General features: G+C 42.3%; 2 protein-coding genes across 4 annotated transcripts; one reads left to right on the forward strand and one right to left on the reverse strand.

Annotated features, from left to right (window-relative positions):
• The first annotated feature begins 31,772 nt into the window (after window positions 1-31,772).
• LONP2 (lon peptidase 2, peroxisomal) lies at window positions 31,773-88,923 on the forward strand. Of its 2 annotated transcripts, XM_075282073.1 has the most exons (15): window positions 31,773-32,059; window positions 33,316-33,550; window positions 34,271-34,402; window positions 39,055-39,177; window positions 41,605-41,780; window positions 42,809-42,903; window positions 55,840-56,098; window positions 57,748-57,889; window positions 68,608-68,758; window positions 69,210-69,336; window positions 71,035-71,168; window positions 82,652-82,791; window positions 84,580-84,787; window positions 86,282-86,472; window positions 87,243-88,923. In XM_075282073.1, exons 1-15 carry the CDS (start codon window positions 31,827-31,829, stop codon window positions 87,462-87,464), a joined length of 2,568 nt encoding a protein of 855 aa, XP_075138174.1. In that variant the 5' UTR covers window positions 31,773-31,826; the 3' UTR covers window positions 87,465-88,923. The 2 variants fall into 2 exon arrangements, with proteins under 2 accessions (XP_075138174.1, XP_075138176.1); XM_075282075.1 differs by lacking the exons at window positions 69,210-69,336; window positions 71,035-71,168.
• An 8,257-nt stretch (window positions 88,924-97,180) lies between these two features.
• SIAH1 (siah E3 ubiquitin protein ligase 1) lies at window positions 97,181-115,740 on the reverse strand. 2 transcript variants are annotated; one of them, XM_075282123.1, is made up of 2 exons: window positions 115,583-115,740; window positions 97,181-98,597 (listed from the first exon to the last, which is right to left on the reverse strand). In XM_075282123.1, the coding sequence occupies exon 2, from the start codon at window positions 98,593-98,595 to the stop codon at window positions 97,747-97,749; it is 849 nt and encodes a 282-aa protein (XP_075138224.1). In that variant the 5' UTR covers window positions 98,596-98,597; window positions 115,583-115,740; the 3' UTR covers window positions 97,181-97,746. The 2 variants fall into 2 exon arrangements, with proteins under 2 accessions (XP_075138224.1, XP_075138223.1); XM_075282122.1 differs by lacking the exon at window positions 115,583-115,740 and adding an exon at window positions 102,315-102,834.
• Window positions 115,741-144,179: the final 28,439 nt, after the last annotated feature.

Genomic DNA, 144,179 nt, shown 5'->3' on the forward strand with positions numbered 1-144,179 from the left:
TATGGGCAGAGACAGGGTTGTGTAATGCGTTTGCTACCTGTATCTGGATGGTGAGCAAGTACAACTCAGGGAGTCAGTAGATCAAATTACAGTGCTACAGCAGGGGAACTGTGAGGAATGCAGATGCAGCACTGAGCAAATAGTGAGAACCAGTACCAGACACAGATCAAAATAGCAAACACGGCGCTGAGTGTCCAACAAACCCCGGCCGCACCAACTCCAACCCCACACAGATGTTCACCAGAGCCCCTGATGGTGGGGATGGCTATTTGCTCAGTGCCTGCATCTGCATCTCCCTCACAGTTCCCCCCCTGCTGTAGCACTGTAATTTGATCTACTGACTCCCTGAGGTTGTACTTGCTCACATCCCAGCATACAGGTCAGCAAACGCATTACACAACCACTGTCTCTGACCATAATATCATACAGATGCTTAGCAGAAGGAACATGTTCGTGTTACGGCACCCACTACAGGTCCTGCCATTGAAAGTCAGCATCCACTGCCTTTGTCTGACATGAGGACAGGCCGGGTCGGTAACAGGAGACAGGAGAACAAAATCAACAAAAACAGAGGTCAATAGGCAAGCCAGGGTCATCAACAGGAGTAAGCACAGTACAAAATCAGGAGACAGAGTCAGAAGGCAAACCAGGAGATCAGAACAAAGGTACATGGACAAGGGAGCTAACTTCCAGAATAGCTTTATAGCCAGCCGCAAGCCAGAGCGAGAGCCCACCTTATATAGGTTCCAACCCACCGACTGACTCAAAAGCCCGGAAGTAACTGATCCAATTCAGGAGGGGACTGGCAACCCCCGCACACTGCCACAAGGTTCCTGTCTGCCTCCCAAGACCCGGAAGCAGAGGACCAGGAGAGAAACTGGCAACCTCCGCACACCACTGCAGACAGGAACCTTTTGTACCCTCTTGTGGCAAGACACATTGATTAAGCAGACCACCCCGGTAACATTTACATATCTGCCTGAGACATAACTGCATGTTGAGTTTTGCAGGAATCTGCCATTTCTATATTGGGGGGTTCACACCTGCGCTCGTTCTCCAGTTTATGCAATCTGTTCAGTTTCTGTCTTCTGCCCCACGAAATTGTACAGGAGACGGAAATCCAGCGGTCAGTTTTAAAACCAGTTTACTTGAATGCGGTTTCAAAGGTGAGTGCCCGTGTGCGTCTTCTGCCTGTCCACGGGGAAACCGTTTTTTTTTTTATCTGGACACAAAGTCCTGCATGTCTGACTTTGTGTCCAGCTGAAAAAAAAACAGTTTTCCCCGCAGACAGGCAGAAGACGTACACAGGCAGTCACCTTTGTAAACCCATTCAAGTGAATGGGTTTTAAAACTGACCGCCGGGTTTATATCTCCTGTCCAGTTTCACGGGGCAGAAGACTGAACCCGGGCGGATTATACAAACTGGACAACAAGCGCAGGTGTGAAAGGGACAATAGTGCATTATTTTTATTACTGGGTGTAAGTATATACCAAAAATTCCCCAGAGTTTTTCGGGCTTAGCTCTATATGATAGCAAATAAGTTGATACTTAATGTCCATCTGCTCTGCCTGTGGTTTTTCTTATTCTCCCTGGATGATTTTTTTCTTCTTCCTTGAACTGGGTCAGCTCATCCCTAGAGTCTTTCATTCTAGAAACTTTTAAAAAAGACATTTATACTGTAAAGTTTGCAGAGAACCACACAAATATTTTACTGGGCACATCTTAATGTCGGCCATTGTGATTCCAGTCTAGCGACATAGTTAAATATTCATCAGCATTAGACAAATGCTGCTGGCAATCTGTACTTTTCTTATTCCCAAAAAGGAGACAAGACAGGAAAAAAAAGTATCAGTGTCAAAGACGAAGCAAGTTTCATCGTGGAGAGAATTGTGACTCCTGATCCAGGCCTGTCAGGGCATATTCATCTCCATGTGCAAATCAGGTTATATGATCACCATTATTTATTCATACAAGGATGGCTCTGCAGAACTGGAGTAGATTGTGACAAGCACAAAGCATCTTAAAAAACACTATCCCTTAAGCTAAAAAAATAAATCATCAGTTAATATATATCACTAGTTGCTAAAAATTCTGCTGGTTTTCAGTTATATCCGTTTCTGGGAAGTTGGATGGCAACCAATATGGCCATCATGGAGTAATATGGAGTAAAGATAGGGTAAGACAATCCTTTAATGGTCCCACCGTGGGTAAATTTCAGTGTGTTACAGCAGCATGATAATACAGATACAGCATAATAAACAATACAGTAATATATAACAGAAGGAGACACACATAGAATGAGAAAAATACTAGGAATCAATAGCAGCTAAGGAAAAAAAGAAAGAAGACTTCAGGATCATTTAGCTCTCTCTTCGCTTGGTCTGATGTAGATTATGTAGCCTGACCACGGTTGGGAGGAAGTACCTCTTGTAGCGCTCCTTCTAACACTTGGGCTGAAGCACTTGTCCATTTACAGTGCTGCCAAGTACTGTCAATGTCTCATACATGGGGTGGGATTTATTCTCCCACATGGAGGTCACTACGGACAGTATCCTTCTGTCACCCACCTGTACTAGGTCCAAAGGGCTCCCCAGGACAGAGCTGGCCCTTCTAATCAGTCTGTCAAGTCTATTTCGGTCCCTGGTTGATATACTGCTCCCCCCAGCGGGCCACACCGAAAAAGATGGCTGAAGCAACCACAGAGTTGAAAAAGGCCCTAAGAAGTGGCCCCTGGACTCCAAAGTCCCTCAGCCTCCTGAGCAGGTAAAGTCTGCTGTGGCCCTTTCTGTGCAGCGCATCCAGGTGATCAGCCCAGTCCAGTTTATTATTGAGGAGCACACCCAGATACTTATAGGTCCTGACTATCTCAATGCATATCCCTTGGATCTCCACTGGGATCGGAGCACTTCTCTGCTTACTAAAGTCCACCCCCATCTCCTTGGTCTTCCCAGCATTAATCCTGAGGTGGTTCTGCTGGCACCATTCTACAAAAGGAGATGCATCACTGCAATGGAATGTCAGCTTATCCATTTGTTTGCTAGCCATTTGCTAGCAGAAAAAGGAACCTATTGAAGTCAATGGGAGGCTTTTTTTCAGCGCTGAAATTCCACACCAAATTCCTCACCATTTTCCTCTGTGTGAGTGGACCCTAAGTGTGGGAAGCTGTTTGTTCTCCCCAGTTCTGATCATCCAATTGTTAAAGAGTGGGACCAAGTAGCAGACAGGTAAATTATAAGCTAAAACCACTTTGCCAGTGGTTCACTGGGCCAGTGAGGGGATCACTGTATGGGGTTAATTGATAGGGCCATTATATTGTGTACATTGTGTAAGGGCAGTGAAGGGAGATATGTTAAAGGGGTTGTCCAGGAATTGGAGCACTTGTGTGGAGGGTGGGGGAGGTGTAAAATAGAATAAAGCATACTTACCTGACCCTGGTGCTCCATTGTCCACCACAAGTGTCCATTCAGTCTTGAACTTGCACCTGCTTGCTGGAATTCCTGCGCCTCCTGTGACAACCAAAACCAATCAGTGGCCTCAGTGGTCATTAAACATGACTAGTGAAATCACTCAGATACGTTGACGGTTCCTTACCAGAAAACACAGAGACCACTTATTTACTTCCGGAGCCACAAGAGGGGCAGGACTTCCAGCAACAATGCGCTGGGAAAAGACTGATGGACCCTAGTTACCACATGGATTGCTCCAATTCCTGCACAACCCCCTTAAAGGATTTATTCATCCTTCTAAAATTGATAACGTCCCGTCCTATTACATCTGCAGGTGTCCAGCAGCATGGCAACTGGTAATGTTACTGGTACTGCAATGGTGCACAACACATGTCGGATTTAACAACACAGCTCCCGACATGTTAAAATTACCTTTAGCCATGATTCCTCAAAACAGCTGATTGCAGGGATCCTCGCTGTCAGACCCCCCTAAGGATAGGATCAGTATTAGAAAGGTGGGTAACCCATTTAATGAACAGGACATAACTTATATTAGAGGGACAAGGAACACTTTGGGTGAAAAAAGGCACTGTGAAAGAATTCCAAAAGGGGGCACGGCTGTGTGGTAAGGGGGCATGGTGTGAAAGATATTGACTCAGATTTACTTCTCGGTTACAACTAATTTGAACTAAAAAAAATTTCCAACATGCTAAACATGGGTGTAGTTTTTCATAAAACTACACCCATGGCTTCAAAATGAAATTGTGTCCAAAAAATTCTGGCTCAAAATAAGCCAACTACAAATATAGACTTATACTAGACAGTCTAAAGATATGCCAGTTTAACATCCAGCATCAGCCGCTGAATATATTTTCTGATTTGATAGAGGAATTTTTCAATCCCTCTAAGCCAGTTTTCTTGTGAATAAAAGGTTAAAAACTTATAAAATGCTTAAAATTGTTCTTCAGCGTACCATAGAAACATCTGACCAAAAGACCTAAAAACACTGAGGCAGCAGTGAAACAAAAATTTTATCAGTCTCAAAATTATTAGCCACGTCTGTAAGGCTAAAAATAGATGCAACGTCTGGTTTTTTCATGGTCGTTTCGCATCCATGGGGCATCTGTTTTCACAGATCCCTTATAGGCTTGAGTCTATTGACGGATCCGTGAAAATTGACAAAAATAGAACTTGTGGTATTTTTTGTTGGTCCATTAAAAGACTATCAAAAAATCGAGCACAGTCTTTGAAATCTTGACTGTGTTATCGACTGTTACAAAAATAAAAAACTGTAAGACTAAGGCAACTCTTTTTTCAAATTCGATTTTTATTGATATAAAACCAGATTTTACAACATAAGATAAAAAAAAGAAAAAAAAAAGAATACATCAGCAGTAAGAGTCAAGACAGGAAAAAGGCTAAGGCAACTTTTGGTTGCAGATTTTGCTGAGCTTTTTTTGAGCCAAAGCTAAGAATGGCTACAAAAGGAATGGGAACTATATAGGAAATACTTATACTCCCTTCTGCTCAATCCACTCCTAGCTTTGGCTCAAAAAAACTGAGCAAAATCTGCAACAAAAAAAACTGCATTTCTGCAAAGTGGTGTCTCAGGCTAAGGCCCCACTGGGCGGAAACGCAGCATTTTGGGGCATTGTGGAAACGCAGTGGAAAAAAACACTGCGTTTTACAGTACCAGCATAGTGAATGCAATTTTGTCTAATCCTAGCCCCACACTGCGGGAAAAAAAATGCTGCAGAAAAGCTGCGTTTTTCAAAAACGTTTACACTTTTGAAAAACGCAGCATGTCAATTATAGTTGCGGAAATGCTGAGATTTTCCCTCCTTAGATTTCTATGGAAAGTGTGAAAACTGCAGCAAAAATGCAGCATGATAAATGTGTTGCGGAAACTCTGCAGAAACGGTGCGGAAAAGCATCAAAATCCACAGACAAAAACTCACTGTTTTGCTTGGTTGAGGCTAAGGCAGGATGAAGGCAAAAACACAATAAAAAACTCAACAGAAAACTCATATGAATTTCCGCAGCACAAAACTGAAAAACGTGATGAAAAACGCATGTACATGTGCTTTTATTTTCTGCGACATAAAAGGCAGCGTTTTCTCTGCATTTTTTTACGCTGTGTTTTTTTGTTGCATTTCCGCCCAGTGCCTAAAGCACTGCGGGAATAACCGCGGCGTTAACGCATTGCAGTTCTTCCTGTAGCGCTTTGAACAGAAAGTTCACAGAGTTTTCCTCCGCTGACTTTCTGTTACAATTATATCTATGGGAGAGCCTCCAGCGTTTCCAAAAATGCAGCAATAATGCTGCGATTTTCAAAAACGCAACGGTTTTGGAAATCGCAGCATGTCCGTGCTGTGATTTTTTTCCACAAAGTGGGCATGGGATTCGCATGAATCCCATCCACTTTGCTAGTACTGTAAATGCTGCTATTTATCCCGCAGCATTTCTGCCGCGGCCAAATTGCGGCGTTTCCGGCCCGGTGGGTCCAGGCCTAAATAGCAGAGGTCCATAATTCTTAGGATTTTCAACATAGCCTTTCAATTACCTTTATTGCACATGAGAAACTTGAGCAAAAACGCGATGAAAAACTCAGCAGAAAACTCATATGAATTTCCGCAGAACAAAACTGAAAAACGTGATGAAAAATGCATGTACATATGCGTTTTTTTCTGCCACAAAAAACGCAGTGTTTTCTCTGTGGTTTTTTACGCTGCATTTTTTGGGGGGTTTTGCTGCGTTTCAACCGAGTGAGGCCTTAGCCTCAGCCCTAATAGTCATTTTTCACATGTGCATATGGTCTAACTAATAGTACATTTGGACATAAAGGATCCTGCTCCAGGAAATTTACCTATTCTGATCCTGACTGATACAATGTATCAACGCAGGTAAAATATTTCAGACTGGGGCCAGACAGTTAATGTGATAGAAGATTGGCTAGACTGGATAATATTATAGCAACATCAGCCATGATGAATACTAGATCATATAGGTTTTAAGGGCCTATGGACAACACATCATGGTTCTTCCCTAGCGCTTTAAACAGAAAGTCCATAGAGTTTTCCTCCACAGACTTTCTGTTACAATTATACCTATGGGGAAACCACCGGCATTTCCATAGGTACAATTGACCACGCCGGATTTGGAAATTGCAGAATGTCTGCAACGTGTTTTTTACCGCAAAGTGGGCATGGGATTTCTGTTTCGTGGGGTCCCGACCTGAATCAGCTTTTTTTTTTTTTTTTTTTTAATGAGGAGACTACAATATCTTCTAGGTTGCAGAAAATAAGGTATTGCAGTTGGATTTTGGATAGGGCTAAACGTATTTCCATGAACAGAAAGGTCAAACCAGCTCCCGGAAAAAAATAACTGACCGGCTCCCATTGATTTCAATGGGAGCCGTCTTTTTGGTCAGGATTTTGAGGTGGATACGGCCTCAAAATCCTGACCAAAAAACCCTGTGTGAACTTACCCTTAGTGGATGGTTAAAATAATGAGTTTATTAATTGCAACATAAAATAAATTACGGTATTTATTGCATTGAGTGTACAGATTCTGATTTGAGGTATATTGGTTGCACGAGTTGATGTTTGCGCGATTAGAGAGGATATTAGTGGATCACGTAATTCTTTTTGTAGTAATCCATCTAATGTTGTGAAGCATTTACAAAATATCCATCATAGAAATCTTACCGACTTTCGTTTTTTTTTTTTTGGCCATGAACAAGTTCAGAGGGCATTTACAGGAAGGGAGAGAAAGAAACCCTCCTATTTTCTTTTTTCTATTGCACATGTTGCAGACTTGTCTCTATTTTTTTTTCTTGCACGTGTTACATAATAGTTTAATTTTTTGTTGTTGTTTTTGTCTTGCACATGTTGCATATTTGTTTAAATGTGTAGGGGTCACCTAATGTGGGTTTGATTTCTGGGGGTTGTCACCTGTGTGTGTTCTTTATGCAATGACTAAGCCCTGATTCATATCTGCATTTGTATTCCATCCAGGGGAGTCCGCTTGAGGACCCCCCGGAATGAAATACCGAATGCAACTGCAAGTGGTGTGCCAGTGAAAGCACACGGACCCCATAGACTATAATGGGGTCCGTGTGTTTGCCGCCAGATCTCCGCAGGGATCATGTGGACAGGAAATTAGTTCACAATCTACTTTCCTGCCTGCATGCTTCCTGCGGGCAGTGCACGGCCAGCACACGGACCCCATTATAATCTATGGGGTCCGTGTGCTTTTACTGCACAGCGCTTGCAGTTGTGTTCGGTATTCGGTATACATTGGATACAAATTTTTATAGGATTGTGTCATACTAACAGCCCTGTTCCATATGGAAGGTTACATGCAGATGATGCAGACAGGATGGAATTTTCTGGCTGGTTCTTTTGTTGACTCCAGAGATAAATGGCGCCATGTGGTGCTGCAGCAACAATGGCGGTCAAAGCCGGAGGCTTCTATGGAATAAATGTTTCCTCTGTGTAGACGCTACAGACAATAAATAAGCGATTAAGTATAATTTCTGATTTATTTATAAATCCAAGATCAGTTATGTGCATTTATAATGCTCTCCAGTAAAACATACACTTCCAGATTGCTACTATTCATTTACAGGGATGTTAAAACTGGTATACATTATCATTGATTTTTACATTCAGAAGTGAGAGCAAGTTTACATTTTTTGTGCTAAATTTCAAAGGACATAATAAACCTTTTTCTTCTTGGAAATTCCCATTAAGCTCAATGCTTCCCCCTGCTGTTCAGAGTTGAGTAAACACATATCAATTTCTGTGGCAACATTCTCCAATTTATCTGAAAACACGGTTTTCTGTCTCCAAATATCAGGGACCAAAAGTGTTGTACAGACCGATTTAAGGACTACAGCTCATCCTTGAGGGTACCTGATGAGAGTGTGAGAGTGAGATCTTCATTGCAGTGATCCCAACAAGATAACATCAGGGGTTCCGGTTCCAACCTAAGTTTCTGGAGATGTTCTGTAGGTTATATAGGTGAAGGAGTTCAAGTTCTCAAGATCTATGGTGTTGTTAAAGTTTATTAGCTCCTGATTTTGGAATCAAAGTGCAAGGTTTATAAGGGGGCGTTCACACTAGCGTCGGTGTCCGACAGCTAGTGTCCGATGCTAATGTCCGTGCAAAAAACGTTTCACCACTAAATTGAACACGTGGGCCAGGCATGGAATGTGTTGGAGGTTGGCAAGCTCAAGAGCCGCTACCAGGTTGCGGCCATTATCACACACGACTATGCCTGAGCCAAGGTGCAGCGGCGAAAACCATGTTGCTGTCTCATCAAGGAGGGCGTCCCTCACCTCGGATGCAGTGTGCTGTGTGTCCTCCAAGTTAATGAGCTTCAGCACGGCCTGCTGACGTCTCCCCACACCAATGCTGCAGCTTTTCCAGCAGGTAGCTGGGGTCGATGTAATGCGGAGGCGGGGGAGGAGGAGGAGGAGGGTGGTGGTTCAGAGCCCCTGCCAGGAATGTTGACCGCCCCAGATTGTGACCCGGACCCAGTCTCAATTACATTCACCCAGTGTACCGTCAGTAAAATGTAGCGTCCCTGTCTGCATGCACTTGTCCACGCGTCGGTGGTCAAGTGGACCTTTGTGCAAATCACAGAACTTAGGGCCCGCCTGATGGTGCATGACACATGCTGGTGCAAGGTGGGGATGGCACAGCGGGAGAAGTAGTGACGGCTCGGGATGGCATAGCGAGGTGCCGCACTTGCCATCAGGTCACGGAAGGCCTGAGTTTCCACAAGCCGGTACGGCAACACCTCCTGGGCCAGGAGTTTGGAGATGTGTGCGTTTAAGGCTTGTGCATGGGGGTGGGTAGTGCTGTATTTTTGCCTGCGCTCAAAAGTCTGGGAGATGGTGGGCTTCTGTGAAGAGGCGCATGAAGGTACAGGAGAACGAGCTAAGGCAAGAGAAGAAGCTGAGGCAGGAAAAGGGGAGGATGAGGGAGAAGTCTCCAAAGTGGTGGAGGCACATGTGGAGGTTTCCTGGCTGCTGGTCTGGACTGCAGCCCCAGCACTGGCAACAGTGGGAGAGGTAGTGGCGGCAACGCCAGACGACGATTTTTCTGCGTTTGCTCTCTGCCACTGAGCTCAGTGCTTGCCTTCCAAATGACGGTGCATGCCAGTGGTTGTAAGGTTGCTCTTTTCAGAGCCCCTACTCAGTTTTGAGTTGCAGAGTGTGCAAACCGCAGTATATTTGTCCGCCGCACATATATTAAAAAAATTCCACACCAGCGAAGACCATGGCTTCGATGTGGGATTTTTTCTAGGCTGGCTACAAGAGGGAATATTTCGGTGAAGCAGCTGTCCCTGCCTCTGGACATGCCTCTGCCTCTAGCCACCCTCTTTAATGCTGCACTTCCTTCCACATCTCCACTGCTCTCTCCGCTTGACATCCGCCCTGTTCAGGTCGGGTCAGTGTCCTCGTCGTCCACCACCTCCTCTTCCAATTCCTCTGACGGCTCCTTCTCCTCCTCCTCTTGCACACTGCACATGGCAACAGGCTGCCCTGATGGCAACTGTGTCTCGTCATCGTCGTCACTGAGGTCCGATTGCTGGTCAACAGAAACAACAGGAGATAACGGATGCGCCAGTGTTTGTGCATCAGGACACAGCAACTCATCTGTTACCTCTGGTGATTCAGGATGTGGTGGGACAGAGAGAGGGACAGTGGATGGACCCAAAAACCGCTCCTGGGAGGTGGGAAAGGTGGGATTAGGTTGCTGAGAAGATTGGGCATGTTGTGAGGAAGGAGGACTAGACTGTTGGGTAGGAGGAGGAGTTGAGGTAGAGGCTGACTGGCTGGTGGAGAATGTGCTGGAAGCATTGTCCGCCAGCCATTGTAACACCTCTTCCTGGTGCTCGGGCCTGGTTTGGTTGTACCCTGCACCCTACTTAATGTGGCCATCAAGCTGGAAACTGTGGGGAAGCGCAATGCTTGCTGCCACAGAGCTGTAGGCACAGTAGACGCTGTTGGTTGAGCGCAACCTTGCTCCACATCTGCATTTCCACGCCCCCGTCCTCGTCCCCTTGTGCTAGCCTTACGCATTTTTAGATGTATATTAATGCCCTTTTTATGGTCTATACACCCCAGAGAAAAGCTGGTTTGCACGTATATAGCAAGAAGTAACTGCTGCGGATTCCTGCTATTTTGTGGGGGACACCCCAAAGAAAAGCTGTTTGTCACATATATAGCAGGAGGTAACTGCTCTGTATTCCTGCAAATTTGTGGGGGGTGCCACCCCAAAGAAAAGCTGGTTTGCACGTATATAGCAAGAAGCAACTGCTGTGGATTCCTGCTATTTGGGGGGGGGGGGGGCACCCCTAACAAAAGCTGGTTTGCACGTTTATAGCAACAAGTAACTGTTGTGTATCCCTGTTTTCCACCGTCCATGGAAAGCTGCACTCCTGTCCCTGCATTGTATAGCTCTGAAAAGAGCTGTTGTTGTTCTTCGGTTTTTCCCTGCCTATCTGAGCTAATGCCTTTCTAGCCCTCAGCAGATATGTTTCTCTCCCTATCTCTGACCGCAAAAATGGTGAATATGGCGGCGGCCATTCTTATAATTGGGAGGTGACATGTTTTCGGCAGCCAATGGGTTTTTTCAATTTTTTTCACTGCCTCCGTTGTCGTAGTTCCTGTCCCACCTCCCCTACACAGTTATTGGTGCAAAAAATGCGCAAGGGAAGGTGGGAGGGGATACGAATTTTTACAGCTTATGCTGCATGGTATTCAATTGGGAACGAATACCTTGAACGGCCTGATATTCAATCGAATACCTATTAGATTGAACGGTGTTCGCTCATCTCTAATGAATAGGTTTGCCATTATATGGCCCTTACACTGTACATTGCAGCCTTTTTTATGGCTTACTCATTCACTCATTCCCACTTTTGTTCAGGACCACCTTTGCTTTGGCCTCCTGGGAGCAGTAAGCATTATATCCTGAAATCAGAATGTGGCATCCGGGTATTGTTCAGTGTCGGAAAATAGTGCACAGTGCCCTCTGCAGGCCTGAATAGGAGTGGGAATGGGTGAATAAAATATCGGCCGCTACCTGTTGGAATAATGAAATAGGTAGCGGATAACAAAAGGAACACCTATGCCGAGTGCTGTCAGCTGTCCTGGATTGTACAGGAGGAGGCTATAGATGGCAGATGGCATTCTTGTGGCAAGTAGGAGGCTGTCCCTTTGAACCTTAGCGCCATGTATGTGGTGATTTTAGACCTTGCTGTGCTACAGGACTAGCAGGGCAATCCTGGGTAAACCAAGAGAAAGTGAGAGAGACGTGAAAACTGGCACATAATATACTTAAGCACAGACTGACGGATAATCTATCACTAGGATCACCCCACGTTCAAATAGAAATGTTGAATAAGATCTGCATCTCCATTTTTGTTTGGAAGCTGTTTGGCTGACATATTCCCTGTTTTTCAGTAAATTTGGGAAGAGTTTCACCTGCAACCCTGAGTCATTATCTACAACTACCATGAAGGGCACACTCACCTGTGTTGTTTCAAGAAACCCAGATGTGTAAAAACATAGATTCACAATATTAGTTATGCTCAGAGGATTGCCTTGAGTGGGAACAAGCTGTCAGCTAGAAGAGCCATGATGGGGCTTCAGATGAGAATTCTTCTATTTACTGACAATAGCAGAGATCTTGAAAACTGGGAGAAATTTAAACTCGAGTTGTACTGTAAAGCTGCAGAACTTTCCACTATAAACTCATTTCCATTAACCTGGACTAGCCCTTTAACTCTGTTGTAGCATTCTTTTTTCTTTTTTTACAAAGCTGTTGTATATTAAGAATTGATGCACTTGAAGGATGACTGGGAGTGTGAGAGCCCTGAGAATGGAGATCAATGAAATCAAGGAATGCAATTGTAGGGTTTGTGGAAGATCTCTTGTTCTGACAGAAGGAGTCTTGAGAGATTAAACATAACCCCGCACCTGACTTCTCATGTCAGTCATATTTAATCCCACTGTTTCCCACTTCCCCCTGCCTATTGTACTGATAACTGTGGTCTTCTATCATATCCAGGTTTATGGGCTGGGGCCGCTGTAGTATTCTGCTGCATTACAAGCCATTAATTAGCAGGTACTGCCCTTCTTCGCTGCCACCCTAAATTAAAATTTTACAACATAGCTAGTGCACAGTGAAAATCCTTTTATGGGCTGCGCAGTAAAATATTAATGGACTGTACATGACCGCGATGTTTCCTTTCCTCTTTAAATTGGACGTTGTTTAAACGCCCGCCATCCAAAAGCCGTAACCGATGCAGGAGGCTATTTTACTATCTAATTGAATTATTGAGCGAGAGAACATTAAAGGGCTTGTGCATAAGACCCAGTGAACCTCTGGATTTGTAGGGCTGTGGAGACAAGATTAGGGAGAATATCAAGATTTTATGTTTTTCTATTCTATCATGACCTTACAAATTGCAAAATTTCTTTTAACCTAAAGTAAATAGGAAAAATTAGTGTAAGGTGAGTGCCATCTAGTGGAGGGAAAGCTTTATTACATGAATAGAAGACATTCTATTCTATTTAGCACATGAAAATACTGTAGAATGTAAATGATCTGTCATACACATATAGATGTGGGCTACAAGTACAGGATTAGAGGGCATGTCTAGGCAGCTATTACACATGCTGCTTTCACTTGTGTTAATGCATGTGCTTTTTCTACACCTATTTTTTCTACATTGAATTGACTACGCTTTGAACATCATTAATTTACCTGATTGGTTTTGTGGATGCAAAAATCTGATGTGAAAAACAGATGAAAGCGGATGGAAACTGATGACCATCCATTTACATAGAGTCAATGTTAAATAAAGATGGATCATTTTCTGTCCCCTTTTGTCCTATTTTTCTGTCCTACAGTAACTAATCTTTTTTTTTTTTTTTTTTTAAATGATTCTATGTGAGGGCAGGTTCACACCAGCATCCGATCTCCTTTATGCAGGTTTCAGTTTTCTGTCGGCAGAAGATGGAAACCTGCATTCAGTGTCCGCCGGTGAGTGCCCGTCGGTGAGTGCCCGTGAGCGTCTTCTGCTTTTTTTTAACCAGACACAAAGTCCTGCATGTCCGACTTTGTGTTCAGTTAAAAAAAATGGTTTCACCGCGGAGAGCAGAAGACGCTCACAGGCACTCACCGGCGGACAAACTGTCCAGTTTCACGGAGATCAGGCGCTAGTGTGAACCCGCCCTAACTGGATGCTCATCAGTTTTCATCCATTTTTCACATCAGTTTTCCCAGAAAACTGATTAATTAAACTGATGATAAAAACACTTAGGGAGCCTTCACACGGAGTATACGCTCCGGCTCCGCTCATTCTGAACGTAAAAGTCTTTCAGAATGAGCACGTAAAAACCAGCTCCCATTGACTTGAATGGGTGCCGACATACGAGCACTACCCATTAAATCAATGGGAGGCTTTTTTCCCTATTGCTTTGAATGTGATACGCGTGCCTAGAAGATTGAAACCCAGGGCGGAAAAAGACACAGGGAGAGGGCGTTCCAGAAGAAGATAGAGGTGAAGAGGTCTCTTGCAGCACTGGGGACACCACCAGTGCAGTTTGAATGGTGGGGACAGCCCCCAGTGCTGCAAGAGAACTCATTTGCATACCGAAGAAAAACGGGATTTCTACCGAGTGGCAGCACAGAGAAGTCATCTAAAGGTAGGAGAAGAATAGCCTTTCTAAAGGCTATTCCTACGTGTTAGTCAGAAAAAAGGGGTATCCGATTATAGGATCCCTTTAATTAAGAATAGCCTTGAGCACCACTCATACAGAATAAAGACTGATAGGAGATTATCAACTGTGTGAACAGGCTAGGATGTGTTTGTAGTCTATGTATATCTATGTACATTCACTGACAGAAAGCAGAGCGCTTGAAAACAGTAAAGGACTGAAACTGAATGAAATGAGAACACCACACAATTGTTCATTATACAATGAGGACAGGGCAAGCCCTTGAATTGTAATATTCTTCTATCCACACAAACTGAGAAGTCGGGAGGTTGTCGATCCCAGGCCTCGCAGTGGCATCTGTCCAGGTCATGCGGCTTCATCAGACTAATGAGGACATGTTTTTTTTTATTTCATCGCAGCTCAGCCATGGAGGTTGTGAAGTTGCTGCCTACAGTCACTGCCTGAGGAACGAGACTTCGTATCACAGATCAAACACGGCCTATTGTATTCATTTGCATGTGTCACTTTGTACAGGAGCGAGGTGAGAGACGGCAGGCGAAGAGATGCGAATCTGTATCTAATTTTAGACTTCGCCGGATGTGTGGAAAGATGAAGGGGAATTTGTGATATGTACGGATTGTTTAATCTACAGAACATGAGCATTTCTCTTGTCGAGTGACTTCCTCGGAGCAGGCACCTGAAAGCGAAGAGCCTCTACAGAGGTATAAGCAATGCCGCAATAGTAGGGAATTCCTTAAAAGGAGTCTAACCTAGTATACCCGTGTGCCAGTCTGTGAAATACAATGTTATTTAAAGTGACACTAGTATGGACCAAAAAAGAATGCAGATGTCCCTTCATTTCAGAGCCGGGTTGGCAATAGTCTTTAGTTCTATCAGAAGACAAATACATCCTACTAATATTATAAAAAGTTTCTGTGTTTGGATGTTTGTGGGTTTGGATGTTTGGATGTTTGTTTCTCAATCACGGCCAAACCGCCAAACGGATTTCAATGAAATTTGACACATAGCTAGAACGTTACCCAGAATTGAACATAGGCGCCTTACTATCCCAGCATATTACCGCGCTTGGCAACCGTGAGCACCAAAATTACTTTCGATGTTGGCTGAAGGACCTGAGATGACGTCATCTCAGGCCCTTCAGCCATTACACGATTGGATTGCGCGATGGAGGGGGTGGAGCTGTAAGGGGGGAGGAGGAAGGGAAAGACACGGCAGCCGACTGGCTACCGGGGCTCTTGCAGGAACTTTTAGGATACAGCGGTTCCACGGACAGGCACAACCACACCAGACACGAAGTAAGAAATATAAATTTTACTCTATACCCTTTTGGGGTGAACTCCAGGCTAACAGGCCTGATGAAATCAATAATTACAAGACACTCAGCCGAGGGCTGAGACCCCTGAGTGACACTGCACCGTGACCTAATATGTCAGAACTAGTGAACTATGCCTTTAACTAGCGGCTACATATATATAGCAGCTGCAATTTACCTATTAATACCAAGCTAACAAAACAATGTAAGTATGCAGAGGAAGATCACCTGCGGTGTCACACTGGGGTTAACAATATCACAGTTTACTATTTAACTTACCCACTCCCCAATATCCACATTTCAACACACTACCCCAACCCTGCAGGGAAGACTTCAGCAACCGGTTTTGTTTTATCAGAAGTTGGTGCTTAGCTGCACAAGTCTTAGTGAAACAAATAACTCCTCTTATGACATACTTCTGGTACTATAATCCAGGATATAGTGTCTCTTTTGAATAGCAGGACAACACGTGCTGTATCTCCGTTTGGATAGAACTCGCTTTAAAGCAAAATGGCCGGAACCAGTCTATGCTAGGCTTTTGGCGCCAAAAAAAAACTATTTACTGCGTGTATACACTATTCACCCTTATGAAAGGTGAATCGGAGCTCCGCTTACCCGGGTTAGCAAGGGGGCGAACAGTCAGATGGACTTTCCGAAGGAAACAGGAATTTCTTTGCCTCCAGGCAACTGGAACACGGTGTCACAAGGGCTGGTCCTTCTTGTCATCCGCTCCGCGGCGTCTGCACAGCAATCGTCTCCAACTCTCCTGACATGGGAACCAGCAACAGGTTCGGGCTTCTCCAGAGCTGGCCCTGGCCTGAAACAAGCGTTGCAGGGCAGCGGATGGCAATGGATTGTCCCTCAGATCTCTCACTGCTCACAGCCAGCTTCTTCTCCCCCACTACAGCAGTCCACTTCCTCAACTCGTCACTTCCTGGTTTTTTCCTTTACCTAACACAGCGGCATCTTGTGGTCAAAAAGAATTACTACAATAGAATTTTTCATTACAGAAACATCTCCTTTTACCACTGCTATTATCACATCACACACTTGTCAGTGAGAAGTGTTCTGAGACTGTATAGCATTAGTCACCCCGTGACAGAGCTATAGACACTGCAGCCGGAAGCACAGTAAGATGAAGAACATGATGTCGAATGTGCAGGCAGCTGAGTGCCGAACATGTTGCCGGAGTTTTGGGCCCCGCGCGCGCTGTGGAGCATGAGTACGGTGCACAAGGGGGGGGGGGGGCGCGATAGTGGTGGTGGGTTCGCAGGGTGTGAGGGTGCTTGGGCCACGGGCTCTGTGCTGAAAAAGCACCCCTCGGCTTATACTCAAGTCAAGGAGGGAAGAGATTGAAGCACATGGACGCCATAGACTATAGTGGGGTCCATGTGCTTGCCGCACACTGCCCATTATAGTCTATGGGGTCCGTGTGCTTTAACCCCTTCCCGACATCCATAGCATTCCCGCTAATGCTCCCGGCGGACACATTCGCCATCAGTTCACCCTCGGCGCTTCTGCTGGGGATTCCCCTCAGCGCTTCTGCTTGTGGCCGGCCGCAGTTCCCCTTCAGGTCCAGCGGCCGAGGTCCTCCTTCAGATCCGCCCTCAGCGCTTCTACTGGTGGCATGGGTTTTCCCTCCGTACTTCTGTAAAGGCTCCCCAGCCTGCAGTGCTTTTCTTTTGCAGGCTGCTATATGCAGCCTGCAAAAGAAATTACGATTTTTTACAATGTATTGTAATGCATTGCATTAGTGATCAGACCCCTGGGGTTCAAGACCCCTAGGGGGTCTAATAAATGCAAAAAGAAAAGCGATTAAAAAAAAAAAATTAAGTATTAACAATTCAAATCAACCCCCCCCCTTCCCTAGAACACATATAAAACTAATATTGTTAATACTGTGAAACACATACACATTAGGTATCCCCGTGTCCGAAAATGCCCGCTCTACAAATCTATAAAAATATTTTTCCTGTAAACGCCGTAGCAGGAAAAAAAAGTTGTCTCGCTGCCCCTTCCGTGAGACTGGGTTTTGTTCCCCCCCCCCCACACACACACACACACACTTCCAAGTAGGGGGGAAAAAAAGTAGGGGGGAAAAAAACAGTCCTCAAGCTCAGGAAAGGGGCAGACAGACAACCAAAACACCCCCTCCCCTTCCCCAGCATCTACTGCACCCAAAAACTCTGGCCATTTTAATTTTGGAAATTTTCCAGTAGCTGCTGCATTTCCCCCCCTCGGCTTATAAAAATTAAAATTAGGGGCCTTGGCTTATATTCGGGTCGGCTTATACTCGAGTATATACTGTATTTTGTTATAGATGTATTCGGTCTAGACAATCCTTATCCTCTCTTCATACCAACATCAAAAACAAATGTGCAGCAGCATTTTTAGAATGCTGTCACATGACTGTTTTTACAACACAGTGGATGAGATTTATCAGTCTCTCTACACCTGTTTTCTGGCATAAAGCGGTGTCACCTGTTTGTTGCAAGGCCTTTTCATGCACCACAACCCCATTCTGCGCATTGCCCACCATATTGTACAAATGTGGTTGGAGCAGGGCCCTGGTGGACACATAGGTATGACAGGTGTCCCCAAAGTACAAAGTCCCTCTTCTGGCGCACATGTTGTATAATATCCCCCTCACAGTTTCATGTTCCCATGTTCATGTTGCCCCTACAATTTTATGTACTACTCCTGGTTGCCCCCACAATTTCATGTCCCCCACCCCCACCCAAGTTGCCCAAATGGTGAAGCAGGGAGTGGACGGGCTCCTGCTTTACCATTGTACTCAACTCATCTGCGCCCGGAGGACATACAAGGCAGGGTTGGAATGACCCACCAGGGTACCGGTGAATCCCTCGGTGGGCCCCATACTGCTAATAGGCAGTGGAGGTGCGGTAACGGCACCTATTCACTTACCTCTACCTGCTGCTGGCCAAGGGAGTCCTCTGTACATCATGCATTACATCATCGTGGCACACAGGGCCCAGGCTGAAGCTGGAAGAGGAGAGGCCGAAAGCAAGAAGGGGATGAGGTAAGCAATGCAGTCAGGTTATCCCCGGTTTTGCAATCTGATTGTAAGAACCGAATCACAAAACCGGGGAGAAGTAGCATCACTGTACCCATTTCTGCTACTAGTAGAGCAGAAAGCCACAGGTTTCCTGCTCTACCACTCACAGACTTGTCGGCCACAAGCCCTATTGAGCCTGTGGCCTACAAGCTAAGCTCCGAACTTACTCTCCTTTCACCAGTGCGGTTCAGTCCTGCAGCTCTGTTGTTTTCTTCCAGTGGAAGTTCCTTCTGCACGTGACCCCCTGAGGCCATTCAACAGTCTAAGGGAAGGGGCTTGGGATGTCACAGCCAATGAGGACTTATGACAAAGAAAAACAGTGGAGCTGCAGGACCGGACTTTGCCAGAAGGACAGGACACTGGAGCAGCAGGGACAGGTAAAGAAAAAAGTATTCTTGACAACCTCTTTAAAGTGTAGGTGGTTACATTACAGGGGTTGTCCAGGCATAATTTTTTATGATTTATCCTCTGGATAGGCCATAAATACCTGATCTGTAGGGAGCCGACCCTTGACCAATCAGATGTACAGAACCACTACTGGTGCCCATCCTGTACACAATACGGGGCCAGAAGTAGAAAGCTCTGTACACTGAGTATTAGTCGGGCAACTTCATTGCATCTCAGCACTTATTGAAGTCAGTAGCAGCTGAGTTGCTGTGAAGGCATTGGGGGTCTGAAAAGTGAATGGGCCACTATGGAGCATAAGAGTTGGGTGGGCAACTATGGGGCATAATAGTTGGGTGGGCAACTGTGGGTCATAAAAGAAGTTGCAGGGTCCACTGTGGCTCCTGCAACCTCTATTATGCCCGACAGCGGCCCCTGCAACCTCTATTATGCCCCACAGACTATTGTGCCACTGTGGGGCATAATATAGGCTGCAGGGGCCGTTGTGTGACATAATATATTTACCTGGGGCTTGGGTGCGTGGAGAAGTGAGGAGTCAAAGATGTCTGTGTTGCAAACTTTACAGAGTCAAGTCACATCTGGAAGAAGTGGTCATGGCGGTCCAAAGGGAAGAGACAGGAAATGTGAGCAGATGTCTGCTGTAAGTATTACAGCACAAAATATTACTGCATTGCATTCACTGTAATGTTACAACTAGCACCCCCGCTCCGCTGCCTGAAGATCAAAAGATGAACACACACACACACGGTATTCAGTCCATTCTACAGATGGATGGAATACTCCATAAAGCTTCATTTACACAGGAAATTCTCATTGCATAACAAATTCTCTTTATATAATGTTATTGTTTGTATTGCTCCCATTAGTTCTTGTTGCAGTTCGTGCCCGCTGAGAGTCCCCACAGCTTCCCTCTTACCTATATGCAGACTACAGGCTGCCAGCAAAGAATGGGGAATGGAATCCATATAGGAAAACGAGAAATATATTCAGACCATGCCTTGATAAGTTATGACACTTGCATAATGAAGAGTATGGTCATTTCTCCAAAGTAACTTCAAAGTAGTACTTCCCTTTCGTGAAACTTTTTACTTTTTCCCTATGTGTCAGTCACCTCAGTCACGGCTGAGACGTAACCCTTCTCTCTCATCATCTGTACAGCCCTGATAGGAGGAATCAATTACATAGGATGGAGATACCCTCATCACAGGGTATGTCAAATATGTGACTGTAAACTGGTGATAACAGCCCAGCCTCTGCTCATAGAGAAAAATGAAAATCCATTCTGATTGTGCTTAAATATAAAGTGTCCCAGTGACCGCGATATCAGATCGTCCATTGTCTTATCTCCATAGTGAATAAATCCCTTAACACCTTCTGAGATTAGGAATCTGAATCCCCCCAAAATATAATTACCCGTCAGGCAACTCCAGAAATTGTAAGAACAAACGCATGATGCATAAAAGGAGAAGTAGCAGCTGCAGAAAAATGATATATTTTGGAGAAGATATTTGAGTGATGGGAGTTCTCTTAATATGAAGATGCATTTCCCATTGCTGCTATGTAAAAATCAGTAAGCAATAAACTGTCCCCAGTAGAGATGAGGGAGTAGTGAAATATTCTATATTCGAAATTCGTTTTGAGTAGCTCCTCAATATTCGACTATTCGACCGAATATTGAATCCTATTATAGTCTATGGGGTGAAAAATGCTTGTTTCAGGGGAAACCACAATTCGACTAAGAAGAGTCACCAAGTCCACTATGACACCTCAGCAAATGATGCCAACACCTCTGGAATGCAACTGGGACAGCAGGAGAAGCATGTCTGGGGGCATCTAACACACCCAAGTCCCAAGATTACCCCACTATCACAGCCTATCAACTAGACACTTTCCAAACTCAATAGAACCTCTATGAAAGTGGAAAAATACTTGGAAACGTTCTTTCCTCCACAATAGTATGGACAGAAACACTAATTTAAAGCAAAAGAAACATTAGCATGCACCCCTTTAAATCACATTGCCCATGACAACCACAGATGGCATAGGCAATGGGAAATCCAACAGCCCCCACCCTTAATTGTCAGTGTGTGTGTGTGTGTGTGTGTGTGTGTGTGTGTGTGTGTGTGTGTGATGTGGTAAGACCTTCAAAAATTCACTTTTCTGGCCCTTAACGTGAGCCCTTCCAAATTAAGTTGGAGTCCCTTGAGCTGAGATACCAGCAGAGATTATGGCCCTTTAGGTGACTTCAGCCTCTTACCAGCAGAGTTTTAGGCCCTTTAACTTAGTTCAGCCTTGCACCATCAGTGTTTTTTTGCCCTTTGGGTGAGTTGAGCCTTGCACCAGCAGAGTGTTAGCCCCTTTAAAACTGTTTGCCCCTAAAACGGTGGTTCCAGAACCATCACTCTCATTGTGTGGGATTGATGCAGTAGATTGGACTGAGGACCCAGACATTGACCTTGATTTTGATTGTGAAATTGATAACATTTTGGCATCAAGTCCTGGGGGTAACTTTTATTTAGAGGACCGCAAAGGTGGAGAATTGGCTGCAACCACTACTACCGGTAATGGTCCTCTAATATGGGACTCTACATTACCTCTACAGGGTTCTGATCAGGTGTTAATTGTCCAAACAACATTCTCTAGTCCTTTAGATGTAGATCAGAGACCACTTTCCCTTCCGACACCAGATTTAACCAAGCTTCACCATCATCATCCTGCTGAGATGGAGGCACTAAAGGAAACCTTGCCTTCAAAGGCATGTTCTGTAGCTGCGACTGAGCCAAATCTAAACACAGAGTTGTTTGCAACTGAACAAAATTCAAAGTGTCAAAAGACTTTAGAGACTGTTGAAAGTAATGGGATCCAGAATGAGGAGTTCATCACAAGGCTGACAGACCCAACTTCAATTACTGCAGAACAAGCAACCAGCAGACTAAGATTGTCTTTTCTTCAAGTAAGGCACAAGATTCTTTAGAACCAGAACAGGAAAAGCCAGTGATTGCCATTGCAGCAGTGCCTAGGCCATCTTTCAGAGCAGTTCATTCAGAGATTGAATTGGAGAAAAATAAGAACATTTACTGTGATTGAGTCTTCATGCACATTAATGGGCATAGACAACCTAACATAGAAGATCCTCATGCTACGCTGGCCTAATTACTGAACAAGATCAACCAGGATAATCAGGGCTGGAAACAGCCATCAGATCTTACCGAAAGAAATCACCCTCGGTTTGGAAAGAAGCCATCTAAACGTTGCACCTTTAATTGGACCAGCAGAATGTTAGGCCATTTGGGTGAGTTGAGCCTCTAACCAGCATAGTTTTTGGCCCTTTGGGTGTATTGAGCCTCTAACCATATTAGTTTTTGTTTCTTATAGTAAGTTGAGCCTTTAACCAGCAGAATGTTAGGCCCTGCTTTAAGGCTTTTCCGCCATGTTTGTATGATAGGATCCCTTTAAAATAAATTGGCAAAGAATTTTTGACCAATTTGCCCCATTTTATTGAGATAAATGAATCTTAAGTCTATGAAAGTCAAGAGACAAGACAGAATAAACATCATCTTTGAGGAGTGGGTCCCAGTACTTATTGTTGCTGAAATATTGATTTTATGGTGAAAAACATAACGGTGTGTAATGGGGGAACAGCAAGATTTCAGATGCTGCACATATTCTCGGCTTGTGTTCTTGACACAATCGATTTTCATAAGAGTTTGGTGAATGTCTTGAGCTTGCCATCTGTTTTGCTCTTCTCCATGGCCACAGCTGTGGCTTCTGAGACTTTTACGAGATGCACTTTAGGAATAAGTGATTACATAGCAGCATTAGTGATGTGATGAGCAGAGAAGGATCTGCTGTGTTTGTGTGTGATCAGCCGCCAGTTCAAGAGACACTTCATGTCATCGTCATTGTCTGATTCTGATTGCTGGTGAGTGTTGTGGCTCTTCTTGTCATCTCCGTATCAGTTTTATATTATGGGAAAGATATGTTATTCAGGTGCTGTCACACAGTGCTCCTGGCCGTATGTGTTCACCTCTAACTGCCGAGCTGTAGCTGTACTTTCCTATCTGAAGCACAGACAAGTACAGGTGCCGTGGTGTGCACTTTCCACTAATTTCAGGCTGCACCCCTACTTTCATTATTTATATATGGGAAGTACAGGTGCATCCCAGCAATTGGCTGTGTGTCCTTGCCATATCCAAGGACTACAAATTATGAAGCATGTCTTTTTGTCCACATTTGCAGCACAGACAAGTGTAGGGAATCATTAATGTCTTTGCGGATCTGTGTTTGCAGATGATATGCAGACATGTTTTTTTGCGTATTCTGGGTCAGTATTTGCAGACGGTAAAAACCACTATGGTCAGTTGAAAGAGGCCTTAAGTTGGGTTTACACAGCATGTTTTTGCTGAATGACTGTGTATGGTGTTAAATTGCAGTGAAGTGTAGCTTATGTTACTATACATCATCCCCAGATTTTTGACCTATGCGTGGTCCAGGCAGGTCTGGAGTAGGCTTCAGCCCAAGTGTGGGTCATAGGTTCATTATTGGCCCATAAAACGCTGAAGAGGCTGCACTTCAGGGCAAATCCAAAGTGTGCGAGGAGGCTTCTGGGTCTGTCCTGTTACCATGAGGCCTGGTTCACATCTGCGTTGGTAATCCGTTCGGGAAGTCCGCCTGACGTCCAGGTTTATTTATTTTCCTGGTTATTTCTAAATAAACCGGTTTCCCGCATATTTTGTGTCCCTGCCTTTGACTGGTTGGGTCTGCACCTTGGCTGGCACTGAGCTACCTTCCCTACAATGGTAACAGCTATTAGGTTAAGGGCCCATGTTACAGAAAGACTGCTTTTTCGGTTGCAAATTTGGCTGCGTTTTTTCAAGCCAAATTTAGTAGTGGCTACAGAAGGAATGAGAAATATCTAGGATGCTTGTCTGCTTCTCTTTTCTGCTCAATCCACTCATGAATTTTGGCTCAAAAAATTTGGGGCCTAAACCTTAAAGGGCTTGTCCCGTCACAAGGATCCTACCTGTAATGCTTATTAATGTGAATGTAAGACTTTTCCTAAATACATTGCTTCAGCAAAACCGCTTTGTTTGTCCACTATATTACTTTATTCATTTTTTTGTGGCCACAGCCCTGACCTAGCTGCTCATGAGTCAAGTGATGTATCTGCCTGCTCTCAGGGGGAGGGAGGAGGGGCTAAGTGCACGGGAGTGAGCCTGGAGGGGGGGGGGTAGTTTACCCTTTGGGGGAAGGGGCCGCCAATGCAGGGTTAGACGCCAGCACAGGGTTAGACGCTGACACAGGTGAAGCCAGCAACATCGCTATGCTTCTGCCCTGCATGAAGCCAGCAGCGGCAGAAGCGATGCTGTTATTCCGGGGGGGTGGGGGCGGAGGAGCGGAATAACAGCATCACTTCTGCCGCTGCTGGCTTCATGCAGGGCAGAAGCATAGCGATGTTGCTGGCTTCACCTGTGCCGGCGTCTAACTGTCCCCGGCATCCGCTGTAATAGAGAGGCGGATGCCGGGGACAGTTAGACGCTGGCACAGGTGAGCCAGCAACATCGTTATGCTTCCCAAGAAGAACTGGAGGCACTCCAGATTTTAGAAGAACTCCTCGCAGAACAACTGGAACAGCAGGTGAGTACATTTCCTCCCAACATAGCCAGGAAATCCACCACATTCCCGCCCTTGAATTTAAGTCCGCATGTAGATATTTTTGTGAGATCTATGTGTGATGTCATCATGTCACTTCCTGCACATAAAAAATATGACAATCTAACAGGGTCACAGAGAACAGCCTTGAAAGAATTGAAGAATATGAAAGATGTGGTGATTAAACCAGCAGACAAGGGCGGGAATGTGGTGGTCTGGCCGGTTTTGGCTTATGAAAAAGAGGCATTTCGCCAATTAAACAACAGCAGATGTTATAAGAGGTTAGAACGGGATCCAACAACTACCTTTAGGAAGGAAATTGAAAATATTCTAAGGAAAGCTTTGAGTGAAAACTTTATCACACAAAAAGTATATGATGGCTTAATGGTAGAACACCCCATAATACCGACTATTTATTTCCTTCCAAAGGTACATAAGAACAGTCTCAATGCACCTGGGAGACCCATTGTTTCTGGGAGAGGTGGATTGTGCGAACCGATTTGTAAATTCCTTGATTATTACCTCAAACCAATTGTACTCACCTTGCCATCATATATAAAGGATTCAACAGAGGTTCTGCAGCGGATTGAGGATATTACTCTGGAGGATGATATGTATTTGGTCACAGCAGATGTGGAATCGTTGTATACCTCCATTGACCATTCCTTGGGTATGCAAGCGATCAGGTTCTATTTGAGATCAAGTGGCATGGAAGCTGAGCTGATGGATCTTCTTCTTATACTATTGGAGTATGTCCTCAATCACAATTTTTTTGTTTTCAAGGACCGCCTCTTTCTCCAGATCCAAGGAGTGGCTATGGGGGCGGCTTGTGTCCCCTCTTACGCCAATCTCTTCCTTGGATTCTGGGAGAGGGAGGCGGTCGATCATACTTACCAGCACGGGGGACAGGTTTTGTCCTGGATGCGTTTTATTGATGATATCATCTTTGTTTGGCAGGGTACCAGACATCACCTGGATGAATTCTTGACGGAACTAAACAATAACACGCTGAATATTAAACTTACCTACAATATCTCTCAGAAGGAAGTTGATTTTTTAGATCTAAAAATTAGTGTAGATGATACAGGAAATCTACATACTACTATTTTCCGTAAGGAAACCAGTGTGAACGCGTTCCTGCATGCTAACTCAGCTCATCCCTATCATGTCATAAGAGCAATACCGACTGGACAATTCCTCAGGGCTAAACGTATCTGTGACTTACCTGACAAATTTGAAGAAGAATCCAACCTTCTGCGACAACGATTTTTGGCTCGGGGCTATCAATCCAGTGATATCGAAAGGGGATATAACCGAGCAGTGGAGGAACCTAGGAGTAATCTCCTCAACTTCAAAAAACGGCCACGAGCAGGAAATCAGATACGGTTTATTACCAACTACAATAACAGGTGGAAAGATCTACGTAATGCTATGTCCAGATTTTGGCCGATTCTAAAACAGGACAAGACACTTGAAAAGATCTTGCCATCAGAACCCCTAATGGTGGCTAAACGTAGCAAAACCCTAGGGGATCACCTTGTCTGAAGCCACTACGTCCCTCCACCATCAAGATTTATCTTTTCTAGCAAAGGTCCAAAATGGGGCTCCTCTGAGTGTGGTCACTGTACAGCATGCAAATTTATGATAAGAACAGATTCCTTTCAGGACTCACAAGGATCTTGCCAATATAAGATAGTACACAGTATGAATTGCCGCAGTGAGGGTGTTGTATACCATCTGACGTGCCCCTGCGGACAAATCTATATTGGTATGACCACACGCCAATTACGTGTACGAATATTGGAACATATCCGTGACATCAGGAGGGCTCAGGATCCAAATGATGTATCTTTGCAACTGAACATAAAACCTGTTGCGAAACATTTCCGCGACCACCACATAGGGGATGTCCGCATACAGGTAAGGGCAATTGACAAAGTACATTTGGGTGTACGTGGGGGGGGACATTAAGAAGAGGTTGTTACAATTGGAAACTAAGTGGATAACAATGTTGCAAACTGTATCACCTAAGGGATTAAATGATAAGGTGGGCTTTGGATGCTTCCTTTAATATAGGTTATTCATTCTCTGGCTTTTATTGTTTTTGAATGATTTATGTGATGTTTTGTATTGTACCTTTTGGGGAGGGGGGGCCTTTTATTGGGGTCTGTTTGGAGCTTATTTTGACGCAGTAAAGTGTACATATTATGTTTTTTTTTTTTCTCATGTAAATAAATAAAACATTCTTTTCAGTGTTTTTGCCATGAGACGGAAGGGATCACATATGTGGAGAGTTGCAGCCATCGTTCTCTACCATCGGAGCCTTCTACATATGGACTCCATATTTGTAGATTTGCAATAAAAAGAATGAATTTTTTTTTTTTTAATTTTTTTTTAATTTTTCCAAAAAATTTTATTTATTTATTTTTTTAATATTTTATTAACCTATACAGACATATTTTTATTTTTTGAACACTTTCACTATTTATTATATTGTCACTTATTTGATTCACTTTATTGCCATCGTCCTATTTAATTTCATTGGCATCTTCAATTCACGTTTTCACATTTGTTTTATTCGAGTGTATATATTCACTTGACTTTTCACAATTTTTTTTTTCTTGCACCTTTATCACATTTATCTTGAAAAAAACTTTACTGGGTTACCTCTTTTTATCTTATATGTAGTATTGTAACAATACTTCATATCTTTTTGAAAACCTTTTGTGTATATTAACATCATTCATAGTTCACTCTTTTTTTTTTTTTTTTTTTTTCCTCTGGTGGCTATACACAGGCGTATATAAGACATTGCTCTCGGTTTATATATGCGGTGGCTGTGGTTTTCCCCTCTATACACGCTGTATGTGTGTCTCCTTTAGACACTTTTACTGTTTTGATTAGCTCAAGCATTGTCATGTGATGCTCTCGCACCATTGTGATGCGGGAGCCGCACCTGAATGAATTAATGGTGCCATTAATTACTATTGTGTACCCTATAAAAGCTTCCCCTCCTGCCTCCACTCTGTAGCCCCCCTGAAGAAGCAGGGGTGAAACGGTCCGGCGGGGCTCAGAGTGGAGGTCGCAGCTGGTGAGCAGTGGTTTATATATATGCTTCACATTTTGTCCTATGTAGGTTGGCTTATGTAATACTGGCATGTGTGTGCAACTTTACATTGGTTCTGTTACCTGATATGCTTTTACTATATAGTGGTGATGGGGGTATGATCTTTGCAATGCTACAGATATTTTTCAATTAAGTGCCCTAATCTTGTGATATTGTGGGCAATAGGAGCCTATTTACATTTATATATATATATATACAAAATACTGGGCCTCTCTATACACACATTTATTGTGGCTGTTCTCATCCCCTACACCACTAGCAGATTATACACCTGCTGGAGCTACTCAGTCCAGTGCGACCTCCACTCTTGTTGTGTGTTTTTAAATGTTTTTATGTGTTTTTTTTTCCTGATACCAATATTTCTTACAATTAAACATTTTTGTAACAATAAATTTAGATTTAAAATCAAAAGAATTTTTTGTGTTATTTATACATTGATACTTAGTTGGTGCTTTGAGTTTTTTTGCAGGTATCTTTTTTTTTTTTTATCTAGTATTGAGATTGCTTTGGGTTTTAGATCGTTATGCTTCTGCCCTGCATGAAGCAAGCAGCGGCAGAAGCGATGCTGTTATTCCGCTCTGCGGTCACATATGCAAAGCCAAGTGGCGAGATGCCGCCGGCCCTGCGTGCACGCTCATACACCAGTCTAGCCTTCACAATGCGAATACAGACCCGGCACCCTGTCGGGTCTGTATTTGCATTGTGAAGGCTAGACTGGTCTATGAACACGCACGCAGGGCTGGCGGCATCTCGCCGCTTGGCTTTGCATATGTGACCCCGCCCACCAATGACGAAACAAAGCCAGAAGACAGAAGATTTCAAAGAAACGAAGACTGGTGAGTATGCGACGTGGGACAACCCCTTTAAGCTGAAAACCTCTGGTGTGCTTGCTGTTAGCATACAAGTGAGATATATAGTAACATGATCTGTTTATTGCTCCAATTAAAATACACACAGTCATTCAGCAAAAAAGCATGTAAATCCGACTTCAGACAGAGATTTTCAATGCAAGTCTTTAGACCCAATTCACTTATTTCACATTTTTGATTGCAAACGTCTGTGAAAAAAAAAGTTCTCAAATCATTCTGAAATCAATACCCTATAGTGACAAACTGAATACAGATGATAGAAATCTTATCAAAATTGAAAAACTAAAATACTGCGTTTAAAACAAGTTGAAGCACCTTTGACGGTTAACAGCCTCCAGTCTTCTTGGGTAGGATGCCACAAGGGTTACACACCTGGATTTGGGGATTTTCTGCTATTCTTCTCTGCTGTTCAAGCTCAATCATATTGGATGAAGGCCATTGGTGGGAAGCCATTTTCAGGTCTCTGCAGAGATTGGGTTGAAGACAGGGCTGTGACTGGGTCACTCAACAACATTTACAGAGTTGTCCCTAAACCACTTTTGTTTTCTTGGATATTTGTTTATTGCTGTTAAAGGATATTCATGTAGACTGGAATATTTAACACCAGTCTTCATATCCTCAGCAACAGCATAGGGTTGCCACTTCCACCAGGCTGTGCACCTGTGTTGTAATCCATTATCGTAATAACATTTGGTAATATTTATGTTCCCTATTGGGATTGAATTGCATTCCCTCTGTGAATTTTGTGTGCCATAATCCATGCCAGCTTATAGCTGTTGTAGGTTTAACTTTTAGATAACATAAATGTTATTAATTGTACCACTACTCCCATGCCACTTTAGGTGAAAAAATGACATATCAACAATTATTTTTGCAACTGGTGTTTAAAAAAATTGCAAACCTGAGGTTTGCAACTTTTTTATGCCTCATGTGTTTAATAAATTAATAATGAATCTTCTCCGCTGCCTTGTTGGAAGGTAAACTTATGGCCCAGTCTGAGGTCTACAGGATTTTGGATCAGGTTTTCATTAAAGCGTACCTTCAGTTATAAACAGCTTTTTATAAATGAATAAGATAGGTAAAAATAAGAAACTTTGTAATATATTTTATTACAAAAATATGTTTTCTTCTCCACTTTTCAGACAGTTACTTTCTCCAAATCAGTCTATGAAGATAGAAGGGGAAAAAGAAAAGGCACTCAAACATTGCTGTTGTTAATCACTGTTAGTCCTAGCTTTTTCATACTGCTAAGTTGTAGATACTACTACTGGTACACAGAATGACGCAATAAATAAATTTACCAGCCAGGGACTGGTTAAAGCAAACCTATGGTTTATAAACAACTTTTCAGAAATGAATAGTACAAGTGATAATAAGAAACTTTGTAATATACCTTCTCCCCTTTTCAGGCAGATATTACTCTATGAAGAGGGTAGGGGGATAGAAAAGACATTCAAATAATTGCTGCTGCTACATTCTGCTATTAGTACACAGAATGAGGCAATAAATCAATTAACCACCCAGTGGATTAGGAAACATCTTACTAATAAGATGTATTACAAAGTTTCTTATATTTAAATACACTATTCATTTATGAAAACTTGTTTGTAACTGGATGTACACTTAAAGAATATCTTTGTATTTTGCTCCATTCAGCTATTCCTTCAGCCATGACCAATCTTTCAGTCCCAACTGCTGGAACACATCCCTACATCATGATGTTGCCACCACCATGCTTCTCTGTAGAGTTGGTATTGTGCAGGTGATAACAATTGCCTGGTTTCCCCAAGCTTAGCATTAAGCCAAAAAATCCAATCTTGGTTTCATCATACCACAGAATCTTGTTTCTCACAATCTGAGAGTATTATGGGTTATATTATTGAAAAATCCAGGTGGGCTTTAATGTGTCTTGGCAGAGACTCCTTTCTGGCCACTCTGCCATAGAGTACACATTTCCCATCTGCACACAGGATCTTTGGAGCTCAGCCACAGTGACCATTGGGTACTTGGTCACCTCTTTTCCCCATTGCTAAGTTTGGTGGGGCGGCCAGCTCTAGGAAGAGTCCTAGTTGTTCTATACTTCTTCCATTTATTTATTTATCTTCTATTGCTGTACAAGTAAGAGAAATAAATAAATGGAAGAAGAACATATTCTGCAGTGCTTTACAGACTGCCCCATATAGGGCTCACAATCTGAAGTCCCTATCAGTATATCTTTGAAATGTGAGGAAATAAATGAGTCCTGGAGGAAATCCACGTAAACACAGGAAAAACATATAAATAGAATGAATGAGTTTATTTTGCTGTTGGGTACTTTCAGCTCTCCATATCCATGCCTCCACACAATCCAGTCTCAGTTCTACAGGCAGCATTGTCCTCTCTGTGGCTTGTTTTTTTTCTATACATAGACAGGGGGTGAGTTTCCAAATCACATCAAATCAACTGAATTTACCCCAGGTGGAATCCAATAAAGGTGTAAAAACAAGTCAAAGATGATCAAGAGAGTGAGAACCTAAAAAAGGGATTGTGGGTAAGACCAAGCAGCCTCTTACTCATAGCTATAAATAAGGGGCTGCTTGTTCTTACCCCGAAACGCGTAAGCTAAACTATTTTTTCCTTTTTCATGGATCCTTGATATTTGGATGTTTTATAGTCCTCTTTCATTGTTGTCACAGGCCGTTAAATTATTGGTCATGATCAGTGAATACAGCCGCCCCTCAGGTGCAAAATGGCCACTTTTCAAGGCTGCTTTGCCTCTATTGTGTGAATGTAGGGTTACACCACCAAGCACAATGCCAGATCTCAGATAAAGCAGTGTTCAGCAATATGCCAAAACTGGAGCAGTGAAAATATGTCTTCCTCTGTCTGTCGAACCAAAGTCCATGAAGATATGGTTAGCTGACAGAGTTCTGCCCGTGACTTCATGGGATAATTCATGTTATCAACTTTCTACAACCTCCTGCATAGCGCCAGGAATGAATGTACACGGTCCTTTTCTTTTTTCCTCAGAGCCTACAATTTTCACCAGTGACCACTAGATGTCAGGACGCAATTAGGAGGCTCCGTGCGAGATTTGAGTTTGGCCCCTGCGCGCTCGCCGTAGTTGTAGTCCGGAACTTGCCCTTTGCCCGGAGTTAGCATCTGTCATCTGCTGGTTGTCTCTGAAGGGGCTCATCATGACCACCAGCGACTCTATCCAGATACCCCGCCGCCTGCCGCTTCTGCTTACACAGGATGGGGTGTTGCTGCCGGGCTCTAGCATGCGATGCAGCGTGGATACCCCCGGTAACATGGAGCTAGTGCGAAACCGCCTGCTACGGGGGACCTCCCTGAAGAGCACAATCATTGGGGTCATCCCGAACACCAGTGACCCTGCCAGTGACCGGGAGGAGCTGCCTGCCATGCACAGGTGTGCTAGTCTCTGCCAGTGTATTTATTGCCATGTAGTAACACTTGTCAGAAATCTATATACTATTGAGCAGCCTATTAGAGTTGTCAGAATGGTGTTCCCCCTGTGAATTTGTTGTCCCCCTATTCCCAGTGGTGTTACCATCTTGTGTTCTCCATTTTTGGCACAGGGTCACCCCCTTGTGGATGTCCTAGTAATGTGATGTATGTGAAAGCCTCTATTACACTGTCCATAGTGCTCTATATGTTTCCATATGCATATACTCTCTCTTCTACCTCTGTAAGACCACATTCAGAGATCTGAAATATGTCCACAGGACTCTCAGACACCCTGTAGTTCTTATATTCGCTTGGATATGTAATACTGCATTTTCCTGCAGCTTGCGGTAGTTTTGTCATTCATCTTATCCTGTGCTTATCAGGGCAACTTTCTACCGTTACATTATTTTCTTCACTTTCCAGACTTCTTGTTATATACTGTTATTGCTGATCTTCAGTCTTTGGACTGTTATCGCTTTGCTTTCTGCAAAGCTTACATAACAGGTGAAGGGTGACTATTGCTGAATGTTCTGGAAATGGTAAAGTAGGTCATTCCAGGAGACAGCAGTATTATTTATGACTGTGGGACACTACTGGTAGCAGACTATTATGCAAGGGGGGGGGGGGGTCAATGGATGAACTCAAAACTCTGCATTGGAGGGGGAAGCCCAAAAGTCAGTGTGTTTGCATTATAGGGGGCAGCCCAAAGGTCAATGGACTCACCATCAACGGAGAGTCTAGATGTCATCAGATGTGGGTTGCAGACTGAGCCTCAGGCTACATTCATTGTTATGCAGAAAATCCAAAACATGGTACAATAGCATAGAAGTAAATTAAATGTTATATTCATGTACGCAATGCAGATTTTTTTTCCTTCATGGAAATTGACATATGTTATGGATTTTAAACACTACAGCATGTAAATTTGTGTTAATTAGAGCTTCATCTATTTCAAGAATGATAACACTGGCAACATAATCTACAGCAAAATCCGCCTGCAGATTTCTTAATGATTTATTGCAGAAAATCCACAGTGAACACTTTTATGTATGCATGTAGCCTATAGATCTGCAGCTTGGCTTTTGATAGGGGAGAATCAATGACTTCCACATTGGAAGGACCTCAGGAGTTTGTGTTTGTGGATTGCTCACTTTTCTGCTTCTGGGATATATTCCCATCCTTACTCTGTTTATTTTCTTATATTTTACTTTTCTGTAGGATCGGAACAGCCGCCTTGGTCGTGCAGGTAGTTGGCAGTAACTGGCCAAAGCCACACTACACACTTTTGGTAACAGGTTTGTGTCGGTTCCAAATCGTGGAGGTTCTGAAAGAGCGACCATATCCAGTCGCAGAGGTAGAGCAGCTGGATCGGCTTGAGGATTTAAGCAGTAAAACTGAGTTTAAAGAGGCACTGGGGGAGCTTTCTGAGCAGTTCTACAAGCATGCAGTACAGGTGGGTGGCTGAGGTCTTTGGTATAAGAGTGTATAGAAAAGCTGGGTAACAGTATGGCCACCACAATTGGTCTCACAGGAGCCATCAATAGTCAATACCCAGCTCATGCAAGAAAAATCTTACCTGGGTTGACCTTCTCTTAAAGCTTTAATTGCAGTCTCTGTTGTCACCCAACCACTTCAGGCGGTGCTATGCCAGGGCCCCAGGGAGGGTGGCATTTTTGCTTACCTAAGCCAGTCCAGGACAAGCTGTCCTGGACTGGCTTAGCACCGAGCGGTGGATTGGGGAGGCCGTTGGAGCAGCGCTGCTCCAGCGCCTCCCCTCACGCTCAGGCAGAGAGCAGGTCCTCTCCGTGCCTGCTCTCTGCCTGCAAACACCGCTTAGCCCCGCCCCCTCCGCTCCACCATGCCCCCTCCGCTCCGCCCCGTCCTCCCGGGGGGGGGGGGCGGCGGCTTTCTGTCGTTCGCCTCGGGCGGCGAAAGGGGCAGGTTCACCCCTGCCATAGACTATAATGAAATCCGCATGGTTTTTTTTTGGTTTCCATTCGAAAACAGCGAAGAATGTGGAGAGAAAAGCACTGCTTGCAGCGCTTTTCTCTTCGCATTTTTCACGCGGAGAGGGGAACGGAATCCGCGTATGGAGTGGCAAATGCAGATGTGAACCGAGCATAAGCTGTGGTTTGTAGATTTTATTATGTGCTGTTATATTTTTCACTTTAAGCTGGTGGACATGTTGGATAGCTCGGTACCTGCAGTTGCCAAACTGAAGAGGTTATTGGATAATCTTCCCAAGGAATTACTTCCAGATATCCTGACATCAATCATACGGACGACCAATGAAGAGAAACTGCAGGTTAGGAGCAACAAAAGTATTCTGATCACTCTGTATATGTTGTCTTTCTTTATTTTGATATAGTTTGGGTTGTATTTTATGATTGTTATGCGTATTTCAACTCAAGCTGAGTCCACAGATTGCATAAATCTTTGGTTTCCATCCTACACGAATGTACTTGGTTCTCAAAGGAGAACCAAGATGGCCATCAGATCATGTGCTGTCGGCTCACCCTGAACCCAAAGTGGCAGAGCTGACAGCGCTTGCACAAGGTTGCGATCTTGCTGAAAACAGATGCTGCTGCTGATGATGCAGCAGAAGAGAAGGCAGAACAAGGGAGCTCATCATCAGAGGCGGCGTGAATACAATGGGCAGGAGGAGGGAGCGAACACACTGAAGGCTATGACGCTGCTGTGCTCGGAGCACAGGAGTAACGCCCCCTGTGCTCTATGAGCTTCATTTGCATATCTGCAAAAATTTCATTTACACAAAAAACACCACCTGGAAAACAGTAACAAAGGTTGAACTAGTATAGCCTTTATAGAGGCTACTCCAATGTAGGGTTAGTGAAAAATGTGTTTTCTGAATGATAGCAATCAGAGATCTTAAAGGGACTCTTGTTTACATCCCAAGGCTAAAAACCTGTAGAGACCTAATACTTCTCACAGCTGATGGGTTTTTAGGGTATGTTCACACAGTGAAATTTGGCATAGATTTTGAGACTTATTCCACTTCAAAATCAGCTCCAAATTCCACCTGAAACAAGCCTTCATTGATTTCAGCGGGAGACAGACACTGTTTTTTTTTGTTTGTTTTTTCCTCTAGCTGAGATATTGAATTTTTTGGTTGTTTCTGCCTGTTAACTTCCATTGAAGTGAATAGGAGGCAGAAAATTCCACCTGGCAGATGCAGAATTTGGTCAAGCAAAAAAATTCAGCTTCAAATTCCCAAATATTTGTGAACTGGTGCTTCCATTGCACCAGTCCATGGTTTTTAGATAACTGCGGATTTTCGTGACTGGAATGAACTGACACAAATCCTCAGCAGAGATTAGTAAAAGTAAAGTAGTGCAGGGGATTTTTGAGCTTCTGAATACAGAGTTGTTCCTGTTCCCTGACAACTAGCAGAATTAAAACTTAAAGAGAGTCTGTCATCAAAACCCAGCCCTGCGGATAGGAAGATTAGGGTTACCCAAATCAAACTGTGTTTCCCCTTGTGAATTAGCACCTAAATTGCTAAGATATCACTGTTGTTGTCTCTCTGGAGCAATGGCAATGCTCCAAGGAATTCATTTGCATATTGACAAGAAAAGCAAAATCTCTGCAACAGGGGTGCCAATTTAAAAGGGGATCCAAAAGTGACCCTAACCTATATATCTTTGGATCTCGGTTTATATCCTGGTTTCTGGTGACTATTCTTGAAGTATATCAGTACATCTCCCAACTTTTCTTTGTACCTTAATTTGCCATAGTTTACATAAGACTGAATGAGACTAGAGATGAGCGAACAGTGTTCTATCGAACACATGTTCGATCGGATATCAGGGTGTTCGCCATATTCGAATCGAACACCGCGTGGTAAAGTGCGCCAAAATTCGATTCCCCTCCCACCTCCCCTGCGCTGTTATTGGTGCAAAAAAGGCGCCAGGGAAGGTGGGAGGGGAATCCAGGAACTACGACACCGGGGGCATTGAAAAAAATTGGAAAAAGTCATTGGCTGCCGAAATCAGGTGACCTCCATTTTAGACGAATAGTGGATTTCAAATCCGGGTCATATGAGAATGTGAACTTTGTGACTATGAGACAGGGATAGCTGTACAGGCAGGGATAGCTAGGGATAACCTTTATTTAGGGGGGAATGTTATTAAAAATAACTTTTTGGGGCTCTATCGGGTGTGTAATTGTGATTTTTGTGAGATAAACTTTTTCCCATAGGGATGCATTGGCCAGCACTGATTGGCCGAATTCGGTACTTTGGCCAGTCAGCGCTGGCTCTGCTGGAGGAGGCGGAGTCTAAGGTTGGACCTGAATGGAGACTGGTGTGGAGCGATCTTAGACTCCGCCTCCTCCAGCAGAGCCAGCGCTGATTGGTCGAATTCCGTACTCTGGCCAATCAGCGCTGGCCAGTGCATTCTATTGGCGTGATGAAGCAGTGCTGAATGTGTGTGTTTAGCTCAACTACTCCACCGGCGTAGTTGAGCTAAACATACACATTCAGCACTGCTTCATCACGCCAATAGAATGCATTGGCCAGTGCTGATTGAAGCAGAGCTGAATCTGTGTGCTTAGCTCAACTACTCCACCGGCGTAGTTGAGCTAAACACACACATTCAGCACTGCTTCATCCTGCCAATACAATGCATTAGCCAGTGCTGATTGGCCAGAGTACGGAATTCGGCCAATCAGCGCTGGCTCTGCTGGAGGAGGCGGAGTCTAAGATTGCTCCACACCAGTCTCCATTCTGGTCCGACCTTAGACTCCGCCTCCTCCAGCCGAGCCAGCGCTGATTGGCCGAATTCCGTACTCTGGCCAATCAGCACTGGCTAATGCATTGTATTGGCGTGATGAAGCAGTGCTGAATGTGTGTGTTTAGCTCAACTACACCGGTGGAGTAGTTGAGCTAAGCACACAGATTCAGCTCTGCTTCAATCAGCGCTGGCCAATGCATTCTATTAGCTTGATGAAGCAGAGTGTGCACAAGGGTTCAAGCGCACCATCAACTCTGATGTAGCAGAGCCAAGTGTGCACAAGGGTTCAAGTGCACCCTTGGCTCTGATGTAGCAGAGCCGAGGGTGCACAAGGGTTCAAGTGCACCCTCGGCTCTGCTACATCAGAGCCAGGGGTGTGTGCGAATGAACCCTTGTGCAGCCTCGGCTCTGCTACATCAGAGCCGAGGGTGCGCTTGAACCCTTGTGCACACTCTGCTTCATCAAGCTAATAGAATGCATTGGCCAGCGCTGATTGAAGCAGAGCTGAATCTGTGTGCTTAGCTCAACTACTCCACTGGTGTAGTTGAGCTAAACACACACATTCAGCACTGCTTCATCACGCCAATAGAATGCATTGGCCAGAGTACGGAATTCGGCCAATCAGCGCTGGCTCTGCTGGAGGAGGCGGAGTCTAAGGTCGGACCAGAATGGAGACTGGTGTGGAGCGATCTTAGACTCCGCCTCCTCCAGCAGAGCCAGCGCTGATTGGTCGAGTTCCGTACTCTGGCCAATCAGCGCTGGCCAATGCATTCTATTAGCCCGATGAAGTAGAGCTGAATGTGTGTGCTTAGCACACACATTCAGCTCTACTTCATCGGGCTAATAGAATGCATTGGCCAATCAGCGCTGGCCAATGCATTCTATTAGCGTGAACTGAGTTTGCACAGGGGTTCTAGTGCACCCTCGGCTCTGCTACATCAGATTGCTACATCTGATATAGCAGTGCCGAGTGTGCATCAGATGTGTAGTTGAGCAGAACTGGCTCAGCACTGCTAAGTCTCTGCATTCGCATAGGAATGCATTGGCCAGCCTTCGGCCAATCAACGCTGGCTCTGCCGGAGGAGGCGGAGTCTAAGGTCGGACCTGAATGGAGACTGGTGTGGAGCGATCTTAGACTCCGCCTCCTCCAGCAGAGCCAGCGCTGATTGGTCGAGTTCCTACTCTGGCCAATCAGCACTGGCCAATGCATTTCTATGGGGAAAAGTTAGCTTGCGAAAATCGCAAACTGACAGGGATTTCCATGAAATAAAGTGACTTTTATGCCCCCAGACATGCTTCCCCTGCTGTCCCAGTGTCATTCCAGGGTGTTGGTATCATTTCCTGGGGTGTCATAGTGGACTTGGTGACCCTCCAGACACGGATTTGGGTTTCCCCCTTAACGAGTATATGTTCCCCATAGACTATAATGGGGTTCGAAACCCATTCGAACACTCGAACAGTGAGCGGCTGTTCGAATCGAATTTCAAACCTCGAACATTTTAGTGTTCGCTCATCTCTAAATGAGACCTTACATTTCCTGAGTCCTTTTTTGCCGCTTCTCCACTTATGTATCGAGAATTTCCTTTGTAGTGCCCCATAGTCACAAGTTCAACCAGACAAGTATAGGAAGTCTTATAATCTGGCACTTGTCCTAACTTATTGTTAAAAATGCATGATGTGTTAGGCTTTTATTTTGGGTTACCTAGAGGCATCATACCATTACATGTAAGAATTATATACTTTTCAATGACCATCTAATAATTTTTATAGTCTCAACATTAAAACAGTTATCCAGCTGTTCAGCATTGATGTCCTATCCATCAATATCAACATCAACTTTAGATATGTGTGGTCTGACTGCCAGGACTCCCGTAGATCAGCTGTTTCCCCATGCCACTGCAAGCAGCAGTGCTCACCTCCAGTATTTTTAAGAGCGCAAGTTGCCACTATTAAAAGTACAGTGAAGGAGCTTGCATCGCCATGGGGAAACAGCTGATCTGCGTGGAGTCTCAGCAGTCACAACCCTGACAATCTGAAATTGATCTATGGTTAGGATACCAGTTTTGAACAGCTGGATAACCCCTTTGTTTGTAGTTTCATCCTTATGTTAAATCACTATTACTTATTACTTCCTATACTGATGTAGGCTCTATAGCACTTGCCATCTTATAGTAAACCACATAATCTCCTTTTCCCCCATTATTAGATTCTTGATGCTGTTGGCCTGGAAGAAAGATTCAAAGTGACCATCCCGCTCCTGCTGCGTCAGATCGAAGGGTTAAAACTTCTCCATAAAACACGCAATCCCAAAATAGACGATGACAAAAGGGTATGTAACACAGAGAGTCATATTCTATTGTAGGTAAGGAACTGGAGAGAGATATATGCTGCTGCTTTATTAAAGAGACCTTAAACCGTAAAAACTATATTAAAAAAAAAAAAATCATTATTTAATTCATCTATAGATATGTCTGCAGGACTAACTGGTAAGCTGTTACACTACAGAGCAGCTAAGAGCACCAGCATGATATCATAGGGGGCTTGGTAGAAGGCTGCCTTGGCTTCCATTATCTGTAATGCTGAAATGGAGTGCCGCTCCAGGGCATAGATTACACCCAGGAAAGTTGATTATTACAGATTTGTTGTTTGCAGCTAGATTGTGCCAGTCACTCAGCTTTCCCAGGTCCCTGAAAGGCAAATCTAGTTATCTGTATCATAACTTGGAAATCTAAAAAGGTATTTGTGTAGTTAGTTTTTCAGCAGTCCCTATTACAACACTAACTGGTATGTTACCTAGCTTTCCTGGTACCCTAAAAGGCATATCTGTCACGTTAAAGAACAATTACAAACAAGGAGGGGGAATGGTTAGGTATATTTAGTACTCAACAGTCCATATTACAGCTTTATCTAGTATGTTGTCCACCTTTACGGGTAACTCTGAAAGGAATTGCTTTTTATATTACAGCATTGTTTCATATGTTGTCCAACTTAACTGGAACCCTGAAAGGCAAACCTAACATGACCTAACTAGACACAATTATAGAGCAAAGAGGGTGGTTTATTTAGGTAGACTTTGATTGAGTGCTCTCTATTAAAATTCACCATGACCTTTTAGTCAGCTTTCCTAGGACCCTGAATGGCATATCTAGCAACTTATTGAACAATACTGGAACTAGTTGGGGAACTTATTTCAGTCTATTTAGCACTTAGCAGTCCCTATTACAGCATTATTTGGGATGTTACCCAGTTTCCTAGGATCCTGAAAGGCAAACCTGGCAAACTATGGTATTATAAATCCTAGCAAGGTATGATCTAATATGAAAGAGTAGCTGAGGTTTGGAAAAAACTTGCAGCAGATTTACAGTAACTGGGAAAACTACAGTAAGTAACATTCCTGGAATAAACACAAGTCAATTCTAGGATAAAATGTTAATAATATAAAGACAGAGCATGTGGTCATTTTTTATCTTGTCAGTCTTCTATGTTTCTATAATTATAGGTAAATGTATTTAGGTACATATAGTATTTAGTGTTCCCTGTAACAGCACCATATGCTATGTTATCCAGTTTTCCAGCAATCTAAAATGCAGATCTGACAAGCTATAGAGAAAGAAATAAGAGTTATTTATATTAAATTATTTAATTCAATAGTTCCTATTATAGCATTAACTGGTATGCTATTCTGCTTTCCCTGAGCAGGAAATCTGGCATTGTAGGCCATGCAGTGTAGTACATATACTTGTAGTATCAGGGCAATAATGAGGATACTACATACCCAGTCTTATATTCACAATATCGATCTATTGGTTGTTACCCAGCTTTCCAAAGCTCCTGAAAGGTAAATATGCATAATATTGCAATAATATAGGAAGTACCAAAGAATAACTACACATATTATTTGTTTGTAATGTTCTATAAGACCTACTGAGTGAGACAGAGCGACATGGAACAAATTTACTTTTATTCTCTGAGTGCTTTGTATTGCAGACATCATCGGACAGTCTCCACCCATCAGCTCAGGGAGAAATAAATATTAGAGAGTAAGCCTGCAGAGGAAAAATCTTCTAAAAAAATGCAGAATACAAATCACATGACTTGGACCCCTCTCTTATTCCACTGCCTGATTCCTTCATAAATGACTGATAGCCGTAGTCAGATAAAAGCTACAAAGCTCCTCTAGTTCACAATATAAAGCTGGTGTCCAAACTATATGGATATAGTTTGATCCCTATTATATAGTATAATATGGAGCAAACTAACAACCTAATTAATTATACAATATCAGTAATACTAGAATATAGTTACAAATAAATCAGCATTTTATTTTGAAGCCGGAGCTGGTGTTAGGTTAAGATACCACGCATCCAACTTCGACAGCCCTGCGTGTTACTGCTCATGTACACACTATACTATAGAATTGTGCAAATATACTTGAAAAGCTAGCTACGCTTTAAGTGTGTTTATTTAATTATATTGATTCCTTAACTTTTTAAAAGTTATAAAGTCTTCTTTTGTGCCTATGTCTCGTATCTCTCAGCTCCTGCTTATTCTCTTCTTGCTCCATAAACTTATATAGAAATCTAACACCTCCAAGATGCAGTGCAGTCTTGCTTTAGAAAATGGAGTAAACAGAGGGTTTAGTGTTGTTTTTCTCTGAGATATATTACAGAATTTCTTGCATTTACTTGCAGTACTGATTCATGGAAAGTTTGTTGAAAAGTTAGGGAACATCTAAAGCTGCCTTCATTATCTACAGATCATTGCAATCCGTCCTCTGAGGAAGCTTGGAGGAGGAGCAGGGAAACCATTTTCTCTAGAAAGTGCAGAAGATGATGATGAAGATTCAGATGACATCATCTTGTTAGAGAAGAAAATCAAGTCATGCAGCATGCCGGAGCCAGCAATGAAGGTGTGCGTGAAGGAGATGAAGAGGTGAGGATGGTACAGAGATGGGCAACCTTTTTCGTACGGCGTGTCAATTTAAATTAAAAAAAAAAAGAAAAAAAAAAAAGAGGTACTTGGAGTGCAATGCTATAATTCTAAGGCACACAACTCCTATCCTAAAATCATAGAAGCCATAACTCAGAAGAGCTGTCACAAGATGCTTCCGGACGCATGCGTTTACTGCTGTTTCACAGGACTCACCTGTGCTTCCCCATTAGAAGCAATGAAGTACATGTGCAACCCCCATTTAGTGGTAAGTATATGTGTCCAGGAGCACAATGTGGCAGCACCCATAGGATGATAACACACTATGTATCTCAATGCAGCTTTAGCTGCATCCATTCCTAGGCCATTGGTACCTTCACTTTCATGGAAATCTGCATTCACATGGCACAGTGTAATGATCCACAGTGACCCCTCCACATGCTAAAATGCCTCATGGCGGCCCCTCCACAGGCTATAATATCCCATGACGGCCCCTCTACACGCTATAATGTCTCATGGTGGCTTCTCACACACACACACACTATAATATCCCATTGTGGCCCCAAATAATTTTCCAAAAACTTCAAATTCAGCCAAATCTGAAGTTTTTGGTCTTCACTACTCCAAAGCTGCTATGATAATAAGCGGAGGCCTAGGAGAGGTGATCAAACATAAAAAATAGTGTTACTCACCTTCCTTGTAATACAGCGTGGCTCTCTGTTCTCTTCAGCGATTCTGCCTGACTTCAGTGACTGCTGATTGGGTCACAGGGGTCATATGCATGCTGACGCTCTCATTATCCCTGAGGTCCTATCAATGGTCTCTTACATTAGGCAGGAACAGGGAGCCGCACCTTAGTCCAGGAAAGGTGAGTAATGTTATTTTTTATATTTGATCACCTCTCCTGGGCCTTAGCTTATTATACCTTGGGGTATGAAGTGACTTGGGCTGCCGACCCCTGGATAGTAGATATGTCAGTACACTATCCCCTCTTTCACTTCCCTTATTTTATAAACTTTTTCATTTTCCAGACTGAAGAAAATGCCGCAGTCCATGCCGGAGTATGCGCTAACCAGGAACTATCTGGAGCTGATGTCTGAACTGCCCTGGAACAAAAACACAAGAGGTGAGCACCATAATGTTTGACAGTTCTAGTCTGAAAATGAGGTATTTATAATGATGTTTCACACATTTTTTTTGAAAAATTATGTTTGGGACTTCTCAGTCAGTTTGTGACCTTTTTCTTTTGATAACTTCCTTGGCTTTTGTTCTTTCATATACAAGTTCACAATTAAATGTGTATTGCTTTTTGAAGTAAATTGCAGCATGTCAATTATACCTAAGGAAACACTGGCGTTTCTGTTGTAGTCTTTTTCGCAGCATTTTTCGACTGCGACTTGCAACCTGCGGCCTCAGCCTGAAAGTCATGCGATTTAAAGAGAAATATATAAGGCTTGCTTCACACAAGCGGGCTCTCTCTGTGAGATACAAACCAAATGTCATCCATATTTCTTTGACCAACACTGAGCAGGGACCTAGACTTCCAGCATTCTAATGATCTATGATACTGAGAGTCCCTGCCAACCCAAAGCTATTCTTTTGGGTACTGAAAGCAAGATTATAGTACAGGCCTGAATCATATATGATATTTGATACAATAAAACACTATTTTTCAATAGTATTTTCAAAAATATATTGAAAAAAGTTATTTTTCATTTTAGTTCCAAAGTTTTGTGTATGTATTTGAAATACATACCAGAGAAATCCCTGCTGCCTCCTTTGTACAGGAATATATCTGCTATAATATAACCCCTTGTATTAATGTGTGAGTGATCTTTTGTTCGCTCTGCACTTTTATAGTCAGTAATAATGCAGTTTAGGATACTGGCAGTGTTTACCTTGCCTTTCCACCTCTTATATACTGTAAGTTATGTTTGATCAGTGAGTAGCGCCCCCCTTTTGTGTGTGGCGGCTGCTTTGTGTGTTTTTTGTCATCACATGTCTGGGCTGTAGTTTTTCTTACCAAATTTGTTGTCATTGTAAACATGACAACTCTTCATGTTCGTGTCATGTGAAATAATATTAGTCATTTCTCGTGTCTGGGGGTTAATTGTGTTCTGCTTCTTGCTATGTTTTTACATTCCCTCCCCCATGAAAACGAGTCGACTCTGCAAACTTTCTGCCCCTGCTATCTGGTGTCAGCAGTCGGAGCAGCTGTTATTTTAGGAATGGATCCAAGACTGGCAGTAATAATGCACCACATGAACTCTACAGTGATACAATGTCTTCTTCCCGTGGGAAAGCTGCAGGTTGCTGAATGCAGACGCACACGCTCTCCATCCATTGTGTTATATTTGAGTCTGCAGCTAGCAAAACATAGGTGATATGCCATCAATATACCTCAAGGGAAATGGCCAGGGTGTACTCCTGATTTATGAAACTAACGTGTAAAACATAGTTGATATGCCATCAATATACAGCAGGGAAAAAGTCCATGGTCTCCTCCTGATCTATGAAACTAATGTGCAATCGTTGTTTCCTGAAAGTTCTGCAGTTTTCTAATATACATTTCTTTGTATTCTGATTCCTTATCGTGATTTCTTATCAGTGAATTAGAACAAAGGCCGACTTTTACTAATGTCAGTGCAAAGTTTTCTGTAGTTTAGGCTACATTCACAAGGCAGTACAGGCAGTACACGGCCAGGGAATCCTGGCATGTCTATTAGTCCTTACACTGGTGTTTAGTTCAGAAATGTTTATTACCTATTTGCCTCAAAAAGAATGTGCGCCAGTTGTTATTTGTGCGAGGTTTATAGTTTTCTGGTGCAAAGTACTGACCTGTTTAGAAATAAAATTATACAACCTACATAGAAATGCTACCCATGGAATGGACTAAATGTCATCCACACATCATGTGGCCCCTGGTATTTGGTTACCATTGTCCAGCATCTCACTGTGCTGGTCATTGCATATATAACATTACTGCAGCATCTTATCATGTGTCATAGTAATACCATACATGTCAGTGTATGTATGATATTACTACAGCATCTCATCATAGTTGTCAGTGTACATACAGTATTACTACAGCATCTCATCATTTCTGTCAGTGTATATATAGCATTAATGCAGCATCTCATCATGGCAGTAAGTGTCTGCAGAGTAGCAGCTCTACATTATTCTACAGTTTGTCACCCCTTTGTTAACTTTAACTTTGTGATATTAAGTTTGACAGAGGACAGAATGTCAGGTGACACTGTTGCTTAGTGAATGCCAATAGTCACATAAGGATTGGGGGGGGGTCACCTGACAGACGCCATGTTTAGTAATATTAAGATATTACATTCTACAGTGTAGAGACAGGGGTTACCAATTGGTAAGACACTTATGTGAGGAAAATTTTAAATTGTACAGCGCTGCAGAATATGTTGGCGCTATATGAATAAAATGTTCATATACCCTCTGATTTGTATTGCTGCGGAATATATTGGTGTTATATGAAAAAGTTATTATTCCATATTATTAGTCCAACTATTCGACAGTATTAGCAAATGTGTGACATAAAAACGTGTTTTTATATACAGAGGCTGACAACTCTTATTTATACTGAATATGTTTTACAGCTGAGGGTTTGTTACAGTTGTATCCAGTTTGTACATTCTTCAGCAAACTCGCATGTCTACACTTTAGGGCTCCAATTGATCACCAGTGTGACAAAGAATTTGCAAATGGTGCCAAAGCTTTTAACTAACTACGGTACTACTTTAAATAAAAGATGCCTTCACCCCCGAGCAGTTTATAGCAGTGTGTCTGCCTGGTGAAGACCCTTCCCTCATGCTGCCCAGCACAGAGCAGTCTTCACAGTTGCTGCTGCTTCCTAGTTGTTTTCTTTCCATCCTTCTCTTCCCGGCAGTCTTCCTCAGCGTTGTGTGCTGGCAGTGCAAGTTTGGGTATACTTAAAGGGGTTTTCCTATGAAGGATATGTCTTAAATGTGTAATAGATGCCTTCTCTGGGAACTGTATTTATCTCTAAGATGAGCCCTCCCAGCCTCTGTGCCCCGCTACCTACCTGATCTGCCAAGGTTTGGATCTAACTAGTAGTTCTATGGGAGTTGCAAAAACAGCATAGCTCACAGTTTTGCGCAGTTTCTGTACAGCCCAACCATAGCTGAAAGTCATCTTAGTGAGATCACAGTCAGTGGGGGGGTTCATTTTAGACATGGATGTGGATCCCATCTCTGGGACCTGCACATATCAGATGTTTATGGCATATATTGTGGGTATGCTTTAAATGTCTTTTGTGGGAAAAACCCCTTTAACCTCTTAGATGCTTGATCAGGTGTGACCACGGTATCAGGTAGGTTAGTTTGGTATTACTCCACTTTCATTTCTCGGTACCACATGGCTTCTGCATGGTGAGATCACAGCTGAGAGCCTTCTGAAGACTCCCAGATCTGCCAATGCTATATTACTGTAAAACCCAGCCTATGGCATGGCTTACTAGTAATATAGCAATGTTTCCACAGACTAAAATGCAGTGGTATTGTAATCTATGCTATCAGATATGTGCGGTGTTATTATGCACATGCACATGTACAATACGAGTCTAAAGCTGGGAGTGGTACCTCAACTGTGGAAAACATCTTGTGTGGTACCAGTACCAAAGAAACCCAACCCAATGGACTATAATGACTACCGACCTGTAGTACTGACACCCCACCTGATGAAGGTCCTATAGAGACTGGTCCTGACACACCTACGCCCCCTAGTGAGCGCTACTCTGGACCCCCTCCAGTTTGCTTATCGACGGGGCATTGGGGTGGATGATGCCATCATCCACCTTCTTCACAGAGCTCTCTCTCACCTGGAGAAACCCGGAAACACTGCGAGAATAATGTTCTTTGATTTCTCCAGTGCGTTCAACACCATTCAGCCAGGGCTACTGAGGGAGAAGCTGAACCTTGGTGGTGTGGACCATCACCTGTCCAACTAGATCCTAGCCTACCTGACAAACCGCCCTCAGTATGAGAGAGCCCGGGACTGTGTGTCTGACACTGTGATCTGTAGTACGGGGGCACCACAAGGTGCAGTTCTTGCCCCATTTCTCTTCACACTGTACACTGCTGACTTTAGGCACAACTCATCCAGCTGTTACTTACAGAAGTACTCCGATGACTCTGCAATAGTAGGCTTTATCACTGATGGTGACAATAGGGAATACAGAGACTTAAACCGGGACTTTGTTGAATGGTGCCAGCGGAACCACCTCAGGATTAATGCTGAGAAGACCAAGGAGATGGTGGTGGACTTTAGTTAACGGAGAGGTGCTCCGACCCCGGTGGAGATCCAAGGGACATGTATTGAGATAGTCAGGACCTATAAGTATCTGGGTGTGCTCTTCAACAATAAAATAGACTGGACTGATCACCTGGAAGCGCTGCACAGAAAGGGCCACAGCAGACTCTACCTGCTCAGGGGGCTGAGGGCCTTCGGAGTCCAGGGGCTACTTCTTAGGGCCTTCTTCAACTCTGTGGTTGCTTCAGCCATCTTTTTCGGAGTGGCCTGTTGGGGGAGCAGTATATCAACCAGGGACAGAAATAGACTTGACAGGGTGATCAGAAGGGCCAGCTCTGTCCTGGGAAGCCCTCTGGACCCAGTACAGGTGGGTGACAGAAGGATACTGTCCGTGGTGACCTCCATGCAGGAGAATAAATCCCACCCCATGTATGAGACCTTGATGGGACTTGGCAGCACTGTAAGTGACCGTCTGCTTCACCCCAAGTGTGAGAAGGAGCGCTATTGCAAGTCCTTCCTTCCAACCGTGACCAGGCTGTATAATCTACATCAGACCAAGCGAAGATCACTCCGCACAGAGAACTAATGATTATGACTATGAAGTCTTCCTTCTTTCTTCTTCTGTTCCTTAGCTTGTGTAGACTCCTAGTATATCTTCTCTTCTCAGCTTATGTGTGCCTACGTCTATAATATATTACTGTGTATTATCCTGTATCTGTATTACTATGCTGCTGTAACATACTGAAATTTATCCACTGTGGGACTATTAAAGGATTATCTTATCTTATCTGAAGAAGGCTGGCTACAAAACAAAAAATGTAAAAAATTCTAGTTGCAGCAACCTTATTGTCTCCCTTTATTTACTTACTTTACTTATAGTGTTACAGGGCATGATCTTGGGTCATGTAACTCCAGCCTAAGGGCCTGTTCTCGCATTCTGGAAGCCTCAGAAGAAACCCTGCCTGCATGTGACTGTCAGTGATCAGATAGTCCTAAAGGTGTAAACATGCACAATGTACTGTATTCAATGTAAATAAAAACTAACAAGGGCAAATAAGCCATTAAAAAAACAGGTATTTTTTCATAGCTGCTTTTATGTTTTTCTGCTATGAAAAAACTGTGTGAAGGTACCGTAAGAAGTCTTACAAGGTGCAAACTGGCTCATTGTAGGTCCACGTTTGGACTTGATAAGCTCAGTAGGAAACAGTAACTCTATGTGGCTGGGCTGTGCTATTTTACAGGGGCCCTGTTGTTATTTAATCATAATTCATTATATACAATTATTGACAAAAAAGAATAGCGCATCAAGAACGAGTTATTGGAATCAAATTAAACTTTCTCAGTGTGAACGCAATAATGATACAGGTTAATAATTACAATATTAGAGCCAAAGGATAAGTTTATTGGGGAAAACTGTACGAGTACCCTCTTTGGCTAAGCTAGGATACAAATTAAAAGGTGGTATAGAGACATACAGGTTTCATATGGTACCATGAATCATATTGCAGCTGGGTCCGTTGAAGAAGCTGATGTCTCAGCTGCTCCCATAGATGAATGATTGGCAATAACTCTACTCCCCCCAGGGTATGTTCACATGGAGGAAAGGGCCGCAGAAACATTTTCCACCATGTGAACATTCCTGCATGGGGAGTGTCCAGGCAGAAACGGGTATGTAATTGCTGGTGTCACCTGTGTCTGGTGGTGGATAAGGAAACTGAGAGAGCTGCTCATGCTTGTCAGTGCATCAAATGATCCTCTCTACTGGTGGTCTGTCTGAGCAGCCCATAGCCTGTTCACTGCGTGTGCCCTTACATAAGCGCTGACCCCAGCACCTCGTAACAGCTAGGACAGAACAGCCTAGCACTTCATCAAAATGCTTATCTTGTATATCTCAGTCCAGTGATACAGCCACCAATCGTGCATCGTAAAGGCATGTTCAGCAGTCACCAATGTCTCACCAAGAGTTACAACATCCAAAATTAGAACTAGAACACTACACTTGAAGACTGCAGTGATTTCAGACTTACACTTTTTGTCTGTACTGGCACAATGTAACAAACTATTAGGAATACTGAACGCATTGACAAGTGGTAAGATTATGAAAGTACACGGACCTCATAGACTATAGTGGGGTCCATGTGTTTTCAAGAATGCTTTCCTCTCCGCATGGCTTGTGTGGACGCCGCATGGAAAACACACGGACCCCATTATAGTCTATGGTGTCTAGAACGCAGACGTGAACCAGGCTTAAGTAATGAAAAGTATTAGGCCTAGACAGATTTTCAGTCTTTTCACTGATGGCAAGCAGATATCTTGAACTTAAGAAGATTCTATCATTAGAATCCCTTTTTCTACAAAGACCACGTCAGAATAACCTTTATAAAGGCTGTTCTTCTCCTACCTTTATTATTTTGCTCCACGCCGGCTCTGTGAATTTTTATTTCTTCCATATGCAAATGAGTCTTCAGAAAGCACAGGGGGTGTTCCCCTTTGCTGTCCGGACTCTCCAGTGACGCCTCTGTCTTCTTCTCCCGACCGCCTCTTTGCTGCATAATTGCCGCATCATCAGTTGACAGAGCCGACTGCGCATGTCCATTGGGCCATTTTCTCCATGGGAAAATGGCCGAAAGGACTTGCGTAGTCGGCTGTCAGCTGATGACATGGTGAAGAGGCGTTCTGGAGAAAAAGATAGAAACGTCGCAGGAGAGTCTTCATACTTTCTGAGCAAAGGGGAATGCCCCCCAGTGCTTTCTGAAGACTTATTTTGAAGAAAAAAAGAAAATTCTCCAAAACAGTGCTGTGGATCAGAATAGTAAAGGCAGGAGAATAGCAGCCTTTATAAAGGCTATTCTTATGTGGCTTTTGTAGAAAAAGGGATTCTAATGATACAATCCCTTTAAGGACTTATGTAGTATGTTGTAGAGATACAGACTTATTGAAGGGAGTCTGTTAGTCTTAAAATACCTGCCAAACCACAAACCGTGCCATGTAGGGGCCTTTAATAAAAAGAGAGACATAACATTATGAAATAATACAGAGAACCAACTTTTTATGGACATGTAAATCGGTCTGCAGCTACATCATGGGTGGGCCTATTTTCCCAGATTTGCTTACAGACAGTTGCAAAGCCTCTAACTTTTCTCTGAAATCCGTTCCCCTTTGGTTGTGATTGACACTTTTACCTATTATCTGTAGGTAAATCTGGTAAATCAGGCCCTGCCCCCTCTGCAATTTGCATATAAATAAATATAGCGGAATTGCTTTATCATTTGCCTCCCACAAAGGTCTGTTTCTGCTCCTAGTAAAGGCCCCTAACAGCATTTTATTGGTTTAAGAGGCTGTTCCACTAGTGTCACCTTTTGGAAGAAAGTATTCCTATACACTGATGTCCAACCCATTTTATATTTTGCACCAGATAATTTGTTCATTATTATCAATAACTGATTGGTAACGTTACTGTAGAATTTTTTCTGTTTTCGCTAGAACTATTTGGAACAGCAATAACAGAAACTTACCAGCAGGGAGCAGCATTGTACTGACGGTATCTTATTACATAACCTGTTCACGCGCAGCAAAACACAGAAACCTCCAAATTTCCAGACTCTCTTCCTTTCTTTTTTTTTTTTTTTTTTTTTTTTTTTTAAACTCCCTGGGCTAAATGTTTAATTTATTAGATTTTGTTTATTTGCAGGCTCTTGCAATTTTGTGTTTTATTTTGTGATTAACAGGATTTCCAGATCTCTGTTTGTGTATATGAGACTCTTTGCATGCAGTATTGTTGTCAAATCCTCCCTTCCTCCAGATTCCTGGGCTGTTTGGAGCTGTAGGAGGATCACTAGTCAGTGGTCCATGTTTAGCTTGGAAAGTGACCAGCAATGGTTGTTTTGGCAATAGCAGATGAGCGTTTATACGTAACAGATATTCAGTATTATTGTTTTGGTTTGTGTTTTTTTTTTCTTTTTTTTTTGTTACTAAACTGAATGCTGTGAACTATTTTTGAGCTCTTTATTTAAACCTACAGTAAAACAAGAAGACATAGCTGGTACCAGATTATCAGATTTTCTAACTACCATGGTCCTAGAGTACTAGGAAACTGTCTTGTAGCGTCTCCGGATTCCAGTTTCTGTGCTCCGACATCTTGACTTTTACAATAAAATTCCTCTACTCTGGCACATGAAGCTGAAAAGATCAAAATGTCTGATAATCTGGTACCCAGCATGTCCCATGGATGCAGAATTGAAGGAATTTTACTGTAATATGACCTCTAGGCGGCGATGTTTCATTGCTTGGCAGTCTGTTTTGCTTACACAGTGAAGATAGCTTTTGTTATTTATCAGATGTTGCTTCCAAATCATTTGCAGATTATAGTCTTGGGTATACGAGTAGTATTAGTCCATTGCACGTTTAGGTGACATTTGTTCCCACACCACCAGAGAAAAAGAAAAGTAAACATTCCCAGCGGCAACTGATTTTCTGTGTTTTTCGCAGCAGTCTGTGTTCCGTTAACATTGCAATTTCAGGAAAAGAAAATAAAAATGCAGGAGAATAGAGCAGACAGGAGTTTGGTGTGGGGCCAGCTCATTGTTTCTGCAGAGTGAGGAGGAACCTTTAACTACGCACAAAGGGGGGCTGTACAGACCGAGCAAAACATCGCCTCATTCCCAGGGGATGCCTGACATTCCAGCCGTGTGACACAGAGTTTAAAATAAGCCACATGTTATTGTCTGTAACCACAACCTCTCACTGAACATATGTATTAAGTAAAGGTCCTGTCATCCAGCTTTCCTACACTCCTGCATGGCTAATTTTTACTTGGTGGGTGTTTCTGTTCCCCTTCCAGCACATTTCCAGATAAACTGAAACCTAATTTTCTTCCTCCTGTGATACTTAACCATCAATGCTCTCACATGTGTGGTTACCCAGCTTTCCTGGAGTCCTGAATGCCAGTTGGCTGGTTATGCAATATTGGATGTATCCCAGCTTATCAGTCTACACAGCCTTTCATATGAGCGTATTGTTTGCCCATAATAAGTGTCAGTCAACAATATAGGAAGTTGATCACCACTCATTTATGTTCATTGTTACCTGCCTCTTATCGGGAGGGTTTGATCAATAATCATTCTTGAGATTATGTAAGCACATCCCCTGCTTAGGAGACACGCTGTCATTTATATACATAAACAGTGTGATCACCTAGAAGTCTATAGAGAGGGGAGGAGGAGGAGTAAGCAGGACATAAGAGAAGAAAAGACAGGCTTAGGCCTGGTTCACATCTGCGTTCAGTAATCCATTCGGAGAGGCCACATGGGGATCCCCCCCAACAGAATACCGAACGCATTGGCAAGCGGTGAGCTTATGAAAGCACACGGACCCCATAGACCATGGGGTCCATGTGCTTTCCGCACAGAACACACGGACAGAAAAGGGATGAATCACTTCATGATTCACTTTCCTCTCCACATGACTCATGCGGAACGCACACGGACTCCATTATAGTCTATGGGGTCCACGTGCTTTCACTGCTTGTCAATGCGTTCGGGAGTCCATTCAGGGGATCCTCGTTCGGACTCCCTGAATGGATTACCGATTGCAGAAGTGAACCTGGCCTTAGTCTGATTGTTTAAGCTCCAACGTCTATCACAACTAAAGCACTTTACTGTAGCATCAGTACATGTCAGTAGTATTCTGTGTACTTCCTATATGTTCCTTGGGCTGTTTCTGAGTGAGAGAGGCAGTTATAGAGCAGATTCTTCTCTACTCACTGTGTGCAGTGTATAGCAGCTAGTGTTCACCCACCAGAGAGAAATTAAAGCTACAGATACAGCATGCAGAAGTGGACACTGCTAAAAATAGCAGAATATAAATCATAATATGACCAGATATAGTTTTATGTCTCATGTACACATACATGACAGCTTATCCTGAGAAGCCCAAAGAGATGATGGGTACGCTTTAAGAATTCAGCATGTCAGCCTTAGCTGCACCCCTTTTACTATATCTCTTATATTACCCCAACTTCTATGTGACAAGCATTGTCAATGGGTGTGGACTGCATCGATTGCAGGTTATGAAGTAATGAGTCTGGTGGCTAAAAGATTCTTAATTTTAAGATCTCAGTAAAATTTCCATCTTCATCTGTGTGGCAGAAGACCCCACCTAATCCTGTAGCGGGGGAGCGTCACAGACCTCATTGTTCAGAACAATTTCTGGAGAAGGATTTATTTTAAGCTGAGAACTTTGAAAAGATCAAAGGAGCTGAATTCTCAAATGTGAAATTAATAAAGTAACATGAAAAGGCGACAAGGCAAATCCAGGCTCTGCAGAGCACTTTCTTCCCACAGGTCAACCCTACACCACCAGGGTGTGAAAAGTGAGTAGGGGGTTTACAAGACCATGAATAGACTTGTACGCTGATATTTGTTGCTGATGCCTAGATATATTTGTATTAACTGTGTGCTTTCTTATAGAATCTTATAGATTCCTATTGAGATGTTGCTACTATTGGAATCTGTTTCCAAAAGGTTATGCTTTTAACATTATGCAATTGAATACAAAGTACAAGGGGTGCAAAATTTATCTACCTGAATATGAAAACAAAATTTTCTGAGAAAATTGAACTTTCTACTTTTCAATGTAATCGCCCTTGACTTCAACACACTCATTCCATTTCCCCTCCATTGATTTGATTGCCCTCAAAATCGAAGGAGACTTCTTACTGCTGCAGAAATCCTGTTAACGCCTCTTTGACTGTATTATCATCAGGAAATCGGTGTCCATGCAAAAATTAATCTCTCTTTCGTAACTTGAAGAAATCACTAGGAGCTAGGTCTGCATTTCAGGGTGGAGGGTTAAAGGGATTGTCCAGGATAACCTGTTTTTTAAAACGAGGGTAGGATGAAGAAAACAACAACAAGAAAAAAAACTCGGTGTTCCGGTGTCTCCCACTGGGGTCTGGTCCTGCTGCTCTGGGGTCTCATTGTGGCAGAAGTGCCCACCACACGTGACCTCTAAGGCCAAACAGCAGCCTAAGTAAAGGACATAGGAAGACATTCACATACGTCACATGTGATGTCCCGTGTCCTTTTCGTAGGCCACTGATTGGCCTCAGCGTTTATGTGCGGCGGGAACTTCTGCCAAACAAAACACCAGAGCGGCAGAACTGGTCTGCGGTAATAGACACTAGACAACCCCTTTAAGTTCCTTGAAGCCGCATTCCTTGATAGCAGCTTGTGATTTGTAAGACTTGTGAGCTAGTGCACTGGTGTCTTGAATCAGCAATATACACGCCTACAACTTCCCATGGCTTTTCTCTTTGATCATCTCATGTAATGCCTTATTGTTGAAGCCTAGGTTTCTCCATTAATTGTTGTCTTGTGTGCTATGAATTCTATTAATAAAGTAATCAAACACTTTCTTTATCCCAAAAAACAGTACCATCACCTTTCCAGGTGAGTATTGGGCACAAAATTTCTTTGGAGTTGTTGGCCCCATGTGTTTCCATTGCATGGACTCTTGTTTGATGTCAGGATTATGGTAGTGACCCATGCTTCATGACCTGTACCAACCCAAGAATAAATGTCTCCTGGATTTTATCTAAGCTAAATTGTTGGAAAAAAATGTTTTTTGTTCCGGCAAACATTTGGGCACCCGTGGGGAACTGCCCTTTGACCTCATCAAAACATCATGAATGATACTGGAAACTATGCCAACTGAAATGCCTAATTCATAAGCTATGACCTTGAACTTGACCCGACTTCATCTTTTCCATGTACTCGGGTACTTTACCGTTAAAATCTGAAGTGTCAGATGGACTAGAATTGTGTGTAAATAAGTTGTGCTCTTCTGCTCTGTGGGAGCATAATATTTCAATTACTGTTCTTTTTGTAAAGGCCGCTGCTGTTGTCTGCCCAAGGTTTACATGATATTACCAGAATGCCCCTTTAAGCTGTAATCTCCTTTCCACTAGATGGGGGTAAATGCTAGATCTGTAAATGTCCAACCACTGAAACCCCCAGAGATCACGAAAACGCGGGGCCTGACTCTTTTGTCTTCCAGTAGAAGTCCCCACTGCACATGACCATTGAGGTGTTTTCAGGTCCCTTCCTTAGGCCACTGAGGCTGCTGCGACCACTGAGGCCAATCAGCAGCCTCAACGGAAGGGACCTGGGACATCACAGCTGGCAAGGACTTCCGCTGCAAGAAGACAGCAGATCAGCTGGACTAGACGACGCTGGGAAGACCCCAGAACACCAGGGACATGTGAGTGTGGTTTTCTTTGTTTTGTTTTTGTTTTTTTTCATTTCCCCTGGCCTAGTTAAAAAAATAAAAAAAAAAAGTTTAACCTAGACAACCGCTTTAAGGCTTCACGACCAGAAAATGCTAGGGGTTTGAGTGGCAAGAATAGCGTCCCAGGGAGCTGAAGCCCCGTCAATTGCATAAAAGTTCAAAGTTGTTTTTCTCCCACTGCACAAAAGTGTCATACATAACAAAGATGTGCTGTTTATTACTGTAATGTGCTCTATAGTGTGGTAGTGGCAGTTGGATATTCTTGGGGAACATGGTAGATTTCCTTTGATGGCAAGTTTCTCAAACAAAAGCATTTCATAAAGTTGAACAATCGAGGCGCACACAACACAAATAAATGTACTTGGTGCGGGATATGTTGGAACTTTTAGCTCTCTGTAGTTCATCATAAGTGTTTAAAGTTCTTTCTGACATTTCATATAACCTCTATTAATCTATATAACCTCTATTAATCTTCCGGTAGATCGCCTAGATATCCGTGCAGCCAGAATACTACTGGATAATGATCACTATGCCATGGCGAAACTGAAAAAAAGGGTCCTGGAGTATTTGGCCGTCCGGCAGCTAAAGAACAATTTGAAAGGCCCCATCCTTTGCTTTGTGGGACCTCCGGGAGTTGGAAAAACCAGTGTAGGAAGATCCATTGCTAAGACATTGGGGAGAGAGTTCCATCGGATTGCACTTGGAGGCGTTTGTGATCAATCCGATATCCGTGGACATAGGTACTGTAGTCCTAGGCATGGTTCATGAGCCCAATGATCCCTTGCGGTCTAATATTAAAATGCATGAAAACCCTAAAAGATGGAGCTTGCATCATTAGTTCCAAGGGAGCATATGGGCTGTTATCTAAGTTGTTTTAGTTTGTCCCCCTTTTCTTAAAAGCTTTACTTTTCTAACATATTGTAGCTAGACAAGTTTTTGTATGTTGATCGTGTCCCCTATTTGATCTTAATCCTATAACTGGACAGAGGTTTATCACATGCTTCGACGTCTGCTGCTGACATGAATGGCTGTCTGTTCACTGCACAAATAACAAACAAGCACGCTCTTGAGCTACATAGTTTATGCCTCCCTCTGTTCTATTATTTAGAATCCTTGTGTTCCAAACCTCACATGCTCACAATGTTCCCAGAATCCATCCCTCAGTTCATGTCGTGACACTTTGGTAATGGGATAACAAGTTGTCAGGACAGGAGACAGAGTTGTGCTACTGATGTGTTTACCTCGTACTAAATTGTCATTACTTGGTATAATTGTTACATGCCTTCAGTTGTGAGAAGTTTTAGTCTCTTAGTGTAAACCGTAATGTTCTCATTTACTGCCAACAGAAAGAAATATTGAAATTAGTGCTAGGCAATTGAAAAAATGATATTGCAAAGTTGCTACAGAGTATACATACAGCCTTAAAGAGGACCTTTCACCACCTCTGCCAACTTCAGTACTTAGCCTCTGTTAATAGGCACTGCTCTATTGATTCCTGCACAGTGGGATTTTATTCTCGATTCCCCACCTTTCTCAAGCAATAAGCACAGTTAGTTTTGGTGCCTGAGGAGTTATTTAAGCCCTGTAACATCAGAAGGGCGGAGTCAGACAGGAGGTGTGATTCAGAGCTCCAATCGGAGGCAACCAGTATCAGAACTCAGAATCACACTCCTTATCTGCCCCTGCCTGACACCACCCTCCTAACAGTACATAGTCTAAATAGCATAGCAGGAACCAAAATTAACAGCATTGATTGCTCAGGAATGGTGGGAGATAGAGAAAAAAATTCTAACTGTTCTGGAATTAATGGAGCAGCAGCTAATAAATAATGTAGAGAGCTGGTCTTGTTGGAGGTGGTGAAAGGTTCTCTTTAAACATATAGAGTGTTACTACAGACACAACCGCGGACATTCACTTTTCTGCACCTTGTTTTTACAGTGTAAATATTCTATTTCCTGTGATGTATTTTCATCTTTTATGTGAGGAATCCTCTGCTAGTGACATGCGGGATCAGACCGCAGATCGTCACCTGTGATGTATGCATAGAATAAGGGAGTATCATCACTGCTACAGCGGTAGGGAAGATGTACACCTGCCCCCTCCATGCACGCATACATAACCACAGCAATATTAGTGCCTGGCCCAGTCTCCTTGTTTTTCAGTGTTCTTGAGTGAGGCGTTCTGGTGTTGTCTAATGCAGGATAAGCAGCGCTCTGAACATATCAGAGTTCTTTGGTCTGTGGCTGTAGTAAATGTGATATAAAGCTTGAAATCACTTAATCATTGTATGAATGGATGAATGTTGAGTGCATGTGTAGCCTTATTATATAGCTGGTCCTGTCATATGAACTCCTACTAACTATTCACTATGTTCTGCTTGCATTTAAAGACGTACCTATGTGGGCAGCATGCCTGGACGTATTATTAATGGGCTAAAGATTGTTGGCGTTAACAATCCAGTTTTTCTATTGGATGAAGTTGATAAGCTTGGCAAGAGCCTGCAGGGGGATCCAGCAGCTGCACTACTGGAGGTGAGATCCTGCACATCACATCATAGCTATAAAATATAACTGCTATAATACTACCACTTATGTACAAGAATACGACTAGTGTAATACTTCTGTATACTGTATGTACAAGGCTATAACTACTATAATACTACTTCCTTATGTACAAGCATCTAACTTATACTGCCCACTATGTACAAGCTGCTATAATACTGCTTATATGGAAAAATTATGGAGACCTGTGTAATAGGAATTACTTTTCCTGATTCTCTTATTACACAATTATTCATTACTTCTGCACAGCAGAACAGATGGTATCTTGTATACAGGAATATCTTGTAGATAACATATACATAGCACTGGTGCAGTAAAACATATACATAGCACTGGTGCAGTAAATCTAATACCTTCTCTCTTCTATAAACAAGTCTCAAGCAGTGCATAATAGGAACTCCTACACCTTGAATTGTAAGTATGTGAGTTCTCATCACCAGCTATGGTGGAGCTATAAGTGACTGCAGACCCCTACCACTGTGTGTGTGACTGAATGGACAAGCTGAGCTTTTTACCAAACACTCCTACTAGTCCGCACAGCCAAACAATAAGAACTATATGTGTAGGTCCATGTTTCCATGACTGCCATAGAAATGCAAACTCAAAATTACAACGGCACTCAGCCAGCACCGAGAGAATTATTTTTATTCATTTATTTATTTTGCTTACTTATATAGCGCCATTATATTCTGCAGCACTTAACAGACATTATCAGTCACTGTCCCATATAGGGCTCACAATCTACATTTCCTATCAGGATGTCTTTGGAGTGTGGGAGAACATACAAACTCCTTGCAGATGTTGTCCTTGGCAGGATACAAACCCAAGACCTACTATATATACACATACATGACAATGAAGTTCTTTGTTAACATTTTGACCTTTTAAGATGCGACTGTACACTACAAGGACTCACCTCTCTCTGGTCTCAACCTCAAAACGAATTAAGGGGCAGTGTATTTCAGCCATATTATGATTATCATACACTACAGATAGTCTCCTCTCTTTGGGCCTGGACCAGTAAATGAATTCAGGGATTGTATACTTCGACCATATTATGCTCTAATTCAAATCTGCCTTGGGCAAGTGGGTGGCGTGTACAACTAAAGTTAAGTAAGCTACACTCCCATATGTATTGCCAAACAATAAGAACTACATGTGTCTATTGGGGAAGATTTGGCAAGGCTAATTTTCATCAGAGCATAATATGGTTGAACTACAATATCTCTAAATTGATTTAGAGTCCAAGGCCCATGGAGAGGAGACTATTTGTAGTGTATGGTATGTATAATATAGCTTAATCGCTTCCCAACACACGGTGGATATCAGTTATGTAAATATGGCTGACGCTCAGATTAAGACTCCAGTAGTATGGCCTGGAGCGACACACTGCTCCAACATGCCATACCACTGGTGTCTTGACTCTATGGATTCCTACAACTAAACTATGACCTTGTTTATATGCCTGATAATGGGTAACTTCCCTAAACGTTGCATAAAATTGATAAAATATACAATCAGTTCTATTATGTTTTGAATGAATATTTGAATTCAAATATACTGGAATTATTTGGCTCAAATTTGGAGTCCTGCCCTATTTTTCTGTTCATTGTTGCATGGGACAGTTACTTATATTTATTACTGGTGTTACCCATTAAAGTATATGTGTGATACTGGTGCCGATGGCGTCCCAAGTTTACCTTTGTTTGGTTTTTCGATTTCAAATACTATTTGTATTTGGTCTTAGATGAAAAATTTAAATAAATAATTTCTTTGAAATAAGAAAATATTAACCAAGAACCTCAGTTTCATGTATTTGTGTATTCAATAGGCATAGCAGTAAGGCTCTTGGTGCTCGCAGAATGCTGAGCTTTTTATTTTCCCCACACTTTCACAATATGTTGTCTAGAAGAAATTGCTGACTGTCTCTAGACTTTTCAAGAAAAAAAAATTCTAAAGTTTGGGTGTCTACGTTTTTTTAGCCGTATGTCTCATTTGCTTGCAGGGTTTCAGTGTGGCCACTTCTGTGTGGGGAACGGTTTTGGTAAAGAAAGCATAAAGTTAATTTCTGGCAGAAGACACGCAGGTTTCATTAGCAGAAGAATGAGTAAAAGAAAATCTGCTTTTTACAGCCAAGCTTAAGAGAGGTCATAAAGCGAGAGAGAGTGATGAGGTGCTGGAATAACAGAAATCTACACATAAGTAGAATCTGTGCTGAGGGTCGTAAAGCAGATCAGGTTAGAGGGGATACAATGACTCCTTTTCTATAGGACATGCTTTAAATCAATACCGTAAGAAAAACATTGGAGTATAATATGGAGGTTAGAGCTTCAGCTCAAATATGAGAATATCAGTTTATTGCTGACATAGCTATTACATAATGGCAACTACCTACATCATTTCTGTTAGGGTATGTTCACACTGAGTTTTTTGGAGTGGATTTTGACGCGGAATCCACCTCCAAAAACAGCTCCCATGACTTCAATGGGAGCCACTTGCTTCTTTTCTCCACTACTAGCGAGCTGCTCTATTTTGCCACGGATTCTGCAGCTGACTCAGCCACGGCGCAAGGCTCCCTCCCGATTAGGACCATTCTTCAGGCCTAATTCGGAGTGGAATGCCGCAACTGGATCCCGATGCATTGTACCGGCTTCCCGATGCATTGTACCGGCTTCCCGACGCGGCTAGCTGCGCGGAAGTGTTCACACACAAAATGCAAATTCCGTCAGGTGAACATACCCTATAGGAGCCAAATAAAATAATTATTAAATAGGAATTTGGGAATGTTTGTCATATAATTGACAATGACAAACATTTGTAATGCGCTTTTTTCACACAAAGGAGAAGTCACTGGCTGCCATATGTGCGCTCATCCCTCAACACTCAGTATTCGTAGAAAGTTTTCCTATTTCCTATTTTTGGTATGTGGGAAGAAACTAGAGTAACCGGAGGTACCCATACAAACAGAAAATACAAACTCCATGCCGATGTTGCTCTTTGTCAGAACTAAGGAACCCAGCAATGCAAGGCAACGGTGCTAACTGCTACGCCACCGTTTTATGTTTTAAGGCCCCTATATAAAACTGATAGGAAAACTGTAATTTCTTGGCCAATTGTTAACCTCTTCCAACTCTTCGCCCTACTATTGTGTCATGCTGAGCATGTATTTAACACTCAGCTCCGTAATACTACACCCAGCAGCATTACTTCCAGCACTCACTTGTTTTACACATTAACCCATCAGATGCCGTAATCAATAGTGATCATGGTATCCGCGGGCAAGATCGCCCCTCCTTGCCACCCCTCGGATTCGCAGGGATAGGGATAAGATTACAGGGTCTGAGGGGTTGCCATGGCAGCAAGGAGGCCAGGCAACAGCCGCACTGCACTGCATTGGCATCCTGTTGCGGCATCCCGTTTGTGATTAGGCCCGAATGAATGAGCCTAATCAAGAGGCAGTCTCGAGCTGCGGACAGCAAGACAGGGCATCATCATCAGTCATGAGTCATCAGCAACAGCCTCCCTGCTCTCACCTCCCCCCTGTTTACACACAGCAGACAGTGCTCAGTGAATTTCCGTTGCTCGTTGCTGGCCAATTAGCATAGCAATAAAAGCGGGGTAATTAAAAAAAATGGCTGAAGGGATTAATAAACTAAAGCTATGTCTGGAATTCCCTTTCTAAAGGCTATGCAAATATATGCTTAGTTAAAAATGAGTTTTGCCAATGATAGAATCCCTTTAAGTTTTTTTCCAAAACTGCTAACCATTTATGAAGGAGTTTTGAGCCACAGCTGGAGTTGATGTGGGAAGTTTGGCTTACTAACTCCATTGTCTTTGTTTCCCCAAGCATGTATTATTTCTTCGATTCATTACTTCAGTCGTATCAAGAAGTTACTAAACATACATAATTGTTAAACATACACCACATCTGGATCTGATACAACCTCAGAGGTTATTAAAGGATGGATAAGGTGATTAGGCAGAATGACCTATGACCTTGCAGTCTCTTGGGGTACTGTCCTCTACCACCCTAGGGTAGATCCCCTTCCACAGCTGGTTGTGATATCAGTAGATATTTGCAGGAGTCTTTGAAAGACATCTGTGCACATCATACAGAGCAATGACCAGCATGACTATTGATCCACAGAGACCTTGGAAATTCTTCTCTGTAGGATTGATGGACTGATCACATGGTAACACATCTGGTTCATCTTCAACTGGCAAAACCTATTTTGTATTAAACGTCTGCTTTTACTTAAATGGGAATTCCCACTGTAATGTTCAATTTTACTTATTCATTAGACTGTCCTTGAAACTCCCATATGAACAAAGTTTGCAAATTCCAAGTTTTTCAGGAATTAGCAAGTCAGCTCTGGTGGTTCCCTAAAAACAAGCCTGCCCATAAGAGATGACCACCCTAGATTTGCATGCTCTTCAGAACACCACTATGGTTGCTTCTGTGCTACAGGAATGCATGGACTTATCACTGATGTTTCACAGGACTAGAGCAGTGAGTGCTACAGTAGGAACTTCTTTGAGTCAGCTTGTATTATTACAGTTTCCACTAATGCATTTATTTTAGTTTGCTTACTTGTATAGCGCCAACAGGTTAATACGCCCGCACCATCACTTGTCAAGACTTTTATTTTCCCCTTATTGAGGCAGGGAAACCCAGCAGGGATGGCGTCGGCATCTGGCTAACCAAGCATCGGGGCACCAAGATCCTGAAACGGCCCAATCAACTGCAGGGTGCTGTCTGCAATTGCAAATTTTTTTATTTTTTTTATTTTATTTTTTTTTTGGGGGGAAGGGGGGTTAATAGGCTGTTACTTGAAGGAGTAACTTCAGCAGGTAATGGGCCCTATGTACTTACTGATTCCCATTCCTGCTCATATATGCTTCCACTTCTCCTTCTGTCACTCTAGGTTGTCCAGTGTGTTCCATATCACATTGCTGGCTATGAACAGAAGTGGAAGTGGAGGTGACCTTGAGCAGGACCGGGGACCAGTAAGGCCATGATCCCGTGACAAGAGTATTAGTTGGCGCTTCCATGCAGACCAAATATGTCTGAATTGAAACTGCTATTATTACACTCTTAGGTCTCTTCAGACCCTTAAGTATAATGTTCAGAGGCCCAGGGGAGGTGAGCAACCATAAATACCAGTGTTACTCACCTCTCCTGGATTCTGGTGCGACTTCCTGCTGTGTGTATTTGTATCTCTGGGGCGCACTCAAAAAGGTCTGCCTCAAATTACCCTTTACTTAGCCTGAATTTTGCAGCCCAGACTGTTGGCCGAAACACTGATCTGTGTAATACATTGTTGTGTGCGTGGGCCGAAAGAAATAAATGAGTCCGTTTGCCAGGGAAAAACCTGGATAGCACACTGACCTAGCACATAGTTTGCAAGGGACCTAATAATGTGTCTTATGTATATTGTATTGCTACTATAATACTTCCTTATATGTAGAATATAACTACTGTAATACTGCCTTTTATGTATATTGTTTAACTACTACTATAGTACTGCCCTTATGTACTACGATACTACCAGAATACTGCCCCCTATGGCTGTGCTGTTATAAGGGTCTTACTGTAGGCTGCTTGTGTTTTATCCATTGCTGTTATTTCAGGTGGATTCTCTGATATGTAACCTCTGGTATTTACTGATGTCAGGTTGTGGCTGTACTCACTCTCTAAGGACTTGGCATCAGATGATGGAACAGACTGGCAACGCAGGGTCACATTTCCCATGTTGTGGTTACAATCCCTGGAATTGGGGAAACTTAATACGAGATGGCAAGATCACATGACCAATCCTTGTCGTCTGAATGTCCTAAGTTTCCTGTCCTCAAAGTCATTAAGGAAAATGCTGAATTCCTTCCTGTTTGCCGCTGTTGTTATAGTACAGGGCCGCATTTGTTCTAATTTTAGATGACCTTTGATAATTCTGGTAGAAGAGACTGTTTATTATAATAGGGAGGAGGGGGTTCTTCCATTTTTACATGGTTTCCCCTTGGACTGCTTGTTATAAAATATTACAGTACGCTTTTTGTATACGGCGAGCACTTAGCCGGCACTGGTGCCTGCCATGTATTCATATGGAGCCAGAAAGACACTTTGACTTAATCCTTCTAAATTGAGGTCTTGCTGGACGCACACTGCTTTCTAGCAGACTATATATCTTATATATTTTTCTTGGACGCTCCTGCACCTCTCACCCTTCACCCCTCCTCATGCTGCTGCTGCTGGGCTGGAGAGGTTTTTAACCATGCATTGTGAAATGTATGGCAGATGCGGGCACCTCAAAAGTGCAGTGCAAGGAACAAGAAGCTTCCCCCACATTGTCACAACATTTAGCTTTTTCCACACACCAGGTTCATAGTATTAAGTTTGGAAAACCCATTAACCTTTCCTGGTTCAGTATTCTGTTTGTTGGTAAATTATGGAGAAACTGAAGGCAGAAATAACCTGATCTTTCCTGCACTTGTATCTTGTTACGTTACGTTTCCTTACACAAGTACTAAGCAGGTATGTTCTAATATACTTTATTTAATATAGTCACCATCTTCAAGACCTCTGACTGCTACCAGTGAATGGAAAAATTCATTTTATACATGCAGAGGCAGAAGTCTGGTACAGACCGAATACCTTTCACTGTGAGTTTGCTGTACTTGTATCCAGTCTGTACAGTCTTCCTCAAGCCAAGTACATCAGCAGCACAAATGGTTCTAAGGCTGAGGCCCCACATTGCGGAAACGCAGCTTTTTTTGTTACAGATTTTGCTGCGGTTTTTTGAGCCAAAGCCAAGAATGGCTACAAAAGGAAAGGGAAATATATAGGAAGTTCTTATACTTGTATCTTCTGCTCGGTCCACTCCAGGCTTTGGCTCAAAAAACCACAGCAAAATCTGCAACAAAAAAAACAGCATTTCCCCAACATGGGGCCTTAGCCTTAATGCAGTATATCAGGCTAGAGTCCCTGCTACTTATCTCACAAAGTATTGACTAAATTGGATAGAACTGTAACAAACTCTCAGCTGTGAGAATTATTAAAGCATGGCTAAACTTTCGAAAAATGCTTTATTGTAATAATTTTGCAATGTAGTTTATTAACATTTTGTGGTTCCTTTCTGTGAAATCCTGCACTCACTTGCTTCTCTGCTGAGAACTGTCCTGTGCTTCTCTGGCTCAACGTTCAGGGATCCGTCGCTAATTCCTCTTAAAATATGCGGAGAGAAAAGCGATGATTTCGGGCAGAAACCCAGTGAACACCATTACAGTTTAGGGGGCCTTCACACTTGCGCCCATGTCCACCTGCATGGGGGATGGCTTCCTGGCAGTCAGTTTTAAAACCCATTAATTTGAATGGGTTTTAAAAGTAAACCGCCGGTGTCCGCCTGTAGCCTCTCTGCGGGGAAACCGCTTTTTTTTTTTGGCCGGACACAAAGTTGGACATGAACGACGCCCCCTTATTGGGTCTACGGCTTTCTGTTTTTCAGGTTCCCAAGCAGAAACCTGAATGCTAGTGTGAACCTAGCGCCACTATGTACAGCTTACAGTCTTGTGTATAATGCAGGTGAAAAAAGGGTAGGGTCACTTCAGACAGTTATATCTCGGGCATTATAAAACTTGGAAACTTGCTTCTGAATATGAAAGAGAAGATTCTCCCCTTTCATAGATCTAAGCATGCAGTTCTTTTATTGCCAGAGATGCCTCCTCATTTTCTCTTCATTATACAGACAAGCTAGTAGATTGTACACAGTGAGAAGCAGGGGACAGATTTCAACAGAGAAACAAGGAAAATTAAAAAAAAAAATGCAGAATTTCACAGAAATGAGACAAAATTAATCTAGAAATTATATTATGAAATTTATTAATGTCACAAGTGCTGCCAGAAAATCAAAAGTTGTTTAGGTACACTTTGTCGGGACAAGTATCTCCCTGTAAATTTATACAAGAATGTTCCTTTTCAGTGACAGCAAACAGATACCGAAAATAGTGAGGATACTGAAAGGCTTGTTAATAGTAATGGAACACATGTATTTATGAACTATGTTCTTCCTGTATAAAAGTGACAGCTTCACTTGCCTGTGACTGTAACATCTTGAAGACAGAGGAAGTGTGTGATAAGTGAGGTAGAAAGTTTCACTATTTTTGGAACCACTTCCTTTCCCACGAATCACTGCACTGGTAACATTGTGTATTTAGTCTTGTAGCTGGGGCTGGGTGAGAATGATGGAACGTTTCACAGGGTTTCAGATGGGACCACATAACACTCCATGAACTGCACTGCTCTGTGTCATGTAATGTCAGCCGTGTGATATATACATGACTGTTCATAGTACTGTGTGGGATTGGAACATAGTGCAGCTGGTCACTGGTTGGTTTTTCACTGCCTATCCTGGCGTCATCTAAGGCGTTGCTGATACATTGCCATTGCAGCCCTGAGCTGGATCATTCACTCCAGGGCTGCCTGAGGCTTCAGCCATTGCAATCCTTTCTCCAGCAGGATCGATTAGATAAGCTATAAAAAAAAAATATTAAAAAAATGCCCCTTTACCATGTATAAATGATATAAAGAAAATACAAACTTGGTATCACTGCAATCCTACAACACGTACCATAAAACTAAATCATTATTTAACCTGCATAGTAACCATTGTGAACAACAGTCTCCTCACTGGGTTTAGGCTGGGAAACCAAGTCGATGTATGGACTGGATTTTTTAGTCCAGATTCCTCCGTGTGCATGAGACTTTTAAATGCACCTAACTGTACAGTGGGCATGCACCATAAACTGCAGTGGAAAAAATGTTAGTTTCTGGTGCCGTTCCTTAATTTTAGAGGAACAGTACTCCCGCGGGAGGCTGGAACTCCTAGCATCATAGATGACTATGATGCTGAGAATCGGGGTTACAGGTAAGGGGTTAAGCTGTTCCCCTTCCCTACAGAATTATCCCCCTTAACTGCTTATGATACACTTGCCCCTCTATACTCCTGCAGGAGACTTCTCTGTCCTGCTCACTCCACAACCAGAAAGTCTCCATACCCTAATACTCGATCGGGCACTGATACCCTCTGTTCTGCCTGTGCTTTAACCTCCACTCGTGGCTCAGCCCTCTTCCCCTGATCCTCATGGATGCCATGGCCATGTAGCAGTAATGATGGAGTCTACACATGTATACCCCTGAGATATGAGGCTTCAGGCCGTCTGAGCGCTGAGGGTGGACAAGGCAGATTGTATACAGAAGCGGGGAGATTATGAAGTAAAAAGGCAAGAGGAGAAGGTGATGTTCAGCAGCTATATGGTCTGCCCTCTTCTGTTCCTTCTCCTTTCACTTTGCAGGTGTTCTGCTATAGTGTTGCCTGCAAGATGAAGGGTTTCTTTTTGTTTGTTTTTATAAATCAGAAGCATGGTAACGGAGATAGTTGCAAATGGTAACAATACCATTTAGGTTGCCATCTGGAGCTCAGTGGAAAGTAGAGGTTGCCCAAAGTAGAGAACCCCTTTCATTAGGTATGTTGCTCATTATTGACACAAGCGTCCATGAATTGAAAAAATCCAGCATCTATTCCTTTGTATAAAACGTAACTTTTATTATGAAAAAGTTTTCCGGAGCATGAGCCGCTCCATAAAATCAAATACAAGTATGCATGATGGCAGAGATGAAATGACGTCTGACTAAGACTAAGACTTTAGTCAGACGTCATTTCATCTCTGCCATCATGCATACTTGTATTTGATTTTATGGAGCGGCTCATTCTCCGGAAAACTTTTTCATAATAAAAGTTACGTTTTATACAAAGGAATAGATGCTGGATTTTTTCAATTCATGGACGCTTGTACTTACACCTTGGGCTGAGAGGCCGAATTTTCCGAGCACCTTCCTTTCTTCATAAGGTAATGGACATTTTTTTCTTTTTAAATCAGAAGATCTGTGGGTGAGCTGACATATGTTATTCATTATTGACACAGGCAATAATATGGTTAAACATAAAGCCATAGAAAGAGCTATAGGAATTGGTAAACCTGCTTTGTGATGGCTTTCAGGGTAGGAACAGTCTATGGTTTACACAACACATCGTGTAAAATAAATTAAAATGTGAAAAATTTAATGACAATGTAATAAAGAAATAATGAATTTCAGATTTCATAGTCATGAAGCCACTATTTAGTGGTGGTGGTATTAGCCTATAAGAAACCCTCGACTAAGATTTGGAAGCTCTTGTACCCAGAGCAGGTAAATTCCTGCAGGGTTGGATACAGAGAGAGCAGAACATTATGTCATCATCCTGGAATATCAGATTGTAACATAAGTACCACCAGCCAGGGAAATGTATTATTGCAAGGCAAGAACCTTTTAAACTGGATGTAGTCATCATCCGCAGATATAGGATCCATTATGCTGACTCGTGTCATTGTATCCTTCACTGCAGCTTCAATTACAGGCAACACCTAAGTCTCTCCCATATTTCCAAGTCCCAGCACAGTAAAATGCTTTATAGGGTGATGAGGTAAGATAATCCTACACCCAGAATTCACTGCTGTTTTTAACTGTCCTATGAATGGGTCACTGACACTGGTTCTGGGACTGTAGATACCAGCATGCCTTGTATGTATGACTATGATGACCCTTAAAGATGTTTTACCATCATTGCCATTCATTCCTAGTCTTGTCGTCTTTGTAGGTTCTCGACCCAGAGCAGAATCACAGTTTCACTGACCATTATCTGAATGTGGCTTTTGACCTATCGCAAGTCCTGTTCATTGCCACTGCCAATACAACAGCCACTATTCCAGCTGCCCTATTAGATAGAATGGAGGTTCTCGAAGTTCCCGGTAAGTGTGAACAAAATTAAATTTGTTTCTAGAAATACACCGCTCTCACTTTGGCCATGTGTGTGACTAAAGGTGTATTGCGATATGGACCATTTTTGTTCTGACCGTTTTCATAATTCTGCCGCACTGTGTATAAACATTGCATTACTTACCCAGTACCGATCCTCAGTAACTCCAGAGCTGCACTCACAATTCAGCAGGCTTCAGATCTCAAAATCTCCTTTGTTCATTGTCTATATAGAGATTACTCTGCTGATTCGCATTGGGAGAAATGTTGTTTTTACAACAGTCACTATACAGTCACAAAACAGTTCTCTTTAACCCTTTTCTGCATTATAGGAGCTCAGCTAAGCTGTACGTAGTGTTTCTTCTGTCCACAATCTTGTGGACTGTTTCCAATAATAACCAGCATCCTACTGATAGAATTCTGGCATTTTATGATCCCTTTCAGGATACAGCCAGGAAGAGAAGTTGGAGATAGCACACAGACATCTCATTACTAAACAGTTGGCCCAGCACGGTCTGACTCCAGAGCAGATCCAGATCCCACCTGAAACTACCCTGGAAATTATAACCCGGTGAGTACTTGCTGATGCCTGAAGGGGGGATTTATTATCACTTTTTTTGATTATCTGATGGACTAAAGGCACCTTAAGGATAACACAATGTACCCAGCGGTAGTGATCAGTTGTTCACTTTTCACCTTCTGTGAATGCTGATCATACCTGTGTGATAAAGCTCTTAACTTAGCTGAGCTATGATACACTGTAACAAGTCAAACAAGACTTAAACACAAAAAGATAGAGGTATTAAAAGAGTTGTCCAGTTTTGTTTTATTTTTTTTTGATGATCTACGCTCAGGATAGGTCATCAATTAGAGATAAGTGGAGAGTCCAACCCTTGGGACCTCTGCTGATCAGCTGTTTGAAAAGGGCCCCTGCACTTGTGCAAGCACCATGACCTCTTCACTATTTACGTCACACACCATCTGTTTCAAAGCAACCATCCAATGTAATTGCAGCCTTAACCCATAGAAGTCAACGGAGCAAAGCTATAACTACATCGCCCCTTTAAACAGTGAATCTGCAGGGGTTCTGGTCTTGGACCCCCACGGATCTTTTGCAGAAAGGTTATCAATAAAGTTTAGTTGGACAAGTCCTTTTAGATTTTGCACATGTAAAAGCTGTCATAGATTTTAGGTGTATACCAGTATTAGTAGTAAATGAGTCGGGCTACATTCTGTCTACTTTTCTGTCAAGTATGGTGGAAAATGAGGAGGAAGTGACCTTTTTTAATGGCTGAAAACTGGCTTATCCACAATGCAAAATACAGGCCAAAGTAGATTGATACAAACTAGCATTTGCCCACGACTTCGTCTGCGTGTTGTTGTTGGCGAGGAGCTGCTTATATTTAGCTAACTGGTTTTGTCAATGATCCGCTTGCTTCCGTGTCTAAGCTCTGCAACATCTCTGCATATGCGCAGCATGCCCAGATGTATGTACATCTCTGCATATGAAGTGCCTACTCAGCTGTTGGAGTAGGAGTTTGGTTATGTGCATGTCGAAGCTGCTTCTGTGTTACAAACGGCTGAAGGGATGTTGCTGACATTGGCCACAGTTCTCCCCCCTCCCCAATCAGAGGCTTCAATTCCCCCGTCGTACTTGCACAAAGTCTACACCCGATATAGTCCTCTTGCCCACACACTGCTTGCATATTCTCTACTCTCCTGACCTTCCATTACACTCCATTTTCTGCAGCTTTCACACAGTGTCCGGTTTCATCCCATATAGCTCCGCCCACACAATAGCGTGATCCTATCCAAGAACGGCTCAAGGACCTGTGATGACATCATCAAGGGTCCTTTAGTGTAGTCTGGACATAAATTCGTTCATAGTGGTGAAATGATGTCATTTACCGGCATAAAAAGTAGCCTATGTTTTAATTGGGGTTCCAACCTATTTTTGTGCCAAATTTCAGGCTAATCCATTCAGCGTTTTTTTGCGTGATTGAGGAACAAACATCCAAACACACAAACATTCGAGGAACAAACATCCAAACACACAAACATTCAAACCTTCGCATTTATAATATTAGTAAGACATATATATATGAGAGAGATATTCTACACTATATTGTACAGTAAATACAGTATAAGAGGTATAACTTTGAGAACTCTGTGTTACATAGGAAATTTTGTAATAGAATTCACTACCCCCCCCCTTTCCCATCCAAGATGTTAAGACTTGACCATAGTGCTGCTGACGCTCTTCTAACAGGTACACGCGTGAAGCTGGAGTCCGTTCTCTGGACAGGAGGTTAGGAGCCGTTTGCAGAGCAGTTGCGGTAAAAGTTGCTGAAGGGCAACACAGACCTGGAAAACCAGAGACTTCTGATGTGGCAGATGTGGAGGGTGAGTAGTTTGGATCTGCCAATATTCTGTGGACCACACACATCACTGTTCTGTCCACAAGCTTTAGAGCAGGTGATGGATGATATCACCAATAATAGCTGCCCAGGTCATTTTCCAGACTTTTTTTTAATGTTGTTTCCAGATTAGAGGAGCTTATAAATCAACTTTGTTACCATGAAAGTGCAGTCTGACCTGCAGCATGCTATAGAGTAGCAGAAGCTGAGCAGATACTGTATATAGGTTTGTAGGGAAAGTTTCAGTATAACTTTGCATTTATCCGTTTACAGATTTGCTTTTTGTATGCTTAGAAGTAGTCATCTAGTCGTGGGGGTGGACCTATGAGTGATTGACAGTGATCTCTGCATGCATAGTCATGCTTCATGGGCTGTTGGTCACTAATAGATACGTTCCATAACAAGATGGTTATGGATAAATAGCAGGTTATGTTGTATCTTTTCCCCACAAAACTACGGTGTATATATAAATCTGCTCCTTCTGCTCTATAATATGCTGGCTGCAGATCCCACTACATTTTCCATATGACAATCTCACTTTAAGCCTATTACTATACCCGACAAGCAGTATTGTAACTACAGCAGCGGCTCTGTTATGGATATAATATGCAATTGCTTGATGGATCACACCAGTAATTGAGTTAACTGTCCATTCCTGAAGACCCCAGAAATACTGACGGCTTCTCCAGTGTTTGATCATCTCCTAAGACAGACTTCTCCGGTCAGCTGCTTTATTCATTTGCTTTGCCATTTCTCTGTTATATCAGGTGAATATGCAGATTTACTGCACTTATTTCCTGTCGGCTTTGCCTATTCCGGGCCAATTCATCATCCTGTGGTTACTCTCCAGTAGCACAAAGAATTACTGTCGCCTTCCTCGAAATTTTTAAAGGTTTTCCGGTGTTGCACTTGACGCTGTGAGTTCTCACCTCTCACCTTCTTCACAGCTGCACACCTGCTAACACTCACTACTACCCAGCATCCCTTTATGGTAATGCATTATCCAAATGTTCTAGTGAGGAGGGGGAGCTGCTGGGGCTGTTCACACTTGTACTGTCCAGGGAAACATTTTTTTGTATTCTGTAATGCTTTTATTAATTCTCCACCTCGCACCGACATCACTGTTGTTTCATTAGCACAGATGTGATGCTCTGCAGATGTGGAAAGACAGGAGAAATATGAGGGGGCATTCATCTGATAAGGCCAAATAACAAGCAAGTGTATAGGGCCAACACATGTGTTTTGTGTAAGAAATATATAGGGGCTCATGTGACGCCAACCTCACCCATGACCTCTTTATACCAGGGGAGTATATAAGGACAACACGTGTCTCATATAGGAAACATATACGTGCTCATATATGACACCAACTCACATAAAAGGGGTTCTACTGTTGGGTCTGCGCCTCTAAGGCATGAAGCCTTTGGCAAATTCTCCTATGTTGCATTTACCACTAGTAGCGGCCTCAGGATTTTCTCCTACTATGGGGATCATAGACCGTTTTCGCATTTGGAGCAGTAACTATTACTCTGCCTTGTCGGACGACTACTACACGTGACATCAGTATGCAGAGGCTTCACTTGAAACTCCTAGGCCCAAATGCAAAATATGTAACAAGCTCCTTAACACTGTGATACGCCATTTATAATGCTGGAGGGGCCTGGGGACAATTGCTGTCTCTAGAGTATTTATAACAAAGGCCCTGTCACTATGACCCACAGATGTCCTATATCGCTTCAGAACAAATGAAGTTGCATATTTTTTAGTTAAATGACAGTATTTCAGTGGGACTTCCTATTATAGGTCTAATATGCCGAGTCGCCAATGAATGTTGCCAATTAGTGCTGTACCCAAAATGTACACGTGTGACCCAAAATATACAAGTGTGACCTTCTGTTGTGAATGATATTGAACTGATCTCCATTGAAGTTAATAGGGCAGTGTTTTAGGATGAAAGCAGCCATTCTGGATAACCCCTTTAAATACTCCAGATTGATGTCAATTACTAGAATTACATTTTGAATGGGCTCTTTTATATTTTTCCACCTGAATTATTGCCCATCTGTCTGGAAATTACAACAACCACTACTGTATGAGGTGATTATGGGGAAGGGGAGGTCAAATATAAATCTCTGTTTCCTCTGTAGTGTTGATGTCTGACAGGTCTGTGCCTTATACTGATGTCTTCCATGTCCGGAATGTGCACAGGGATCCATTGAATTGCACTTTTCAGGGGTTGGTTGCTGGCTTCCAGGTGTAGACACAATACAAGACTGCCATGCTCATTATGTGGGATCCAGGCTTTGGACAGGCTCCTGAAGGTTGGATCCAAATGAAACAAATCATTATGTGTTTAATTTACCTCTACCCGTGTGGGCTCCATCTGCACCCGCTTATAAGTGAAAGCACAAGGTTCAGCTCAGTATCTCATCGTAAAGCTCATGTTGTGTCTGTGGCTATAGTCAGCTGTTCTTCACATGAAATCTAGAGAAGTTTGGATTATTTCTCCATTTTTAGAACCAAAGTTCTCAATGAATCTGAAGTAAAAGTAAAACTAATTGATAAAAAATGTAATGTTACTTTTAGTTAAGTTTGTATTCTACTTTTTCTCAAGAATTTAAGAGATTTCCTAGAAGACTCGTTTTCATATTATTTTCAGGGCACTCATCCATTAGCTACACATCAGCGTCTCTTGCTGTGAAGCACATCCGTGCATTACACAGATTACTGTGTGGTACTTCAGTTTTCCTGCAGGACCCCCATGAAATGCATGCTGCCGGGGGTCTCAGGAGTAACACTCCTTGAGATCATTGTCTTGTATGTGGAAGGGTTTGTCCTAAGCAGATATCCCCTTTAAGTTGCCTATACATGTTACAGTCCACAGTACCCACGTGCACCACTAGTTGCTTTATACTGCACCTGTACTTGCAGCTTGATACCACGGCATGTACAGATACAACACAGCAATTGTCAGTTATCGACACGTGGTCACAGTGACTTGGTCTCCCCTAAGTAGAATCCTAATAATTTGTCATCGTGTCACTTGTTTAGAAATGTATATTATGGGTCCAGTGCCCCATAGGACCCCTAATATAATTGCTTTCATAGACAATTAACCCTTTCATTCAATATCTTAGTATGCTTAGCTGTCTCCCCATACTGGACTGCTTACTATCTCCACATTGACAGTCGTCTTGGATTAGACACTTGTCACCATGACAACCTACAGAAACTTCCTTTCTGATTTACATCCTTACCATTTCATTCAGAATCCATTTATATGTCCCTGAGCTGCAAGCAAGAGGTTGCACTATAATCTGGGTGATAATAGAGCTGACTGTATTTTAGCGTTGAGAGGGTCTCTGTGACAAGTGCGCCTTTCATATCATCACCCCATATAATGGAGCCACGGTGACGCCTGTGCATGATCGGGAAGGTACCTTTGTACCTGCAGGCTGCGTCTTTAGTATGAGCCAAACATTTCTTATTGTTCCAGCCCTGATTTCTTAGTCATTGTCTGTATTTTTTCCCTGGATTTGCAGTGTTGGATTTATTTGCTCATTTAAGATGATTGTCCAGTGACTCATCCTCCATTGTCTGGAACCGATATTCTTATCCTAGATTTACAAAGGAACATTTCTCCTGCAAAAACATCTCATTACTTCAGTGCTCCTAAATACATTGGGTAAATGGCAGGAATATTCTGTCCTATGATGGTGATCGTAGTGGACAGGCTACTGGACTGCATAAAGCCTGGTCACTACCCATATACGTCCCTGATGGGCCAATGTCGTTGTTTTGTGGACATACTATTTTATAATTTCTATGTTCACTTAAAGGGATGTTCCAGTTAATTTATTTAACCCATGAAGAGGCTTAAAATAATTAACAGTACATACTCACCTGTCTGTTCAGCTGGGGATCCAGCAGGGAGTCTCTGTTCGGGTTCCTGTTTTTCCTGACATTTGTCATGAACACAAGTGCATCATCTATTCGGTGGCCAAGCAGTATTGCTATGTTGTAATGGAGCATCAGTACTCAGTAACTGATTGGCTGACACGCTAGGGCATGGGCAGAAGCCCGGGGACAGCGAATAGTCTCCCTGCTGGATCCCAAGGCAAGCAGACAGGTGAGTATACACTGTTTATTCTTCTAATCCTCCCTAAGGTTTAGAAAAATATTCTGGAACACCCCTTGAACAGAGTCCACAGTATAAAATGTATTCCATAGTGATGAGTCTAAAATTTACTATACACTATTTGTTGTGTGGTGAATAGCTACAGAGCCCAGTTCTTGGTAACTAATAATGGTTGTTGTATAAGATAGCTTGCACACGAAGACCAATTTAGAACATTTTTTTAGTAAGTGTACAAAGTGCGCAGTACTTGGTGCCTAATAGGCTCCATAGAGCCTAGTCTCCAGTGACAAATGTAATATTTCTGCTAGTATTTTATACAGTTTAGTCCCTGGTAGGCTAGTGTGCGATGAAGCATTTATGTCCTGGTAGTAAGTGTACAGTTCAGAATCTGCTGCATAGTGAACCTTGTTAATTGAAGATTCTAGTACCTGGTGGCTGATGAGCTCCATAGACCCTGTAATACATTTGAAGGTGTTTTACACAACTTTGTACATTGGTCTGTCAGGGACTATGAAAAATGTATTTCCTGATAGTAAATATACAATTCATGATTTTACAATGCCTAGCGGTTAATAAGTTCCGTTTAATCCATACATCAGTGACTTGTCATACTTTCTAGTGATATTTTATACAACTTTGTTCCTGTTAGGCTACTGTACAATATAGAATGCATTCCATGGTGGTATGCAATTCAGAAATGTTTGCTTGCTGGACCTTATACTTATGGAGCTTGGTCCCTGCTTGATGAACTATGTAGAGCCTATACACTAGAGAGCAGTTTAGTACGGCTTTAGTACCCAATGGCTAGGTGTATGGTTGGAACTAAGGGCTATATTACACTGCAGAATGCAAGGGCAGGACTAGTTGGGTCCAACAAAAAACACAATTTTAACAAAGCTACCACAATCGTTTCTCGCACGTTTAGCTGCACTGATTATGGCAATGCATCTCTGTATATACGGCACAATCTTCTGCCAATAATCTTGCATCTTAAAGGGGTCGTCCCATCTCAAGGATCCTATCTATACTGGTATCTTGTGTAAATTGAACCCTTTTCCTAAATATATTGCTTTTAGAAATTCTGCTTTGTTTCCCTGCTATGTGAATTTATTCCCGCCATTGTTTACACTGCGTTGCTATAACCATGGACCTATAGGACAAGTGATGTCACTCATTCACTGCTCTTGCAGTGATTTATCAGATAACTGCAGTTATCTGATAAATCTGAGTCTGTTATCTCTCTATGTAAACACACAGATTCTGTACAAGAATCTGAAGATTATCTGACCTGCAGAAGTGTTCTGTGTCATGTTCAGCAGGAGGGAGGGGGTGGGAAAGAAATACAGGCAGTGAGAAGCAGACACTGCAAGCAGCCTGGACTTAAAGGCTGAGATGGGAGAACCCCTTTAATGCACACGACTGTTTGGCATCATGGCATATGTGGGATCCCATGTGGCATCATAAGGCTGCTTTTACACAATGCTTTATTTACTTGAAGGGAGTTTGCCATCAGCAAACTATATCAAACCAGATTTAGTGCGTATTAAGGGTCATTATGCACTAAACCATCATAAATTTACATAGCCCAATAAATGTACCCTTTCCTTGAAATCTTGTTATAAATATGGAAATGAGGCTCAAGTGCAATGGGGTGTGCCACAACCTCCAAGTCCCGGGTTTGAATCTTTTCTCCTCTATACTTCAATGACAGTCTCTTCCTATCCTAGAGCTATGACGCCATTTGCTGAATTTCCACTTGTGCACCTGGGATTTCCTGGCTGGAACCCTTGGAGGCTCTGGCACAACTCCATTGCACTTGAGCTTAATCAGCATTTTCTAAAAATTACTTTTTAAGGGAAAAAACTAGCATAATTTGCTTTTTATGTCTTACCTTGGTCACACTAGAAGTCAGAACCTATTCTACAGCAGTTGAGTGTTATGTTGCTTGACCTTTATAAGTTTTGGCATTGACGTTCCTTGGTCATCTTCCTGGAACTAAATGCTCTTCAGTTCAGGGGCACAGCCTGAGCCACGGTTCCTTAACCAGCCTTTGGCCGCATACTTCTTCACATTGCTTGCATTTCTGGCTTACGGAGCTGGCATGCTGCATGCTGTAACTTTGGAAGGTGACGACAGCGTGTAGAGTCTTATACGACTACCAGTGCCTGCCAAAAAATGCGCACTCCGAATTTAGTGCACAATATTAGGATGGACAGAGAACTGTATGTGGGGTTTACTGTTTTAACTACTTTGTTTTTTGTTTTTTTTAATACACGCAGATAGATAGATAGATAGATAGATAGATAGATAGATAGATAGATAGATACTCGTGTGTGTGTGTGTATATATATATATAATTTGTTTATATGTCTGCACCATTAGGACGCAGCTATAATCAGCTGCATTGTCGTCTATGGTAGTCTAACATAGTAACATAGTCCAAAATCCATCTCCATATACTATTGCTGTTACACTGTGCTTTACACTGCAGCTCTGGCTGCTGTGTATAACCACAATATCAGCAGGAAGACCATAAATGGAGAGAAGATTATATGACAGCAAGAATAGGATTATAAACTACAGGTAACTAATGCACATGGACTAAGGAAGGAGCCTCAAGCCTGGTCTAAATATCTGATCCAACTGGCATGCAGCAGAGGGGTTATGTGTGAGGGCAGGACTATGTGACATAGGCACTGTCATGGTGGAGGAGGGGGATAGAGAATGAGAGTATTCCAGGAAACTGAGGCACTGTCTTCCTAATTACATGATGGAAGACAGATTTGCATATTCTTCCCATATTCCAGGAGAGGAATATACAGATCTTGTGAGAGGTCACAAAGTGAGAGTAACATGAAGAAAGCAAGGTCTCACAAGCAGTAGAAAGTATATTAGAAAATGTATGTTGATCTTGTGGGAAATGGAGTCGCAGACTAAAAGTTACATTGTCAACAAAGAATATTCTCTTATCAGCACAGAGTATTTAAGGAGAGAGGTATGTTTCTGTGGCTCCAGATTTCAGAGTAACATAGTGGAAGAATCAGGGTACTTAGCAGCACAGAGTATTTTAGGAGGTTTACGCTGATAGTCCTGTAGCTGGTAGATGAATATATAATTTTTTTCTCCTTTAGCTCCCACAATACACCTCAGTAATAATTATTCTCGCTGGCATTGCTGATCATAATGTCTGGTATTGTTATGTAATCTGCGTTTCCTGTCTGGCCCGTGTGAGAGTAAGACAATACCAGGGAATGTCCGCAGATGAAAGATTGATGAGTGGGCAATCAAATATTTCCATCATGGCGGCCAGCGCAGGGTGTGGTGGGATTGGAAGCAGCCCAAGAAATCTCCTGCACGCTGACAGTTATCAGTTCTGCACAGTTGAGTTAATGGGAGAGCTGGGTGTTGTCACACCTCTCTAAACTCCCTAAAGGACAGATCTGTCTAGATCTTTACACAAGAGTTGTCATACAACTTTCCCAGGCTCCTGAATAACAGGTCTGGTTAAGCATTTAGGGCTGTGTATCAACCACTGGTCCTGTGACCCAGCTTTATTAGGCCCAGGTATTTACATTGTAGCAGGCTTGTCTCTCAGCGCTATAAGCTTTAAAATGAAAAAAAAAATTAATTAATTAATTATCAATACATCCTAACTCTTTCAGATTTCCTGTGAATTCAACATACCTAAGGACAGTCCCGGATTCCAGGTCTTGTCCCGATCAGTGGGAGGTATGTCCAGAGGACGCAGATAAGCCGACTATAATGGTGAAGCAGGAGTCATCCGCTCTCTGCTTCACCATTCCTCCCTTGTGTGCTCAAGGAGCTGTAGGTGAATTTGGTGTAAATGGACACTAAACAGACAACAGATAAAGTCCCATTGAAGTCAGTGAGATTTTTAATGGATTTATGATGGTTCTGTTAGTGTCCCTAGTTAACATTTTGTAAGGGATGCTAGCAACAGACACTACTAACGGTAGTGTGAACGCTCCCTTAAGCTCCCACCCTGTACCATCCAGAGGTATAATATGACGTTCTTAAGCTCAAGTGCAATATGTACCAGGCCCCACAACTACAATTTATCATTTATAGTACCCATCTCCCTATATTGGGAGGGAACACCTTATGGGTCCTGAAAGCTCCACAGCCCAGGTGGGCCTGCACCCTCCGTACTCCCTTAAAGTACACCCTAACATTTTTGGGTCCTAATGGCTACACAGCTGTGTTTTCGCTGCTGTGTTTTCGTTGCACTGTGTATGTTTTTGTTGCCTGGTGACGTCTGGAATAACAGGGGCAGTGTGTGAGCGTCTTTTTAGTTGTGGGTATTCACCTCGGCAGCTGCAGTTCTGGGTGGAGTGCCCAACGTCCGTCTGTGCATGTGTAAACATTCACCTGGGGATACACCCTCCATTTACTGCTGCTTGTGTCACCGACTTCTCGCTTGGCAGCATCAGACCTGACTCAGTTAATAGACTCCTGTGCCATTTATTTACATTGAGCAGTCACTAAAAATAGCACATTTGGATGTCTACATCATTCGTGACACTGTTTATTTAGACATGAGGGCGGGGCACAAGTGCCTAGAAATGATTCTGGGAAAGCTGAGTGACCACAAATATGGCTATTGTTATAGCACCCAGCTTTCCCAGATTCTTCCCCTTCTTTCTTGAATAACTAGTCATAGCTGCCTTTGAGGTGCCTGTGAAAGCTGGGTAACATGGAGATGCTAGAGTAATGGAATGATAATGCTGTATGCCACCCAACTTTCCTAGAAGCAGATAAAGCTTTAATTTAAAAAAAAAAAAAAAAAAAAAAAAAAAACCACTTTCCTGAGGAGTCCCATATTCAGCCAGTGCCCCACAGCCTGTGGTGTTATACAGTAATTGCAAAGTGGATAGGATTCATGCAAATCCCATACCCACCTTGCGGTAAGAAACGCAGCACGGACACGCTGTGATTTCCAAAACCGGCGCGGGTTGAATTTTCTTTCCAATGTAACAAATGTCCAGCTGTGTGAGCAGGACAGGGTCCAGATGTGATTTCAATCCATGGATGTAGATAAGAAAATGAGTGATTTTCAGAATGGTCTGAATTGGGACACCATATTTTGGTTACTGTTACTGTATTTTTTGTGAGTTTTCTTCCTTATCAGTTACCATTATCTTATAATAAAGAATACTTGCTATTCCAGCGTCTGTCAGATCCCATCGTGCCAGGTTAAAGGACCTGTGTACGGCCTTCCGGCATTCACTGTGTCATGAGCACAGTGACATTGTAGCAGACAGTCAGGGTGACACAGCTGTCCTTTCATAGAGAGACCTTATCAGTTATTACATTCTATGGAATTCCAGCAGTAATTATAGCGCCGACCCTAATCCCGCTGTTATTATAGAGGAGAGCAGGTGCCGAGACGAGGACACTAAATATATTACAGCCACTCCCAGGAGACCCCAGAAATTGATTTTCGAACACAAGGACAATCTTAGAAAAGAGAACAACACAAGGGTGTATTCAAATGCTGCTGCTGAGGTGCTATTAAAATATAATAGAAACTTGCATTTGAGGAATTGCATACAGTTTTAACATAATTCTCTGTGGTCTTCAATGTGATTAATGGCCACCCCCTTGTAAAGTAAAGGTGTCCTGTACTGTCATCCCAAGGATCACTGTGCAGGAGTCTAGTCGCCCCAAGCAGGAGTGACCCAGATCTACTATTCTGGTTATTACTAGATACTGACCTAAACATGGCACATCTAATTTTAGGCTAAAGCCTTTTGACTTGCTAGATATTTGGGGTTGGATTCTTAGAAAAAGGGGTTTAGCTTAAATGTGCTGAGAAGTGTCAAGATTGTGTTATAAAATATTATGTTTGAAATTTAGAGTAGACGTTCCAAGAATACCCCAGATTTATCGTCCGGCATTAGTCACTGTGATAAATTTGGTTTATTGTCAGACTGCCTAACTCTATACTGTCTATTAGTAGATCTGGACCAGTGTGTTGTCGTCCTGGACAGCAGAATAGTTCTGTATATAATACAAGCTGGAATTTAGGATCTGTGCCCCGCCGCTGTGCTGTTCTTTGCCTAAGACAACCTTGTATTTCTAATCCCGTACAATCCCTTTAACTAAATTTCTGATACTTATTCCAGCGATCTCTAACCTGCTGTTTGACATCTACAATGTGAGGACCACTGTGATCTATTTCATTTTATAACATTCTGACTTATCAACATATTTCCTATTCTTACCCACTATACTGTTGAATGGCTGAACTTTTTTTTTTTTTTTTAAAGCGACTTTGCTTACTCTCCCATGTGCAGTCACCAGACCTGAACAAATGGCTTCTGAATGCTGGAAAAAAATGTTTGCAAAAAAACACGCTCGCCTCATAAGCAAGTCTTACACCTGGTTTTTATGAGCCGCCTGTAAGACAAATGTGCTGACAGGTTATAGAGAGAGCAAATGGAGGTAAACTCCTGAGTGCCTGGAAAATGATGACCATATTGCCAGAAGTAGTAGCTGCCAGGTTACATGTCAACAGTACTACCATCTGCAGAAGGAACAAACTCCAACGCGGCTCTGGAGCTCCCTATAGATTGAGGAACGCAAAACTGGGCATGACAAGTACCCCAGGAGGAACATGGCAGCCCCACAGAGATTAGATCTAGGGAATCTTAGGATGTACAACAAAGTGACCTACCTATGCTCACCTGAGCTACCTATGGTTTTTGGGATACTCTATGTTACTGGGATGCTCCTGGGGCCACTGCAGCCCCTATTGTAAGTGTGGTGCTGCTGAGAAGTGCAATGGCTGGTGCTATGGATAAACACTGTTGTGCGATACTATGGCTGGTGTCGTTGTGGTGACACTGGGATGCAATGACTGGGATCCTGAGCAGGGCGCTGACTTCTGGAGCATTTGTTTTCCCTCATGTCGTCTCCTTGACCACATGTAGAATTCTTGGTTGGTGTCTGTAGTGTTGCCATTGCTTATCCCTTAATGAAATGTATATCTATTATAAGCCTCTTTAGTAGAATGCCTTCCTATGTTCACGCACAACTTTTTCTTCCGTTTGAAAAATAAGCAAATGTGACAGAACATTTCATGGCACAGCAGTTAATCCTTATTTCTAACCAGGAAAGCCCTGTAAATATGGGAATGGTCTGCCCTTCCCCCTCACCCTGTGCCGTCACTATGAAATGCAGATTGTGATGCCTGAGGTCAGCGGCCAGCCTCAATGGTTACAGATGGGTCCCCTGCAATTCATCTCTATTTCATTTTGCTGTCATTGAAAATTCTCTTACCGAAATCCCTTGTGAATGTCTATTGCCAGGTAAGGCAAACCCCTCCGAAGACTCCAGACCCCGGGATGTCAGCGGTCCAGCAGATCTGTCCCTGCCCCCTGAGATGCCAATATTGATTGATCATCATGCATTAAAGGACATCCTTGGAGCTCCAATGTATGAAATTGAGGTAGGTTGTGCAGTAATAGATGTAGCAAAGTTGTATTTGTCACTTAATGTTGCATTGCCTGTGTTTGTGCCTATGATGATCTGATTTTGCAGTCCTATGAAATACCACATATGAAGAATGTAGTTCTGCTATATCCATGTCAATAAGTACATGTCTGTAACTCACTGCTGATCAATGTGGCGTTGCTAGTAGCATATGATGGTTTACAGTTCTGATGCATTCAGTTGCACATTTTTCCTATGCAGTAAATCAGTGGTTTTTACTTTAATAGCTGTTCCTTTCAGCTGAAATGCTGTTGTATCGGGGACACCATGGGTCACCACCCTTACATGTGCTACTCATTGCTGCACATGACATAGATGTTGGCCAGGATTTCAGACACTACAGTTGTATGGTGTGATCAGTTGAATTCAGCCGATCATCTGCTCATGGCCCCTGATCGGGCCCTTTAATTTGTCCTGCTCCTGGGAGATTCCTTGTAGGAAGGATCCCACAAACCTTTAGCTGATGATTATTGTATGCATTGCCAGCGGTACAGCTATGTTATGATAGGAGGCTCAGCCCAGACACACATATTTGCAATATCATGTAGACGAGGTGACTCAGCTCTCAGACGGCGGTGGCTGCTGTGGTGCATTGATGCTTCAGGGGCCTAAAGATCTGAGGTTGTGTGACATCTGTACACCTGAATGAAATCCTGTAACAAGCGGATTGTCCAGACACAATGATGCAACTAAAACCATTAGGTGGATTAAGGAGGGGGAATTACATCAAACACTCTCATTTTTTGTTTTGAAACTATGGAGTAGACCTTTTCCTTCCCCCACGGTCAGAGCACATTGTTGTTTAATGGGGCTATAGCAGAATAGTAGGATCTGGGGCTTCAGTTACAGTAAAGAGGAGATGAATAGACTGGGCGTTTCTACATATAGGACCGTGAAATCTGCTTACAACATGGATCTGTGTTCTAGACAATCCTGTATTATCATTTTTATTCATGAGATTATTGGAGCAGTAAATGTACAGAAGGAAATGTATCAATCACAACCAAAATAGCGGGATGCATGTCTGACAGACATGATATGGTGTAAGAAGAAGTTGTGAATTGCAAGTATGCTGAGCACGCTCTGGTGGCTGGCAGGTCAGATTTAGCTTTTCAGTTCTACAGTTTGTGATGGTTTCTATGTAGCTAGCTTTGTGTTTTGCCAGTTATGTCTGCCATTTCCCTGTTGTCTTTTACAGGAAGATTCAATAAGTGTGTGTGTGTGTGTCTCTCCCTTTTGTCTTGAGCATTGGTTAGGGTTGTGACCATAAGTGTGCATTATGGTAAACCGCTTTCATAGAAGATGTGAGGCCATATTTTGATTGACACCTTCCTCTTTGAATCCGGTCTGATATATACAATACGTGTTTCCTTAATGATAGGACAGACTGAGGCTTGTACTCCTACCATGGCAGTCTTATTCATCATGATAGAATATTTTCTCTTTTACTGTTTTCTGAATGTGGAAGGATTTGCTGAACACAACGTGCTTCAAGGGAAGTATTTGATGTTGTGCTGCTGGGGCTGGCGGATTTTCATGCTTACTGCAGACAAAGTGCAGCTATTTTGGGGACTTGGAACATTTCATTTGCAGAAAGCATTCAGGGCAGATACCAAGCAGTGACACAGGCAAATAAGCAGCAACAATCCTAATAGTTAACTGTCATTTGGTCAGTAACTATAAGGATTCAGGGGCCGCCATATTGACAACATTCTTTTCTTATATTTCTTTTTTGTGTTCTCAGGTATTTGAGCGACTGAACCAGCCGGGTGTAGCCATTGGATTGGCTTGGACCCCTCTAGGAGGGGAGATAATGTTTGTGGAGGCCAGTCGCATGGATGGAGAAGGGCAATTGACACTGACGGGTCAGCTGGGAGATGTCATGAAAGAATCTGCACACTTGGCAATCAGCTGGTTGCGCAGCAATGCAAAGAAATATCAGCTGACCAATGGTAAATGGCACTTGCTGACATCATTACAAGGGTCAGAAGAGGTACTGTGTCTCATTAAGGAGACTCCACCATAAGCTGGACAGGGGCTTATTAGACCATGCATGACCCACTAAGAATTCTGGGTAAGGAATATGCAAATAGACCTCCTTGGTGGAACGTGGTCTGACAACACCCTATAATGTCTGCTTTTGTGAAACCTAATAGCATAATCTGGGAATATCGCCAAACCAGAATAAATTCTTCAAAAGGAAGAGGGACCCATCCACATACAGCTGTTTTTAGATTAATGCCTCTCAATGCAAAGCAGGGTATTGGTTGGCTGTATGAGAGGTCAAAGATGAGAGTCAGAAGGGGGGTACCTTTATTAATGTATTGTAATAAAATCTGACATCAGAAGGAACAGACAAATGTAGAAGATGTAGAATCTAGAGCACAACATGGACACTGAAACAGTTCACAAGGATATTTTAGTCTAAGGTTACATACACCTTTCCATCTTTCTCTTACATGATTTGAGTACGGGATATGTTAAATGACAAGCACTATTGACTTAAAAGGCATTCGCCATAAAAAAATAAAACACCTCCGACCTTATTCATTCATTTCAGTGAGAGTCAGGCAGATGTTTTCCTCTAGAGGGAAAAAAAAAGTATCAGGATCTATGTTCAGGTGGATTCTAAAGCAGAAAAAAGTATTTTTAGTATTTTTTTCTCCGCCTCCCATTTAATTCAATGGGGTTTGCAAGGAAATCTACTTGCAGATTGGTCATGAAACCTTTCTCCTGTAGCTGAAAAATCGGCTATAGAAAAAAATCTGCTACCGACTCCCATTGAAATGAATGGGAGAATTGGGAGACTTTTGCTTAGGTAGATTCCACCTCAAAATCAGACAATGATTTTACTGGGAAACAAAATGACACTGCTGTGCTGTTTTATCAGCAATTGTGATAGAATTTGCAACTTGGAGACTGCGGCAGATTTCTTTATTTCTCTTACTGGTATAGTGCTTTACAGAAAATGTCAGTCACTATCAAACCTAGTGATCATGACAAACAAGCTCCTTACAAACTCCTTGCAGATGTTGTACTTGGCTGTACCAGGACTCCAGCACTGCAAGGGAATACTGCCAACCAGTGCGCCACCATGGGCAGTATCTGACATTACTGAGGATTCACTGCTGGGGGTTTCCCATTGTATTGACCCTACTGTAGAATCCAAAGAAATCAAGACCCATGATGATGGATTAAAGGTATTTTACGGTAATATAAGTGCACATATGTAACTAGACAGAAAATTATGATAAATTTGCCTCCATCATTGGAGGTTCTATGTTCTAACTTCTGACAGCAGCGGTGTTATTTTTACTATAGGCTGCAGCCCATCTACACGATCAGCCACGTGACAATAATACTGATGTGACATTAGGGTGGTGGTGTGGTCCTGGGTGAGACCTGTTCTAGGATATTACTTAGCTGTCACCTCCTCTTTCCTCCAGTATCCGGCAGCTTTGATCTACTTGACAGCACCGACATTCATCTGCACTTTCCAGCTGGAGCCGTCACCAAGGATGGACCGTCTGCGGGGGTTGCCATAGTAACCTGCCTTGCTTCACTGTTCAGTGGCAGGCTGGTTTGCTCTGATGTAGCAATGACTGGTGAAATCACCTTGAGAGGCCTGGTGCTTCCTGTAAGTAGCCTAATAGATGCTCTCATCTTATTGTCATAGTAGCTAGAAGGCTCCGTGTTTTAGATCAATGGATGTCTGTTCTTCCATAAGACATCCTCTTCAGTTCATGGGTATTCCGCTTGAGCAGCTTGTTATGGCCATGTAGTTCAAATAGTGACATGCTGGTCTGTATGTTCAGCAACTAAAATGTGGTTAAGGCCCTGGGTTTCTGACACAGAACAGCGACACCCCTTTATAAAGACAAGTTAAACGATAAAAGTCTGGTTATCTGTCGTCCCCACTAGGGGGAGTCAACTGCATACAATTTATACTAACTGTAGTAGTGCCCCCTACTTTTATCTGCACTGGTCTCTTGGGGGGGGGGGGGGGGGGGGACAGCCAGGGCTAGTAACCTACCAGCCAGGTGGCAGCCCTACCTTGTCCTCACCTTCACAGAGCCTCAGTTGTAGACTGTATGCCCTCTTTTGCCTACAGAGCCCATGCTTTGTATGTCTCCTTCTTCCCCCATCTTCCATAGCAGATCCCCTATTTCCTAGTGTCTTCCCTTCCTCACTTATATGCAGCCTGCCTCTGCTACTGTCCATCTTGGCAGCTTCTGAGAATTTTTGGTTTGCAGCAGGTAGTAAGCCACAAGATATAGTCATGTTATGCAGCCCCCTAGTTTTACACTGACCGTACTCTGTTCTTCCACCAAAAAAGCGGGTAAAATATCTGTATAATAGTACAGACAGAATTAAGATTTCACTCATCTTGATTTTGTTCTTTTGTAGGTTGGAGGTATCAAAGACAAAGTGCTAGCAGCTCACAGGGCCAAGCTGAAGCGTGTGATCATCCCTCAGAGAAATGAAAAGGATCTGGAAGAGATCCCTGTAAATGTGAGACGGGATCTGACTTTTATCTTGGCTGGATCACTGGAGGATGTTCTGAATGCAGCATTTGAAGGGGGATTTTTTTGTAAGAGGGGACATGAGCTCCTCAATAGTAAATTGTGAAGAGATATTACAGCACACTTACAATACTGTCATGGAATAAAGAAGAGTATGCATAAGATGTGGGGGGAAGGGAGTTTATACTGTGCCTGGCATCCAGAAGGAAAGAACAGTGGGGAGATTGTGTGAAAGTGACACACAAGACTCTACATACTGTCAGTATATGCTCAATACATAGTATCAGTATCTGTAGGCAAAAAAAACCCGGAGTTTTTCTATTATACTTTTTCTGTGTGTTGGTTCTACTTCTGGTTTTGGCTTACAATTACAGATTTAGGGGTAGCAATGAAAAAAAAAAACCTTATGATCCCCAAAATCCTTTTCAGCTGGAAGTTGGGCATAGATATGGGAGGTAACTAGCGATAATTCACTTAGCGCCCATGAAATTAGTCTAGGGCTGGGTGATTTATGATGTAATTAAAAATTAATAGGACATTGTACTATTATTATTGATAAATGATTATTTTAGGACACTCCCCCTTAGATAAATAGAAAAAAAAAAAAACCATCACGGTTTGGTTATTTCTTGGTTAATTGCCCATTGCTCTCTCATGTAATATCTATAAGGTCATGGTCAGATAGATATTTATTAAGAGGACAGCACAGTATATAGTGTATACAGATCAGTATGCATTGCTGCCATCATCCCACAGTGTCTGTAAAACAACATAAACATCTGATGTTCCCTATTATAGTCAAGAGGGGTCCCTCGGGATTTATTGGTGTCAGTTAATTAAACATAGTTTTTTGGGGGGGTTTCCATTCTTTTGATCCTGGAACAGATCAGCAGAATGGAAACACTGACACTGGTGTGAACATAAACTTAGCCAATGGCAGTGCAAGGCAGGATGTGATGGGTGCAAAATAACGGGTGAGCAAGCTGCTATTGGTTATTTGCCCAGTCCTAGTCTAGGCCTCTTTGTTGACATGTTCTGAATATTGCTCCTTATAGATGAAATCTATTATCTACCATGCTCATGTGCAATAGTTCTGTACTAAAGGAAATGCTGAGAAGTAACTGGAAAAAAAATAACGTCTATAGTAGCATTATTACATATGAAATGATGAGCTGTGGCAAGAGGAGACAGCACTAGATATGAAGCTTCCTGAGCTAGCAATAATTAATCGTGCCTGTTAATGTATAGATATATTTTTAAATAAACAAGCAAATTATAAGACAGTTCTTAGATATAGACCTCATGAAGGTGTCACTTCTTATATTCATAACCTATGTGTAGATTTCTATGCTTCTTGCCCATTGTGGAATATTCTGTCTGTAAAAAGTCATGAGCCAATCACTAAAAGAGATCCTATCACTGAAACTCATTTTTATCTGCCTAACAGATCGGAATAGCCTTAAGAAAGGCTATTCTTCTCCTACCTTTAGAGGTCTTCTCCGCGCCGCCGTTCAGTATATAATCTGGTTTTCGTCTGTATGCAAATGAGTTCTCTCGCAGCACTGGGGGCAGGCCTCAACCCTCCAGGTCTTCTTACGGGGGTTGGCTTCAAACTGCTAGGGCTCGGGCCTAGGGCAAAGCCGACTGCGCATGCCTGCCGGCCACATGAATATGGCCGCTTACACAGTATTGTAAGCGGCCACTTGCTTGTGGCCGGCAGGCATGCGCAGCCAGCTGCCCGAGGCCTAGAAGTTTGAAGCCACTGCCGGAAGAAGACCCGTTCCTGAAGAAGATGGACATGGCGCTGCAGAGTTCTCTTGTAGCATTGGGGACGCCCCCAGTGCTGCAAGACAATGCATTCGCATGCCGACGATTACAGTGCCTACAAGTAGTATTCAACCCCCTGCAGATTTAGCAGGTTTGATAAGATGCAAATAAGTTAGAGCCTTCAAACAAGAGCAGGATTTATTAACAGATGCATAAATCTTACAAACCAGAAAGTTATGTTGCTCAGTTAAATTTTAATAAATTTTAAACATAAAAGTGTGGGTAAATTATTATTCAACCCCTAGGTTTAATATTTTGTGGAATAACCCTTGTTTGCAATTGCAGCTAATAATCGTCTTTTATAAGACCTGATCAGGCCGGCACAGGTCTCTGGAGTTATCTTGGCCCACTCCTCCATGCAGATCTTCTCCAAGTTATCTAGGTTCTTTGGGTGTCTCATGTGGACTTTAATCTTGAGCTCCTTCCACAAGTTTTCAATTGGGTTAAGGTCAGGAGACTGACTAGGCCACTGCAACACCTTGGTTTTTTCCCTCTTGAACCAGGCCTTGGTTTTCTTGGCTGTGTGCTTTGGGTCGTTGTCTTGTTGGAAGATGAAATGACGACCCATCTTAAGATCCTTGATGGAGGAGCGGAGGTTCTTGGCCAAAATCTCCAGGTAGGCCGTGCTATCCATCTTCCCATGGATGCGGACCAGATGGCCAGGCCACTTGGCTGAGAAGCAGCCCCACAGCATGATGCTGCCACCACCATGCTTGACTGTAGGGATGGTATTCTTGGGGTCGTATGCAGTGCCATCCAGTCTCCAAACATGACGTGTGTGGTTGGCACCAAAGATCTCGATCTTGGTCTCATCAGACCAGAGAACCTTGAACCAGTCTGTCTCAGAGTCCTCCAAGTGATCATGAGCAAACTGTAGACGAGCCTTGACATGACGCTTTGAAAGTAAAGGTACCTTACGGGCTCGTCTGGAACGGACCATTGCGGTGGAGTACGTTACTTATGGTATTGACTGAAACCAATGTCCCCACTGCCATGAGATCTTCCCGGAGGTCCTTGTTGTCCTTGGGTTAGCCTTGACTCTTCGGACAAGCCTGGCCTCGGCATGGGAGGAAACTTTCAAAGGCTGTCCAGGCCGTGGAAGGCTAACAATAGTTCCATAAGCCTTCCACTTCCGGATGATGCTCCCAACAGTGGAGACAGGTAGGCCCAACTCCTTGGAAAGGGTTTTGTACCCCTTGCCAGCCTTGTGACCCTCCACGATCTTGTCTCTGATGGCCTTGGAATGCTCCTTTGTCTTTCTCATGTTGGCCATGTATGAGTGCTGTTCACAAGTTTGGGGAGGGTCTTAAATAGTCAGAAAAGGCTGGAAAAAGAGATAATTAATCCAAACATGTGAAGCTCATTGTTCTTTATGCCTGAACTTCTTCTTAATACTTTAGGGGAACCAAACAGAATTCTGGTGGTTTGAGGGGTTGAATAATAAATGACCCTCTGAATAAACTTTTCACAATTTAAAAAAAAAAAATTAAACAAAGAAATAACATTCTTTTTTGCTGCAGTGCATTTCACACTTCCAGGCTGATCTACAGTCCAAATGTCACAATGCCAAGTTAATTCAGAATGTGTAAACCTGCTAAATCTGCAGGGGGTTGAATACTACTTGTAGGCACTGTATATACCGAACAGCAGCACGGAGAAGACCTCTAAAGGTAGGAAAAGAATAGCCTTTCTTAAGGCTATTCCGATGTGGTGGGCAGAAAAAAAAAAAGAGTTTTAATGATAGATTTACCTACCACCTCAACATCAGCACCAAATTCCACCCTAATCTGCCTTCCATTGATTTCAATGCAGAACACTGAACATAAGTCTTGCTCAATCATTCCATGGCTGCTTCACCCCGCTGACTATTCCCATTCAACTGGGGTGATCAGCCAGTGAAAACTCTGTTTTTTTACGCTGCAGAAACAGAAGAGAAACTTGAAGCAGAGTTCCAATTAAGATTCTTCTCTCATGTCTGCCATGTGAACTTACCCTTACAGCAATTTATGTTGGGGAAAAAGATTGCAGTAGCTTCTCATTTAGTAAAAAATGCATTATGCCAAAAGAGTAAATAAAATTGTTAGTTATGTATTTTTTTCCCATTCCTTCTCTGAAGAAAAAGGTACCTCCCCAAAAGATGCTTTAACAAAATACAACTTATCTCATACCAGACTTTATAGCTTATGTCAAGATAATGTTGTGGATCTCAGAAGGCAGGGATTAGAGTGTTAAAAAAAAAAGTTACGGGGCTAAGTTAATAGTAAGAGAAAAATCTTTAATACTTATGACACCAACTACACACTGTATCTGCCTCCAGAAGAATGAAGATCAGGTAAAAGAATAAAATGTTTAGCACTTTACAAGAAGTAAACATCTGTTTAGAGTCTATCAAAGAAAATCATCTGAAGTCACAGTCAGTGAGTGGACAGCGCCTGTAAGCTGCCGTGTCCTAACAAGTCCTTCATTTAATGATCATACATGAAACAAATGCAATTCAGGAAGGCTTTGAAATTCTGAACGTGCAGGAACCATTATGGAAATTGGTAGGGGAACTTATACAGAAAATACGAGCAGGTTTGGTCCAGCCATAGGCTGTTTGCATACCATTCCTTCCCTTATATCCCTTATATCATAATAAAGCATATGGATGTATTGGGGCTTTCCTTGCCCATGAAGGATAGCGTGTAGCTTTCAATGAGTGTTCAATAATATTTGCATCCGACAACCCAGGAAAAGGTTGAAGTTAGGCCCAGTTCACATCTGTGTTCAGTAATCCATTCGGGGAGACTGCTTATACTGTTCTAATGTTATATATATTATACTTATAGCCATGTCAGGAGCGCTCTCCTGCCCACTACTCCCCCGTTTTTACCCTCATCGCCCCTGGACTCTCCTACTGTTGTCTCCTACACACAGTCTACAACTCAAAAGATTTTTCACAAACCATAGTGACTGGTTTTGGTAATGCAGCGCTGTTTTAGTACCCAATACCAGAGAATGTGAAGGAATATAAAGTACCGTATATACTTGAGTATAAGCCGAGCCGAATATAAGCCGACCCCCCTAATTTTACCACAAAAAAATGGGAAAACTTATTGACTCGAGTATAAGCCTAGGGGGGAAATACAGCAGCTACTGGAAATTTTCAAAAATTAAAATGGTCGGAGTTTTTGGGTGTAGTAGTTGCTGGATGCTGGGGAAGGGTGTTTTGGTTGTCTGTCTACCCTTTCCCTGAGCTTGAGGACTGGGTTTTTTTTCCCCCCCACTTGGAATTCAGCCTGGCTGAATATAGGGTATCTGCAGTGCTCCTATTAACCCCTTTCCGAGGGAACAGGAGCACTGCAGATCCCCTATATTCAGTAGACCGGACACTTTCAGACACAAACACAGATACTGTGTTTGTGTTTTACAGTCATTTTCTACTTTTGTGTCTATTCTAGGGAAAGGAGTGATTTAGAACTTAGCTTTAAAAAAAAAAAAAAAAAAAAAAATTTTTTCCCCACTATTTTATGGGAGGTTCTATACATTGATATTGCTGCTGGTCATAGACCTCCCCACCTAAAAAAAAAAAAAAATTTTTTTTTTTTTTTTTGCTGACTCGAGTATAAGCCGAGGGGGGCTTTTTCAGTACAAAAACTGTGCTGAAAAATTCGGCTTATACTCGAGTATATACGGTAGATAAAAATACTAAAACATGGGGGGAACCCCATGCCGTTGTGAAGCTAATGCTAAATCCAATTATCAGTAAGGGCTCGTTCACATCTGCGCCCGGTCTCCGTTCTGCAGGTTTCCATTTCCTGCACAAAACAGAGGCAGGAGACAGAAACCTGCAGGACTCTTTCATGCCCATTCATTTGAATGGGTTTGAAAGATGTCCGGCAGTGAGCGTTTTATGCTCTCCGCCGCGAAACCGGCTTTTTTTTTTTTAAAACCTGACACAGAGTCGGACATGCATAAAACGCTCACCGCCGCTCACGGCCAGACCCGGTCTGTGGTTTCCGTCTTCTTGCATGCAGAAGACTGAAACCACAGAACGGAGTGCCGAACGCAGGTGTGAACCTAGCGTAAGAGTAATCATCATCATAAGCCTTCATAACAGCATTAATCTGGAAAACGTAAACAGAGAAGACAAAATCATGGAGGGGAAGCAGCAGAGAAAACCTGTCTTCTGAAAGAGCGATGAATTGTCAAGAATAGTCAACAAACCCAAGAAGCTGGCGCGGCCTTAGTGGAATGGCCCTTTAGTACTTTCAGAGAAGGCCGTTTTTATTCACAGGGCAAAGAGATGGATAACTTTATTCAGCAGGCAATGGTGGCTTTACTTAAACCTTGGAACTGAATTAGAAGCCTCAGAATTTCTAGTCCTTCGTTATTTCCAGATAAGACAGACATTTACAGACATTTCAACAATGGAAAGACTTCTTATCCGAAGTAGGATTAGAACAAAATGAAGGAACAACGACTTATTGTCAGCAGTGAACCTTCGAAATAAAATTTGAAAGAAAAAGATGGTGCTTGAGGATGATGCCGTCAACCAAGACTGAAAGATACGGAGGTTAATAAGAAAACGTTTTAGGTTCTCCAACTCTTCCAGCCGTAGTTATAGTCAGGAGGAAAGCAGTGTTAAAAAGATAAGTAGAAGCTAAATATCGTCAATGGACTCAAAGGGAACACTAGATAATGCAAAAAGAATCAAGGTACCACAGAAGCATAGAAGACAAGATGAAGACAACTGGCTACTTTCTTCTAATAAAAGTGATTAACGGCCATCTTTTGGTCCATGAATGTACTTACTGTCTGTAAAGAGGTTGTCGGCTACTTTCAACCGGTCATCCTGTAAAGACACAGAACAAAAGCTGGCATTTGCCGATTTACCTTTGAGGCACAGGTCTATTCTCAGGGTTCCCCATTCCACAGTCATCTTAGAAAAGACAGATTTTGCATCAGTTCCCCTTATTTTCCTTGAATGCAGCTGAGTTAGTCTGCTTTGATATGCTCTTTACCCTTCAGGTATACTGCTGACAACGATAAGGAATTACTTGATATTCTCTATAGTGTCACCGATCTTGTACTGCCCTATTTGTTGAGGTAAACATATTGTCTGATATAATTTTGATATGGTTCCTTTCAAAGGAACCATATCTTCTGGCCATAGCTGGTAAGCTCCTGATGTGTGTTGAAATGAAGTCATAAGGAAAATCACCCAGGTAGACTTCATGAAAGGGTGGGGCACAGTTGCATACTATAAAGCACTAACATATACCTAAAAAGCTTTTGCTGAACTGTAACAATGCTACTCTAATGTTCAGGAAACTCTGACTTCCTCTGGTTCAGAGGGTGCGGCAGGAGGAAAGGCTCCTACATATGGAAAGAGAGAAATCATCACTGGGAAGCAAACAATTGATTTGTCCAAGGTTTGTGACTTTGCATCATAGCATTCTCAGTATATGTATAGAAACGAATGGTGTCATTTAACACTTCGCATTCCATGTCCCCCTTATGTACTGTGGGAACAGACAAGAACAATTAGTCTCTTGCCTTGCCCATACTGAGCAGAGCGCAGATGAAGTCTGTTCTCTTCAAGGCTTGACCATAACTGTCCTGTATTTACAGTGAGCATGTAGAAGGTTTACCTCTGAACACCATATACAGCAACATTAATGCAGGAATACTTCAGGAAATTTCCAGACAATTAAGTCAGTTGGGCAGAAATTGTGTTAGAACTTCTACGCCAGCATTTCCACACTTGTTCACATTATACATGGCATGTATAGCACAATGCTTTTAAGCAGAATTTAAACTTTGTCCAATTGCATCAATGATCTGAATGCAGCTCTGGCCTATAGCTTGTGTCTAAATACACATGGTCAACATTAAAGAAATGTTAAGAAAGCAAACTCCTGCTATAGCAGAATCTATATATCAAAACAATACACATTCTAAGCGTTTCACCCCATTATAGGACCCTATAAAGTGATGAAGTAAAAAAGATACTTACCAGAGGGAATACATCAGTAGAGTCTATTTACTCAGCTTATGTGTATCTAAGTGACTGAGTGGGCTTTCGATGTGGGACAGGGTTTGCTGCTGAATGCACTCGGACGACAACCTAGTAGTGCATTCAAGTCCGGCTTCTGATTCATTATGTTCCAGTGACAGAATAGTATAGGTCCTGATCTATAATCATCCAAGTCAATGGAATGGACTGGAAACACCCGATGTATGCCACCATCAGGCACAAACTCAGTCCTGTCCATAGGGGCTTTAAAAGACACATCCCAAGACTTTGGTGTGCTTACAAACTGATTGAAATATTCTTTAAGGCTAAGGCCCCACGGCCGTAATCGCAGTGCTAAAGTGCTGAGGAAAGAACTGCGGCGTGAACGCAGCGCTTTCAACAGAAAGTTCAGAGTTTTCCTCCACGGACTTTGTTACAATTAGATCTATGGGAAAGCCGCCAGCGTTTCCGTAGATAGAATTGACATGCTGCGATTTTCAAAACCACAACGGTTTTGAAAATCGCAGCGTGTCCGCACTGCATTTTTTTCCGCAAAGTGGACATGGGATTTGCCTGAATCCCATCCCCTTTGCTGGCACTGTAAAACGCTGCGATTTTTCCCGCAGCGTTTCTGACGCAGGCAAATCGCAGCATTTACGTCCTGTGGGGCCCCGGCCTAAGGCAGTCTTTCAGTGAACAGGTAGAGGTGTAAACTCAGGGACCCTATTAGTGTGACACTTACTTGACATGTCACATTGATACTCCCTTTAAAGTAAACCTCAATTTACAATTTATTTCTGATCTTTGTAGAAGTCAGGCTTCTACTAAGATAGCACCCCCTTGTGGTAGCTGCTAAACCAGAGAGATTTCAAGCACTTTGGATCAGAAAAGTCATCAGGCACATCAAAGCCTCAAAGTTACTGTTTAGCCCTTAAGTATATAACATACTAATTTGACGTGAACAATGCAGCCACACAGCCCCGGCTTCTTTTCAGGTCTATAAGTGTATGTAACATCCAGGCCCTCAGACTTCTAGCTGCTGTGTGAATTGGCAGCGCAATCTACAGATCACATGACCAGCCAGGGGACCTGTTCTACAGCTCAGTAAGTGGCTGTGTCATTCCCTTCACATTAGTATGTCCTCTACTGTAGAGCTAAAGGACAACTGCTGGAGCAAACAAAGCACTGGCTGCCCAAATACACACCTAAATGCATTATTTGACTGTAGAAAATACTAAATTAGTGTTCACTTAAAAATTAAATCGAGAAGTAAAGCGATTAATAACTATATTTGCATATTTGGTTTATTGTAAATAAACCTAAGTGCACTCATGTTCATGAATAAAAAGCCAAATCCGTTTCTAGTGACATAAATTACAGCTGAGAGTGAAGTTTGCCAAGTATTATTTTTAATGACAATTATAAAAAGATGGAGAACATCTCATTTTGAGACTACTCATTAAACAATATCTGCTTTCAATTAGAATTGGAAAAGACAATGGAGTTTTGCACTACAAAACAAAACAGCCTCCCGCAATGTAAACTCTCCAAATGTAACTGTCAACTCTTCTTAAAGCCAAATCTAAATCTTACGAGGTCACCCGGCTGCGTCATAGACAAGTCAGCTGTTTAAAGAAAAAATATATATAAATAAATATATTTTATAGTCTGAACTACCTTAAATAACGCCGTCTATGGATTCTCATGGACTCAACAACCGCTTACTGACTGGCAGAATTTTAGTTCATTCCTTAAAATGGATAGCTTGCCTATGTGCAGGCACCATTACATGCAAGATTGCAACCAGTATTCTGACTTAAATAAGGCTCTAGTCATATGATAAAACAATCTTGCTAGGTCAAATTTCACTGAAAACATTCCTAATTCCAGATCTGGGGCCAAAAATAAAATAAAAAGGTAAAGTAGGGCAAGATAAATCAAGAAATTATGCATAGCAAACTTATGTGTACAAAAAAAATATATATTTATATACTTAATTACAGAAAAGAAAGTCAAATTTATTGAATGAAAAACTAGAAGTTAATAAAAATTAGCAATACACAGAAAATATACACAAACAGCAGCAATTCTATATAGTGACTTACAAATGAGGAATGCAGCGACCTAAAGAGGAGGCCGTGCAAAATGGCTTGTCCGTCAAAAAATAAAAATAAAAAAAGGGAAAGAAACACAGACAGTATTTTACTGTACAAACTACAAACACAAATTAATTCAGGGTTATTTTAATTTTTTTTTTTTTTCTTTTTTTTTTAAATAAAAAAAATAAAATAAAAAAACAAAAACAAGATGCCCATGTACAGGGTATAGGGTTACTTTTCAGTGGTTGATTTTAAATATTAGTGTTTTTTTTAATTTTTTTTTACATGCATCTGCTTCCTGTTTGTTTAGTTCACTAGCCGTGCCCAATTTTTTTTATTTTTTTTTATTATTTTTTTTCTTTCGGCCGGCAGTGAAAGTCAATTGCGACTGTAGAAAGTGAAATACAAAGCAAGGACTTTAAACACTGGCCCTGGAAGTTTATGATTGCCATTTTTTTTGTTTTTTAACACATTGAGATTGTTACGTTTATTCCTAAATTGCCATTTTCTGCAAAGAGTTGTGCAATGCTTGTATCAAACACTAGGCAGTCACTGTTCATGATGGCGGTTGCAATACCCTCATGAATAGAACGTGGAGTAGCCTCCCAAGTCAATCGTCGCCGGTGACCATTTAACTCCAGACGGTAAGCAAAGTTCTCAGCTTGCTTCCGTGTGCCTATTAGCTGTACAATAGCAAAGAATTGTTGGTGACCATCATATTTTTCTTGTTTTTCCAAGACCAGCATAAAGTGAAAACCAAAACAGGACTGCATCATAACCCAGTCCACAGCCCCGGGAAGATTAATGTCTGTGGCAAGGAACACAATATCCTCTCCTTGTAACGTTGTTATGGATTTATGCTGATGCATAAGGTGTGGCATCACTGCATCCAAGGACCCTTGCCATTTACAGGATGCTCCAGGGCAGGGACAAGAGTACGGTCGAAATTCACACAGCTCTTCATGGTCAGCTTTCTCTGTGTGTGGCAAGGTTACCTCGCAACCAGAAGAGGCATATTTGCAGGGAAACAGGACAGAGTTGGCAACTTTTTCCATTGCCAGGTTGCGGATGGATCCCAACGGTCCTCTGCAGGTTGGGCAACATGTGAGTTTGGGGCGACAGTTGCTGCACACAAGATGTCCGCTCTGACATTGAAGAATAGGTGGCAAAACATAGTCAAAGCATACAGGGCATTCAAAGAGGCTCGCCAAGTCATTGTTTGAAGCCGTTGTTCCGGTCAAAGCTGGCACTCTTTGGGAAGGTGGACACTTTGAAGTACCAGTTGGGATGGCTGCAGCAGTCTGACGGCTCATTTCTGGAAGGCAAAATAGAAACAGAAATAAGAGAAGGTGATAATGCAAACATGACAAGCACTCTAATGTATAAAAGGATCATCTGTGATGTCCAGAAAGCAGAATGGCAGCAGAGGTGACAGGCCGGTACACAGAGGTATAATGAAAAAAACTCTCACTCACCCACCATATTTCCTCAATGTGTGACACACCGACTATGACATTATTGGTGTGATACTAACACTATAAACACGAAGTGATGTCAAAGTTGGAAAGACTTTACAGCAATGGTCTACAACCTTTGCAGCTGTTGTGAAACTCCAACTCCTTGGAGCAAGTTTAGTTTTACAACCCCTTAACAAGTCACTGGTTGCAGACCACAATGGAAAGAAAGAGCAGTCAGTGTACATACAGTACTGGACAAGCTTTTTTTTTAGGCAGGTGTGAAAAAAGTGCTGCAAAGAAAGAATGCTTTCAAAAATAGCATGAATAGTGTTAAGAAGATACAAGGTGAATGAATAAAAAAGCTAAATGAAATCAATATTTGGTGAGCCCATCCTTAAACTAGAAGAAGGAACTCTGCAGGAAGGTTGTTCCAAACACCTTGGAGAACCAACCACAGATCTTGCATGGTTGTAAGCTTGCACAAATCCTTCTGTCTCTTCATCTAACCCCAGACAGACTTGGATTACAAGGTTCAGTACTCTGTGGCGGCCATGTCATCACTTCCAGGACTATTCCTCCAAACGGCGGACACACCAAATATTGATTTGATTTAAAGGTTATTGAATTTCTATATTTAATTAACCATTTTGTTTACTAGATAAAATAAACACAAACTAGTAACTCTTCTATATTTGAAAGCACTGAAGCATTTTTCCACATGCTTGCCTAAAACTTTTGCACAACAATGTATATCCGATCAGTGGCTCTTAACCTTTAGTATGCATATCCTGCCCACCAACATAATGATGGTAAGTCGTGAGGTTTGCCACGCACGAACTGCGGTTATACTCTGGGGTCTCTTCAGAGCCCAGAGTATAACAGTCTGAGGCCATGTTACTCACCTCTCCTAGGCTATGACACAGATCCCTGTCCTATTCCAGACTCCTGAATGGCCTCAGGGTCACACAGTGTAATGATGCTGGAGTGACCTGTGTGCCTGCTGAGGCTTTTTCACAAGCCTCAGCAATCCGAGACATAATTCATGAGACTGGAAATGGCTTGAAGAGGATGCAGACCCATGCCAGAGCCAAGAGAAAGTGATTAGTACTGTATGTTATGTTTACACACGTTTCATGGGCTTATGATTATTATACTCTGACCCCAAAGTATAATAATCATATAACCGCAGTTCGTGGGTGGCAAACTTATTAATATATATATATATATATATATATATATATATATATATATATATATATAAGTGATTTTCTTTTCCTTTCATTTTGTTAAGAGTGGTGGCCGCTAAGGGGTCATTATGCCGCGTGGAAGGGCTGCTATGGGACATACTGTCACAGGGATCTTTTGAATGAATGGAATGGAGACCTGTGCTTTCTGAACAGCCTGGGGCCCATAGTAGCCTTAACCCACTCTGGTGGCAAGTAATGAGTGAAGCTTACCACTAAACATCAATGGGGGGGGACATTATATTACACATGAGGGCATTGGCAAGGCCATTATACTACAAGAGGTGGAACATTAAATAACTTTTGACAAAGGCTCTAAAATGAAGCCTTATTGTGTTAACATTTATAAGTGATCAATACCTTAGGGGTACATTATTGAAGTGTTTTCCGGCTTGGGGTACTTCAGTTGAAAAGGTTGACAAACACTGTATTAGAGATTTATTCAGATGCTCAGCAGTAGATCTACATAAATACAAGAAACCAATCTTTCATTCTCAGGCTAATGGCCAGTGACTACTGGCAAGCATTTACCTCTAGACTAACTCCTGCAGCAACGTTTCTGGCAAACCTAGAAATCCTACATGCATGATGCCTCCTCAAATTCCACAAGGATTTATTATACATAGGATAGGATGCACTTTGTTTTCTGAACTACTGCATATGGTCATTGCCATGTACCTCATGAAGGCCTCATACACCAATTCTAAAGATCATGCAAACATGTGACTACAGTCACATGAACCTCCTATCTGAACAGGCATTTCTTACGTCTTACTAAAGCTAGGCCAATTCACTTAACTGCACTTTATTGTTGCTGCTTTGGACTAGGCAAAGTTGACGAGCAGGTCTATAAATACACACATCTTATGACATACAAGAGTTCAAGAAAACGACAAAGCTGTTAATACATTACTAGAAGTGCATTTCTCTGTTATGAAGCTGCATCTAACACTGGGAAAGTAAAGTGTATGAAGTCAGTCTGTCCCATAAATATTCCTCACTCATGGCAACACTGCATATTACAGCCAGGAGCATCTGTGGACTGTAGTTGTGCTCTCTTGGACAGACGTATGGCATTACAGAGGGTACATAAGGCTTGTGAAGCAGTGTTTTGATTTTTTTAATACAAGACACTGGAGCAAATTTCTAAAACTGTCCAAAAATAAATAAATATTGCCCTGAGCAACCACATTACAGCTTTCAGATGGTTTCAGTACCCCACACCAATGTCTTTTTTACCTCCTGTGTTCAATATTTAATATATGGAGGTGCTCCTTATGACCAGATGGGACAGTGGGTCCAAGAAATGCCAATAATATTTTTTGTACATATTCAGACAGTACTTTTCCACAACAGCAGCAGCAAATTGTTCAGATCCAGTACGCAAAACTTTACAAAGACGACTTGTGTAGAACAGAGTACCTGTGCCACCATAGCATCTGTAATGTCAATCAAAGTCCCCAAATCTTATGGAGATCATGAACAGTTTAGAGTCAAGATAAAACCTGATCCTCCTTGGAGGTCCACTATAGCATTTACCACAATAAGCAAAGCTATTCTCCATCTACAACTAGACCATCATACACTCAGTACTATCAATGCTGTGTTAGGAGTCTTCAGTTCCCTATACAGTCAGGAAGCTTCCATAAATAGCCTTAGGAGATCATGGTACTGAGACTACTAAGCTCGAGTTCAGACAAGAGCTGAAATTCTCCCATACACCTGACAGCTGCACTTGTAGTAGACATTCAGATATTTTTATGACGTTCACACCTTTGACAGGAATAGGGCTCTGTATGCTCATTTCGGCCAGTCTGATCAGCTTTCAGTGTGTTGTAGCCAGAAACTAAGCACTTTTTCCGATGACGGAACAAGCAGCATCAGGAAATAGGGAGGCAATGGCTGTTTTCTGAGACACACTGACAATACATTTCTTCTGTGGTGACAAGTAAACACTGGAAAAGAGCCAACCTACAAAATGCCTATAATGTATTTTACCAATTAACATACAATGTCTCATAATAACCACAGAGAACTCATGGGTTAAAGACTAGGAAGTAGCCATCAGCTTTCAGCATTGTACAAGATCAGAAGAGTCTATGGCAATAAAACTGCTCATATCAGGTAACTAATGCACAGGCCTCACATCACCTGCTCAATACACCATTTACAAACACATCCTCAGAAATAGTACTGTACACTGATGCACACATATAAGGTCAGAGATGGACCCTGACAGCAAGGATCCAGTCCCAGCCATGACAGCAGCACATCCAGAGAGTACTGTCATCTGCCACTGTCATGTACAATGCAGGCCCTGCACGGCGTTACCTTTGCGTTTCTTCGGGTCACTCCCGGACAGACATGTGAACAGCACCCCTTTCCACGAGTAGAGCACACTGTGGGTCGCTTTGCCAGTCATGGGTTGGACAGTTCATAGCGGAGCCCCCTCCCCTGGTGAAGCCTCAGCAGTTGTTGTCACAGGCCGGGAGGAGGGGGTGAGGTAAGGGATCAGAAATAGCCCTGCTGCTGCCCATGCCAGCGCCGTCCTGCGCCAAACTCCGGTTCAACTCACATTCCAGGCGCGGCCGCCGCAGGAGGTGTACAGCGTGTGAACGAAGCCACGGCCTCTGTGAGCTCCGATAACCGAATCCTACGATCCAGAAACCGCAGTGCAGCCAGGCTCCTGACCCCGCACACAACGAGAACTCCTCCTTCCAAGGTGCCTCCCCAGGACTCTCACTGCAGCTCGGCTCCTAGAAGCGACCACACCCGCAGCAGAGCCGGCACGCATGCGTCGTATCCTGCCCACTCCAAGCCCCTCCCCGCCTCCTGCAATCATCTCACTGGCCCAGGCACAAGGCCGGCACAGGGAGGGTTAAAGCGAGAGCACTCGAGTCCCCGCCCCCCGCACAGCATCAGCCCGACAACATTTAAAGAGGAAATCCCACAAATGGTGTACGAGTGTATGCCATACATACATCAGTGATAGGCTTCTACGAGAGGACATCACTTTATAGGACAAGCCAAGGTGGATTCGACTTTACAAGCTACATACATTGCAGTATTTTGGTCCATGTGCTGTCCCTGTGTACAATAGACCACACATGGACCCATAGCATCACCCACTATCAGCAGACCACTGGAGACAGCCGTGTCTCATCCACAGACATGTGGACTGAATACAAGCAGAAAAATATAAGGGCTAGTTCACTCAGAGTAAAATGGTCCGGATTTTGACGCAGAATCCGTCTCAAAAAACCACCTCCCATTGAAATCAATAGAAGCCAGTCATTTCTTTTTTCTGCAAGCGGGCACAAAGAAGCGAGCGGTCCTTTCTTCAGGTGGATTCCGCAGCTGATTCAACTGCAGATGTCCACCTCGCGACTAGTCGCAGAGAGCCGCAACAGCTGCGGCAGGCGCATTGTGGTCCGGATTCTGATGCAGCTTCCCGCGTCAAAATCTGAATCATTTTACTCCGCTTGAACTAGCCCTAAGTGTTCATGCAAATATACGGGCTAGTTCACATGTAGTTAGGTGTCGAAATATTTGGTCAGGAAAAAATCCGCGTCAGGAATTAGGAAATGGTTTTTTGAAGCGCTTTTTGAGGAGTTTTTAGTTTTGATTTTTTTTTCCTCCAGCACAGTGTATAGACCTTGAAAAAACCGCTAGCTTTTTTTTTTTTGCCAAAAATCACGTCCAAAACCGCTAGCAGTTTTTCCGCCTCCCATTGACTCCCGTTGGTTTTTGCAGGTGGAATCCACCTGAAGAAAGGTCATGTCGCTTCTTGTCTCCGCTAGCGGTCTACATAGGACTCTATTGTGAGGAGGTGGATTTTGAGGTGGATTCCGCGTCAAAATCCACGCCATTTTGATCCGTGTGAGCTAGCCCTATGTCTACCCCTAATCTAACATTTAGCGTTCCTGAACACAGTGAAGCATTTATCACTTACCACTTTGCCATTGGAGCCACATTGTGTAGTAACACATTGAGGAAGACTCAAGGTACAGCTGAAACAAATAAAGCTACATAGGATTTGCTGAACTGGAAGTCCATGTGCTGTTCCTTCTTTCTTTTGTAGAAATTACATTGCTGATACTTTAAATGCAGCTCTGTATAGCAAATTCCCATTTCTAGACAAGATTTTGGTGGCAACTGATTCAAAAACCCACCATCTCCCCTTACATACAAGTGTCTCTGAACATGCCATGTTATAAACATTTACTAGTCATAAAATCTACCAGCTATACACAGAAACAGTAGTCCCCAAGTACCTTGTACCTTAAATAAGAGTAGTCAAAACAGGAAAATTGATTCAACCATTCATAAAACCCAATATAATAAACATCCTAGTAAATCCAAGTGCCCCTTCTTGATTTTACTAGAAGCCCCATCCCATGCTAGTGCACAAATATTTCTCTACTCACCCAACACTCAGATGATTATGGTCCCTCTGTATTCAATAGCATGTTCAGTGAACACCTTCAGAAGGTTGCCTCATCTGCAAAAATTGAGACACTTCTTTTGACTGAATGATAGATTACCCTCAACCCTCCTTCCCCACAGACCTGCCACAAATACAACTCATTTGCCCACTACATAGATGTGCAATCTGCGTTCCATCTTGCCAAGAAAGACCGCTGGCTGAACTACCCACAGGATACCTGATCTAGGCTTCAGTAACATTATTCTCCAACCATGAGGGACCACACTAGGAGAGACAGCAGCAGACACAAGGATGTCTGCATGAGTCACATGTATACCGTATGGATATACAGAAAGCCATTATTTGGCAACATCGTTTTATAAAGTCCAATGCAAATGTGCCCATCTGTTCTTCACTGTGATGAGGCAGAAACGGAAAGTGCTGACAACTATCTTCCTGATCAGATGCTGCAAAACTACGCTGTGACTACCTACTGATATCCTTTTCCATGTCTCCATTTCCAGAGTTTTATACTACTCTGTTTATGAAGTTAACCCTGTACAAAAAGGTAGCATAAGGCATCGTACACAATCATATTATTGTATCTGTGTAGTATGGATTTATAATACATTATCATATAATTAAAAAAAATAATTGAATTAAAAATACAATCCACAACTCCTGGAAAAGCCCACCACATACACGTTAAACATTTTCTATAGGGCTCCATTCACCAAAATAGCAAGACACAGCCTCCAAGGGCTCAGCGTATTCAGGTTAGTAATACAGAGACTGGAACGTCTCATTACAAACATGCAGATGAGGCTGAAGAGCCTTAAATGGCATCTTGAGGAAATTCTGCTCTGCTGGACTATCTAAAGGTATGATGGGCTCAGCATAACTCCCCTTATAATGAAATTACGTTTCCTAGGGACAGCCACCATTTAGTAGGATAGCTTATCATTATCAGATGATGAGAGTCCAATTATGATGAATGAGCGCATTTGATACATACACAAAAGGGGTGGGGTTTTTTTTTGTATGTTTCTACTTGCATTTTTACAGTTTTTGCAGATAAATAACATGCTAAGCTCTTCTAAAAAGCATACACCAATGGATTTTCTGCATGTCATTTTCTTTGCAGTGTTAGGGTGCATTCACACTACTGATACGCTGCCTGATTCTGAACGTTAAAACACATTCAGAATCAGCGCGTATAAAGCAGATCCCATTCACTTCAATGGGAGCGCTTGTAGTGAAAAAAGCAGCCCATTCATTTCAATGGGGAGCGCTTGTATGCCGGCTCCCATTGGAATGAATGGGATGTGCTTTATACGCGCTGATTCTGAACGCATTTTAACGTTCAGAATCAGGCAGCGTATCAGTAGTGTGAATGCACCCTTAGGATAAGATTAAGTAAAATCCTATTCACTTTGCCAGGATTGTAAAACACATTTATTTTTTACACTTGTGTGCCCTGAATGTGTGGCCTTAGCCTAAAGAAGTTGTTTGGCTATACAGTCAGGGAATTCAGAGTTGATACAACAAAAGAGGTCCTGAGATATCGGATTTTACTGTGGTAAACCCTTTTTACCATATGATCTACAGATTATAAGGGGCTCCCAGCAGTAGAGCACCTGTAGTTATATTCTGAGGGGCAGTTCCAATGCGATGAATGCTTTAACGTCTTGCTGACATCCACCATAACAGTGCTGCAGATGCAGGGCCATATATATTTTATACATTGTAAACCAAATGCTATGCCAAGATCAGAGTTATCTCTTAAAGAGATCCTATCATACATTTTTTTCTTAGGAACACGTCGGAATAGCCTTAAGAAAGGCTACTCGTCTCCTACCTTTCGTTGTTTTCTCCGGGCAGCTGTTCAGTAGGAATCCTGGTTCTTGTCGGTATGCAAATTAGTTCTCTCGCAGTGCTGGGGGTGTTCCCAATGCTGCGAGAGAACTCTCTCCAGCGCCGCCTCCATCTTTGTCAGGAACATCCTCTTCATCCTCTTCTTCCGGCGCAGGTCTCAAGATTTCTAGGCCTCGGGCAGAGCAGACTACGCATGCCCAAAGGCCACAAGAATATGGCCGCTTACAATATTGGGTAAGCAGCCATTTTCTCGTGGCCTGTGGGCACCAGGCCTCTGTCCAAGGCCTGAGGCCTAGAAGTCTGAGACCTACGCCAGTAGAAGAGGATGTAGAGGACGTTCCTGACAAAGATGGAGGTGGCGCTGAAGAGAGTTCTCTTGCAGCATTGGGGACGCCCCCAGTGCTGCGAGAGAACGAATTTGCTTACTGACCAGAACCGGGATTCCTACAGAACGGTGGTGCGGAGAAGACAACAAAAGGTAGGAGACAAATAGCCTTTCTTAAGGATATTCCGACTTGTTCCTAAGAAAAAGATGTGTTTGTATAATAGGATCCTTTAATGTGGCCATTTTAGCTTTGAAAATAGAGAAACCACTGTATTTTCATTGTTGAGTTTTCCAAAAAAAAATGTAAATAAAAAAAGCAAGCAAAACATCAGACATTTCCCAAAATGGTGCATATAAAAAGTACGTCTGGTCCAAAAAATGCAGTTTTTCCTCTAATTTCACCCCATGTGATTTTTTTCCCAGCTTTCCAGTAAAACCTGTGGAATAATAAACGGTACCATTACAAAATACAATTGGTCTCACAAATATTACAGGGGTTTTTGGGACCCAAATCGAATTTTCATACTGATGTTCTGTATAGCTATGGTTCCGGTGAATTGTAGAGCCGCTCTTATTATTTGAATAGGAGCAGTGCTGCATGTGCTACCTCTCCACTAGCAGCTTCCAACACCCAAAACTTAGGTCCAACGCACATCACATACTGAGAACCTATCCTGTGGACAGGTCACCACTATGAAAATTCAATTTAGAGCCAGAAAACCCCTCTAGGCCCAAACGGCGTAAATACGGCAAAAGAAAACGTCCCTGCAAAGTGGATGGGATTCTAGAGAACCTCATTCACACATTGCAAAAAAATATGTGCAGGGGACACTGCGGTTTCCAAAACCATTGCAGTTTTTGCAGCATGTCAATTATACCTACAGAAACAGCGATATACCATATAGGAATAATGGAAGCAGAAAGTCTGCAGAGGTTTCACTTTCTGTGAATTGCACTACAGGAAAAACCATGATGCGTTGCTGCAATGGTTTTTCCTACAGTGTTTTTTGCTGCGATCCGCTACATGGGGCCTTAGCCTTAAAGGGATTCTACCACTAAAACACTTTTTTTTCTAGTTACCACGTCGGAACAGCCTTTAAAAAGGCTATTCGTCTCTTACCTGTGGAAGTGCTCTCCGCCGCGCCGTTCGTTCAAAATACCGGTTTGTACCGGTATGCTAATTAGTTCTCGCGCAGCAATGGGGGCGTCCCCATCGCAGGAGCAGCGATGGGGGCGTCCCCATTGCAGCCCGAAAACCGACCGCAGCGCCGCCTCTCTGGTCTTCGGTGTCCTCCCCTTGCTTCTTCAGCGTACTGTCGGACGCCTGCGCAGTACGCTCTGTTCGACGAAGATTGCCGAACGTACTGCGCATGCGCGAAATTGCCGTCCCAGCCATAGTGCGGGCACCGCACTTTCGCGCATGCGCAGTACGTTCGGCAATCTTCGCCGAACAGAGATCATACTGCGCAGGCGTCCCACAGACGCTGAAGAGGCAAGGGGAGGATACAGAAGACCAGAGAGGCGGCGCTGCGGTCGGTTTTCGAGCTGCAATGGGGACGCCCCCATCGCTGCTCCTGCGATGGGGACGCCCCCATCGCTGCGAGAGAACTAATTAGCATACCGGTACAAACCGGTATTTTGAACGAACGGCGCGGCGGAGAGCACTTCCACAGGTAAGAGACGAATAGCCTTTTTAAAGGCTGTTCCGACGTGGTAACTAGAAAAAAAAGTGTTTTAGTGGTAGAATCCCTTTAAGCCCTCATACAGTCCTGTGAATGAAAAAAAAAAAAAAAAAAATTGGCTGTGGTGAGAAGGGGATTTAAGAAAGTGACATCCGTAAAAAAGCTTCAAGACTGAAACCAAGACTTCCTCATGCAAATTAAGCATTAAGGTACAATTTTACTTTTTGTCTAACAGACTTTAGTTCCTGGCAATTCGATCACATGCAAGGCTTTTAAAAAAACAAAAAAAAACAAAAAAAAAACTTCAAGGTATGCAGTAATAGGGTTTTTGTTTTTTTTTCTAAACATCACTGGATTCAGAAGACAGAATACAAACAATAGACTATACAGTGCCAGGTAATGGTGTGTTACACACAGTAATTGGATATTGGACCCTCTGATGGCCGACTGCCTTTTGTTGCAAGAGTAATACTAATTTCACATGAGGGAAAAAAAAAAAATATTTTGCTCCTCACAATCCAATTTGTACAACCCTTATGGATAATGCAGTGGGGAATTCTCCAAGAATGAGGAGGGTTAGAATTTATATATATAGAAATTATAACAGACTTTTGGGTTACATATGAATAGGCACTGGGTTTCACAAAACCACACTCATATGCAACAAATTATCTAGATTTTCAGATCTTCAGAAAACTGATCCATGGAGGATTCTTCATGCAAGTCCTCAGAATTTGGGTTCAGGAAATCTGCCATACATTTACACTGTATAGTCAGCTCATTGGAGGCCTGTTTGTTTGCACAGCATCCAAATGGTTTGCAAATAATAATAATTCCATATGACGTAGGTAAACAAGTCTGCATGCAAATGACCTAGTATCATGTGCAATGTAGATTAACTAAACACAGACAACACAAATAGCTCTTAAAAGCACCAGGTATGGCGTATTGGTAACACATGATATTCACTGAGGGCCATCAGCACTCGTTTAGGGCAGGTTGTAACACCTCTGAAAGGCTAAAGCTAGGTAAAAATATATTAGAGACTGTGTTGTCAAATTCAGTAAATTTGTGGTGGCTCTTTGCGTTTGAAATGGTCATTAAACTTGACCAGGCCAACACCTAGTACAGACTCAGGGTTCGTTCACATCTGCGTTCTGCTCTCCGCACTGCAGGTTTCCGTTTCCTGCATAAAACAGAGCAGGAGACGGAAACCTGCAGGAGTCTCTCACCCATTCATTTGAATGGGTGAGAAAGATGTCCGGCCGTGAGCGGCGGTGAGCGTTTTATGCTCTCCGTCACGGAACCGGGTTTTATAATCCGGACAGAGTCGGCATGCAGTACTCTGTGTCCGGATAAAAAAAAAAAATGGTTTCGCAGCGGAGAGCCTACACTCCTGGCACAAAAGTTTAAGCAGTTATTTGTTTGACGGCTTGTGACTACCCATTTTCCTCTTGATCACATTCTAGAGGTTTTCAAATGGGGTTCAGGTCTGGAGATTGGGCTAGCCATGACAGGGTCTTGATGTGGTGCTCCTGCATCCACACATTGATTGACCTAGCTGTGTGGCATGGCGCATTGTCCTGCAGGAAAAAACAGTCCTCAGAGTTGGGGAACATTGCATGAGCAGAAGAAAGCCTTTCATCAATGAGAAACAAAGGAGAGCCAGGCTGAAGTTTGCCAAAGACCATAAGGATTGGCCCATAGAGGACTGGAGTATGGTAATCTTCTATGATGAGTCTAATTTTCAGCTGTGCCCAACACCAGGTCGTCTAATGGTTAGACAGAGACCTGGAGAAGTGTACAAGCCACAGTATCTTGCATTCACTGTGAAGTTTGGTGGAGAATCTGTGATGATCTGGGGATGCTTCAGCAAGGCGGGAATTTGGGCAGGTTAATCTTTGTGAAGGACGAAAGAATCAAGCCGCATACAAGGTTATCCTGGAAAAACACTTACTTCCTTCTGCTCAAGCAATAAAAGAACAATGTACGTTTTACTCAAAAATATACCAATGAAGAGAAAAATCAGAGAAACTGAAAATTTTGCAGTGGTCTGAATTTTTTCCAGGGACTGGAAAAGTCAGTCATAACTGATCTGCAGGCATTGGGCAAAGACTTCAGAAGAAATCTAGAGCAGTTGCTACTCTCTGTGGGCAAATCTGGCCCGTCTGAGATGCCCTTGCTGGCTGATCCTGATATCCACAAAAGGATTATATGTGTACATAAATTCATCAGTTTACAGCCACTTAGGTATTTTCCACTACTATTAAAGAAGACCTTTCATGTCCTCATCGATGACCTTACAGCCTAGTATCATCACTGTGCATTAAGGAACGCCCACCTGACACAACTCTTCCATAGACTTATACTGTCGGGAGGCGATCCTCACAGCACAGCGGTAATGCTTGGCTGTAACGCCTGCCTTTCTGACAGTAGAAGGGGACGACGACATTGGTGCCAAAATTAATAGCACAGATATACGACATGCAAGAGAAATACCGAAGACACTATACAAAGCTCAGATATACACCAGTATATACAGTAGTGACAAGCAGTGGTATTAAAAAAATTTTTTTAAAAAAAAGTTCAGTTTCACCAATCTGCTGGTCCTCCACAAGAGATCAGGTATGCATGCCGTATGGAGTGTTCCTTTGCTAGCCCTCTATGTCTGTACCTAACCCAACCCTCATAAAAACTCTGTAGGGGCACAGAGCTGCCCCTACAAGGCATTGTTAATTTCTAGAGGCTGCATCTCACAGGGCTGCCCTAGGCATCAGATACTAGTGCCTAATGCTAAACAAGACCCACCTCATCCAGGAAGTGCCCAACCGTTGGGATCCAAATTTATGGAGCTTATGGGGTTTTTTGTTTTCCAACTACAAAGTCATAAATGTCTTAGACCTGGTTCACATCTGCATTCGGTATTGCATTCAGGAAATCTGCTTGGGGATCCCCTCGAACGGAATATCGAACGGCGAACGCATTGGCAAGCGGTGAGCTTATGAGAGCACTCAGACCCCATAGACTATAATGGGGTCCGTGTGTTCTTCACGGGGTGTCCGCACAGAACATGTAGGCCAAAAAGTACTTAATGAACTACTTTCCCGTTTGCATCAGTCGTGCGGACACCATGCAGAAAGTAGACGGACCCCGTTATAGTCTATGGCAGGGGTGGGCTATTAATTTTCCCATGTGGGCACATGAGAAATTGACAGTTCTAGAGTATAATGCGCACCGTGGCAAATTTAGCTCCACCCACTTCTATTTTGACTCTGTCCATTCTCATCTATTTTTCCATGTGCCCCCACACAGTAAAATGCTCCTACAGTCACCCTAAAATTACATGCCCCCGCATTATAATGTTCTCCTCCAAATGTCCCATAGTATTAAGTCCTTCTCCTGGTGCCCCAGTTTAAACTGGCAGAAACTAGAGGAGGACATTAAACTGGGGCAGCTGGAAGGGGACATTAAACAGTGTGGGTAGTTGGAGGGGGACATTAAACTGGGGGCAACTAGAGGCAGATATGTCCTCCTCCAGCTACCCTCACGGTTTAATATCCTCCTTCAGTTGACCCCAGCTTAATGTCCATCTGCCCCCAGTTTCCCTCCTTTTACTCACACATGCTGTCTCTTCTCTCCTCATCTCTCATCAGTCTCCATTCCCAGCTGCTTGTTCTTTCTGTGTAACACCTACCACACTGTGCTGTGTGGCTCCGCCCACTAACAAATTTTATCATATCCTGGTGAGCTAAAGGACCTTTGATAAGGTCAACGGCATCTATCTTTATCCTACACCCTCTGCGGGCCAGTCAGAGACAGTTAGAGGGCCAGATGTGGCCCACCGGCCGTACAATGCCCAGTTCTGGTCTATGGGGTCCGTGTGTTTTCACTGCTCACCGCTTACCAATGCATTCAGTATTCCGTTCGGGGGGGTCCCCATGCGGACTCCCCAAACTGAATACCAAATGCAGATGTGAACTAGGTCTCAGGTGCAAGAAACTGAAGAACTGCATCTTTTGTTACTGGGGAATTTATTTTTATTTTTTTTTCAAACGATGGTCAAATTAACATTAAAGTGTGTTCTATGACATCATGTAACAAGACTTTATTCTGCACCAACACTATAATCAAGCAAATCCCCTGAGAACCGGTGATGCAACAGGAAAATAAAACCTGTGGAGCAGATTGTGTTTATGTTGTTGTAGCAAGGCCATAAAATACAGATTGTTTTGAGGTTCTCAGCCTGTTACCTCAAGCACTATCAAAGGCTATACTTAACCATGGGTTTACATGATGATTTTGCCAATATCTGATATGCAATTTTATTATGACTACTGTGAACACTGCAAGAAACACTGACGCTAGGTTCACACTAGAGTTGCCTAACCATGGTTCTGGTGATGGACCAGAACAACGGATAAGCGGAACCCAAAAAAAGGCAGAGTCAGACTGATCCCATTGAATAGAATTATATCCATTGAGTATCCTTGGTTGTAAAGCTTAAATCGATGGAGGAAAAGGTCCTCTGCGAAGGCATTTTACTTTGTTGATTTTCAGGCAGACATTGCAACAGTCTCCAACTCTGTAAGCTAACTCACTAACACAGAATCAAACCAGAATCCATCAACAGTGTTTTATCATTTACACACAATGTCTGTAGTCAGATTGTATGTAAAGTGTTAGCAACAGAAACCAACCTAAAATATATGGCACTAAGCGTAGTTTTGCAACGACTGGAGAGCCACAATTCCATATATGCACTGCCAGCTGGAGATTGCCTGGACATGCTGAAAGTTTTAGTTCCACAACAGCTGGAGAACCATAAGTGGAGACTACTGCCATAAACTGTGAGCTGATGAATATAAGGGACATTAAGCTTTGTTACGTGGAAACATAGGAAGTTCCATGTTCCAAGTAACAGTATTCTCAGTAACGGCTTGTACATATTGTATGGGTCATTCTTCCTTAGGAATGCACGTTCGCTGTGGTATCAGGTAGTGTAATGCACCATCAGACTTCTGAACCAAGCATGCAGCAGAAACGAGAGCAATTACACGGAACGTACAGGATTTCGGGTTTCAGATAAGATTATACACTATGGGCAAGAAAGAAAAGCAGAAAATCATTTCCTTGTTATTTCGAGCCTGTTGTTAAACACTGACACCTCTGAGCTGTCATAATAAACTGTGTAGGCGTTTCAAGCACATAAAAGACGTTCAGAAGGTTTTAACATGGCTCTATAATAGAGCACTAAAGGCATTTCAAGTGGCAGAGATAGTACATATATCATCCTCTATGTGTCCTTCATATACAAGGCTATAGATGGACGTGCACCATACAAAATTCAGTATGTACCACATTCAGTCCATTTATGATCCCCAATTATTGAATTTCCGAACATATTATAAACTCTATAGCCAGTCACCAAAGCCAACCGTGTCAATTTATGCCTCACCTTCTCCATATTTCAGAGAACACTGCCCAGGACCAGCTTTTTCAATTGGTTGAACATATGGGTAACAACAATTTAAACAAAAAAAAAAAAAAAACAACAACAACAAACACCAATTTACTATAGGTAATAAGGTACATAGATTTCACTGTGATCCATTATGAACATCCTCCATCCGGTACTGTTCCTCAAGACATCTTCAAGACTTCTGCTTCACTTCCTCTGCTCTCCTAGCTTCAGTACCTTGGTCATTTCCACAAGATTTACTCATTCACTCTAGTCATAGCTCAGACATTAACAATAAACATGCAGAAAAAGGAAGAAATCGGAGGGATATCACTGCTCAGCATTACCACAGCAATTTAGCAAGTCATTCGAGGCAAAAATATCAACAGCCAGGCATGAAGACATAATGACCAGGCCTCGTCCTTCGCCTGCAGAGGTTATACCCAGAAGCCGCATGCTGGGAACAATAGACATATCATGAAAGACCCCCACCCCCATATTGTAGGACCCCGACAAGAATAAAACTAGGCTTTTGTTACCATAAATACATGAGAATCATTAATTTTCTCTACCTTACAAAAAAAAAAAAAAAAAAAAAAAAAAAAAAAACAGACAAAAACAGCAAAGCTTGTACTTGAGAGCATGGTCACAAGAGATTACCTCCTGGTCCAACATCACATACAGTACTAATTTTTCCCAAAAAAAAAGGTATCAAACAAGGGCCCTCACAGTCAACACAAAACATATGAACCTGAAAGGGTCAATAGATAAATATATTTATGCAAATCCACATCACTTGCACAAATTACGATTACTCGGCATCAGAGACATGATCATGTAGCAACCATAATGTATACAGGAAGGTTATTGTATATTCCTTTATGAAACATTGGAAAGGCACCTGAAATATAGCCACAACACAAAATACAGCTAAACGTACAACACAGAACGTGCCAGCAAATAATACGCCCATGCATCTACAGTAAACAACCTAATAACACAAGCCAGCTCACATCACACAGCCCTATGACATTAGATGTGCACGATGTTCCAATTGGAAGAATGGATAATACCTGTATTCAAGGACCACTGAATGCTTCCCTTTACCGTCTTATCCATAACGCTTAAGAGGTATACATAGGAAGCATCTCCTGGGGTGTCAGCATATTGGATTTGGATATATTGCCGCCTTTACGTTACAATACCCAACAACAGACCAGTCTCGGGTCATCGTACTAAGGGATTTTTGGAACACCCAGATCAGAGAGGGCAAAGATTCGTCTACACACGTCACCATTGAAAGTCGCAAGCGTTGATTTTATCAATGGATATTATTAGTCACTTGTTAATCATCGTTGCTATGGAAACACTAACAAAAGCGTAAAATGTTAGGCGAGCAAAATACATGGCGGCGAACAAGAAGGATTTAATAACTAGGACCCCAATGTAGAGGTAGCCCCATATAAACAATCTTGGACCTCATAGACAATACACACAAGCCTGAGGGAGCTGATACATGAGGGATGTGCGCTACATGAATCTCAGCCATCAGCCGGCTCCTCGTCACAGTGCAGGCCGGCAGGAAGGGATTAAGAGTCGGGGGGTGGCGGGTAACAAGGGCGGATTAGGCCGCAGCCTCAGCACAAACAATAACTCCCAGGAAGACAATGCGGCTGCCGGTACAACGAGGGCGGGAGGAGGGCTAAAACTGCGAGGGGGAGGGGTGAGTAACGAGAGGTGGGGGTCTTCTATTACCACAGCCTGACCTGAATGTCGTCTCCTCACAGGATCTATAACCCGTATAGAGGCGACCCTGCTCTGCCCGGAACTCACCTCTGCTCTGCCCCAGCCGTGGTGCTGTGAGGTGAACGTCCGGTCTCTCCTCCTCCTCCCCCGGTACTACCTCTTCGTCGAACAGCCGTTACCGTACCCAAAGCGCGCCTCCGCCCTCAGAGAAAGACACTGCGGAGGGGAGCGGGCGCGTTCACGGCGCTTACGTCACTGTTGTCACTCATCGGGGGCGCGCACGTAAGCTGCTTATACAGACGGGCGTTCACGAGCTACAGCCTCTCCCCCCTCACTCTAGACACGCCCACCCAGCGGCTTCTTTCTATACGCGCCGCTTTTCCCGCTTTGAAAGCACATGGGTCGTCCCCTGAATCGGTCCTGTCACTGTGAGGCTGGGAGAGAGTGATTTGGGTCGTCAGAATGGAGTAGTCGGGTTTTCTGAAGGATGTATGCTGTGTTGGCTGAGTAGCAGACGTCTGGGCCCCAATGCAAAATATGTAAGGACTTCCCCATACAGGCTCCATGTACAAGACCCTGCGTATCTAACCGGACCGTAATTGAAAGTCAGGGACAGTCCCTGTGCCACCTGTTCCTCCATAGCCCCATTTGCTGATCAAGGAGTGCAAAATGGACACAAATCAGAACTGTCCTGAGTTTTGCCCCAGGTTGGCCGGCCTGTGAAAATGCATAGCCATTAGAGATGAGCGAGTAGTATTCGATTGAATACCTCGCCGCCATAGGTATGTGCGTAAGAGCTCGTTCACATCTGCGCCCGGGGTCTCCGTTATGCAGGTTTCCGTTTCCTGCATGAAACTGGGCAAGAGACGGAAACCTGTTGTCATGTTTCAAACCCATTTGTGTCCGGTTTAAAAAAAACCTGCGGAGAGCATAAAACGCTCACGGCCGGACACTGTCTGACAGGTTTTCGTCTTCTGCCAGCAGAAGTCAGAGACCTGAGCTCTGGTGTGAATCCAGCGTAAGTGACCGAACACCAAGGGGTTAAACGCATCAAATATTCGATGCGCTTAATCCCTTGCTGTTCAGCCGCTTGCATGCATACCTATGGCGGCGAGGTATTCAATCGAATACTACTTGCTCCTCTCTAATAGCCATGTGTATGGTGTCATAGAAATTACACAGTTGTGTGCATGAGACCTTATCATGTGCTATCAATAATATTGGTGCCTCATACCTCCTGACAGTCCCGGTTTGTGGGTCGTGTACCGGTCGGTAGGAGGTATGTCCCAGATTCAACTCATCTGTGGAGGACACAGATGAGTTGACTTCAATAGTGAATGAAGCAGAAGCTATTGGCGGACAGCTCCTGCTTCTCCGCTGTGCTCCCATGCACTCCAGTCCTGGGTTGCTGTAGGAGCTATGTGATTACATCACTCACATCGCGCCTACAACTAGAACACTCTAGGAGAAGAGACTGCTGACAGAGCAGCAGGGGAGTGAGGACAGGTGAGTGAGGGGGAACATGATGAAGGGGCACATTAAACTGGAGGCTGATGGGGGGCATTAAACTGGTGGCAGATGAAAGGGAGGGAATTAAACTGGTGGCAGATGAAAAGGAGGGCATTAAATTGGTGTCAAGTGGAGGGGTGGGGAGATTAAGAGAGACATTGAACTAGGGACAGCTGAAGGGGGACATTAAAAAATGGAGGTCACTGGATGGAGACATTAAGCTGGGGGCAACTGGAAAGGGACATTAAACTGGGGACAACCTGTCCCCATCTAGTTGCCCCAGTTTAATTTCGCCCTCCAGCTACCTCTACGGTTTAATGAGAATGGGCGGAGTCCATGTAGAAGTGAGTGGAGCTAAATTTGCTGTGGCACACATAGTGCGCTGTACATTTGTCCTTCTTTCTGTTCTTTGAAAGTTGGGAGGTATGGTGTCTTCTTATGTTGTAGAGGAGCCCCTTGCTACCTAAGCCACCCCTATAGGTACACCCTTGCTGACCACTCTGATCAATATTAAAAAGAGAACCATAGAAAATTGTGGTGGCTCTACCTTACTTGCCTATATACACATGATACCAAACATGAATTTTTTGCACAGTTTTTAGATTTAAGGGGTTAAAATGTAAATAAAACCATATAACTTCGGTATCTCTGGAATCATACTGAAACATAGAATGCAGGTGACATGTAATAATAATAATACATTTTATTTATATAGCGCCAACATATTCCGCAGCACTGTACAATTTATAGGGTTTCAGTACAGACAAAAAGATATATTACAGAGTAATAGTCACTTCACACAATGTGATTTAGGACCGTGCTAGCAAGAGCTTACAATCTCAATGTCATTACAATGTCATTTTGGCTGCAAAGTGAACATTGTAATAATGAAGCACAAATGCAATTTTTCTTAAAATCCACCCCATTTTGAATTTTTTTCCAGCTTCCCAGTACAGTACATTGTACATAATAATAAATGGTAAAATCATGGAGAACAATTTGTCCCACAAACATTAAGCCCTCATATGGCTCTGAGAACAGAAAAAGAAAAAAAAGTTATGGGGTTTGGAAGGTTGGGAGTCAAAATCAAAAAATGTCACCAGTGGCAAGGAGGTTAAATGGATTTGGGACCTGGCTACTAATTTTCCTCTCTTTCTTATATCTCTGTTTTCTTAGTTATCTGTAGGTGCTCATCAGCCCTCAGTCTAAACATGTCATCCATGCCGGGTAGCCTGTTGTTTTTTTACAAGTAATGTAAAATTCATGGACAGCCAAAATATGATGCAAACACCTGGGAAAGCCATAAAGATTATACGTGATGTGTGTACACTACTGTTCAAAAGTTTAGGGTCACTTAGAAATTTCCTTATTTTTGAAAGAAAAGCACAGTTTTTTTCAATAAACATAACTATAATGAATCAGAAATACATTCTATACATTGTTAATGTGGTAAATGACTATTCTAGCTGCAAATGTCTGTTTGTTAGTGCAATAGCTACATAGGTGTATAGAGGCCCATTTCCAGCAACCATCACTCCAGTGTTCTAATGGTACATTGTGTTTGCTAAGGGTGCATTCACACTGAGTAAACGCTAGCTTATTCTGAACGTAAAACACGTTCAGAATAAGCGGCGTCTAAAGCAGCTCCATTCATTTCTATGGGAGCGGGGATACGAGCGCTCCCCATAGAAATGAATGGGCTGCTTCTTTCACTCCGTGCAGTCCCATTGAAGTGAATGGGGAGTGCCGGCGTATACGGCAAGCTCTGCTCATGCCGGAGCGTACACGCCGGCACTCCCCATTCACTTCAATGGGACTGCACGGAGTGAAAGAAGCAGCTCATTCATTTCTATGGGGAGCGCTCGTATCCCCGCTCCCATAGAAATGAATGGAGCTGCTTTAGACGCCGCTTATTCTGAACGTGTTTTACGTTCAGAATAAGCTAGCGTTTACTCAGTGTGAATTCACCCTAACTGTGTAAGAAGTCTAATGGATGCTTAGAAAACCCTTGAAAACCCTTATGCAAGTATGTAAGCACAGCTGAAAACAGTTTTGCTGGTAAGAGAAACCATAAAACTGACCTTCCTTTGAGCTAGTTGACAATCTGAAGCATTATATTTGTTGGTTCCATTAAATTCTCAAAATGGTCAAAAAAAGAGAAATTTCATGTGAAACTCGACAGTCTATTTTTGTTCTTAGAAATGAAGGCTATTCCATTTGAGAAATTGAAGATTTCCTACAATGGTGTGTACTACTCCCTTCAGAGGACAGCACAAACAGGCTCTAACCAGAGTAAAAAGCGAAGTGGGAGGCTCCGCTTCACAACTAAGCAACAAGACAAGTATATTAGAGTCTCTAGTTTGAGAAATCCATGCCTCACAGTTCCTCAACTGGCAGCTTCATTAAATAGTACCCGTAAAACACCAGTGTCAACGTCTACAGTGTAGAGGCAATTCCGGGATGCTGGCCTTCAGGGCAGAGTGGTAAACAGAAGGCCATATCTGAGACTGGCTAATAATAGGAAAAGATTAATATGGGCAAAAGAACACAGTCATTGGAGAGAGGAAAATTGGAAAAAAGTGTTGCGGACAGACAAATCGAAGTTTGAGGTGTTTGGATCACACAGAAGAACATTTGTGAGACGCAGAACTGAAAAGATGCTGGAAGAATGCCTGACACCATCTGTCAAGCATGGTGAAGGTAAGGTGATGGTTTGGGGTTGCTTTGGTGCTGGTAAAGTAGAAGATTTGTACTAGGTAAAAGGGATTTTGAATAAGGAAAGCTATCACTCCATTTTGCAATGCCATGCCATACCCTGTGGACAGCGCTTGATTGGAGTCAATTTCATCTTACAACAGGACAATGACTCAAAGCACACCTCCAAATTATGCAAGAACTATTTAGGGAAGAAGCAGGCAGCCGGTATTCTATCTGGTAATGGAGTGGCCAGCGCAGTCAGCAGATCTCAACCCCATTGAGCTTTTGTGGGAGCAGCTGGCCCGTATGGTACCTAAAAAGTGCAATCCAACTTGTGGGAGGGGCTTCTGGAAACACAGGTTGGAATTTCTCCAGATTACCTCAGCAAATTAAGAGCCAGAATGCCAAAGGTCTGCAAGGCTGGACATTACAGCGCACAGTAAAATTATGATTATTACAATCCAGATAATATATAAACTCCTCCAGCTTTAAAATAATCACAGGCTTATCAAATTTTGTTTTACATATATTGATAAATTTTCAGACTGTCCAAGAATGTAAGAACAGTTTCAGTCATGATCAGAGAACTAATCATATGTAATGTCTGTTTTAGCTGAAGGATTGTGAAAGAGGTTTCACACTTGACTGCCCTTATGTAGTGCAGTTGTCTGCTGAGTCTACAGGAATGTACAGGTCCCAGGGTCATCAGCGCCTCACATATAATATAAATTTTAATAAGTCAAAGTGAAATTTTCATTACTCATTCATCTGTCAGGTTTATCCATTTCCCTTCGGTAGTCTGAATGTGAACAGCAAGACGTGAGACTAAACAAACCTCTTTAACATATGTCAACTGTCCCTTTTACTAGAATTATTAACTGGAACTAAACTGACACAGGTCCTTATGGACCAGTGTCCCTTATAGTTCAGTGGTAATGCCCTCCGTGCCCGCATAAAAAAAACAAGCTGAACTGCTACTGCTGTTTCCACCATCTAATAGATCTGTCCCTGATATATCCATTGCAGTCTCCGGCCTTACTATAACTCCTAGGCAGTATGCCCACTGCCTCGGGGTTGGGTTTGACTCAGACTTTTTCTTCATCCCCCACATCCAATCACTCGCACGCTTGTGTCTCCACCTCAAAAATACCTTCAGAATCCTCCCTTTCCTTACCAGAGATACATTAAAGACACTTATTGTCGCTCTGATTCATTCTCGCCTTGACTACTGCAACTCCCTTCTAAGGTCTTCTCCTTACTAAACTCTCCCCTCTACAATCTATTCTGAAAGCAGTGGCCAGACTCATTTATCAGTCTAGACGCTACAGCGATGCCTCTGGTTTGCGTGAGTTACTACATTGGCTGCCTATTCATTATAGAATACAATATAAACTTATCACTCTCATTCACAAGGCTCTCCATAATGCTGCACCTTCCTACATTTCCTCCCTCTTCTCTGTCTATCACCCAACCCGTGCTCTTGTCACTCAATGACCTAAGACTAACATCCTCTGTTATCAGAACCTCCCATGCTTATATACAAGACTTCTGAGTTGCACCACTACTTTGGAATGCTCTATCCCAGACAATCAGGTTAACTCTCAATTTCTACAGCTTTAAGTGCAAACTAAAGACACATTTTTTCAGACAGGACTATCACAAACCTGGCTCCTATATAAATGGACACTTACCGTCCATTTTTTTAAACGGACCGAAAAAGTCCTGCATGTCGGATTTTTTTGTCCACATGAAAAAACGGACATGGTTGTAAACGGACACTAAAGGACACAAGCGGACACTAAAGGACACAAGATAAAATCCCATTGAAATGAATGGAAATTGCAAACAGACCAGCTAGTGTACTTTGCTAAAATCTTGTACGGACAATAGCCACGGACACTGCTGAGTGGACACTAACGGTAGTGTAAACGACCCCTAAGCCTGAGTTCACAAGGGGTATTTTGGTCAGGATGTTCAGGCGGAATCCTGACCAAAAAATGGGTCCCATTGAAATCAATGGGAGCCAGACAGTTCTTTTTTTTCTGGGAGCGGTTTGTTACGGCTCCCGGAAAAAAAGAAGCAACATACTCATTCTTTCAGGTGGATTCACCTCACGACATCCACCTGAAGACACCTCCCTCCCCACTAGGCCCATTCATTTGGGCCTAACCCGGAGCAGAGTGTCACGACTGAATCTGAGGTGGTCTCCGCGTCAAATTCCAGTCCAAAATACCCCGTGTGAACCTGGCCTAAGACAGATTCTACTCTTATGGGAAGGCTTTCTATAGGATTTTGGAGTGTGTTCCTGTAACTTTGGCCCATTCATCCAGAAGAGCATTTCTGAGGTTAGACACAGATATTTGAGGGCCTGGCTCACCATCTCCATTCTAGTTCATGACAAAGGTATTCTATGGGGTGAAGGTTAGCTCTCTTTGTGGGCCGGTCAAGTTCTTTAGAACCACACTCCCTCAAACATGTCTTTTTGGACCTTTCTTTGGGTAATGGGGACCATAGGCCCATACCTATCTTGTGCCATTTAGACTAGTGGTATATTTTATGTGACAGAGGGAGCTTTGGGGCTCCCTCAGGGTTCAATTTCAAATGGCTTTAAGGCACATAGGCCAATCACTGAAAACACCTGTGACAATGGGACTGAATGAAGCACCTGAATTCAATGATTACAAGGTGCGCCCATTTACTTTTCTCCATATAGTGGATATCAGAGATCAAATTTTTTAGACAAAGCTTGTGCATCATAATAGGGTTAATAAAATTCTGGCTACCTGCAGTTAAATTTAAAGTCACGCTAGGTTCACACCTGTGTTCAGGTTTCCATTTGTGTGGTCCGCTTGGGGATCCCACAAACAGAATCCTAATCCTTTTAAAAAAGCAGTTACTTGCGAAAACCTGCGGAGCCTATAGACTATAATATCCACCAGGTTTCTGCTCCAAAAATGCAGAGAGAAAAGTCCTGTTTGCATTTATAAAGTGGAATGGGGAACTGAATCCCTGGTCGGGCATCAGGTGCAGGTGTAAACAGTGGATCCCAATATAATCGATGGGATTTTTTCAGCTCCATTGGAGACCATCATGTTAATCATCTGGCGCTTCCATTATCTCTATTGTACTGCTCCTATAGCAGATCAGTGGAAGCTGGAGCACTTGGAAATATACTATAGCCTGAAATAATGAAAACTGAAACTGTAACCTTAACCCCCTAGCGCTATTTCACGCACATGCACGTCAGGGAATGTGGTTAGTTCAATGTGGTTAGTATCTGACAGCCAGGCTCCCGCTGTAACAGCAGAGACGGTGATAACACCGATCCCCGCTGTTTAACCTTTAAGGTGCAGGCGGTCACTGGTTCAGGTCCCCTAGTGGGACATCAATAAAAAGTTTAAAAAAAAAAAAGAATTAAAGTCTATGAAAAATAAATTAATTAATCAAGCAAAGAAATAATTTTTTTTGCCATATCGCCTTATTAAAATGCTATAAAAAGTGATCAAAAAGTCACACATACCCCAAAGCAGTACCGAAAAAAAAAAAAGCACAGATCGTCCTGCAAAAAATAAGCCCTCAACCAACTCTGTCAACTGAAAAAAAAAAATGCTACACATCTCAGAAGATGGCGGTGCAAAAATAATTGATTTCTTTCCCCAAATTGTTTTTTGTTCTGCAAAACTAGTAGCACATAAAAAAACAATATAAATGAGGTATTGCCGTAAACATACCGACCTGCAGAATAAAGGTCACATGTTACTTATACACTACGCTGGGTGGAAAAAAAATTAAGAGTTAAAAAGCAATACCAGAATTGCTGGGGAGGTTTTTAATCCACAAAGAAAGAGTTAAGAAAATCTATTCTATAGTTTATAGGCACCCAGAAATGTTGTCATTACAAAATACATTTCATCCTGCAAAAAACAAGCCCTTATATGGCCACATCACCAGAAAAATAAAAAAAAATATGGCTTGTACAATGCGAAGACAAAAATCCCCCCAAAAATCACCAAATCATTAGAACACAACTGGCTGTGGCAGGAAGGGAATGTATAAGCTGTGTATAATCGTATACCAAGGGACACCCCAGATTTAGAGTTTACGAGGGAAAATATACTAGAACTGACCCCCAATACTGGGGATATAGTGGGGAATTTGGTGTTCCCAATGCACTCTGCACAGCTTATATATTCACGCTCCAACATCCGCTGACCAGTCATGTCTGGGATACTAATGCTCATTAGACCCCTGATAAATTTTTTGGGGGGTGCAGTTTACAAAATGGGGTCACTTTTGGGCATTTTCAGTGTTTTGGTACGCTAGGGGCCCTACAAATGCGACATGGCACCTATAAACTATTCCAGCAAAATTTGCTCTCCAAAAACCAAATAGCGCTCTTTCCATTCCATGTTCCCATACAGCAGATTATGTCCACATATGGGGTATTACCATGTTCAGGGGAAGTTGTGTAACAATGTTTGGGGGGGCTTTTTCTCTTTTAACCCCTTGTGAAAATGAAAACTTTGGGGATAAAGGGACATTTTAGTAATTTTTCATTTACACATCCCAATGTTAATAAAAGTCCTTTGGGGGGGGGGTTCCATTGTTTTGCTACTCTAGAGGCTCTGCAAGTGAGACATGGTGCTTGAAAATTATTCCAGCAAAATCTGCTTTTCAAACGCCGAGTGTCGCTCCTTCCCTTCCATGTGCTGCCGTGTGCCCAAACATCAGTATACACCCTCATATGGGATATTTCTGTGCTTGGGAGAAATTGCATAACAAAATGTGAGATGCATTTTTATAAATTATTATAGAAAAAAAATGAAATGTCTAAATTTCATCTCCATATTGTTTCAATTTCCGTGAAATACTTGAAGGGTTAACAAACTTCCCAAATGCTGTTTTAGGGGTGAAGTTTTGAAAATGGGGTGATTTATGGGGGGTTTTCTATTATACAGGCCTTTATCATTCCTTTCAGAACTGAAGCAGTCCCTAAAAAATTGGTTTGGGGAATTTTCTTGTAAGGGGCCGTTCACACAGAGTAATGTGTCGCGCATTCAGGCACATATACACGTGTCAGAGCGCGGCGCTTCAAAACATATCCCATTCATTTCAATGTGTGCAGGCATACGCGTGATACACATTGAAATCAATGGGTTACAAAGCCTCCCATTGATTTCAATGTGTATCGCGCGTATGCCGGCACACATTGAAATGAATGAGATCTGGGTTTTGAAGCGCCGCACACTGTAAATCACATGACCATGGTCAGAATTTTATCTACTAGAAATAACAGAATGAATGACAGCAAGCAGAGATCTAGAAAACCGTGAGGAATTGATACAGAAAGTGTATTGGAAAATTGTATATGCTTTTATTGTACAAACAATAACATTTGTTTCTCAATATTGGTCTGAAAGTGGGCAACCCCTTTAAAAAGGACCTTTCACCATTTTGCCCACAGGCAGTTCTATATACTGCCGGAAAGCTGACAGTGCGCTGAGTTCAGTGTTTCTGACAGTTAGTCAGAGACGTCCTTCTTCACAGCACAGCCAATCGCGCTGTGCTGTGAGAGCCGGGAGGAACGCCCCCTCCCTCTGCTCGCAGTACTCGTCCATAGACGAGCATTATCAGGAGGGGAGGGGGCGTTCCTCCCAGCTCTCACAGCACAGCGCGATTGGCTGTGCTGTGAAGAAGGACGTCTCTGACTAACTGTCAGAAACGCCCTTCTGACCATAGAAGAGCTACGGTACCGGACCGTAAGCTCTTCACACCGGGCACAGATCGGGAAAGCCGACAGTGCGCTGAACTCAGCGCACTGTCAGCTTTCCGGCAGTATATAAAACTGCCTGTGGGCAAAATGGTGAAAGGTCCTCTTTAATGTTGAGCAGATGATACCACCTGGAAAGAAGCCGTAAGTGTTTAAAAGCTTTATCTCAGCGTTGGATGAAAAAGTTTTCATAAAAGCAAAAAACTTTATCCACAAACAAAAGTTCTTTAACCCTTTCTCTTTGCAGCCAGGTTTTGACTTCCTGACATAGTTAAATTTTTCAAATCTGACATGTATCACTTTATGCAGTAATAACTTTGCAACACTTTAAGTCACCAAAGTCCTTTTGATATTGTTTTATCGTGACACAATGAAATTCGTCATAGTGGTAAATTTTGGTTGGTATGTTTTGTGTTTAGTTATGAAAAAATAGGAAATTTGGTGGAAAATTTGAAAAATATGCATTTTTAAAACTTTGAAATGATCTGCTTTTCATACAGATAGTCATACCACCCATATTAGTTTATAAATCTAACGTACAATATCTCAGCTTTATGTTGGCATCAAACTTTAACCACCTTTTAATTTTCTATGGATATTATATGGCTTTCAAGTCAATCTGAAATTACCAAAACCCATTTTTCAAGGGACTAAATCTAGGTTCACACTACGGTTTGAGTCTCAGTATGAGACTCTGTCCCCAATTCCACTTTAAAACAGCGCAGAGATAAGTCCTACAAGGAGGACTTTTCTTTTCGACGAAAACCTAGCATATCCCATTATAGTCTATGGGGTCTGCAGGTTTTCGCGTGTAACCACTTTTTAAGTGGATAGGGTTTCCATTTTTGAGGGTTCCTGAGGGACCCGAAAGATGGAAACCCAAACACTAGTGTGAACCTAATTTAGTTATGAAGGGGTTTTAAAAGGTCCCTGTATTAAAAACCCTCATAAACCACCCCATTTACAAAACTGCACCCCTAAAATAAGCCAAAACCGCATATACAAAGTATCTTAACCCTATAAGCGTTTAAATGCAAGTAAGACAAAACCGATGTAAAATTTACATTTTTATTTTACTAATATGTTAATTTAGCTGTAAAATGTACACATTCAGAGGGATTAAAGGAGAAAATGCATCACACAATTTGATATACAAGTTCTCCCAACTACCATAGTACTCCACATGAGAATGTGACTGATAACTGATACATGGGCACAGAGCAAGACACAGAAGCGAAGGTGTGCCAATGAGCATTTGGAGGGCAGTTTCAGGAACAGTGGAAACCCACAGATATTGACCCCATTTTGGAAACTAGACTCCTCAAGGAATTTATCAAGGGGTATAGTGAGCATTTTGACCGCACAGCTTTTTCACTGAATTGTTTGATAAAATGTTGCTTTAGCCCCAAATTTATTTATTTTATTTTTTTTCATTAAAAGTTTATTGAAATTTTCGCAAATTTTACAAAACAAGGGAGAGGGGAAAAAGGGTAGGGGTGAGACCATAAAGGCATATAGAAATATCAATTGAAGCACAGCGTGGGGAGAGAAAGGAGGGGTAGAGGGAGGGCGGGATATGGGGAGCGGGCAAAAAAAGAACAGGTAAATGCTCTGACGCAGCAGAACTGGCAAACAAAACATCTCAAAAACCTGGGACACCCGGGTGTCAATTGTCAAGTAGAATTAAAGACAAATTTTGCAAACAAAACACATAGGGAGACATCACACAGGGGACACAGAAGGAAAGAGGGTACGGAAGTCAGAGGAATAGTAGAAGTGATTCCAAAGGAGCTAGCCCCAAATTTTTAATCTTCACAAAGGGTTAAAGGAGAACAACCAACTATCATTTTTCTTCTGAACACCACCATATTCTATATGTGCTGTTACACTGATGTACGGACAGGGCTTGAAACGGAAAGAGCGTTAAATGGCTTTTGAAGGACAGATTTCGTTAGGGTAGTTTTCAGGTATCATATCCCATTTGTAGAGTTATACTCAGCAACTGTTTCATAGATTTCATTAACATTGGGCAGTGAAAATTAAAAATTATATTTTTTACAATGAAATGTTGCTATAGCCACAAATTTATATTTTGACAATGAAATAAAGGAGAAATTGTATCCCACAATTTTTACACAATTTCTCCTGACTACTGAAATAACCTGCATGTGGAAGGAAACTGCTGTTTTGGCACACGGCAGGGCACAGAAGGCAGGGAGCGCCATTAGGCTTTTGAAGGGCAGAATCATTTTCAGGTACCATGACACATTTGCCCATAGGGTGCTAATGCAGTGGAGAGTACCAAGAAGTGACTTCATTTTAGAACCTGCACCCATTCCCTGGACACGTCGCAGAGGGTGGCCAATCGGTGCCCCGATATATAGTAAAACTTCTAAGATGCTACTATCATGTTTGACTGTGGCATCTCAGGGCTTATCACCCACGGGTGATAGAGAGAAGTGCCAGCCGTACATAACAGCTGACACCCACAAAGCATGGTGCACATACAGGAATGGGGTTTGTTCATAGAAAGTTTGTAATGGGCAATATGGACTAAAATGTTTATGGCTGCATTGACAAAATTATCACTCACCAGAGGTTTGTTCAATAGTTGTTAGCCCATCAGCTGACATCTATTTCATTACTTTTACTGTGTAATGTTTTATCATTGAGTTCTTTTAGTAAATCCTATGCAACAACCTTCTATACTCCCTCACAATGGTTGTCTCAAGTAGCAAAAATGTTATGCTCATTGACAAAGCAAAACACACCAAGAAAGAGTTGTTGGAATCAAATTTATCTTTATGAGGCATATACTGTATATCAATACTGTTGAACTTTGCACCTGTTTGCAGTTTTAGACATAATTATTTCTGTTGTACAGACCTTCATAAATATAGAGTGTTTCTAGAAGCTCAAAGATTTTGACTGAAATACCATCCGAGTGAGGCCCAGTTCACATCTGCGTTCAGCAAATCCGTTTGAAATCAGTATTTAAAATCTTCAAAAACTGATTTCGAAAAGTCCCGATTAAAACTCATTGATTTCAATGGGTTTTAAAAGTAATCCGAATGTATCAGTTTGTGCGATTTCCGTCTGATTTCAGCTTTTTTGTGCGAAGAGAAGAGTATAAACTTGCAGGAAAAAATAAGCAGCAACCAATACAGGGTTTTTTGTTTTTTTTAAAAAACATTGAGGTCTAAGGAAAGCAGATTACAAACTGACAGCAAGCAGTTTGTGTCCATTTTGCAATCAGTTTTTCCCTCTGTGCATGCTCAGAATGAAGAAGGGGGACGCAAAAAAAAACTGATTGGTCAAAAACAGACACAAATGGATTACAAACTGATGGTGGGTTCACATCTGCGCCCAGTCCCCGGTTTAGCAAATCCGACCGGTTTCTGTCTTCTGCCCCGTGAAACTGGACAGGAGATGGAAACCCAGTGGTCAGCTTTCAAACCCATTCACTTGAATGGGTTTGCAGAGGTGACCGCTCATGTGCGTCTTCTGCCTGTCCGGTGGGAAACTGTATTTTTTAGCCAGACACAAAGTCGGACATGCAGGATATTGTGTCTGGTTAAAAAAAAACGGTTTCCCCGCAGACAGGGAGAAGACACACATGGGCGGTCACCTCGCCACCCGCGAAACTGGACAGGAGATGGAAACCCAGTGATCAGCTTTCAAACCCATTCAGTGGTCAGCTTTCAAACCCAGTTTCGTGGGGCAGAAGTTGGAAACCGGCCGGATTGGCTAAACCGGAAACCAGGCACAGATGTGAACCCGCCCTGACCCAAACGTTCACTTTTTTAAACTGAAAAAATACTTATCCTGTCCAGCGTTAGGGGGTGTTCACACTTGCGCCCGTGTCCGCACTGTGTCATTCTGCCAGGTCTATGTCCTCAGCCACAGCGAAACTGGATTGGACTGGTTTTGTTGACACAAATACCTGCATGTCTGACTTTGTGTCTGGTCAAAAAAAATGGTTCCCCATGGAGAGGCTGCAGGCGGACACCGGCGGTTACCTTTAAAATGAATGGGTTTTAAAGGGGCTCTATCAGCAAAATCATGCTGATAGAGCCCCACATATGCGTGAATAGCCTTTAAAAAGGCTATTCAGGCACCGTATTTCAGTGTCCGCTCGCGAGCGCTGGAGGAGGACGGGACCGGAGGACATCGGAGGAAGAAGAGGCGTGGATGAAGAAGAAGACGCACCCTGAAGGCCCGCCCACAGTGCACGATGCGTAAGTAGATAACATTCTTTTTTAGGGTATTATTTTAAAACGGGGGGGTATTATTTTAAAACAGGGGAGTAATATAACATTTACGGTGCCTGAATAGCCTTTTTAAAGACTATTCATGCATATGTGGGGCTCTATCAGCATGATTTTGCTGATAGAGCCCCTTTAAAGCTGACCGCCGGGAAGCCATCCCCTGTCCAGTTTTGCTGGGGCTGAAGACGAAAGCCCGGCGGAATAGCACAGGGCGGACAATGGCACAAGTGTGAACGCCCCTAAGGAACAAATATTTCTGCTCGTGAATCAAATACAATTTTTGGCACGAAATAAACAGACAAAAATCATTTCTCACTTATTGAGGAGACAAACATGTGGTGCACAACAGGAATTTATTGCGCATAAAGAAAATTGGCTTAAATTCATAAATTTATACCATTTTAAACTTGGTTTACTTTGCAAAAGAAAATCTATGCCATAGTTGTTCTTTTCTATTTCCTAAATATGTTGTAACGTTAGACACTTCTAAACCGCGCCCATTCTAGTGCAGATTTTTCAATGTGTCGAGCCAGTTGTAATTTCTGTTCTTTCTCGTGCACACTCTTCATAAATATGTCATAAATGCTGGGTGCCATAGATTTTGGCGCAAATGTAGACTGAAAAATGTTGGATTTCTACTGATAAATGTGCCTCTGTATGTTTAAATGTCATGATGATATGTGGAAGTGGTTACACGTTGCGGAAATGCAGCTTTTTCTGTTTCAGCTTTTAGTGCATTTTTTTGAGCCAAAGCCAAGAATGGATACAAAAGCAATGGGAAATATATAGGATACTTATACGTCTCCCTTATGCTCAGTCCAGTCCTGGCTTTCGTTACGCCACTGACTGCTAGTCTCTAATGCCATTTTGCATGATGGTCACAAAGATTATTATTTAGTAACCCAAAAGCATGATACACTCTACAAATGCCGTGCTGAAAGTATATTAGCATTCAGTGTAATGCTACGCAGATAAACTCAGACGATTACTTGTGCAGCAATTCAATAATTTCATCTCTTAATAGCAATAAATTGAACTAAAATCTGTTTTTCCCTTACATAAGACGCCAACAAAATAGTGAATACAAGCTCTCTGATGTAAAACTGAAATTCCCTCTATAATGGTTATAATAATCTCAGCAAAAGTTTCCACTTGTCCTGCTTACTAAACTGTCAGTTCTCAAGCGAAACCTGGCAGGTCCCAGAACAGGCTCTGACTTGTGAGTATGGGAAGTTCCCCTAAACTGCAGGGACTGCTAAGCAGACATAACAACTGAGTGTAATGAATGAATCCTGCCGAAAGACAACTGGGCTATATATAATTTTTGTGGCTTATTATAGTATTTCATGGGAGGCATTTTATAGTAGAGCTCCTTTATGTGTTTATATTACAAATACAATTTGTAGACATGGAGACATTACTATCACTTGTATGCCAGTTTTATGGTGTTAAAAATACATGGAATTATGGTGGAAGCCTCGAAGCTCAAAATGTTTTTGGCTTCTGACCTATTCAGGTGGTTGCATCCAAAATTTTCTGAGCATCACTTGTATGGTCCTATTAATAGGTATAGAACACGTTTTTGTATACTATTTTAGTTTAGTATTCTCAGTAAATTTATGTTTTATTGTCATCATGCTTTGGACTATAGTGCGCACAGAGTATTTTTGCCATTTTGCTCTTCGATTACCACTTTACAAAAGCTTTCTGAGAACTATCTCCTTAACCCTCTGAATACATGACCATGCATACATTACAAGGATAGTTGCCCATATAAACTTGTCTATAATGTCCACATGCCGCTATAGCGAATGTCTTCATGAAACTATTTCTTTAAGGGGTTGTGTTGCACCTCTTCCCCCTTCACCTTCTCTTTAAGGGGTTGTGTTGCACCCCTTCCCCCCTCACCTTTTAACACTATGCCCTTAAAGACAGCCATGCGAGATGAGGTTCATTACAGTGACCAGATGTGCTATAGTACTGAATGGGATCTTACAAAATCCAAACAGAAAGGAAAAATTTGTCTGTTTGTATCTGAGAAAAAATAAATGCAGAAGCCCACCTTTATATAATGAGATTGGCAGCTATGCAACCTATCACCTATCTAATATATGTGTTATGTATCTGATCAGTGGGGACCCAAGCACTAGAACCAACGCTGCTCTTGAGTATGGGGGACCCCTGAGTGGAGTAGTGGTTGCTGCTGTTCCATTCGTCTCTATGGGACTACCAAATAGAAGGTGAGTACCATATGTGCCAGTCTCCGGAGAGAAATACAATGAATATTTTAATTTAGACAGGGTTACAAGGAACCTTTGTTTTCAATATCTGTGTCAGTCCCAGTTGTTACACCCGAATGCTCAGACACATTATAACCTTTTTAATGAGTATTTTCTTATGAATGGTGTACATGTAAGGTTCTGACAAGCCACGTTTTTTTCATTTATGTATTTTGTTAAGATTCCATTCACTAGTGCAGCACATCTGGTCACAGTGGTAAGGAACTGCATGTGGCCTGGCTGTCTTTAGAGACAGAGTCAAGGAGGGGGGAGTGATGAAGACCAATTGAGTGCGGAGAAAAGTTCAGTATTATACTGCTATATGTGGTGGTTCTTCTTGCATTGTTCCTTGGTTTTTATTTTCCCCAAGTAAACATAATGATTACATACTTTATAAAAATAATCATCAGAATATATAAAATATAAGTATGTCTTGTATTTTTATACATATACCCTTATATGTTAGGAATATTTAACTTTACATTTATAGAAGGCCTAGACAACCTGTGGTCTAAAGCTGAACATACAGAAAATATTAGGGTTACATTAACAGGTTTTGAAACCGTAGACCGCTATTCTAATCTGAGCAGACATCGGACACGGTGGCTTTTTATACTTAATCCCTGCCAGGGATCCCACCAATGTGCCATTGTCAGCAAAGAAGAAGAGGACCAGGTTAGTCCAAGCTCTAAAGTGTCACAATCTGTAAATGCAGCCCTAGTCATATTGTCATAAATATTGATTATTATTATTTTAAAGTTCTTGTTTCCTTAAAAAAAAAAATGTATATTTATAATTGGAAATTGTTTCCATATAAAACTAGTACAGAATTACACCGATAGTTCAATACCGAACTTCCTGAAAGAATCAACCTTGTAAGAATAACGCCGTAGAAGTCATCTGGTACATGTAGTAAGATTACATCAGCTTTTACCTTGGGATTCCTTCTCCAGGCTTCATGACTCACAGTCACCTGATGAGACAATACTGTTGTGCGCCACGTCTGTAGTGTATCGGTATGGCAACGTCAGCAAATACAACTCACAATGTACAGCCTCAACACAAACCATTCTCATGTTACACAGCATCCTTGTCAACCCTTTGTTTGCCATAGAGGACAATAATTAGTCTTCAAGAAAGTGTTAGACTGCTGCAATAAATTTCTTCGCCACCCCCTTAAAAAAAAAACAACTTGCACTGTGAAAATTCAGTGTGTAGCACAAGCAACAGAATAACAGCAGTTTCTGTTTTTTTGTTTACTTATAATTGAAAAAATATAAAACATATTAAATTCTAATATTAAATGTATACTAAAATAAGATATTGTGCTAATTTCTGACTTTTTCTGTTTTTTTTTAGGTAAATATCTGAACTTTTAATGACTGATTTTTTTGTCATGGGTGAGGAGACAGCCTTTGCAGGTCACCTATTATAGGTGTTCAGAGTCTTAGAGACCATACTTGCTCTTCTATAAACTCTGGGGAATGAATATGCAAATAAGTTGTGCATGATGGAAAAAGCAAAGCTTGCTCCAATGCCACCTTTTGGAAGGTAGCACCCTATAGCTCAGTGATTGATTTTGAGATTAAAGCCAAACCAGAATATCTCCTCCAAATGAAGAGAGACCAACTGTGGACCAGCCGTGGACAGTCCTGGGTGGACATCCTCTTCTGTTTCATTACCAAGCATTTTGTGGCCATAAAACATACCTAACACATAAGGCTGCCGAGATCCTGGATAGCACCAACTGCTGTGAATCCTAGGGGAAAATCCATGGCGCACTGAAGTATAGTCCAAGCTGCTACTGGGAACAGAGTCTTAATTTCCAGGATGTCCAGCAAGAACAATCACTCCAACAAGAAGTACAAGCAGGGGTGTAACTACCGGGGTAGCAGTGGTAGCGGCTGCCACAGGGCCCAGGACATTAGGGAGCCTGGTGGGCCCAGATGTGTTCTTTCTTTTTTTCTTTTTTTCTTTTCTTTTTTCTTTTTTTAATAAGCCATTACCTGCTGGAGTAACCCCAGCAGTTTAACGGGCCCTATTTATTTACCGATCCCCACTCCTGCTTACAGCCTTGTGCAGAAGCGTATGTCATCAGGACTGGGGATCGGTAAGTAAGGCCACGGGCCCACGAACCCCAGCATACACTGCTATCATTATACAGTACTCTGGAGTATAATGGCCCCATGTCAAATATTTGCCTTGGTGCCCTGCCATTCCAAGATACACCACTGCGCACAAGGGTGTTTCCTCAGTGACTCGGCACCTTGGGTTGTACCTGGTGTTACAAAGTCCACAGAAATGCATGTAACTCTCAGGACCGATCATGCCTGAATGGCCACATATGCCAGATCATTGTGCTAATGGTAATTCTGCCCAAAACCTCATGTCCAAACAATCTCAGTGGTGCAAACAGGGAGTCCAGGAATGGAGTCCACTAAGTTCTTGGATGAGTTTGTGAATAGTCTATGGAAAGCAGACAGCTTTCAGGACGATTTTTTTTATTTATTTTTTTATGTAGATTGTGAGCCCCATATAGGGATCACAATGTACTTTTTTTTTTTTTCTTCCCTGTCAGTATGTATTTGTAGAATGGGAGGAAATCCACGCAAACACGGGGAGAACATACAAACTCCTTGCAGATATTGTTCCTGGAGGGATTGGAACCCAGGACTCCAGCGCTGCCTGGCTGCAGTGCTAACCACTGAGCCACCATGTTGCCCCAATGTTTCAGGGCGATTGTCCTGTATCAGTGCGAAGTAGAGTACTGGTTGGCTAAGTGAGAGGTGATAGACATGGGTTAGAATGGGTACTAAGCCTCCTGAATGAGACTGCCTTTGCAGGCCATCTTATTCAGGTTTGCAAAGTCTTACAGACCAGACATGCTCTGCTAGGAATTCTGGATAAGGAATATACAAATAAATTCTCCCTGATGAAAAAGAAAACTTGCTATAACACCACTTTTAGATGTTATCTGTGCATAGATCTGTGTCTGGTTTTCAAGAAAACTAGTGACGTGACGTGACCATACCAGAATATCTTCTTCAAAGGAAGAGAGACCCATCCACTGACAGTTGTTCTGGAGTTATTTCCCCTTATCAGTGTAAAGCAAAGTACTGTTTGGCTCGTTGACAGGCCATAAATGTAGTCAGTGAAGTCTATGGAGATGAGAGGGAGAAAAATGAAGAGGCAGATAGAGAATACAGCTATAAATCAAGGTCTAATCTCTCTACAAAGTTGGATAGTATTTCACTTCATAACCCAGCTCACTGAGGAGACCCTAACTATTGCAGTGCATGTAATCTCTCTACTCTTCTACTCCCCCTCTCCATATACTTCAGTGGCTTGGAACTTTTCTCTGTGTATAGACTACTACAGTATGGAGGTCAACAGTGTTTCTTAGGAACAAAGATAGAGGTAAGTATTATGCGGGTTAGACTGTTGTGGAGGAGCGTTCTCCACAGTGTTTTGACCCGTGCCTGAATTTTGTTTACTAATATGGATGGAGTCAAATCCTTTCAGTGTACCAAAGCCCTGATATTTTCTAAAAAAAAACCCAGTGTTTTAGAAATAGTGACTACTGCAGGGGACAAAGGAGGTAAAAATAGAAAAAATAGGGACTTTTCTTTGGATAAATATATTACACAAATACCTACACTATTGACTTATAAAATAATAAAGAAAATATTTTAACACTTTAAAGTAAACTTTAAGCACAGTGTAAAGCTGAATATACACATTAGGTGCGCCAAATAAACATCTGGCGCCACTTATTCCACTAGGATAAGTAAAAGGGGCTGTGATGCAATTTTAGATTTGTGCTATTTCTGGCGAAAACAATATGCACACTTCTTTCTAATTTTTGCAATCCTTTAAAAATCCCAGTCTTTGTTTTTCCTGAAAGAAGAATTCAGACATCAGGGATGACCCCATCGCATATCCTGACAAAATTGTTAAGGTTCCACTAACAGATAACATATTGTGTATGGGGAGCTTATTCTGCAGGCTCTATAAAGGTAATCCGTTAATGGTTGGCACCAAGGATCTCTTACTCTGGCAGTCTTATGAGAAAGTATTTAGTATAACTCTGTGCGTAGTTGTAGGCGGAGCTACTCATAGATTGACAGCCTTCCTTGTATGAGTGGAACCGCCCACTGGACACTTAAACCTAAGCTCATAATAGAACTTGTCTAAGAAAAGTCATCATTCTGCACCTCAATCTCTGCAAGATGATGCCTGCAGATAGTGCCGCATTTATAAGTTGACAGGTTTGGCTTAAGTTTCCCTTATATTTAGAAGAAAATTCAATTTAAACATTATTTTTTAATTAAGTTACAGAATTATATGTCATGGTAAAACCTGGCATTGGTTTTCAATGGTAATTGCATATTTGTCTGCTGTGTTTTATAGCTTTGAAGTTGTAGAACTTGACACTGCACATTTCAGTCTTCAGCTTATATTGTTACAACAAGGCAGACACATGGTGCAGAGCAGTTTATGTTGTTTCTCAGGGGGTAGAGCTACTGCAAATCATATTGTGCATATATTATTCATTTACCTTCATATTAGCAGAAAACTGAACAAAGATTACATTATTTTCACTCTCCAGATATCATTTACATCCAGATAAAAACATACTGTCTATGTGGTTATTTATTTTTGCTTATGTCCACTCGCTCATCTAATGTCTCACACTAGCTGGCTCTTTCAGGACATTTCAGCCAAATGGGCCATGAATAATTGAGGGAGGTTTCTATCACCAGGACGCTAACAGTCATGGTAGACAAGTGCTGTTCAGAGGTGTTTGGTTTCTTGATTCAGTAAATGTTCTCAGAGGAGCCTTTAAAATTACAGCAGCTGTTCAGCTTCATTTAGCCAAAAAGAATAGGAAGAATAGCCTGTGCTATGCAGAAGAGCAATGGCAATCTGCACAGTTATGTCATTGACACAAATGTAGCCATGCATTAGTATGATAGATTGACTAGTGCACTGATTGGTAACCTTTTTGTGCCTTTCTTCTGGATCAACACTGTAGAGGTTATAGGTTGGACTTGATGGACCTGTGTCTTCATCCAACCTCATCTACTATGTAACTATGGAATCTCACAAAAACAAGATCTGATAATTGTTAAATTAGTTCCTCCCTCCATGGTTTCCAAAATTTGAAGAGCCCATTTTAGATTTAGACAATTGTGGAATAAAAATGTTTGGGTCAAGAGCCTCCTTAAGGCCCCCTGCCACCTTACTGATTCTTAAAGTTCAGTAAATAATTATTGTTTATACAATAGCAAGTTATACAATTTTCCAATATACTTTAAGCATCAATTCCCTGAAATCTTTTTTAGGTCTCTGCTTGCTATCATTCATTCTGCTTACTTCCAGTAGATCAGTCTCAGTCCATGGTCATGTGATAGACACACAGATTACAGTCACAGCACAGTAATCAGACATCTGCCTTGTAATGAGCTGTGTGCTGGAGTGACCATGGACTGTATATCACATGACCATGGACTGAAATCTATGTACTAAAAGTAAGCAGAATGAATGACAGCAAGAGATGTAGAAAATTGCGAAGAGTTGATTCAGAAAGTATATTGGACAATTCTGTAACTTTTGATCCTACAAACAATAATATTTAATTGCTGAAACTGGACAAGCTCTTTATAGACCTTTCATGTCCTCACAAATATGCGGTTTTATATACCTCTAGAAGCCGATATGTCAGGTTTTCCAATATGTGCCCCGTTCATTTTGGCACCAATATCTCCCCACTGTCAGAAGGGTGTTCTTCACAGTCTAGCGTTATCGCTGTACTTTGAGGAGCACTCCCTCCAGTACAAGTCTATAGAGGAGTCCTGCCGGGGGTAGGGGGGGGATGTTCCTCACAGCTCAGCAATGACGCTAGGCTGTGAGGAGCACCCTTATGACAGTGCAGAGATATCGGTGCCAAAACTAACTGCACCGATATTTCCAGCCCCGGGCACTGAATTCAGCACACTGTCGGCTTCCTGGCGGTACATAAAACTGCAAATGCATGAAGACATGAACAGTCCTCTTTAACCTATGTCTGTTACCACTGTGGCTATCATTGTTATACTGTAGATGTATTGTGGATAACAATGAATCACAAATCCATTGTCTTTATCAGCCTATGAAAGTGAAGCAGGCTTTGAAGTCTCATGCCTTGATTTGGATACCACTCAATGTATTGTGACATAGTGGGCAAAACCAAGCCATCATTACCATATAGGTGCACGTTCATCTAATAGAAGTCTTGTTATTGTATTCACAAGCAGGGATGATGTGTGGATATGATCATATTCATTACAGATAAGTGAAACTGTATATTCATTCCCTAGTTGCTTTAGTGGGGAGTTATTTTTATCATTTATGTAGGGTTTTGTCATTTATGTAGGGTTTTGTTTTCATCAGTACAAAGTATTCTCATTTGTTTTCTCCGTTTATATCATCATTTTTGGTAGTGGATAGAGTATGATGATGGTTTGCAGTGTATCCAATCTGAATAACAAGCCTGATCTCTTGCATGATTTTATTATTAGAAGCTCTACAGTATGCTCAGCACTATAAGAAAAGTGAATGAATATTTTAAGACTGATACATTAGAGGCAGCGATAAGCGGAGATCCCCTAAGGTTGAATTTCAAGCACAACCTACTCAAGAACCCAAAGGAAAACTACTATGGTTATATATAGAATCAACTGAACAGACTTTTTTAGAAATTAATTTTCCTTCTAGAGCAGACACAGTGCTGTATGTGCCTCACATATCTCTTTTTAGAAGATAGTGTCTCATATGGTATCTCAATTACATAGTTATTATTTTCTATTTGGGTCACTCATCAACAATGTTGTATCATAAAAGCTTGCTTCAAAGGGAATACTCACAAATAACTTATCGGGAGATAGGCCTTTATTTCCCCCTCCATTTATTGTAAAGTGAGTCAGAATTTCTAGTTTTGCATTAGATTAATACAATCTATGTCTAAGGCTACATGGCGGGCAAAAAAAGCACTGCAGGAAAAACTGCGGGTGCAATACATTACTATGCACCCTTCCCATAGATCGTGATGATGTTTCCTCTTTAGTATTAGCACCAGAGGTATAGCTAGCATCTCCTAGGCACTAAAAATAACCCTATAACAAGGTTCCATGGACCATCATATGACATTTATAAAACCAATGTACTCTTATAGGGCAGAGGATCTATTGGTTGTGGTTGTGGCAGCACTTTCTCCGAAGTCTCTGAATGTAATAGAGGTCATGGTCCTACGAACGAATCTACAAATACCAAAGATTGAGGCAGCCCCCAGTGGCAATGGCAGTCCTCACTCCTTCACTCCCTGAATGATAAGAGGCCAATGGCAAAAGAATATTGGTTTCTAATGAATGATGGAAGTGGAGCCTGAATGCATTATGTGGTAATACTGTATGAATATAAGTGTGTACTGCCTCAGTCTTTGGTATTTGTGGGTAGATATTGGACTCAGGCATGTGAACCCTGTAAAGCTACATCACTGATCACACCCGAAGTTCTGAAGAACCTGAGTGCTGATCTTACATGTTTCATGACTTCACTATAGGACATTCTCATTGTTTTTTTCTATATTTCATGGATTAAATATAAGGCTAAGGCCCTACGTTGTGGAAATGCAGTGTTTTGTTTGCTTTGCCAATGTTGTGCTTTCTAGTTTCAGCAAAATAAAGGAGATTCTGGCTAATTTCATCCATACTGAGGCAAAAAAGAGCAGCGGAAGAGAAAACTGAATGAGGCTACGGCTCCACATAGCGGGTTGCAGAGAAAAAGTGCTGCAGGAAAAACCGTGGTGGTTTGCTCTGCGGACTTTCTGCTTCCATTATACCGATAGGGAAACCAACGGCATTCCATAGGTATATTTGACATGCTGTGATTTTGGAAATTGCGGCATTTCCACTGCATGTATTTTTTGCAATGTGTGGATGGGATTTCAGAGACTGTTTACAACGAGGGGCCCCCAGCCTGAGAAACAGTGTGGAAAAAAAACGCAATGCATTTTTACTGCGATATTTCCACAGCATTTATTTAACTGTGCTTTGCTATGTGGGGCCTCAGACTAATGGATCTTTTCTGATATTATATAACTGCATGTGAACAATAAATAGACTATAAGTGGTTTATTACTGTAAGGCTTCAGATGAACAGAGTGTTATATTCCTTCTGTGCTCCAGTCTAAGGAAGTGTGAATAATCCCAGTAATAAAACTATTCAACAAAAAGATAAACCCTGTTTATTTTATGATAGTGCACTGGGCTTCACATTGAAAGCATGTCTGCCAAAGCCGGAAAGTAGACTGTTGTGATGTTCCTATACAGTGGGCCACTGTGTTAATATGGAACAGCAGAGAAGTATCAGGCTGTTCTTTTAGAAGAATGAGATCAGCATTATCTTGGTGACCAAGCACCCAGGGAGCGACACATCAGCTGCTGTGTGTACAAACTTCACATCCACCTGATTAATGGCGTCTTTCTTTGCAATGAGAGGGCAAGCGATTAGTTAAAAGCATCAGCAAAGAGAATGGTTGTGCAGAGGCCTGGAAACACTTGGAGAAGAGGGAAAGTTTCACTTGGTACTTGACATTAATTGGATCCTTTGTGCCTTTTCTCCTCTTGCAGAGAAGGGAGCATACTGCAAGGAAATGGACCACACAAGGAATATTAGACTGCCAGCTCCCGGGCTCCAAGGACTGCTTTGTTCATGAAAAAAGGCAGATTTAACCCATTTATTGATACAAACTCAGGAAGTTCTGGAATTCTGAAGGATTTTATTTAGCATACAACGTCACAACAACTTCATTCATACGTGACAAAGTTGTTGTAGAAAGAAATCCGAGCGACTAAAACCAAGTTATTTCCAGCTAATATTCTTGTATTCAGTCTTTAATCAAAATCATTTTAGTACATATACATACATTTAGTTTCATATTAGGACTTTTCCCATATGATGGCATATTACTAGAGTATACCTGCATTCATGATAGCTGTGGATCTAACTGGGGTATAGACATTCATTAATGTTTTTTTTGGTGGTGGTGATGGGTTTTATTAGTTGGGGGTTTTTTGCACAGCACAAGTATCAACCTACTGTGAAGGGAATACATAAATAAGTAAATAAAATTGAAATAAATACTGCTGGATTTTAGCATATTTTTAAAACACAGCAATTGACGTGGAAAATGTAACAAAATCACTAACAATTCTTAAAAATATGTATAAAGAGGTTGTCCAAGATTATGAAAATTAAAGCATGAAGCAGGGAAGGGTTAGATAAAAAGCACTGATGTTTACCTGTATCCTCCCCTCTGTGCCTGCTCTTGGTTGGCCATCACTATCACTGTTCTGTTCATATACAGTGACAACCCATCAACAGGACTGCTGCAGTCAATAACCATTCTCAGATGTTCATTGAGAGCAGTGATTGGTAGCAGTGGTCCTATTGCCATGATGTCACCACTGCAGTTGTTCTACATGACTGTTCTACATGACCACCACAATAATGCTAGGGCCTGTAATGAACTGCAATGCTCTCCTGACAAAATCAGAACAGTCATATGCTGACATCAGGAGGGACTGGCAATAGAAGGGAACACGCAGCTGCTGCTGGGCATAAAGGATCTGGAAAAGGTGAGTTGTTGTTTGTTTGTTTGTTTTATTTATTCCCCACTGCTATTTATACCAAAATGGAAACTTTTTTAATGAGTAAGTAAAAATTTTAAGCCATGCCTCCTCTTTACCAGCACCACCCCCCATTTGAAGATCAAAAAAAAATCACAAAGTATAACATGGGACCCCATAGTATATTACCCCTTCACTGGCCCCTATACAGTATATTGTCCCTACACAATAACATTACCTGCTTCTTTTGGCACTCATGCATTTAATTACCTCTACACATCATACACACCCCTTTTTTGACCCCCACACATAATATGGTCTCTTTTTTGACTCCACAAAGTAGATTGCCCCTTTTTTGGCCTCCACACAGTAAATTGACTTCTTTTTTTTTTACTCCGATGCAGTACATTAACTCTTTTTTTTTTTTTTTTTTGGTCCCCACACAGTGACATGTTAGGCCCCTACCTATTGAATTATTCCAACAGATAGCAGACAATATTTTACTCACCCATTGCTACTCATCTCCAGACGAGCCTCCAGAGGGTGCTATATGTTATGTCCCAAGAGCTGAAGAACATCAATTTTCTCTTTGACTAGCTGCAATGCAGGTACGCAACAATGCACTTAGTGCCTGTAGAATGTGTGGGTCATGGCCAAAGTTACAGTGTACATAGGGCTGAGCAATTAACTGAAAACTGACTGAAACCAACCATCAGTCTGAATAACTAACAGGATTTTATGCTCGTCTTTTGTTTCAATTTGGTTATTACAGTATTCGTGAGCTTTTGCGTGCAGTTTTGTTTGGACCGCAAATTCCCAAAAGGAAACTGCTATTATACTCTGTGGAAGCCCACAGGAGTTGAGTTAAAAAAAAAAAAAAAAAAACCAGTATTACTCACTTTACTAGGCCGCTGGTCTTTGTCCTCTTCCAATCTCCTGATTTACATCAGGGACTGTTGAGGCCCATAATTAGGACTCAGTGCTGGCGGGGCGTAGTATCACAATAATTCAAGTATCACATTGTCGCTGAGGCCCAATCACAGTCCTCGGCGGTCCCTGACGTCATTTAGGAGGCCGGAAGTGGCCTAAAAAGCCCGGAGAGTATAATAATATCAGTTACAGTTCGCCAAATCACCCCCTGTAGACTCTCTGGCCCCAAGCAAGTAACCAAGTAAGCAACTGTATTGGCAGATGCTGATTCAATTGACTACAAACTTGGTTTATAATGGGGACAAATAGACATTACTTGCCATTGGGCCCAGGCTACAATCCACTTTGCTCTTACTATAATCTGCCTCTGGGTATGTGGCTTTTTTAAAAAGTTTTTGTTTTAAAGGAGGCGTGGCCTAAATAACTATCCTAAGAGAACACAAAAGAAAATAAATAACAAAGTAAGAAAAAAACAACTGGACATTTTGGAAAATCACGACTGGTCTTTTCTGTGTAGGTATAATCGGGGAAGAAACTCTGCAGAAGAAAACTCTGCGAACTTTCTGTGAAAAATGCTGCAGAAAAATTATAATGCATTCTACCGTGTTCTCTTCCGCAGTGTTTTTTTGTTGCGGCTCGCTACATGGGGCCTTAGCTTTACAAATATATTTACAATGGGTTTTGTATACACCGTCTGAATATTCCCTTATATTCCTCCATGCCAGTATACCATATAAGGCTTGAAGGATCTTTATGTGGTTAACTTTATAACGTGTATTTTTATGGTCCAGAAATCTGTATGTTATGCTAAGCCATCGCAAACCTCTCTAAAAGAAAAAAAAACATGTAAAGAATGTAAAATGCTCTGCAGCTGCTAGTATGTAAAAAATGCTGGAAATCTCCAAATGTGCAGAGACAATTCCCAGCAGACTCATCCGAACTGATTCACAATAATATTTATTTTTTGCTTTTTTCTTTTTTTACTCTGAAACCGCACTTAGCAACAGAAAGTGTAAGCTGATCCCATCACAAACATCTGGCCTGAGCCATTTGTTTAAAGTCCAAAAGACAAAGCAGAAGGAAGAAAGTAATTGTGTCTTTTTCAACAGTCCGTGCAGTAACGCTACAAAGTATAAGAAGAAAAAAGAGATGTACGATGGAATTTTGAATGAAAGCTATACAATGAGAGATTATTGTCAGTGAGCATAGCGTACTTTTTATGCTTGGTTCACACATCAGTATGCCATCCGTCCATTTGAATTCAGTTTGAGACTAAAAACGGACTGCTGCACATACTGATTGTATACTGACACCTTTTTATGCTGATAGCTGTCGGCCCCTAGAGGACAGATAATGGGATTAAAAGTAGCAATTGTAAACAGAGTAGAGATAAGGACATATAATAAATGTCACAATATCTGGGTATTGAGTTGAATATGCATTTTGTATTGAAATATTGTATAAGGCGGAAAAACCCAGCACTTCATCTGAGATTATGGTGATGGCCAACCAGGTGTAAACGTTATCTGTCTAGTAAGTTGACCTGTTTGCTTTGCTGTGTAC

The sequence above is a fragment of the Leptodactylus fuscus genome, chromosome 7 (genome assembly GCF_031893055.1).
Source record: "Leptodactylus fuscus isolate aLepFus1 chromosome 7, aLepFus1.hap2, whole genome shotgun sequence".
Classification (NCBI taxonomy): domain Eukaryota; kingdom Metazoa; phylum Chordata; class Amphibia; order Anura; family Leptodactylidae; genus Leptodactylus; species Leptodactylus fuscus.

Excerpts from the sequence above, each read along its gene's own strand:
- SIAH1 (XM_075282122.1), bottom strand. The coding sequence starts at position 102,405 with ATGACTGGCAAAGCGACCCACAGTGTGCTCTACTCGTGGAAAGGGGTG. Across the intron at positions 98,598-102,314 it reads TGACCCGAAGAAACGCAAAG|AAATGAGCCGTCAGACTGCT; the intron begins GTAACGCCGTGC and ends TTTGCCTTCCAG.
- LONP2 (XM_075282073.1), top strand. The coding sequence starts at position 31,827 with ATGACCACCAGCGACTCTATCCAGATACCCCGCCGCCTGCCGCTTCTG. Across the intron at positions 56,099-57,747 it reads TCCGATATCCGTGGACATAG|ACGTACCTATGTGGGCAGCA; the intron begins GTACTGTAGTCC and ends TTGCATTTAAAG. Across the intron at positions 68,759-69,209 it reads GGAGGTTCTCGAAGTTCCCG|GATACAGCCAGGAAGAGAAG; the intron begins GTAAGTGTGAAC and ends GATCCCTTTCAG.